Source organism: Triturus cristatus, chromosome 3_1 (assembly GCF_964204655.1).
Source record: "Triturus cristatus chromosome 3_1, aTriCri1.1, whole genome shotgun sequence".
Lineage (NCBI taxonomy): Eukaryota > Metazoa > Chordata > Amphibia > Caudata > Salamandridae > Triturus > Triturus cristatus.
This window is the reverse complement of record NC_140583.1, coordinates 494,400,665-494,544,843: the sequence shown is the minus strand read 5'-3', so window position 1 is coordinate 494,544,843 and position 144,179 is coordinate 494,400,665.

The following is a 144,179-nucleotide window of genomic DNA, read 5'->3' as shown; positions in this document are numbered from 1 at the left end:
TGAAAGGCTGGGGTCGTGAGCGTAGTGACGGGGGGGGGCGAGGGGCCTAGGGAGGTGATTACTTTCGAGCTTTTGGAGGGACTGTTGGCGGAGTTGCCGCACTGTTGTTATGATAAACGCGAGGTTGCGATGTTCCGTTTATGTATGGTATGGATGTTTTTTGGGGCCTTTCGGATGTCTCAGTTGTTAGGTGCACGAGGAAGAGAGGGGAGAGTGTATGATGACATATGACTGGAGGGGACGCGTTTGGGTATTTGGTTGGGACATTTTAAAACAGACCAAGTGGGTCATGGTAAGTGGGTCTGGCTGAACGAGACAGGTTGCGGGGAGGGCGTGCCCGGTGGTGGAGTGGAAAGGTTTTTGTCAGCAAGCACGGAGTGTATCTGGTGAGATTTTCTGTCATGATTCCAAGAAGCGTGTGACAGCGTATCAGTTGCTGGCGGTGTTGCGAATGGCGTTGAGGCGTTTGGGCAAGGATCCCGCTAGGTATGGTACATATTCCTTTCGCATTGGTGCGGCAACGGCGGCGGTGCGCTTGGGATGGTCTTGGGATAGGATACGTCAGATTGGGAGGTGGAGATCTCGCTGCTGCGAGCGCTATGTGCGAAAATGAGTTCCTTTCGAATCAGGGAGGACTTGTGACGGATTTTTGGTGTATTTTGTGGGACAGTTTGTATTAACACTTGTTTTTCTTCATAGGTTGCGTCGGGGGCCCGGGAGCCAAAACGGTTACCTGGATTGACGGGCACTCGTTTGTACATTGGGCGTCGAAGTACGCGGACAGGCAGGTATACGGCTGTAGCCTGGGCCTGCACAGCAGCCACCACAAGGTTAATTGGTGGAGAAAGAGCGGGATGCACTGGGGAGCTTTGTTGCCCTGGCTTATGAAGAAAGTGGCACAAAGAGGCTGCCGGGACATGTTGGTAATTCATCTGGGTGACAATGGCTTGACGTAACTGATGTATAGTCTGACACACAATTCCACACCCACCACACAATTTCACCGCCACATAATTCAACTCAACCCACCATAATTAAACTCCACATAATTACCCTCTACTCAAACCACATAAATACACCCCACATAAAACTACTTTGTCAGATAGCAGCAATCCACATAAATATACTCCAAACCATGCCACATAATCCCAATCAGCATAATTTCACTCAATGCAACACAGTTCCACGCCACACAATTAAACGCCACACATTTCCATTCCACACTACATAATTCGACACCAAGCCACATAATGCAGCTCAATACAATCACACAACCCACCACATACATCCAATCTGCATCACAGATTTACACATCATTCCACAAAATTAAACAGTGCACCACATAATTAAACTCTACTACATACCACTCCACAACACAAAATACCATTCCATATAATTATGCTCCATAAAACACAATCCAACGTCACATAATTCTAGTACACTCAATACCACATAATTGTTATCCACACAATTCCACTGCAGTCCATGCCACATAATTCCACCACACAAATCCGCTCCATACCACACAATTCCAAGGCACATCATTCCACAACAATTCTAATCCAACCCACATAATTCCACTATTCACCACATAAATACACTCCATAACACATGGATAAAAAACATGGTCATTTACAATGCCAATAGCTCTAACTCAAGCAGATGCGAGACCTAATACATTTCCAATGCTTGTTAGTATTTGTTTCTCATTTCACTAACCAGTTACAGCTTATTACGTTATTTAATTCAACTAATGGATACACATGTTTATTTAAGGTTTAATATGAGTTATTGACATTAAAATACATTCACAAAGTAGGATACATTTCCAATCACAGAATGTCTTTAATACGCTTAAAAGTGGAATCACAAGCCGTTTGTATCAGAGCCATAGAGTTTCTGTTATCAGCACTTCTCCTTCCTTTTTCCAGAAGAGCAGTTCAAGCATGAATGGCAAAATATCCTAGTTTGCAAATGTTTTCCACTTAAGTATGGCTCTTCCATATTTGCCACATAATATATCATCTGCTGCATAATCTGACGATTTTAACATAAAATTGTTTGTAGCTCAAACGGATCAAAAGTTACTAAAAATGTGACTTGTGCTGCTGTGAAGTGGACAGCCCTTTGCAAAGGTTCACTGGTCACCTTTCTCACAACTGCAGTTGTATGTTCCCCTGGTACTAATAAGTCAAAATCTTTGTGGAGACTTTTAGCGTGTGCAAAAATGTCAAAATAATAAAGTATCAGAAAATTGACAGCATCGCTGATACCAGTGCAGGGTGTCAGAGAACTTTACATCACACATATTACAGAGAGACAATCAATCATGCATGTGTAAATCACCATATAAGAAATGTTACATAAGACAAAGGACTAAAAGGTGTAGGAATCACATGACAACCATACTAGTAGGCAGCATAGTTTAATAGTGATTGGTTTGGAGAAACACAAACTCAGAAAGTAAAACATAATGCCATGGTTGGGGGTTCTCTTTAATAATCAGAATTGATTTCTATCCAAATAAAACCTTTTTTGCAACATTAGGATAATCAAAGATTGGGGAAAAACATAATAGCCTAATTTATAGCTTGCAGTTTGCATGCAGCTCTTAGATGGCAGTTAATAGCTTTTAACTTATTATCTGCAGGTAACAATTGGGTCTCTCTGACAAAAGCAGTTACCCTCTGACCTATTTACATTATGTGCACTTTATGATCTGCATGGTACATGTTCTTAGCAGCAGGCACATTAACCCTCTGCGCTTCCTTTCCATAAGTCAAAACACCATCTCGCTCTACTAAGGACATTAATCACCAGAGTCAACATTTTTAAGGCCAGGAATGAGGCAGCAAGTGCTTTTAAAACCATATTATACTTGCAAACATGACGACCCACCAGAATCAGCGCCCGGTGCAGTCGCACTGCCCTAGAGCCACCCTGCTCAAGGGTCCTGTGCCCTTAGTGACGGAGTCACTGTCACTTTAGGGTATGATACTTCATAGGCCCTACTGCAAGACTGGAGGTGAATTTCAGTATGGATTGTAGTGGACAGGCCTTCAAGGTTAACCCACAATTGCCACCGCTAGGGTCCACCTGCTGGTGCTAAGACACCAGTTCTTCTGAGCTCTGGCAGGGCCTTCTAGGGTCTAGCACAGGAATGTGCTCCCTAAGGGGGAGTGGTCTGGTGGACTGGTTATGAAGGGTGAACCTGGTTCCCCAGTTCCAAATTCAGCAGCTCTGACTATAGTGGCACATCCTCTCCGACATTAAACTCTATACTGCCCCACTTAAAGAAAGTCGCACTGCCTTCAACTACAACCCAATTGTGCCCCACTATAAATACCTGGAAGTGACTCAATTCAAATTATGCACTAGACAAGAGTAGTATGCTGCCTGAAACGAAAACGTAACAACATCCTCGAGAAAGCAAACACTCATAGGGAATTCAAGATTAAGTAAAGCATGTGAAATGTAAGCAGGAACAACTTTTACACTCATTATTCAGAAATCAGTATAAGTTTTACCGGAAGAGTTAAGGCCATGACTACAGGGCCCAGAAGGGGACCATTTCAATGCCCATTGCTCATATCTTTACAAAACATAAGCACTATGGTTTAAAATGACCACATTCATGAACACAGCCGCTTTACACATTTTATTTTCCAATCCACCCATCAAGCAGGTATTTTAGTTCCTCCAGGATTGGTGCACTTTCCTATCCAGGTAAAACAATGTTATTCAAAGAGAGATGAGAAAACAAAAGTAGCGCTTCACTGGCAAAAACTGTAATGTGGTTGGGTGTGAATAAAATCAATCTGGCCACTTTGCGACGCCTCTGCCTTGCTTTTTTTTAGTTATTTCTTTTTCATATTGTTTATGTTTTCTATTTCTCGCCATCCCGAGGCTGCACTTTGAAATTGGAAAATGTCAGAAAAAGACAACATTTCCAGCAAAACAGTGGAACAAATAAACAAAAGGTGAAGAAAGAGAGGGTGAAACCTGTTTCTTGAAGTCACGGTTTTCAGTGAGTGAGAAGTGAGACAGAAAGAGAGGGGAAAAGAGGAAGAGCGGGAGGTCAGGAGACGTGAACGCTGTCCTTAATTGTCTTCTCTGCCCACCCCGCCCGTCCCCGAATGCCGAACTGTATCTATAGGCCATGGTGATTTCTGCCACCCTGGGACGCATGTTTAAAATAAGAAAGTAGGAGAATGGAATCTATGAAATTAAAGAAGTAGGGGTACGGCGTGCCCTACCCATCCCGCCCACTTCGACCACTGGTTGAACCTCAACCAATTGTGGGGAGACAGGATACCTAAGAACGTTTGGATTAAAAGATGCGAGAATGTAGTGCGTTGTGTTCAGGGCACAAGTCAGGGGTACACGTGTTTGGACGGCATCTCCCACTAATTTCACAGGGTGGACACCGTCCACCCTGACAAGAAGTTGTGCCCCACTGAAATATGGTGAACTCATTCCGGTGTAATGTTTAGACACAGAGACACATTTAGTAGAGGATGCGTGCTGGGGTTGGTGAGGGAGGCTTCCTTATTTTAGATTTGAGCTGGGCTTTAAATAAAATCTGAAGTTAAGGGGTCATCAGCCCTCCTATTGTTCATCCTGGCTGGGAGTGGTCTGTAGTCTAACATCTAGGTGTAATGCAGTTGAAGAGAAACAAAGTTACACATGTTGTTAGCACTTCACCAGGAATTAAAAGAGGCATGATTTTGACTTTGTTCAGTCCCTGCATATGAGCTATGCATGCACCGTAAGAATGTCAGATGTTTTGGTCTTTCCCAGTATTTACACAAAATAATTTGCATTTATATAGCGCGTCCTACCCCATATGAGGCATTGAAATATCAATTTAAATACCACTATTTTTTTTGTAGCGCTACATATGACATATGCACAAAATCATAAAAGCTTGTAAATCAATGTACTACATAAGGCAGTGGGGGATTACAATGTATAGAAGTCACATATCATCCTTCATAGCTCACTGTTCAATATTAGAATGATTACAATGCAACTACATGTAACATAAGGATCTATTTGTTCAAAGTAGTACCTCACTTCAGATCTACATAAAATAAAATCTATCATCTGCATGTTACATAATGTGCTTTGCAGGAGACACATAAACCCTTTATGCTACTTTGAGTCAAAACTGGAGCTAGACAGAACACAGATCTTTCTAGCAAGTTCATTAACCTCCGGGGGTTATCATACCATTATTACTCACTTACTGGGAACACACAGATCTCTGCAGCAGGTACCTTAATCCCATAGGATATTTTACAAATCCGGCTTTGCAATCAATTAAGCTGAACAGAGTTATTGTCAGTTTTCTCCTTGTTGCCAATTTCTTTGTGGCAGAAATTAAAAATCAATACATTTATACGTTGAGGCCAAGATTTTGCATTGAGGTTGAGTCACTTTTCTGGCACAGCCCTGATGTAAAATCTATTTTAAGATTTACAGTGCACACAAATCCCGTTTGTGTGGCTTTTTATTAAAAAGAAAGAAAAAAAATAAACTAATGCAAGGCAGCACATTGCCTTGTGTTACCTTACGTCAGGTAGGCATTACATGTGTGGTGCCTGGGCGTTCCCGTGAATACATACAAAGACTTGTAAACATAGGTTTTTCCATACACTGGTAAGTCTACCTGGGGCTGGTATAACAAGGAGAAATATCTTTATTTCTACTTGCTATTTCCTCTTTGTATGTGTGCAGCACTCTCACTGTTTCAACATCTCCCCACTTGGGTAGTGTTTCTATGCAAACTAGCAATATTTCCTTCTGAAGTCGAATATTGCAAGCTGGGACTGGAATTGCATGTACTTTTTTCTTGTGAGTTATCTTTGTTACCATTTCCTTCCCATTCTTGGATAGAGATATTTTGAAGTGTAACAGATAACTCTTACTTTGAAATTTATGGCCATTCTTGGTGTGGGCATTCTGGTGATGCTGATTCCAGGGTGAGCTGTCAGGTTCTGCTGATGAATGTGAGGGTGGTTTAGCTATATGTATGCCAACAATCAGAACATGAGTGATGTCTGCTGCTAAATGTAGAGTTGACATTTTGGGGGGCAGTATGTAATTTGTTTAAAAATAAATGCAGAGCCCAAAACATTTTCTTAGGGTCCTATTGCTGAATGCCAAGGCTGCCATAATCTTTTTCTTTCACTACTCTACACTTGCTTTTTCTTGGTGGATCCCTTTTTACCCCTTTTTCTACCTTCAGAATTGTTTTTCTATATCTTTCTCCTTTCTTCCCTTTCTGTCTTTCTATCTTACTTTGTGTCATGGTCGGTTGGTAAAAAATGAGCCCTAAACTCCTAAAATGAGTGCTGGTGCCCACCACAGACAGATTAAGTGGTGGGAGGGCTAAGTAAACATACTTCACATAGGAAAGTGGTCTCACCTCTGGAGAGCGTAGGCAGCTAAAGTAATCACATCTATATGGAAATGTGCTACATTATGCCTGGGTAAGTAAGCTGCTGCAGCAACAAATGATGGATGGAATGCCTAATAAATCAAACATTCACCCCCAGTCAAGAGATCTGGGGTTTGTGCACTACATCACCCAAGTTTGGACCCAGCCAGATGCAAATAAGACTTGACCCTGCTCCTCATGGGACTAGTCCAGCCCAAACTTCCAAGCCGGTTCCTCCCTGGACCAGAAACAAGTATCCTGGGACCGGTTTAGGGGTATCACCACTCATCAGCTAGGCTAATTTGAATCCAATGGTACAGTGAGCAAGGGCCCCATGTCTGGGCATACCTAGCCCACTTAGAGCAAAACATGCTGCAACAAATGATCGAACGAATGCTTAATAAATCAAACATTCTCCCCAGTCAAGGGATTTGAGTTAAATCCATCATTCTTTTGCTCACTACACCACCGCAGTTTGGACTAAACCAAATGCAAATCGGTATTGACCCTGCTCTTCATGAGAACAGTCCAGCCCGAACTTTTAATATGGGTCCTCACTGGAAGGGAAATGATGGATTTGTATCATTTGTGTAGCTTTTGCTTTCTCACCCTAAGTGTGCTGGGTATGCCCAGATGTGGGTCCTGGGTTCACTGTGCCACTAGATTCAAGCTAGCCTGGCTGATGAGGGGTGATACCACGATACCTGGCTTGGCAGTTCGGGCTGGAATGTTCCCATGAGGAGCAGGGTCAAGAATAATTTGCATATGGTTGGGCCTAAACTGAGGTGGCATGGTGAGCAAAAGAACAATGGATGTAACCCAGATCTCTTGACTGGAGTTGAATGTTTGATTTGTTCCGCATTCCATCCATCATTTGTGTGTCTGTTGCTTTCTCGCCATAAGTGTGACAGGTATGCCCAGATGTGGGTACCAGGCTCACTGTGCCATTGGATTCAAGCTAGCCAGGCTGATGAGAAGTGATACCAAGGAACGGGTCCAGTATGCTTGTTTCTGGCTCAGGGAGGACCTGGATTGGCAGTTCGGCTAAACTGCTCACATGAGGAGTAGGGTCAAACCTGATTTGCATACAGCTGGGTCCAAACTGGGGTGACATAGTGAGCAAAAGAACATTGGATTTAACCCAGATATCTTGACAGGGGGTGAATGTTGGATTTGTTCCGCATAACGTCCATCATTTGTGTGTCTTTTTGTGAAGTAAGCTGGTGGTGGAGTTAGTGTGTTCAATCCTTGGGAAAAGGAAGCTTTATGCTGACAAAAGGCAAGATTGTTCTATGTATAGCTTACAAAAGTGTGAGTCTTCTGCCTAAATCAGGAGGGTTTTTATGTATACTTGAAATGCACTCATATGTACCGATGAAAGCCCTGCCATACATATAGGAGAGGTCTTAAGATCTGATGTCACTTCTTGTGATGCACTTCCTGTAAAGTTATGGCTTGTGATGCTACTTCCTATGATGTAAATTTCTGTGAATCAATGTGCAATGTCACATGCTGTAATGTCACACGCCGTGATGTCACTTGCATACTACCTAACTAGGTTAGTACCCCCACCTCTATTTTTGGGACTTGACCATTTGGCTCCTATTGTGCTCATATTGTGTTACTGAAAGCATGTTGCTGTGCTTAAGCATGGAGTGTACTGAAGGACAGTAAAACAGAGACGTGCATATGTTCCGGCTGGTGGGGGTACAGAATATCGAGTAGGGATCATCAAGTTACCAGAATATCGAGGACCAAAGTATCAACAGGTAAAGCGATATTACATATTTACCTTTTCAGAATACAACCCTTTTGCCCTGCCATGCGTGAGGTGGCGTTTAACTTCAGTCCAAGGTGGCTATGGTTCTCATTTCTATGATGTGTATGCTCTCCTTGAGCTGGTGGAGTTTTTTCTGCTTGTCGCGGTGGCCTTACATCAGCAGTTGGGGAACAGCCAGGTCTTTACCACCTTCATGAACTGCAGGTGGTCCTGAAGGCTTCTTGCCTTTGCCATGTATGCACATATACATGCAGTGCACTGGCCAAAGTAGATCCCTGGTGCATAAACTAACAGCTATTGACGTGAAGGTTGTGCCAACTTGAACTATTTGTTATATATTGGTTTATTAGTCATCTTCTTGCTAAAGCATCTGAAGTATGCGTGCAAATTATTTCCGCCCTTTGACACGCCAATGTCGATTTTCAGATTTGAACTTTTCAGAAGATGGCTTGGTTGATAGGATGGCTCAGTGAGTTGAAGACATCCCACGTCTGTTCAACTTACTGCAAGGCCAACTCAGCCTTTCATTCATCTGAGGACTGTAAACTACGTACTAATAAAAATGGTTAATAAAACCAGAAAAAGTGCAGTATGAAGAGCTGTATGATAAATATACAGTACAGTTTCACATATAGTAACCACCCCCCTCCACCCGCAAATCAACTGTCCCCAGTCCTGGACGTTTGTGTGATAGCCTAATGTAGTCTGGGTGTTGTAGTCTTGTTTTGAATCAACTGAACTTATTAGAAAAACTACACCTTAAATCAATGATATTTAGGTGGAAAGTTCAGGCTTGGAAACAGTGTCTGTCCGTGAGGAGTGAATGAGTAAGTGATGAGTCCAGAGTGAGGTAGTAACCCAAAATTCTGAGAAGGGTGTGCTTTACACATCTGGTGTTTAGATAACAATTTTAAGTTCCTAAAGGATTTTTTAAAGGCAACTGTTGCTTGGTCTCTTCCTGTGGTTTTATGTAAATATGGCAGTGGCGGCTGCAGCTTAAAGGGGGTGGTTGGGCAGGGGGGATGTAGGGATTTAAAAAATCTACTTACTTACAGGCCAGCCGCCGCCTCCTGGTGCTCTTCGGTCGCTGAAGCAGGAAGCACACAGGCTCCCCTAGCCAATCACGACGCTGCTGTCACCAGAATGACAGCAACGGCGTGAGTGGTCTGGTCAGGAACTGGGAGCCTCTGCATGTTCTCCACACAGGATGTATAATACAGCCGGTGGAGAACATGCAAAGTGCTCATGACGGTTTGGCCGGCCCAAGAAGGGCGGCCAAACCGCCATGTGCACTTATAGAGTGCACACCACTCCTCTCACTGGCCCCTGCTCTGGCCTGCCAGGCCCGCCCTGCACCTAAGCCGGTACGGAAAACTAAAATGATAAAAACATTTCGTTCTTATCGTTTTATTTTTCCTTTTTGATCTGCGCACAGAGCCGAGGGGCGGCGCTCCTCCACCTCAGGGCAGCTGTCAACGGTTTTTACTTCACTTTTGAAAGCAGAAAAGTTTCCGATCAAATGCACCTTAAAAGTGCTCCAGGCAGTTTGTGAGCTTTCCAGATGTCAGTGAAGCAGCCATCATTGAGAAATCTTCCTGGGTGGGAAGCTCCCTCGACTGAAAGGGAATTACAGCTTTTGGCAAACTGCATACCACGGACTCAGTCAAGGAGTAAAGTTGTGATGTGTCAAAAGCAAATGTTGCCAAATACGAACCTTGTGTCGGAGGAGCAATACTGCTGCATCCTAGATGTGTGAACGTGTCCACTGGCAGGAGCCTTCACTGTTTTCCACAGAGGCGAAGCGTCAGTTCTACCGAGGATTTGCAAAAGATCCAAAGTTTTTCAAAGATTTAAAAGGGTTTTCTGCACTGCATGCATCTCTACATGGGTAGACCGTAATGTTCTGATAAGGAAAATGTAATAGGCACCATTCCATACATAATCAGAGCACTTTTGAATACATACCAACTATGCTGAAATGATTGAATACGTGGATTTTGAAGATGTTGAATAAGTTGAAAATGGTGGAAGAAGTTGATGTGGAAAATGGCCTTCCTGGATTCCAAAGATAGACACGGATAGGTTACACTGTGATCCGGAATGTGCCATAGCCATGATTACATGAGACAAGAAGGCTGTGTCCCATATACATACCACTGGGCAGCATCACCACAGATAGCTCCTCTGCAGTGGACCATTCTGCCACTAGTGATGCTGTAAGGCCTTTCTTCAGGAATCACAGGATTAGGAGCTAGAGTTGAGAGATGGTTTCTTGGAGGAACCCACGCACTGTGCCTGATCAGCTGGGCAGCTTTCCACCTGAAGTGAATATGGAACGCGGAACCCTTAGCAACGCTGAGCAATAAGGTAGATGTGCACTCTTAAAAGAACGTAATCTGGTCACCACCCCACATACCGCCATGCACTTTTATTTGGCTCTCGCCTCTTTAACTGCTTTTTGGCTGATGCTGTACAGCATGAACAAAAGGCACCAATAAAAGGCACTGGCAGAGCAAACAGGTCTCAGAGGCGGTTGTCAGAGCTTGTTGGCTCTCCCAGTTGGAACCTCAAGTGGATCTACTTGGAGCTATCTTTGCTTGAACTTTTGTCTCTTCCCTGATATCAGGGGGAGTTTGCTGCCTTGCTATTAACTGCTGTATGCATCTTCATCACCAATGGAGAGCTGTAAGATTGTCGCAGAGGTTTTAATCCCTTGTGGTTTTTTTCCTCATAGCTGGGAGTCATTTAAGAGAAAGTCAGCACCCGGCACTAATTAAACGCTGACTTTCAAAGGGGTCCTGATGGGGCACTATTCTCATGTCCTTATCTTTAAGAGCAAAAACACAAATCGATTTCTCAACTATGACTGTAAAAACCCTAAGGTATTCCATGTCAGCGATGCACCTCCTGTTTACATTTCACGTTTTACTTCATCCCTAAGACTTTTTCAAGGCGTTGTGTCTCTATAGCTCTATGACATTTGAATAGTGCATACTTTGAAATGAGTCACCTCCAGGTATCTGAGAGAGTTCAGGTTACAGGTGAGTGTGTATGATAGCGCACGATTGAGAGCTCTGAAGTTGAGAAGTCAAGAGACAGTGGTGTAAGAACAGAACAGGAGTGTCGGGGAAACTCTGAAGGCCACTATCCCTTCCACAAACCCTACTAATGTTTCATTCACAGTCCTGAATGTTCAGAATTGAAAACGTTTCAATTTTAACTATTTACAACAGTCGTTGTAACTATCTGATAAGAAGTATTGACAAAATAAGTTAGTCAGACTCGTTTTAGGTATTTGTGTGAACATGTATAACAAAAAACTCACAGAGAAGCACCCAAGTCCTGGTTAGGAGGCGTGCTATGTGAAGTGCAGGATTATAGTTTGCATACTTTTTAGCCACACCATTAATTAGAAGGGTCAAGCCTCTTAGACAGGATTCCTAGTTATATTTCTTTGGCCACTCCCTTTTAGAGAACCCCACCTTTTTTATCCCACTTAAACCACTACTAAGGGGCACATAAAAATGGCAAGATTCGAATATCAAGTGATCGAATGAGAAACAAAAAGCCCACAGTACAGGCCTGCTTCAGGTTACCCAACACCCAGCCATGTGACCGCCTGTGCGAAGGGTCTCCAGCGTAAAAACAATGCCGGGAGTCAAGTCAAAAGCATAGCCCCGCATGGCGTTACCAATTGTCCAAGAAGCAGGCAGCCCACCACGATGAAATTAGAAAGGAGCATCACTGCCGGCTCCTACCACTCCCGAACACCACATGCAGCCACCAGTGGGACCTATCACCACATATCAGGTTTAGGAGAACAGAATGTTGGTACATCCCTGTGGCTACAGATGTTCCTTCTGTTCAATCGTGTAAGACCACCTCTGCTAACATCCTCTGGACTAGTGCAGGAAATGGAGGGAATCCAGCCGGATCCAGGATCTGGTAGCTGTTACTCAGCCTGTTCCGGGATCCACCGGCTCTGGTGAAATATGCTAAATTTATCCTGGTGTAATTTGCCGGAACCTAGACACATTCAGCAGCACCTACATGGTTTCTGCTTTTCATTTTGATTAGCAACCTGTTGGGGTTGGGGACGTTTCTTATTTTCGCTTCCAGCTGGGCCCAACACAAAGGCCATCAACCCTACTTTTACTGTTGGAGCTGAGAGCTATCTGGAGCCTAACACCTAGATCAGTGCTTCCCACACTTTTTAGAACAACAACTGACTTTTTAACATGACAAACATTCGCCACCCTCCTTGCTTCAAATAGACATGAGGTTGGCAATATTTTAATGTAACTAAAGCATCATGTGCTCGTACAGTGCCATTTACAGACATAACATTTTCCATTGAAATTGCCACTAACTTTGCTCAGACATGCAGTTTTACTGATAAAACTATATTGCACAGAAATGATAAAGTGTGGAAATCGGTTTACACTGAATATTTATTATCTGGGCATTACCAAGTCTTCATTGTTTTGATCCTATTAAAATCTTTGTTTCTATCATACTTCAGAATTCAAAAAAAGTGCTTCAATATTGCTTTCCGAACTGCTGCATCTTACAGGTATTTACATTTTGTTGTGTATTACAAAAAAGGCACCCAACAACCTTTCATTGCACACATTCTCTGCCCCAGCAAGATTGTCACATAACTCACCAATTCCCATGATAAAACAATAAGCAGCAACTTGTCAAGACATAGCCTTACATTTGACCTCTGTCATTGAAGCGCAGCAAATGTGACTACATAAATACAGAATTTAAAGGCATCTTGATTTATGACTTAGACTTCCACCCACCAAAAATGGACTTGCAATGACCCGCAGTTTGGGAAACACTGACTTAGATGCTAATGCAATTTACTTCTTTCATAGCACTATTCATCACATTGTAGGGTGTCAAAGCATTTTACATCACACACACACACTGTAAGGAAATCTTTTTGCATGTTCATCCCCCACTTTTTGGACTGATACTGATGGTTTTTCGACTAAGAGAGTGCACTGAGACCTGCTAGCAAGACCTCAGTGCCAGTGCTCTTACCCCTTACAAAGTGTTCCCCTTAAAAAAGTTATGTTGAATTGGCTATCGCCAACCATAACATACTGAAGTCCTTAGTATATGGTACTCAGGGCATGTAAGGTAGAGTGACCACCTAGGGCTGCAGCACTGATTGTGCCATCCTGAGCATGTCAAAAGAACAAAATGGCTCCCAGCCTGCCACTACATACTGGAAAAGCAGTGTCACACTGCTAGTTTGACTTTGCAGTTAAAACCAATGGCCAAGCCACCCCTTCCATTAACATTATATGTCAGTCTCCCCTAAGGAAGGCATATAGTGCACCATGGCAGGGAGCTGAATATTGTGAAGTAAGACATATATATTTATATCTGTCTTAACAGCGAAATCCCCATATTGTTTTGCTGGGTAATGCTTAGTGGCCCCATTGGCTAACACAGGGTTACCAATTGGACCCCCAAGCCTTCTGAATGGCACTACCTAACTGGGTACTGCAAGGTATCAAATTAAACATGGCATTAAACCCAATCTGATGCCCAGGTTAATTTTAATGTCACTTTTTAAGTTAAGCAAATTTTAGAAGTTGCCACACACGGACTGGGACCCATAGACAGCTTTCTGCCCACCTGGTGAGTAGTGTTTATGACTCCCGGGCTTAAGGTTAAACACAGCATGCCGTTGGGTGAGCTGTTACTTCCCCTTCGCAGAAATCCACTCGGGGTATTAGCCCAAAAGGCGAGCTTCAAAGGCGAAGCAATCACATTCCCGAGTGGCTGCCCATTGTTCAGTCAGACAAGCTGGAAACAGGGACAGAGAGGGAAGACCGGTGCCCAAACCAGTTTTCCCGGGGGCTTGTAACATGTGGCATGCTGTTAATCAAATCTCAGTAAAAAGGCTCCATGGCAGCAACTTTCTACAGTTTTAAATACATTTACATTGGTCCAAAATAAACGTCTAGGTGTATGGTTTATCTGATTGACAAAATGAAAAGGGTTACAAAAATGTTGTTATTAATTTTATTTGATTGAATTTTAGTTTTACTAAATCTTAAGGAGGGTTGGAAGGTTTATGCACATATTATTTGTATTAATGTGGAATGGAGCTGCTGGTAATTCTTCTTTTATTTGCTTTTGTCAAATATTTGAACCCTTGAAACCTTGCTGATAGAAAGTCTTGAACAACCAACTGAAGAGGGAACCAAGAAGGCCATTTCCGAGTCTTAATGTTGTGGGAGAGCATTTAAAGGAAGTGCAGCATTCTTAAACTGTTTTCATACTCTCACACTTACAGGGAAATGTTCTTCACCCACGTTTTGTAAATGGACAGCAAACATGAAAGAAACACGACACCAAGTTACAAAAATAGAGTGTATTTTTATGAATTTTTAGAGTGCAAGATGAGGAAAAAAACCTGAGGGTTCTGGAGATTTTATCACTTTTAATTCCAACTTCAAACAAGCACTGGTCAACAAAAAGTTTGCAAACTTTTCAAAGGTCTGTAAAAATCAGTAGGACTACTCCAGTTTGGCGTGGGAGACCAAATCTGAAAGGATGATGGCCTAGGCGGCCAGTTGGGTAGATTGAAGCGGCAGCTAGGAGCAAATCTTTTCCAGCAGCTAGCACTTTGCCAGTTTGCTCTACTTCAGCTCTTTTGTCACTGGAGCTTTGAGTCATGGCTCTGGTCTGGGGATCTACTTTTCCCTGATCTAGAAGCCACAGGCACAGTCCAAACTTTCCTAGCCTAAAGTGTGGCAGTTGCAGTCTAGCAGACGGTGCAGCCTCTCTTTGTGCGATGGCAATGGCAGCAAGGCAGTCTTATTTCTGTCCTCTTTCTAAATCCAGCATTATCTAAGGGTCCAGGGTTCCCAGGGGTGCCATATTTATCCCGCTAAAGTTCCCTGAGAGGACCACGTGGTTACTAGCCACTGGGCTACCAGGTCCCCTCCCTTTTGGTAATATTTTTCCTGTGATGTGTGGCACCTGGATATTCCAGGGTGCACCCTCTGGCCTCTCTCAAAATGTCAGGACCCTTCCTCTGATGTTTGAAGCTTAGCAGCCCACCCTAGAGATGTGGCTACCTGGTGGCTACATGACTTAACTTTCTTATTTCGCTGTTTGGTGCTGTTAAATGCTTTACACCAAGTTCCTTTGTTCAAGCCTTCCTGCTCGAAACTACACCAACCAAGGGTTTAGCTTAAGGTTGCTCAAACAAGCCGGACAAGAAACAATAAAGAGTTTGCAGGTGTATTCCACAAGAAGGCCCCACAGCAAAATCATATAATTCACACAGATCCTATGGTGGCCAGAATTTGGGCTTAGTTTTACCAGACAACTAATAAGTTAGACACCACAGAGAGAACCTGCAAAGTCGATAAGTGAGTGAAAAGTTTCACGAGTGCAAAATGTTGTAAATTCTAAAGACACAGAGCCTTCAAAGATGGAGAACAGGGGAACTGACTTGGCTACACTGCCCACACTCAAGATTAATGAGCTGAGGATGCTGTACAGGGATAGAATAATTTTTCCAGGAGTCACAGCCAAAAAGGAGGATCTTGAGGAAGTCCTCAGAGCCTGGGAACAGACCAGGAAAGCTCATGCTCAGCTGGAGGAAGCCATCAACCCTGACAGTGGGGAAGAGGAGAATGGCAGTTATCTTTCTGAAACAGAGGGGGGCCAAGACAGTGTGGTCCCTACAACTCTTTCAAGTAATAACTCCCTGACTGGGAGTGAGAGGAGCTTCTTTTCTGGGGGAAGACCTAAGGATTTGGGAGCCCAGCTCGGCCTCTTGAAGATTCAGGAGAGGAACCTGTCCCTGGAAGAGAGGAGACTGGCCCTGGAGGAGAATAGGACCAACTGAGCATTAAATCCCAAAGACATGGTGGCAGCAACAAAGATCCAGAGTTGACTGTAGAGGGTGCCTATGATCCCAGGTTGCAAAAGGGATTGTCCCAAAGTTTGTAGAGGGGGTGGCATCCTGTGAGAGAGCTCAACATTGGGGGTCTTTAGTGTGGGAACACATGCCAACTGTTGGGAAATATAGGAACAGCAAACCACTATCCTTTTTATTTAGGCAGCTGCGTTCCTCAAATCAACCGGTGCTGGTTTTTTATTTTTAAACTTCCTTTTGCGAAAGACATCAGAAGAGACCACTGCTGTCCTCGAGCTCGCCGGCATGATTCTCAAAGGGAAAGGGGTCTCTAGGGGACCCCTCCCTCTCTGTGAATCAGTTATCAGTAACTGGTCAATTGTTGGGAAGGAATTTCCCTTTTACGCCCCTTTGCAATTGTGATTCGGTCTTAGTTGCCAAACCCATTTTGTGATTCAGCCATGCATCCCTGACTCGCAAAATGGGTTCAGTGCATTGAAAATCCGATTTCGCTTTTGCAAGACTTTTGACTTTACGAAGTGCAGGGTCTGAAAACTCATAATGGTTTTGTACATCTGGCCATCAGTCCCGGTTTGCCACCCGAATATTGAAGAAAAATAGCTTTGGGCCTAACTATCGAGGCCTAAACATTGAGAACCAAAACATTTAAAACGTACGATAAATAGATAACTGTGTTTACTTTACTTAACTCCACATATGTACAATGAAGTTATACATATCTTCAAGGTACGTAAATTTGAGTTAGGACTAGTTAAGTCTTGGAATTAGGCCATGATATTTTGGTTGAATAATTTTTCCTTGATATTTTGAAATACAACCACACTCCTTCCAGAAGCGTCCTGTCTGGGGGGAGCCGGCAGCCTACTAACATGGCACCCCTGTACTGGGGTCAGGGGCCTAACCCTCCAGAGCCCTTGATGGCCACCCCGATGTTTACACCTGACTTCCATCAATACGGCGAGCCTACCCCACTGATCATGTCGTGGGGCTGTAGAACTGAAGTACGAGGCTACAGGAGACACAACCTTCGAGGCTCATCGAATTCTCTGGCCTATGCCCATCCGCAGCAGCAACAAGCAGACCCACTCGCCACCCTTCCGGTGGTGTCATGCACAGAGATGTCTTGCTGCCCAACGCCATACCGATGGAGCAGCGAGGGCCTGTTCACCCCCCTTGTGGGCCCCTTCAAATTCGTGTGAGTGTTTTATATTTTTCTGTAAACATGGTGTTCGGGGAAGAAAAGCAAAGCCACGCCCACGGTCCAATGCAAGTCACACGCCCAAACTTGGCAGGGGCCCAAGAGGCAGATAGCCCAACAGAATGAACCTAAAACAAAATAGGGAGAAACAACAACCGTAGTCAAGGCAACAGAGCCCTGATAATGCACGTTCCAGTGGGTGCCTGCCTATCTGACAGACAAAAAACACAGGTTATCTCTGCTTCGGTGGCCCCTAAATACACCTACATAAGGAAGGGGCAGAGCTAATTTTCTTAAGAGGAACAGGGTGACAGAATGACATTATCCAATCTCCGAGTGGTCCATTAATGCACATAAATAACAGTTTAAAACACAGTGGAAAACTCTGATTGACACGCAATTTTAGTAGAATCAAATAAGCACAAGGCCTTTAGAGGCTACAACTGTATTTTCTGAAAATATCAGATCATTAGAACAACCAGGTTGAGCTATTTTTCATAAAATAGCCTCCTTGGAATGGAACACGGTTATTGTGCGCTGTAATGTTCTGTTGCCTATTTATGACACCTCATAATGAAAATTCATGGTGACAGTCCTTCCCGCCTCACTTTTAACTTTCTTTCGAAGTTAAGTGATTATTTTCCAGTGGCTGAACAACCGGCTTGTATTGTCATACGTTGTCATCGGTTTGCTCAGTTCTTTTCCCACACTCAAGAATATGAATGTCCTGTGAGTGCTCTGAAACACATTGCCACACAGTTCAGTCTTTCTTCACTTTCTTTAAGTCACCGCTTCAGTTCCCTACAAGAACTAGCTGATGCTATGTCACCACGGTGAGCAGATCAGATAGTGATTAGCTAAGACTGTTGCTCACAAACGGACTTTGTGGTAATGACAACGCTTTAAAGTCTTCTTAAAGAATTAAAGGCAGATGAATAACCTGTGCCTCTCAGGCCAGAGACCTACACAATGAACCCTACCAACCGTCTCAGAATCCCACGATTTTGCCGCCCAGAACACAGCGCATCCCTGTGACATATGCAAGATTCTACAATCTCACAGTCTATAAGCCCACACTACAACACATCCCCTTCCTTCCAAATAACAACAAAACAAAACAAAACACAACAAACCCCACAAACATCACACTGGCCACGCAAAAAACATATGCACCCTTCAACCCTATTTGACATACTTAGCTAAATGGAAAACTATTTAAACAAACACCATGCAGGATGCCTGCTCATATGAGCTGCACACAGACCAGTGTCTCTAGTATTGCTGCACGAAACAGCGACATTCCTCTCTGTCACACACTGGTGATCTATAGAAATTATTATCATCCATCAAAAACCAAGCAGGGCACCTCTAAATATTCTCATCTGGTTTGACTCCACCATTCCCATCCTTCTGAAACACAGCAACCCTTGTAAGGTTCCACGTCTGTCCATTTTCCAGCTTCACCCAATTTCCACCTACCTCCTTCACTTTATTTGTACCACGAAATTTTGACAGACCCCTACTCACACCGCTGGGTTTCACCTTCATCCAATCATCGACCTCAAGCAACCATTGACACTTAGAAGTTTTCTTGACCTTTTCAACCAATGTCTTTCTCGTACAGGAATTTACAGTGGTGCGGTGTGCCCACAATATATCTTTGATTGCCCGTTGCACATCTAAACCAGCTTTATCAGCTAGCTCCATTGTACCTTTCACCAAACTATTTAGTCTCTCAACCTGGCCATTACTCTGGGGGTTGTTAAGTGAAGTACAGACACGTTTAGCCTCCAGTTAGTCAGAAACTGTTGCATCCCTGGATGTAAGTTAAGTGTCATTGTTAGCGATTCATTTAGACCGTATGCCTTCTCTTCTGAAAATCTCTCCTAGTACTGCAATAGTGATTTTAGTGTTGATGAATTTCATGAATACAACCTCCAACCACCTGAGCTTGACATCAACCAACACTGCTGCATATTTAGCATGCTCAGGATGGCCCAAAAATTGACCAATAAAATCTAAGCACAGCATCTTCCAAACAAGATCCTTCTCAACAACATGCTGATTATGTTCTGTCTCTCCCATACCAACTTTCAATCTTTTTTCAGAGTTCTTGAACACCTCACACCTTTCAACCCACTCTCTCACTTGGGTATCCATTTTCAGCCACCAAAATATCTCTTTAAGCCTCTTAATGGTGAGCGTTTGTCCTAAATGCACCTCATGGGCTGATCTTATAAGCTTCTCCCTAACTGCTGCTAATGGCACACATTTTCCCTTCCTCATGACCAGTCAATTGCCCACAAGGAATAGCTCTCCCAAGACTTTATGAAAATGGCTTACTGCATCAGGTAATATGCTCTACCTTCTTATTTTGGCCCTGAGCATTTCCCTCACAGCCTTGAGAATTACATCTTAATCCATAGCCATCTTCAACTCATTGACTGACATAGATCCTTGCAAATCTTCAGTAGTATCCTTGCAAATCTTCTAAGTAAGCCATCACTTCTTCAGAATCAAAAGTGTAATCATCTGCAGCCTTTTCAGGTAACCTTGACAAACAGTCTGCCACTTTGTTTCTCAACCTCAGCAGATATTCCACTTCACAGTCATAGTCTTGTAGCCTTACAGCGAACCTTACCAAGTGACCAGAAAACTTGGTCCTGCCATTTGGCCCGAGTACTTGTAACAGTTGTTTCTGATCAGTTCTCAATGAAAACTTCCCGCCTCAAATGAAGACACAGAAATCATGTGTGGCCCAGAAAGCAGTCAACACCTCTCCCTCAACAACTGAATAATTCTTTTATGTGTCAGTAAACGAGTGATAAACAAAAGCTACTGTTTTTTCCGTTCTTCCATGCACTAGTGAAAGTACACCTCCAATGACAACAGCACTTGCATCAACAGTAAGATTTATTTTAAACCAAATTTGAAAGGTAATACAATCTCAGCGTGTAAAATATCAATTTTAAGTTGATCAAAAGCATTTTGCTGAGCTTCCACCTCTCAAATTAATTTTTCCTTTCTTCAGTAATGGACTTGATTTGTATGCAAAACATCTCACAAAATTTGAATTGTACCCCACAATTCCATGAATGATTTCAGTTTACCTTTGGGAATTTGTGCATTTACTATTGCGCTGACTAAATTTATCTTGGGCTTTATTCCATCACCAATAATAAAGTGCCCAAGATATTTAATATCCTTCACGAGGAACTTGTACTTGTCTTTACGTAGAGTCATGTCGCCTCCAGCAATTCGGTTTAAAACTTCACGTAAACCCTTATTGTGATCAGCAATATTTTATCCATAGACTAATATGTCATCTTGGAAGAAGACTTCTCTTCTTATTCCAGACAATAAATGTGTCAGGGGGCGTGGTTGGGGCCAGCAAGAATGGCAGTTGCTCTGTGAAGAGCTCTGCTTCAAGAGCCCCAAATCCATCATTTTACCGCCACTCATCTGCCCTGGGTTGAGCTGCGTGTAGTGGGGATCCGAAGCAACAGCATTGATGTGGTCGCCCAGCAATTCTTGACCCCCAGGCGCCGACATCACTATGCAGCCCGCAAGCGCCATTCCTTGCCCAGGGACGATCGGCGGCATCATGAGAGGGTGACTGCGGCTGGGCTTAGAAAAAGCCCAGAACACGAATCGGTGGTACCGGGAGAGATGTTGTTGGCAGGCCAAGGCTGTTGACCCATGGATTCAGCCTGAAGGGCCCTGGGTGGAAGGCGAGGCCTATGGATGGCTGCTGCAGCCTGCTCTGGGAGCCGAGCCCATGGGCAAGCAGAAGGAGCACTGAGGAGCTTGGGAACTTGACCGCCACTAAGATGTTGGTGCATCAGAGCTCCTGATGATTGAGGCAGCCGCATTCCAACAGGCAGGTCGCCCCGTGGTGATTTCCTGCCTACAATTCACTCCTGAGTGTTGGAGGGGCCCCCCATTGAGACTCAGAGTGGTGACGAATGCGCGGGCCACACTACGGCACGGGAGATGGAGGAGGGGTGCCACAGCTTCCCCTACACAGTCACTATCAAGAAACGTCCTCTGGAGCATTGTGCAGGGGCTGGGCATTCCATGAGGGCTGCTGGACCTGGGTGAGAAGCTGGGTTCTCATACAGCTCTGCATCCGGCCTGTGTAGCCTCCCAGGTGGAATATATACCATAACATCGCATGACTTAGGAACAGTATAATTTACTATTCCAACTCCAGTGTGTGCAACAGTAGGGAAGGTGTTGGAATAGTAAATTACACTATGCCTTAGCTTAGAGCGGCATCTAGAGCAAGTTGTTGTAACGACTTGCGTTGTAATGTACTGTGATGTAACAACGCAGTCACTGTAATGACCGCGTTGTAAAGGTAACGCGATGTAATGCCCGCGTTGTTAAGGTTGTTTCCTCTGGACTGGTTGGGGGAGGTCTGGGGGGACAGAACCTTCCCTGACTGCCCTGGTCTGCGCTATTAATGCGCTTGTTCACTGGTGAGGAGGAGTGCTAGCCTGAGGATGTTGGGAAGGGCCCGGTTGGCATTGTAGTCACTGCTCTGTCCTTATTTGCCCACTTGCTCCCTGACTGTAGCCCGAGACACCATGTCACAGTGATTTCTAGGAGCTATGCCCTTCCAGGTGGCAGGTGTAGCTTTAGAGTGGCCCTACTGGACTACGTTCAGTGAGGGTAGCGTGCAGGAGAGACGTGATCTCTTGGAGTCCCCTGCCTTCACTGCCAACAGTTGTTCCGACAGCGGAGTCCTTCCCCTTTGTGAATGGGGACCGCTTCCCTGTTGTGAATGGGAGCACCAACATTTCTTCAGAGCAGGCACACTGTGAAAAAATGAAAAGAAAACTTTTTGAAAGGCATCTCATTTTCCTTTAAGGAAATGAGCTGCATTTAAAAATAATCTGCTTTATTTAAAAAGCAGTCACAGACATTGTGAGTGCTGGCCATTCCCAATGGGTTGCAAATTGCGATATGCCTCATGAATATTAATGAGGCAGGTCACTTGTGAACCATTTAGGAATCGAAAACAGTGTCTCAGACACTGGTGTACATCAGGTTTTGCAAATTGCAAGTCGCTAAAAATTGAAATTTGCTAGTTGCAAACCCTGAGGGTCGTACATCTGGCCGAAGGTCCTAACTATAACTACCTACTGGCGACAACCAATATACATACAATATACAATATATAAACATGTATAGTAGGTAATGCACACATATATACATATATACACACACACATATATGTGTGTGTGTGTGTGTGTGTGTGTGTGTTTGTGTGCATTACCTACTATACATGTTTATATATGTATATAGATATATTCTCTAAAAAGACAAATGCTGCAGTGATAGTGTCAATTATGTTATAGAAGATGTCATGACTGATGTAATATGTAGGGTAATTAGCAGTGCATGGCGAGAGCTATAGTTACTTGAGATAACTATACCTGCTGAATTTCCATGGTTGTGTGTGTGTAAAATCTGAACGTAACTATAATGTCCCTGTAACATTTGTATTTTAGTGAACTTCTAAGGTTTTTAAAATTCTACTTCCTAACTTTAAGTTCCCTGTAACCTTTGGATTTTTTCAGTGAATTGCTATGGTTTTTTTAATGCTAACTATGATGTCCCTGTAACCTGGGTGTGTGAGTGGTTATGCGGGTATATACTTGGGTGTGAATGTGTTGTGGGTGTGTCAGTGCATGTGTGACTGGCTGTGTGGGTCTGTGATTGGCTGTGTGGGTCTGTGAGTGGGTAAGTGTGTGGCGGTATGGGTGTGTACATGGGTGTGTGAGTGCCTTTGTGGGTTGTAAGTGGGTGTGTGAATGTCTATATTGGTGTGTGAGTGGAATTCTGGGTCTCTGAGTGGGTGTTGTGAGTGGCTGTAAAGGTGTTTGAGTAGGTGTGTGAGTGGTTGCATAGGTGTGTGAGTGGCTGTGTGAGTGCCTGTGTGAGTCTGTGAGCGGGTCTGTCAGTGGGTGTGTAAGTGGGTATGTGACCCTGTGTGTGACTGTCTGTGGGTCTGTGAGTGGGTATGTGAGTTTAGTTGTTTTGTGGGTCTCTGAGTGGGTGTGTGAGTGGCTGTAAAGGTGTTTGACTGGGTGTGTGTTTGTTTGTGTGGGTGTGTAAGTGGGTATGTGAGTGAGTGTGTGAGTGAGTGTGTGAGTGAGTGTGTGAGTGGATCTGTTAGTGGGAGTATTTTTTTTAAATTGGGATCTGGAACCCCTGATCTGGCTGTGTGAAATGCCGAAACGAGTTACAGGGTATAAGAATTAAACTGATATAGCACTATTAGTGCTACCCCCGTGTCGGTGTCCGACTCGTTATTGGGATTCGGAAGTGGTGTTTATATATATATATATATATATATATATATATCAAAAGACACACTCCTCAGGAAATAAGGAATGACAATGCCACGTCTTGACAAACCACATAAGATTTTGATCATCGGCAGTGTCGGACGCGTTTCGCCTGAACCAGGAGGCTTGTTCACCAACAAAGTTTTGTCAAAAAGCCACCATTTTAAAGCTATGCATGTGACTAATCACGTGTCAAACTACACATGCAGTGCATTGGATTTAGGAGGAGCCCGCCCGCTGAGACCCATCTGCGGGTTTGAAATGTGTCAGCAGAACATTCAAAGCACTTCTAAGGGAACGCATTTCCCACCAGGACTCCAACTCCCATAAGTACTTGCGCAGCATCATTATGAACAGCCCATTGGAGGGCGCGCAATTACATGTACTTAAGAGGCGGGGACCGGACTGTGTTTCATTCCTTTCACCGCCAGCCTCTGAGGAAGAAATTGATTTTCGAAACGCGTCAGGCAGCGGTGTATCGGCTGCGAAAGAAATCGGCTGTCCGGCGTCCTCCATACCTATTAAATGAGAGTTCAAGCTTGGAGCTCTGTGTTGTCTTTTCGAGTGCCTCTCGAGTCGCGAGACACAAGCAGGAGCGTTGATATATATATATATATATATATATATATATATATATATATATATATATATATATATATATATATATATTATCTACTGGCAGTCGCCAGTAGATAGTTATAGTTACAACCTAGTTTCCATAGGAAATCTCAAAATTCTATTTTTAATAACTTTGGCGCCGGTTGACGAATCCTCGCGAAATTTTCAAAACTAATGGGGCGCTCTGTTCAGCTCCTACCCTGAAAGTCTCGGGGTGATTCGTCAAGCAGGGGCGGAGAAAAAAGGGGGTCCCAAAACGCGTTTTCCCCATGCATTTTTCCATAGGACCTTTAGACACAGCTACAGCCCGAACGGAATTACTTGAAATTTGGCAGAGAGGTAGCCATAAGGTCAAGGAAGTGCCTTTTGCAGGTCTGGTGTAAATCTGTTCAGTATTTCCTGAGAAAATAGCATTGAAAAGCATATATATATGTGGGCGGAGCCTAACCACACATCTCATCCTGAGATCTGATTGGCTGTCAGCCCTTCATCCAAGAAGTGTTGGCAGCCATCTTGGGACCAATGATAGCACCTCATTAAAAAGCATTGCAGTTAATAGAAGGTTTTAAGACTTTAGTTACATTATAAATCATTTGTTGATGGTACCATACTCATTTTAGGAATTGTGGTATGTTCTAAGGTGATTTCACCATGTGAAAAAGCCTTCTGCTGGGATATCATGATTGAGAGAAAAAAAATGTCTCATGCTTTTACCACAGAGGTTTGGAAGGTGATGTATAAGCTAAACTGAGAGCTTATTTTCTGTAAAATCACATTATCTTTCTCAGTCATGTGAGAATGAAGTCTGACATTCTCAGTAAAACATGTACATCCAACAAGGGCAGAGACTGTCAGTTGATTCCTTTGTGTTCTACTGCAGCTTCCCAGAGTGTTCCAAAGAACTACTAGAGCGCTAACAGTCCTACTTATGATAAACGTATGGGACACCTGAAGCCATCTTGCTTGGATTAAAGTGGTAACTCTTAAAACATTTAATTTAAAAAGGAACAAAATGAGGGGGTTCATTTTTCCATAAAAAGTATGATTAGTGCTGCACAAAGAAAAATTAGGGCACATTTTGAGTGACTTCTCAAATCCTCTTCTATTTCATTAAAAAATTCTGACATGCAGACTGAAACATGCACTTTCAATACCAGCAGCAGTTTTCCCTGGTGAGCAGTAGCTTTACTACAGTGATCTAATGAGCAAAAAGAGTGCTAACATTCTGAATTTATGGCAAATGTGTGACACATCTGAATGCCTTCTTGATGGAATCAAAGTAAAAAACTGAAAGTATTTCCTACTGAGGAGACTGCAGTAAATGAGGAAATTAGGAAACTTCATAACAAATAAGTCTCCCAAGATGGCCACCAGAGACAAAAGAGCCCAAATGTAGCCCAAATATCACCCAGATGTAGCCCAAGTATAGCCCAATGACAGAATGTCCCAGAATGTTCTTAAAAACAACTAGAGCGCTTACTGTCTTCATTATGACAAAAGTATGGCACACCTGAAGCCATCTTGATTGGAATAAAACTGGTAACACTTAAAACATTTAATTTAAAAAGGAACACAATGAGGGGGTTCATTTTGCCATAGAAATTATGATTAATGCTGAAGAAAGAAAATGAGGGCACATTTTGAGTGACTTCTCAAATCCTCTTCTATTTCATTAAAAAATTCTGACATGCAGACTGAAACATGCACTTTTAATACCAGGAGCAGACTTCCATGGTGAACAGTAGTTTTACTACAGTGATCTAATGAGCAACTAGAGTGCTAACATTCAGAATTTATGGCAAATGTGTGACATATCTGAATACCTTCATGATGGAATCAAAGTAAAAAACTGAAAGCATTTCCTACTGAGGAGACTGCAGTACATGAGGAAATTAGGAAACTTCATAACAAATAAATCTCCCAAGATGGCCACTGGAGACAAAAGAGCCCAAATGTAGCCCAAAATCACCCAGATGTAGCCCAAATATAGCCCAATGACAGAAGTGTGCAAAACACTTATTATTTTGTGTTTTTGCAGTGTTATATAGTGCAGACTTGTCAGGTATTGGAGTGCTTTACATGAGCATTGGTTACATCACACAAGAACAAATTCATTTTGGTTGTAGACATGGGGAGACTAAGTGATTTGACCAGAATCACAGAATGTCGAGCTGAAGCAGAAACTTCAACCTGGTTCCCCAGTTGCAAAGTCTGCAGTTCTGGAAGTAACACCACATCCTCTCCCCTAAGTGCAACATTTAATCAAGTGGTCAACTGGATAAAAAAACATAAAGATAACAAATAATTTAAAAGTGCTTTGTCGCTATTTGAAAACTCAGAAAATATGTCCTTATTTTAGTCTTTTAGAGCACTAACCATAATTTTGATGCCAATAAGACCCTCTCATATATGTAATTTCTAAAGGAAATGCTCTAGGTATTACAGTTTTGATTATATCAAGATGATGTCAGGCGTTCCACACTTTTGTAATAAATATAGAATGTTAGCAATCTAGTTGTTCATTAGGATACTGTTGAGAGGCAGAGGCCAGGGGCACGGACTCTGAAAATTGAAGGCAGGTAGGAGGGTGCAAAGGCAACAATTTAACCACACTGAGCAGGCAGGAAGGGCCGTGGAAGCACAACAGACTATGGAGGGCAGTGGAAAGGGGGGCAGGGGCAACAAACCAACAATACAGGACTTGCAAGAGAGGCTGTTGAAGGGAAGATCTATTACGGGTCAAGGAAGCTAGGGGCGGTCCCCAGAGCCCCGGGAGCCACCACAGAATTGAGCAGGAGAGTGAGTCAGGGACAAAAGGGGCACCTTAATTTGAGCCGGGGTGCCTAGGAACGCTTGCTCCAAAAATGAAGAAAACAGACATATGAGACATGGAATTGGAGGCAGAATACAATGGCAGTTTAATGAGAAGATGCAACTTCAAAGAAACCGCAGAATAGAGACATAAACTACAAAATACAGAATCCAGATAATCATACAGCTGTCATGATATTCTCTGTATCTCAATTAATGTACTGACAGAGAGAGAGAAAACACATCTATAAATGCATCATGAGAAACAAGTTACACCAAGGAAAATGTTACCTAGGAACACTCACGTTTACTCTTAGAGCAAGCATTCCTGCAATTACAATACAAAATCTTTTAAATGCAAAAGTAAAGAGAACAATGGTTAAACATAACATGACATTTCATATAGGTAAAATAGAATAAGATACTTCAAGCAAAGCAGAGCAAGACATTTTAAGCAAAGGAAGACAAGAGCTCCCAGCTCTTGGGGAAACCTGCACAGCCTGTTAACCTACATACAGACGGCGAGGTAGTCCGTCGATATCTGTGGGTGCTCCCTTTTTATATCATTTTGTGGGCTCCTTTGCACGCTATATCTACCTACGTATGCTACCCAAAAGCTTCGTCTGCAGATTTTACCAGACATTTCGTCATTTACCCACTTAATGCTGACAATGGACTGGGTGAAAAGGTCAGTCTCTCAGGCCAATCGCTTATCGTAAGTTCCATAGAGCAAGCAGAAAATAATGGGTATTGTACGGGAATTCAATATATTCATGTATAAAATCTCCTCAGTTCTCCTAACTTGACGCTCTGCGTTTGCCACTTCCTTAAAAGCGGGAAACCTGCCCAGGAAGCAAGTACCAGTCCAGGATGCAGCCTACTGTATGTCAACAGCTTCAGGGGGATGTTGAACTTTGATACCGAGCACGGAGCACTCGGGTAGGGTGAGGGCTACTAGTTTGGAGCAGAAGGCCTCGCAGACCTGCCTTCAGACTGCTATACACTAAAATTGCAGAGCTATGGTCAATTTAACAAAGAGGCCTACATATTGAACAGAAGGTTTTATGCTGGCTGAGTGGTAAGGATGTCTCAGGATAATTATATAGCAACACAGGACCCGCTGGTCAATTTAATACGGCCTACAAATGCGGCTGGCAGGGCAAGGACAAGGGTCTCATACTTCAGGTGTGGACAGAACGGGCCAGGGGCCCCCTGTGATACAAAATCTACCCTCCTTCAAGGCTGTGGCAATGTAATAGACCATTGTGGGCAGAAGGAAGAGGCAATGGTAGTACAACCATACATGCCAACAGACCCGATTCAGCCAGGAAACGTCCAATGTTTTTAAACTCAAATGGGCTTTATTTGATCTGTCTCCTGTCTACAATATCCTCTTTTTCAATGTAACTCAAAGGGGAAAATCAATACCCCGTTTTTTTTTCAAAATCTCCCTCTTACCAAGTTCAAAATGTTCGCAAGTATGGTACATTGGATCATGGAAGGAAATGGGATAGGGACATGGACTTGGATAACAGAGCACAGGAGGGACATGGAGAGGTGCACCAAACTGACCCTGCAGGGCAGGCATCAGGGTTTGCAGCAGCACAATACACCACACAGGGCATGCAGGACGGGAGTGCAGCACAACAATCCATAGAAAGCAAGAGGGAGGGGACAGGACCATGCACATGGAAACAGAGAACAGAGGGGCAAGAGGCAATGGTAGCTAGCTGACCATAATGGACAGACAGGAGAGAAAGCTGCAGCATAACAGACCATAAAGGGCAGGAGAGACGGATCAGGGGCATTACAATGGAACAGACACGCCAGGAGGGAGGGAGTAGGGGTCTGCACATGTAAACAGAGGGCTGGGGGCAAGGGGGCAGGGCAGGAGCAGCAAGATAGCCATGGAGGTCAGGCAGGATGGGCACTAGAAGCCAGACACACCATGAAGAGCAACAGTGAGACTGTGATGGCATACACACAGACCATGGAGGGAAGGTGGAAGGGGGTCCGGGGCAGCTAACTGACCACACAGGGAATGTGGGAGGGGCCATGGCAGCACAGAAGACCATGCATGGCAAGTGGGAGGGTTAGTGGCAGCACAATGGCTATGATGGGCAAGAAGGAGGGTGCAGGGGCATGCTCAAAGGACGATGGAGGATAGAAGGGAGGGCAGGACCTGTGCACAGACAAGAAAGTTCAGGGGAAGGGACCTCACAACAGACCACACGGGGCAGGCAGGAGGAGCAGTTGCAGCACAACAGACCAGGGAGGGCAGAAGGGTGTGGCAGTACAATGGACCATGTAGGACAGGAGGAAGAGGATAGGGGCATGGCATGTGGACAGGCAGGGTGGAGGTGGCAGGGACAGGTTACAGTCATCTGACAATGCTAGGCAGGTGGGAGGGGAGGGGCAGCTCAACAGAACACTCAGAGTAGATAGGAGTGGCAGGTCCATGGGACATGGTGGGCAAAAAGGATGGAGCAGGGGCATGCACAAAGACATCGGAGGGCAGGGGGAAGGAGAATAGGGGCAGCAAGCTAAGCACAGAGTTTAAGCAGGAGGTCAATGATGGGGCATAGAATTGGGCAATGGAGGGCAGGAGGAGTGGACTGGTACATTATACTAAATTGAGGGCAGTGGCAGCACATCAGACCATGCATGGCAGGAGGGAGGAGGCTAGTCCATGGATTCACACAACAGAGGATAGGGAGGAGGGGGATGGGGCAGCAAGCTAATTGTTCAGAGAAGGCGGGTATTAGGAACTTTATTGTTTTTAAAACATTGTGTCTCTGCGAACTACTTAAAATATGAACAAGTATGCAGCATAATCTCACTTTTATTCAGGAAGAAGAGGACGTTTGTGACTGTGACTCCGGGCTCACTTGGCAGAAACACCCCCTGACCCTCCACCCCCTATCGCAAAATGTAATGCCCGTGAAAAGGGTAGGTGAACACAGTGTTATATAGAACATAGTCCTGAGAGCACGATTGAAAATGAAAACTAGATATAGTTTATGGTATAAACTATGCACCAAAAAGTGTGATATAAGATGAACCGAGCGTGAAATATAATATGCAATACATTGTGCGCAATGACAGATTCATTGGAGAGCACGAGATAGCACAGGCACTAGCGCGTGCTATGCGATATGCGCCTTGGAGTGTAATATGCACAGGGCAGTGTTGTGTAACCTAACTAGTCTCTAAAGTTGTAATATAAAATATGTGCTGGGGAGTGTAATGTTGCATATGGACTGTGACAAAGATATGGATCCCAGATTGTAATATGTATGGCATAGCACTGTGCGTTATAACATAGGCATCGAGGAAGGCACGTTAGATGGGGCAATATAACCCGTGCGAAGACAAGTGTGGCATGACATATTCACGGGGTGGTGTTACAGTGCACATGGGCTAGAGAGTGTCATAGCATATGCACTAGCTAGTGGAATACAACACAGAGGTGTGTGGCACTCGGCAGGCAATGGTGGGTGTAACACAGCATTGGGCTCTGTCAGGAGCGCGCTGTGACTCTCAAGTGATGTTCGTCCCCTTTCCATAGAGTAAAATAAAAAGTATTGCACATCCGGCAGTGGATGTGTGTTTTATTAACCGTGAGGGGGGTTTCTTGCATAGTTTTGGTCTAATTTTTGTCGAATCCCCTTTGAATGGCTTGGTGTGCATGTGTATTAAATGTGCTCGTCAATAGCTACCCATGTTTGTATAAATGAACGACAAGGGTGTCTACCGGGATTAGGCACGGTAGGGCATCAGACATGTCAGAGCTTCACTAGTGGTGTAAATACATTCCACGTGGATTCATTGCATGCATAGTCGCCTTTTAATGAATATCACGCAAATCGTCATGGTGATAGGTACGTACGGTTTGTCCAGCATGTCCTAGGTGTGTCTATAAATATATATTTTTTAAAAATAATAAAAAACAGTGGCCGGCCCTGGGGATTGGGGTCAAAAAAATATAATTAGGAGACAGGCCCTGGGGGATGGGGTCAACAGGGCCAATAAATTAAAATAAGAAGGGGAACCACACAGCCCCCTTCTTAAAAAATTAAAATAAATAAAAGACTGGCATCGTGCCGGAGGCCATGCCCCCTCCGTGCAGCACTCTGCAAACGCGCCCCCAACAGGCATCTTCAGTATGCGCCAGGGAGCTGCGCTGCAGACAGGTGTTCTGAGGCCAATCCACTTTTTACACCTCTCTGCAACGCAGCTCTGTGGTGCTTACTGGAGGTACCTAGTGGTCTAGTTTGACCCTAGGGACCCTTAGGATTCAAGGGGACTTAATCTCTCAACTTAGAACAGCCACAGGGCGTGTTTACACAGTGGTGAAGGGAGGGGACGTGGCCTGAGGTGACGTGTGCAAACACGCACTATGGCACGTTTTAAATTGGGGATATAATTTCCCTTCAATACTGAGGGCCCCTGGGGGCTAACTAGCCCACCAAGTGCTTCCAGTAAGCGCCACTGAGCTGCATTGCAAGGAGGTGGTCCAGGCCGTGCCACTTTTTACACCTCTCTGCAACGCAGCTCTGTGGCACTTACTGGAGGTACCTAGTGGGCTAGTTGGACCCTAGGGACCCTCAGGTTTCAAATGAACTTAATCTCCCAACTAAAAATGGACACAGGGCGTGTTTACACAGTGGTGAAGGGAGGGGACGGGGCCTGAGTTAAAGTGTGCAAAAACGCCCTGTGGCCTGTTTTAAGAGGTAGTTTTAATCCCCATGCCCTATTATATACTAGGGGCTTACAGAGGAGGTCATGCTAATCACAGGGGGACCCCAACGCATAATGTTCCCTAGTGTATGTAGGTGTTTTCACTGTATTCTAAGTGTCTTTTAACATAGCACTGGCTCTAGGACTGGTTAGTCAGACTCAGTTACCACCAGTATCCGTCTGAAAAAGTTGAGGGTACAGGATGATTTTGCAACAAGGCTTCTTTCTGCTCTTCTTTTTGTTCTTTCTGCGCGTTATCCTTCTTCCTGCACTTATCTTCGTATTTGAGGACTTCTGTTGCTTCTTTCTGCACTTCTTTTGTTTCTTTCTGTGCATTTTTTCTTCTTTCTTCACATGTCCTATCTCTGTAGGCATAGTTAGAAATTAGCATTTAAAAAACCTTTGAAATTCACAGAAACAAACATAGGTTTCAGGCACGTTATAGTTAGGAATTAGCATTTAAAAAACCTCAAAAATTCACTGAAAAAACCATAGGTTTCAGGGGTGTTATAGTTAGCTGGACTTTTCACTTGTACAAAACCATTGAAATTCCCCCGTTATAGTTAGTTCAGCTAACTATAACTCGCGCGCCCGCAATGCACTGCTGATGACGTCACATATTACATCACTCATGACATGGTCAGTGACATCACTCATGACATCACTCATGACATCTCAAATGACATCACTGATGACATCACTGATGACATCATCCTTGTGATAGAGTGGCAGACCTCCTCTCACCCTAATATAACCTTTGATACACACATTCAAAAATAGAGACTAACATTTTCAAAACAATGGACATACCAATACCAGTTACAACAACCTCTTCAGTAATTCTAAGATCCACATACACATCCACTCATTCACCAACAGTCCTATACAGTCACTCATACATGTACTCACTCATCATATGTACTCATACACCTATACATCCTGTTACACAATGCCACTCATCCATAGAGTTACTCACACACATAGTCACTCATGCTAATAAGGATTCAAACATACATTTACTTGCATATACAGTTATACACACACCACCACACTTACTTCTACGGAAACTTACACATACTTGGTCTTTTAAACAATCACTTATAGAAACACATACTTATTCATACAGGAACTCTTTCAATCTCTCACTCTCACATATACTCACTTATATACACCAATAGTCACATATACTAGTTTAAAACATATGTAGTTACTCATAAAGACACTATTGAGACAGTCATTCACTCACTAACACACCCATACACACACTCATCCACCCATACAGTCCTGCAGACATGCTGTCTTCAACACATACAAACAGTGAGTCACTCATTCATGCACCTATGCACTACGTAATATCCCTCACCGAACCATGCAGACACTCAGACTGATACTCAAAAAACCAACTAATAACCTATATAGACACCCATGTAGCTACTCACCAACCCATGCAGCCACTTATACACAAAGTGAGGGACTGATACAGATATTTACATATTTAAACATTACTCACTAAGCCATGTATTCACTATGATACACTTAATCAGTCAGTTACACAATCAATTTTTCAAAAACAAATCATCCATTTAGACACTTATATACCCATTTATTCTTCCATCGACCTTGAGATATACATATATAAAACATATTTAATTTTCAGAAAAACACACATTCACTGGATGATGTCATCAGTGATGTCATCTGTGATGTCATTTGAGATGTCATCAGTGGTGTCATGAGTGATGTCACTGACCATGTCATGAGTGATGTAATATGTGATGTCATCAGCAGTGCATTGCGGGCGCGCGAGTTATAGTTAGCTGAACTAACAATAACGGGGGAATTTCAATGGTTTTGTACAAGTGAAAAGTCCAGCTAACTATAACACCCCTGAAACCTATGGTTTTTTCAGTGAATATATATATATATATATATTCACTGAAAAAACCATGGGTTTCACACACGTTATAGTTAGGAATTAGCATTTAAAAAACCTTAGAAATTCAATGAAAAAACCAAAGGTTTCACACATGTTATAGTTAGCTGGACATTTCATTCGTAAAAAACCAATGAAATTCCCCCGTTATAGTTAGTTCAGCTAACTATAACTCGCGCGCCCGCAATGTACTACTGATGACGTCACATATTACATCACTCATGACATGGTCAGTGACATCACTCATGACATCACTGATGACATCTCAAATGACATCACTGATGACATCATCCAGTGAATGTGTGTTTTTCTGAAAATTAAATATGTTTTATATATGTATATCTCAAGGTCGATGGAAGAATCAATGGGTATATAAGTGTCTAAGTGGATGATTTGTTTTTGAAAAATTGATTGTATTACTGACTGATTAAGTGTATCTTATTGAATACATGGCTTACTGAGTAATGTTTAAATATGTAAATATCTGTATCAGTCTCTCACTTTGTGTATAAGTGGCTGCATGGGTTGGTGAGTAGCTACATGAGTGTCTATAGAGGTTATTAGTTGGTTTTTTGAGTATCACTATGAGTGTCTGAGTGTCTGTATGGTTCGGTGGGGGGTATTATGTAGTGCATAGGTGCATGAATGAGTGACTCACTCTTTGTATGTGTTGAAGACAGCATGTGTGCAGGACTGTATGGGTGGATGACTGTATGCATGGATGTGTTAGTGAGTGAATGACTGTCTCAATAGTGTCTTTATGAGTAACTACATATGTTTTAAACTAGTATATGTGACTATTGGTGTATATAAGTGAGTATATGTGAGAGTGAGAGATTGAAAGAGTTCCTGTATGAATAAGTATGTGTTTCTATAAGTGATTGTTAAAAAGACTAAGTATGTGTAAGTTTCTGTTAAAGTAAGTGTGCTGGTGTGTGTATAACTGTATATGCAAGTAAATTGATGTTTGTTTCTTTATTAGCATGAGTGACTATGTGTGTGAGTAACTCTATGGATGAGTGGAATTGTGTTACAGGATGTTTAGGTGTATGAGTACATATGATGTGTGAGTACATGTATGAGTGACTGTATAGGATTGTTGGTGGATGAGTGGATGTTTATGTGGATCTTAGAAATACTGAATAGGTTGTTGTTACTGGTATTGGTATGTCCATTGTTTTGATAATTTTAGTATCTATTTTTGAATGTTTGTATCAAAGGTTATATTAGGGTGAGAGGAGGTCTACCACTCTGTCACAAGGATGATGTCATCAGTGATGTCATTTGAGATGTCATCAGTGATGTCATGAGTGATGTCACTGACCATGTCATGAGTGATGTAATATGTGACGTCATCAGTAGTACATTGCGGGCGCGCGAGTTATAGTTAGCTGAACTAACTATAACGGGGGAATTTCATTGGTTTTTTACGAGTGAAATGTCCAGCTAACTATAACATGTGTGAAACCTTTGGTTTTTTCATTGAATTTCTAAGGTTTTTTAAATGCTAATTCCTAACTATAACGTGTATGAAACCCATGGTTTTTTCAGTGAATTTGCAAGGTTTTTTAAATGCTAATTCCTGACTATAACGTGTGTTTAACCCATGGTTTTTTCAGTGAATTTGCAAGGTTTTTTAAATGCTAAAATTTTTTTTCTTTCTTTTTTTTTTTTTTACATATTTTTATTTTAATTTTCTATCCTTTTTTAAAGACTATGGTTAAATTTTTAAAATTCTATAATATGTTTTTTTAAATATATTTTATAAAATAAACGTAAAATTTATTAGCAATACATTTTTTTTTTTTTATTTTTTTTTTTTGGTACGCGTACCGTAAGCTTACGGTAAGCGTACGGTTTACGCAACGTCTGTAATTTTTCTACGCTGTTTGCGTATAGTTACGCAATTTGCGTAGCCGCGCGTACTCCGCGTGGCACGCGTACGCGTGTTCGCTACACGCGCACGTTACGCGGAAGTGTCGGGTAGTGACTGTTATGCGCATGCGCGCAAGCGCGTGTCTTTTTTACGCGCATGCGTACTTTTGCCGTAAGCGCACCGTAAGCGTACCGTAAGCGTACGGTAGGTCATGTGATCATGAAACACAACTTTTGATTGGATGAAACTACTTTCAGTTCTAGAACTCTCCTACACCACACCCATTCCCCTCATTTCTGCTTGTGATCCCTTAGGAGAAGGAGCTGGGTTGTCTTTGTGATACGATGGCAGAACAGCAGAGCCCTTCTGAGAGTGAGGCTAGCACTAGCAGCACTACCTTGAGGCAGAGAGCGAGGAAACAAAAGACCTCTTATGTATGGGATTATTTTACTTTTCCTGAAGGCCAGCTAAAGGTAAATGCACCCTTAGTGACTTGCAAGCTGTGTCAGCGTGTACTTTCAAGAGGTAATCCTGACAGGAAGTATTCCTTTGGGAATCATACCATGATGAGGCACCTCAAGGATGTACACAAAAGGACACATGCTCGACTTTTTGGAGGTAACCCTTCATTAAGTCAACCAAGCACATCCACAGCAGCTCAGCCTGGACCATCATCTGCAGGGCTGAGTCCTTCTTCTGCAGGTCAGGTGAGCCCTTCATCTGTGGGGGGAGCATCTCCTTTTGCTGACCCTCAGGAAATTAACCCTCTATTTCTGAGGGTTGATATTCGATGCACCTCTTGTCATGATCTAATTTGTCATAGGGAGACCAGTGTTTCCCTAGTGAACAACAAAATAGATCAGCACACTTGTCGCAGAGACTAATTTTCCCAATCTTTCTTTCCTCTGTCCCTGCATGAACACAACGTCTCTTTTAAGAGCCAACCTTATCTTTCATCTTTTTTTTATATATGTTTTTAAAAACTTTTTTTTTTTTTTTTTTTTACCGTACGCGTACGGTGCGCGTAATTTTTTTTTTTTTTTTTAAAAACACTAAAAATCAATTATCACATTACAAGGTCCTTGAGAGACTACAATTATTATTATTGACTTACCATACCCACTCAAAAAAATATTTATTCATTTGTTTTTAAAAACAATTGCTTTAAAAATGGTTCTAGTTTTCGAAAATTTTCTATATCAATCTGAAAAAAAAGAAAAAAGTATTAATATTTTTAAAACATTTTATAATACAGTACACATATTTACATATTTATCAAAAAATATTTTTGCCTTATTTTTGCTGTTTTCAGAATATATTGCATTTCACTATAAATTGTGAAAGCAATTGCATTCATCATTTTACAGCGGGCAAAAAAAAATAACAATCTCAAAGATTGTATTAAAAAAGCCCAGAATCTCTTTTTACTTAAACTTAACATTATAGAAATGCATAATATTCTAAAAAAATATCATCTAATACCAATACTTATTTCTTTAAAATACCGTCTGATATGTTTGTTTCAGAAGTATAATCACAATATTATATCTCAAATAACTCCACATTACATCTGGTTCCATTTCCTTTAGGCCAAATAGTAATTTTAAAATTCTTTTTTGATTAAATTTCCAATGGTAATCCAATAAAATTCTAAAGTTTTATTTGTACAGATCTCACCGATTCTCTGTAACATATTGGTTCCCGAAAGATTTATTAATAATATATTAAGTCCACAATAGAATTGGTTACCTTTCCACATGGCCAAATAGTAATTCAAAAAATCTTTTTTGAATAAATTTCCAATGGCACTCCAATAACATTCCAAAATTTAAATTGTGCAGATGTTACCGATTCTCTCTAAATTTTTGGTTTTCGAAAGTTTCATTAAAAATTTAAAAAGTCCACATTACAATTGGTTATCTTTCCATTAGGCCAAATGATAATTTAAAAAATCTTTATTTTTGAAAATTCCAATGGTAATCCAATCAAATGGTAAAATTGTTTTGTCCAGATCTTGCCAAGTCTCTCTAAAATTTAGGTTTCAGGAAGATTAGATAGGAATTTGCTAAATCAAAAGGCAAACGTTGCTTAAAAACCAATTGGGAATCATTACACAGTGTCCAGCCTTTTTCACATTTAAGATAAACTGTGTAATGTCCAGAAGTAACAGTAGGTCCTTCATGGAAAATTATTGCAACAGTTACAAAAGTTTTTAATTGCTGTCCTGTAAACTTCTTTATTAAAATATCCAATTTTGAACCATCAGCTCTACATCGTTGCATCATTAAAATTACATACTGTCCGTATTCCTTTAAAATTAATGTTGAAAACATGTCAGATTGACACTCACCGCATTGCATGCTATGATTAGCATCTTTAACTAATTTAGCAAAAGTGACTGTTTTAGTCTCTGGCAATGTCAAAAAAATAAACCTTTCATTATCAACATTAGAGCCACATATATTATAACAGTTTTCACAACTATGTTCCCATTTATAAGAGAGACCAAATAAATTATCAATTGCAACTTCTTCTTCTTCCAGTACCTGAAGAAAAAACATCAAAAATTTGTGTGCATCTTGCTGTTCATTTTGAGAAAACTGCGTTCGTCCTGAACATACATCTAAAAGTTTTCTAATTTCAGTAGCACTTTCTATTTGAGTTTTATCATTACTCAGCTTTTGAAAAAGGAGACTCAGCTCTGAACAGAATCTTTTTCCCTGATTTACTATTATCTGCTCTTGCAAACTTTCCAGATAAAATGCAACATTCAGCACTACATTTGCGTAGCAGTTGACACCAGAGCTATTTTCAAAATGACATCCTACAACCTGTTCTTCTTTTTCCTTACTCTTTTTGCTTGCAATTACATCACTCCTCTTTTTTTTCCTCCTCTGTACATCTTCATCACAGATATTGTCATTTCTCCTTTTACGAGAAACTACACGTTTCTCCAACACAGGATACTGACCTAAATGAGGAGCATAGCTTCTTCTTAATCTATTATACTCCTTTACACAATTTGTATCAGCACTAACTTTTGAGTCATCAAAGTCTATCATGAATAAACCTGATAATGTTTTCACTCGTGACAAAGCAACGTATGCCATACCTTCTTTGAACACAGTTGAACCAATGTTCACAAATGCACAATCTACAGTCAATCCTTGAGACTTGTGAATAGTTACAGCATATGCTAGCGAAAACGGAAACTGCTTCCTACGTACATATAAGTCTTTCACAAGCATGAAACGAACTGAACAACGACAAATGTCTTTAACTTCTTCTATCTGATCAAATTTTATTTTTAAACATTCAATTCCATCTTTTTTCTGATAATTAATAAAACCCACAACTCTTCCCATAGCTCCATTAACTAAACCTTTTTCAACATCCAAATTTCTCCTTAAAAATACTCTACAGTTCATGCAAACATATAGATTTTTTTCTAATCCAGCTGTTTTGGAAATGTTCTTCTCTAGTGAATCCAATTTATTTTTCAGTGTGCCTGTTACTGTGACAGTAATTCTTCCATCCTCAATTTTGTCCACTGCTTCTAATTTCCTGATCTCTTCCTTTTCCAATTTCAAAAGCTCCTCATTGAATATTGAGCATTCACGTAGAGTTGGCATTAAGCAGATGATACTTTTCTTTTCTGCAATGTTCTTGTATATCTTCTCTGCAACTATTTCTTCCTTTGGAAATAAATTATGTAGCAGCCGACTCTGTAATGCTTTTTTGCCAACTTCTGTGAGTAGTCCAATTCTGATATCTTTCAGAATACTTCCATATTCTTCATCGCTTGCTTGCCTCATATTAGTAGTAAGTTCCTTGTACTCAAAGAAGGACCAAATATTTGTATTTCCGATGCTTCCCAATGACTTCTTTGTGTCTTCATGTGTCACAGTATTAAACACTGGTTGTCCTTTAACTGGAGTAAGTTGCAAAAGATCTCCAAAAACTATGACGTGTTTTCCACCAAATAACATGTCATAGTCTGTCTTCAGAATTTGCTGCATTCTTAAATGCACAAAGGCAAGCATTAAGTTTGAAACCATGCTCACCTCATCAATAATGAGAACTTGCATCTTCTTCAAGACTCTTGAAACTTCCAAGGATGCTTCTCCAGTTAGCTTGTTGTATTGTATTTTGTTCTCATGCTCCACTGGTAACATTAGCAAACGATGTAAAGTGATTCCTTTTATGTTATATGCTGCTAACCCAGTTGGAGCAGTAACCACACAAGACAAAGTAGAATCCGTTTTTTGCTGTAGGTAGCTTCTGATGACTTTAATTAGGAAACTTTTTCCAGTTCCAGCTTGTCCGCTTACATACATCCTGATTGGATGAAATGATGTGCATGAGCACTCTTTTTTTTCATGTAGAAATCCGTGATCAATTTTGTTTCTGATCTCTTCATAAATTTGTTGCTGCTCTTCGTTCAGTTGTCTTTCCAAATTTTGTAAGTCTATAAATTCTTCTTGAGCTTGATTCATAGCCGTTTCCACTTCATTCATGGCTATTGATGCTTCATTTTCAACGATTGGTTGTCCTAGGGGATCTTGACTGAGTGTTTCTGAACTTTGGCTGTCCTGAGAACTGTCTCTAGCTATTTCTGCTGCAATTGTAGTTTCCTGTTCAATTTCTTCATTTAACATTTGCAGATAACTTGAGAATGTACTGCATTGTATGCTGTCTTTGCAAGCATTAAAAGAATCTTCATAGCTTTGAAATTCTCCCAGTAGTTCATCCTCTGTACGCCATGGTTTAAACAACTGTAAAAGAGCCAAGTAGTAAAATTCCTTCTTGTCAGTAGTGTCGCAACTCAGCTTCCTGTGATTTATCAAACTTCCTTTTGTTTGCTTCACCAAACATCCTTCCTCACCAATGACTTTATATTTTCCATTGTTGATGTCTTCTGCGGCTTTCCGTGAATAAATGTAGTTCTGCAGCACTTCATAGAGACACATGTTCTCCAGATGTTGACTTCTCTTGGGATAATATGTGTCCAACATGTTTGATTTCAAAATATCTGTACTTTCTGGGTCATTCTCGGCCAAATATTCAATTTCTCCAACAGATTTTAGTACCCGATTTCTCATTGCTGCAAGGCCTAAACTTGCCCAAATTATTCTTCTTGACTTCGAGTAGAGACTTGCAGAAGATAACCTATCTGAACATTCGTAGGATCCAATTTCTCGATGCGATAACATCTTCAAACTGAAACTGTACAGCTTCTTACTGACAGTCTTCTCGTGAGAAATCTCTTCCCACATTTCCTTCAATTCTGTTTTTTCTGATTTAGTAATGTAAGACGTTACATATCGAGCAACAGCAATGGAATTGTCAGCTACATACTGTATATCCATGTTAGCGTTCCACATGGATAAAATGACTGGGTTGTAGTCATTTATATTTTTTGATTCTTCTTTTCTTTTAAGGTTGTAGGTATTCTTAGGTGATTTTCTTGTGATAGTATGTCTCACAGCTGACATAAAACTGTTTACTCTTCCATTTGAAAGAACAGGTCTAGGAAATCCAAATCGACATTTAGTGTAGTATTTATCTTTGCTCTTGTATTTCCGTCGACAGTATTTTCCACACCGATGACTTTGGAAACGTAAAACTTGCTCCTTTAACTTTTTCTCTTCTGTGCTTTTTGGTATAGCACATGTTGCATATTCTTCAATGTAAGATAACACTGCTTCATCAGTATCTGTTCCAAACTTTGGGGCATCCTTGATCCACAACAGCATATGAATATGAGGAGCACCTCTTGCCTGGTACTCTTTTCTCCAAAAGAAATCTACTACTTCTCCAAGAGGTGGATTTTTTTTATTGCAGATGAAGGACATTATAGCCTCAAATCTATGATTGAAATATCTGCAAACATTAACCGGATCCAATGAGCACAGTTCTCCTGCTGTCTTGTATTCGATGTTTTTAATGTTTGAATTTGCCTCTCGTAGAAAATCCAGTAAATCATCCCAAGCGTACTCCGCACAGCTTAGGGTAACGAACCATGTTGGTGTTCCTAAATTCCGTAACATGCATTTTAATTCACCATGGCGTCGGTACCAATATTCATTTGTCCCACGCTGACAAGCCATCAGATTGATCAGTTGTGTTTCCAAATGATCATCTCGGTGCTGCACTTTCTCCATAAAATCCTTAGCAGACACATTTTGTAAATGTACTCCACTTTTTAAAATGTGATTTACTGCATAAGACAGTGCAGACAAGTCGCTTTCAAATAAAAGATGGAACAAATAAGGAATACTTTGTCGAAATCTGGGATCTTCAGCATATAGTCTTGTAGTCCGATACTCAGAAGCTGGAATCTGTTCCGGACGTTCATCGTATCGTCCTCCTTTTCCTTTAGGAAACAGCTGGGGAAAACATCGAGCTTCCAAGCTCTCCTCCCATACACTCACGGGACTTCCTTTTGCTTTCTTCATCTGAAAGAGATCAATATTGTCTCCCATAACTTCTTTTGAATGAAGAGGATGTATGCTAAAATGTTCATAAATTTCTTCTTCCTTTGACTTGTCCACTTTTTCAATTTGTCCAGTTGGTGTTTCTGTGTCTTCTTGTAAATCTTCTTCTTCTTCTTCTTCTATATAAATTGATTCATACCATTTGTTATTCCTTTTCAAATACAAATTTGCTCTTTGTACTTTCCGTACATCTACCAGCTCCTGCCAAATCTTCTTATTCTTTGTAGGTACACCATTAACCAGAATAATTAATGGTTCAGTTTCCAAAGTATCCGCATCAATAGTTTCCACATTTTTTTTCAAATCCAAGGGCAAATACACCACTCTACCTTTTAAACCTCTCAGTAAATCAGAAGGAGGTAATTTACCAGTTTTGGGCTCCATACGTACTATGGTCTGGAACGGATGAACACATTGAATGAGTATAGACTCATATGTATTTAATTCAGAAAGTTCAGCAGGAATAGCATCCAATTCTAAATTATTATGTACTGCTCTGGTCGGCATTCTATTTTCCTTTAACTTGTTGTAACAGTATTTACAAATACGCTGTACTTCACCCAATTCAAAACAATTTTCAAGAAATATATATGTGGCAAAATCCTTCCACTTATAATTATCTTCATTTTCACTCTTTCTGTAGAGATCAACATACCTGGTTTGTTTTCTATAATGAGTTCTGCGGCAACAAATACAAGTAATATTTGGTCTTTCATTAGAGATTATTGCAAATTTTGTTATGTGATCATTAAATGTCTTACTTACAGAGGGTTCTACATTCTCTTCCACTTCTTCCTCATTTACTGTGTCCTTCTCTGCACTGTTTTGTTCAGGACCAAAGTAACAAAACTGAATTTCATCAACAACCTTCTCTACATCTGATACCGTTCCACGGAACAGAGCCCTATTCAATTCATCTAACTTTATTGCTGGACTTTTAGCAAAATACAACCGTCTCGCAAACTTTCTCATTTCAGTATGATGAACAGCCAACATCCTAAAATGATGGAAAACACTATTACACACTTTCCTAGATAGACAAGCCAGAGAATGACCCTGCAAACCAGTATTCTCTCTCACTCTGCATGGATCTAGACTTTGAAGCACCTTAATCTTCTGTTTTATACTTTTTTTACTAAATTCTCTTAGAAACTCACGAAATTTGTCAATAGATTCCTGACGCACAGTGCAAATACTACTACAATTCCAAGTGTACACTGGGGCTTTAGGACGTCTCCCCATAGCCTCATCTGCCATCACTTGTACCTCATCTCTTGGAACCATTATCTCCTTCTCCATTATGCAACCATTTTTTACTTCGTAAGCACGACCTCTGGTGTCAACTGCATGCAGCAAACTATTACTTTGAAAATAGCTCTCTTCATTAAAAAAAGGTTCACTACTTGAACTATGCATCCACTTTCCTAAAAACACTTTACAAAAGTTTGTTCTGTTCACTACTCTTTTCCTTTTGCTATGTGATTTCAGTACATTAACCATTTTGTCTAATGTACGCATCCTATTCAAAATTAAAATGAATAGTTTCCTTTTAATTCTAATGCCTTTGCTGCAATGGCTTCAATTTCTTTTTTTCTTTTATAAAACTTACTCTTTTGCTTATATTTCTTCACATCCTTTATCAAATTGGACATAACTCTTCTCTGAAACATTTTTCTACGTATCTCTTTAAACGCTGTTTTTCTATTTATGTAAATCTTTTCAGTTGCAGAAGGTATATTTGCATTAACTAAATTCTCAATTTTTTCCTGTCCTTTTCTTTTCAAAACATTCTTTCCAGTACAGACATTTTGTACATTTTTCATTCTTTTGAATATATTTTTTAGAAATAGTTTTTTCTGCTTACCAGAAGATTTTTTCTTTTTCCCAACATGAGCATCTTCTACTAACTTTGGTCCTCCAGTTGTCTTCAAATATAGGTTTTTTTTGTGAGTTTTTTGAACTCTGGATTTTGTAGGCATCTTAAATTTTGTTCACTGCTCTTCAGCAATACCTGAAAAAAACTAAAAAAAAATTCCTTTATTTTATTTAAATATATTACTACATTTCTTTTCACAATAGTCACAAAACGAAATTTCTTTGCCAATTTGAATGCACACTTACTGCTCTTTTTTTTTGGCAAGTGATAATCACTTTTACAGACTGACACATTATGAATCCACTTTTCAGATTTTTTTAAATGCCCATGTCCAGACTGCTTTTTCAGACCACCACCATGTGTATCCTGGGTGACTGCCTACACTCCAGCAAGGGCAACCAGCCTTACTGATGCTGAATGTCTTTGCATTACAGACTGAAACCTCAAAACCCACTCGCTTGTAAATACTGTGCATGATTATACATGGAAAGGAGCTGGGTGTGTGCTAAGAGTCTGCTTCTGCACCAAAAAATCGCTCCCCCTTTTTCCTACTAATGCAACTGTGAAATCACCAGAGCAAAACGCAATAAATCTCTGCCTGTAATTCCTATTTGCACACAGAGTCATGTTTTCACATTAGTCACAAAACGAAATTTCTTTGCCAATTTGAATGCACACTTACTGCTCTTTTTTTTTGGCAAGTGATAATCACTTTTACAGACTGACACATTATGAATCCACTTTTCAGATTTTTTTAAATGCACATGTCCAGACTGCTTTTTCAGACCACCACCATGTGTATCCTGGGTGACTGCCTACACTCCAGCAAGGGCAACCAGCCTTAGTGTTGCTGAATGTCTTTGCATTACAGACTGAAACCTCAAAACCCACTCGCTTGTAAATACTGTGCATGATTATACATGGAAAGGAGCTGGGTGTGTGCTAAGAGTCTGCTTCTGCACCAAAAAATCGCTCCCCCTTTTTCCTACTAATGCAACTGTGAAATCACCAGAGCAAAACGCAATAAATCTCTGCCTGTAATTCCTATTTGCACACAGAGTCATGTTTTCACATTAGTCACAAAACGAAATTTCTTTGCCAATTTGAATGCACACTTACTGCTCTTTTTTTTGGCAAGTGATAATCACTTTTACAGACTGACACATTATGAATCCACTTTTCAGATTTTTTTAAATGCACATGTCCAGACTGCTTTTTCAGACCACCACCATGTGTATCCTGGGTGACTGCCTACACTCCAGCAAGGGCAACCAGCCTTAGTGATGCTGAATGTCTTTGCATTACAGACTGAAACCTCAAAACCCACTCGCTTGTAAATACTGTGCATGATTATACATGGAAAGGAGCTGGGTGTGTGCTAAGAGTCTGCTTCTGCACCAAAAAATCGCTCCCCCTTTTTCCTACTAATGCAACTGTGAAATCACCAGAGCAAAACGCAATAAATCTCTGCCTGTAATTCCTATTTGCACACAGAGTCATGTTTTCACATTAGTCACAAAACGAAATTTCTTTGCCAATTTGAATGCACACTTACTGCTCTTTTTTTTTGGCAAGTGATAATCACTTTTACAGACTGACACATTATGAATCCACTTTTCAGATTTTTTTAAATGCACATGTCCAGACTGCTTTTTCAGACCACCACCATGTGTATCCTGGGTGACTGCCTACACTCCAGCAAGGGCAACCAGCCTTAGTGATGCTGAATGTCTTTGCATTACAGACTGAAACCTCAAAACCCACTCGCTTGTAAATACTGTGCATGATTATACATGGAAAGGAGCTGGGTGTGTGCTAAGAGTCTGCTTCTGCACCAAAAAATCGCTCCCCCTTTTTCCTACTAATGCAACTGTGAAATCACCAGAGCAAAACGCAATAAATCTCTGCCTGTAATTCCTATTTGCACACAGAGTCATGTTTTCACATTAGTCACAAAACGAAATTTCTTTGCCAATTTGAATGCACACTTACTGCTCTTTTTTTTTGGCAAGTGATAATCACTTTTACAGACTGACACATTATGAATCCACTTTTCAGATTTTTTTAAAAGCCCATGTCCAGACTGCTTTTTCAGACCACCACCATGTGTATCCTGGGTGACTGCCTACACTCCAGCAAGGGCAACCAGCCTTACTGATGCTGAATGTCTTTGCATTACAGACTGAAACCTCAAAACCCACTCGCTTGTAAATACTGTGCATGATTATACATGGAAAGGAGCTGGGTGTGTGCTAAGAGTCTGCTTCTGCACCAAAAAATCGCTCCCCCTTTTTCCTACTAATGCAACTGTGAAATCACCAGAGCAAAACGCAATAAATCTCTGCCTGTAATTCCTATTTGCACACAGAGTCATGTTTTCACATTAGTCACAAAACGAAATTTCTTTGCCAATTTGAATGCACACTTACTGCTCTTTTTTTTTGGCAAGTGATAATCACTTTTACAGACTGACACATTATGAATCCACTTTTCAGATTTTTAAAAAAGCCCATGTCCAGACTGCTTTTTCAGACCACCACCATGTGTATCCTGGGTGACTGCCTACACTCCAGCAAGGGCAACCAGCCTTAGTGTTGCTGAATGTCTTTGCATTACAGACTGAAACCTCAAAACCCACTCGCTTGTAAATACTGTGCATGATTATACATGGAAAGGAGCTGGGTGTGTGCTAAGAGTCTGCTTCTGCACCAAAAAATCGCTCCCCCTTTTTCCTACTAATGCAACTGTGAAATCACCAGAGCAAAACGCAATAAATCTCTGCCTGTAATTCCTATTTGCACACAGAGTCATGTTTTCACATTAGTCACAAAACGAAATTTCTTTGCCAATTTGAATGCACACTTACTGCTCTTTTTTTTTGGCAAGTGATAATCACTTTTACAGACTGACACATTATGAATCCACTTTTCAGATTTTTTTAAATGCACATGTCCAGACTGCTTTTTCAGACCACCACCATGTGTATCCTGGGTGACTGCCTACACTCCAGCAAGGGCAACCAGCCTTAGTGATGCTGAATGTCTTTGCATTACAGACTGAAACCTCAAAACCCACTCGCTTGTAAATACTGTGCATGATTATACATGGAAAGGAGCTGGGTGTGTGCTAAGAGTCTGCTTCTGCACCAAAAAATCGCTCCACCTTTTTCCTACTAATGCAACTGTGAAATCACCAGAGCAAAACGCAATAAATCTCTGCCTGTAATTCCTATTTGCACACAGAGTCATGTTTTCACATTAGTCACAAAACGGAATTTCTTTGCCAATTTGAATGCACACTTACTGCTCTTTTTTTTTGGCAAGTGATAATCACTTTTACAGACTGACACATTATGAATCCACTTTTCAGATTTTTTTAAATGCACATGTCCAAACTGCTTTTTCAGACCACCACCATGTGTATCCTGGGTGACTGCCTACACTCCAGCAAGGGCAACCAGCCTTAGTGATGCTGAATGTCTTTGCATTACAGACTGAAACCTCAAAACCCACTCGCTTGTAAATACTGTGCATGATTATACATGGAAAGGAGCTGGGTGTGTGCTAAGAGTCTGCTTCTGCACCAAAAAATCGCTCCCCCTTTTTCCTACTAATGCAACTGTGAAATCACCAGAGCAAAACGCAATAAATCTCTGCCTGTAATTCCTATTTGCACACAGAGTCATGTTTTCACATTAGTCACAAAACGAAATTTCTTTGCCAATTTGAATGCACACTTACTGCTCTTTTTTTTGGCAAGTGATAATCACTTTTACAGACTGACACATTATGAATCCACTTTTCAGATTTTTTTAAAAGCCCATGTCCAGACTGCTTTTTCAGACCACCACCATGTGTATCCTGGGTGACTGCCTACACTCCAGCAAGGGCAACCAGCCTTAGTGATGCTGAATGTCTTTGCATTACAGACTGAAACCTCAAAACCCACTCGCTTGTAAATACTGTGCATGATTATACATGGAAAGGAGCTGGGTGTGTGCTAAGAGTCTGCTTCTGCACCAAAAAATCGCTCCCCCTTTTTTCCTACTAATGCAAATATAAAATTACCAGAGTTGTACACAATAAATCTCTGCCTATATTTCCCAACATGTGTAACCTGGGTGACTGCCTACATTCCACCAAGGGCAACCAGCCTTAGTGATGCTGAATGTATTTGCATTACTGAGTCCAACCTCAAACCCTTAAACTATTCATTTTTTATACCAATACACCTTAATTTATCGTGAAAACATAGTCCATATTATTTTACATGTTCCTCACATTTAAATTTCTCCCAAAACAGAAAATAATAAACGCAACTTCAACAAAAAGAATTACATTTCTATTTTTCATTTCTTAATTTACCATATACATCCCCTCTCAAACTCTAACCTCACCTTTTAAATTAGTTAGTTGTGAAAGAAATGTGGCACTCAAACAGCAGATTATCAGAGCCAGGATCTCTGTTCTCTACACCTCTCTCCTCTCAGCAGAACCAGATAATGGCAAACTTTCCCTCTATTTTTCCACACATATACATGTAAGTTTCAAATCTCAGTGCTTCCCCCTTTTTTTCAAATGTAATCACACATTTCTATTGGTTGAAAACCAACCCTTTTCCAAAAGTACCCTGCCCCCAACTTGACTTCTGCCTAGTACCCTTCCCCCAACTTGACTTCTGCCTGCTACCATAGCAACAGCTCATGGAACACTGCTGTGTGGAGTTAGGTCAGAAGTTCGCCACACAATGTTTCAATTCCACAGAGCAAGAGTGCTTGACTTTTCAAACCTAACAGCAAATCCATAGTACTGTTCTTTGGTAACACATTTTTCTGTACCAATACAAAACATGCTTCTATTAATTTACACATACAGCCTAGTTTTTATTCTAGAATGGTATGAAACAGCCAATCAGTTCTTTTTGTTTTGAAAAAAATATGTATGCCTCCATTTCCAAACTGTCTTTCTTTTCATATTGCCATTCTACTGAAAGACACCTCCTGAGTGCATCCAGTTCTCCTTTGAAGATGTTCACAGTGTGGATTGTAGGGCACAGCTATGTCTTCTGGAGTGAAAAGTTTGCAGAGAAAACAGGTATGGTGAGAGACCTTGCTTTGCCAAATGTAGACATTAAATGGATTGGTCAGAGAGGGTTAAAGTGGCACCAATTGATGCCATTGGTGAAATCCTTCATGCAAATCCAACACCCTGACCTCATAATAGTGCACTGTGGTGGCAATGACCTAGGCACTTTGACTGGGGTAGGTCTGGAAATGCTTATGAAGGACACCTTTGCACAACTGTTTTCACTTTTCCCTAAAACTGCCTTTGTGTTTTCTAACATATGCCAAAGGCAAAAATGGAACTGGTCCAATCATTTCTGTCCGCAGATTGACAAAGCAAGAAAGCACATCAACAAATCTGTTTCTGCTTTCCTCCGTGACTATGGTATGGGTTCCATTTACCACAACAACTTGCGTTACGACATGCAAGACATTTATAGAGGAGATGGTGTGCACTTCAATGATGAAGGGAACAGAGTCTTCCTCTTGAACCTTAGACTCTGCATCGGTACTTACTTTTAGGTACCACAAAAAAATCACTTAATAAACACAACGGCTCTTTTTAGAGCCCCCTAATATCTAAACACTTAAATCTGAATTTCTTTTCTTTTTTGGTTTTTTTTTTTACCGTACGCTTACCGTAAGCTTACCGTACGCGTACCCCGTGATTTTTTTTAAAATCAATAAATGTTTCCTTTGTACTTTTCTGTCCTTCTTTGACCCCCTTACAAATGTTAGGGGGTCTGTAACTCTCTCCCTTGCCCCCTTTTCCAGATATCACTCTTTTTTACCGGAGTGAAATACACAAAATGGCGGCCGCCGCTTCCTGGTTTCGGCCGATTCGAATGTTTACTAAGATCTAACAGCCAATCAGAATCGCGCTCGCGCACGCCACCGTACGCGTACGGTAAGCTTACGGTAAGCGTACCGTAAGCTGGCTCAGATATATATATTGATTTAAAGGCTATTTTCTCAGAATCTACTGAACAGATTTACACCAAACCTACAAAAGGCACTTCCTTGACCTGAGGACTACCTCTCTGCCAACTTTCTAGTAATTCTGTTCAGCCGTTCGGGCTGTAGCCCTGTCTAAAGGTCCTATGGAAAAATGCATGGGAAAAACGCGTTTTGGGACCCCCCTTTTATTTCAGCCCCCGCTTGACGAATCCTCCCGAGACTTTCAGGGTAGGAGCGGAGCGTAGCGCCCCACCTATTTTGAGAAATTCGCGAGGATTCATCGACCGGCGCCAAAGTTATTCCAAATAGAATGTTGCGGATTTCCTATGGAAACAGGGTCCTAACTATAACTACCTACTGGCGACCGCCAGTAGGTAATATATATATATATATATATATATATATATATATATATATATATATATATATATATATATATATATATATATATATATATATATATATATATATATATATATATATATATTACCTACTGGCGGTCGCCAGTAGATAGTTATAGTTAGGACCGTGTTTCCATAGGAAATCCGCAACATTCTATTTGGAATAACTTTGGCGCCGGTTGACGAATCCTCGCGAAAGTTTCAAAATAGGTTGGGCGCTCCGCTCCGCTCCTACCCTGAAAGTCTCGGGGGAATTCGTCAAGCGGGGGCTGACAAAAAAGGGGGGTCCCAAAACGCGTTTTCCCCATGCATTTTCCCATAGGACCTTTAGTCCGAGCTACAGCCCGAACGGCTGAACAGAATTACTTGAAATTTGGCAGAGAGGTAGTCCTCAGGTCAGAGATGTGCCTTTTGCAGGTCTGGTGTAAATCTGTTCAGTAGGTCCTGAGAAAATAGCATTTAAATCAATATATATATCTGTAAGCGCGCTCCGTGCACTTACGGTAAGCTTACCGTACGCGTACGGTGCCGTGCGCGAGCTCAATTCTGATTGGTGGTTACATGACTGTAAACATTCGAATCTGTCGAAATCAGAAAGTGTCGGCCGCCATTTTCTGTCTCTCGCACTGAAAAACAAAGGTGGATAACGTGAAAAGGGGGCAACGAAGAGAGTTGCAGACCCCCTAGCGTTTGTCAGGGGGTCCACGAAGGACCAAAAAGTACGAAAAATACATTTAATATTTTTTTTTTAAAAACGCGGAGTGCGCGTACGGTAAGCTTACCGTACGCTCACGGCAAAAAAATAAAATAAAAAAATAATAAATAAAAAAATGAAATAACAATCACATTTATTAAATAAATTGAAGGACCCGCAAGGGAGAAAAAAAAATTGTTACTGTGTAAAAAAAGGCGAGGCGCGCACGGTTTGAACTGCGCAATGTGGGCGCTCGGTGCGCGAAGCGCAGCGAGTGCCCACAGCGCGCGCACAGTGCGCGAAGTGCACCGTGCGCGCAGGGTGTGCGCACGGTGAAAAACCAGAAAAAAAAATGAAAAATAAATACATAACTTAGCGTTTAAAAAACCGTACAAATTCACTGAAAAAACCATAGGTTTCACACACGTTATAGTTAGGAATTAGCATTTAAAAAACCTTGCAAATTCACTTAAAAAACCATAGGTTTCACACATGTTATAGTTACCTGTACATTTCACTCGTAAAAAACCAATGAAATTCCACTTATAGTTAGATCAGGTAACTATAACTTGCGCAACCGCTATCCACAATGTGTCATTTCAGATGTCATCATTGATGTGAAGAGTGATGTCACTGACCATGTCATGAGTGATGTAATATGTGACGTCATCAGCAGTTTATTGTGGGCGCGCAAGTTATAGTTACCTGATCTAACTATAACGTGGAATTTCATTGGTTTTTTACGAGTGAAATGTACAGGTAACTATAACATGTGTGAAACCTATATAGACTCTGCAACGAGTTGAAACGCGTTGTGAGGAATAAACACCTCTTTTTTGCACTACCCCGGATTTTGCCTTCTTTGGTTACTGAGAGCGCATTATTGGATTGTTGTGGGAACATTACGAGTCGGCGTGCTCCGCCGACATTTGCGCCACCTCTCACGGGTCAAGCGGTCCAGAAGGAGCGTTTGTGGATTTATATATATATATATATATATATATATATATATATATATATATATATATATATTTTTTTTATTTTTTTTTTCACAGAAAAAACCATAGGTTTCAGGGGTGTTATAGTTAGCTGGACTTTTCACTTGTACAAAACCATTGAAATTCCCCCGTTATAGTTAGTTCAGCTAACTATAACTCGCGCGCCCGCAATGCACTGCTGATGACCTCACATATTACATCACTCATGACATGGTCAGTGACATCACTCATGACATCACTGATGACATCTCAAATGACATCACTGATGACATCACTGATTACATCATCCAGTGAATGTCCGTGTTTCTGAAAATTAAATATGTTTTATATATGTATATCTCAATGTCGATGGAAGAATAAATGGGTATATAAGTGTCTAAATGGATGATTTGTTTTTGAAAAATTGATTGTGTAACTGACTGATTAAGTGTATCATAGTGAATACATGGCTTAGTGAGTAATGTTTAAATATGTAAATATCTGTATCAGTGTTGGAGCCGACCTCGTGGCGTGGTCCTGTTCCCCCTCGCCAAGCCGCACGAGGTCCCCTGCACCTCGGGGCTCCTCCATTTTGGATTGTACGTGAATCTGCGCACCAGCCTACGTGACCCCGCTCAACCTGGCCTCGGCCCCAGCAAGCCCCGACATCAAGGCACCAACAACTGGCCAGGGGGTACCACGTGAACACTTCCCCCCTCCCGGCGGAGGACAGTATCGATGGGACCCCCAACCGTCCTCCCACACCTAGGTGCGATCGCCCCACAGCTCTCCTGGGCCTGGCGCCTCTCCTGCTGAGCATCTGGCCGCTCCCGACCCGGCCTCTCCGTTCCCCCCGGGCGCAAGGGTCCGGACATCAAAGGGCTCCAGACCTATATCTGGGGCGACCCTGCAACAGGACAGCAGTTGTATCCCGGAGTCAAGAGCCCTGCTGATCGGATCGCGGCTGACCCTACGGAGAAAGACTCATCCTGGAACCACGCTCTAAGCCCTGCTGACTACGTCGCGGCTCCACCGTGCTTAAAGACCTTCACGAACCTTTGGGGCCCTGCTGACGCTGTCGCGGCCCGACCTTGTTGAACTTGCCATCAGAGCCCGGCTGACCTCGTCGCGGCTCGACCGAAGCAGACCTACCACCGGAGCCCTGCTGACTGTGTCGCGGCTCGACCCAAGCGGTACTACCACCCGAGCCCTGCAGACACCGTCGCGGCTCTCCACGTCTGAGCTGCTTTGAGACCAGCACCTGCCGCTCCGATCCCCGGAGCCACCTTCGGCCTAACGCAAGGTCTGGCGCAGAGCTTCCCCATACCAGGCTGGTACTAAGACTGTCCCACTACCCTGTCCCTACAAAGACATTGAGACTCTTTCTGGATCTCTCGATCCCCCTGTAAATATTTCGAATGTGCTCCTAATGATAAAGTACCTAGATAAGCAACTGATACGGAGTCCTGTGTGGTGGTGTTACTGGGCCTAGTATGATCATAGGAGAAAGACCTCTCCTAGGAGGCTTCTCAGCGGCGCTCGGCTATAACTTTGCGGTAGGAAGGTGCCCCGGAGTAGGCCCCCTGACTCCCCGGTGGTCCTCCCTCCAACAATCAGTCTCTCACTTTGTGTATAAGTGGCTGCATGGGTTGGTGAGTAGCTACATGGGTGACTATATAGGTTATTAGTTGGTTTTTTGAGTATCAGTCTGAGTGTCTGCATGGTTCGGTGGGGGGTATTACGTAGTGCATAGGTGCATGAATGAGTGACTCATTGTTTGTATGTGTTGAAGACAGCATGTGTGCAGGACTGTATGGGTGGATGAGTGTGTGTATGGGTGTGTTAGTGAGTGAATGACTGTCTCAATAGTGTCTTTATGAGTAACTACATATATTTTAAACTAGTATATGTGACTATTGGTGTATATAAGTGAGTATATTTAGAGTGAGAGATTGAAAGAGTTCCTGTATGAATAAGTATGTGTTTCTATAAGTGATTGTTTAAAAGACTAAGTATGTGTAAGTTTCCGTAGAAGTAAGTGTGGCGGTCTGTGTATAACTGTATATGCAAGTAAATGTATGTTTGAATCTTTATTAGCATGAATGACTATGTGTGTGAGTAACTCTATGGATGAGTGGTATAGTGTAACAGGATGTATAGGTATATGAGTACATATGATGAGTGAGTACATGTATGAGTGACTGTATAGGACTGTTGGTGAATGAGTGGATGTGTATGTAGATCTTAGAATTACTGAAGAGGTTGTTGTAACAGGTATTGGTATGTCCATTGTTTTGAAAATGTTAGTCTCTATTTTTGAATGTGTGTATCAAAGGTTATATTAGGGTGAGAGGAGGTCTGCCACTCTATCACAAGGATGATGTCATCAGTGATGTCATCAGTGATGTCATTTGAGAAGTCATCAGTGATGTCATGAGTGATGTCACTGACCATGTCATGAGTGATGTAATATGTGACGTCATCAGCAGTGCATTGCGGGCGCGCAAGTTATAGTTAGCTGAACTAACTATAACGGGGGAATTTCAATGGTTTTGTACAAGTGAAAAGTCCAGCTAACTATAACACCCCTGAAACCTATGGTTTTTTCAGTGAATTTCTGAAGTTTTTTAAATGCTAATTCCTAACTATAACGTGCCTGAAACCTATGGTTTTTTCTGTGAATTTCAAAGGTTTTTTAAATGCTAATTTCTAACTATGCCTACAGAGATAGGACATGTGAAGAAAGAAGAAAAAATGCACAGAAAGAAAAAAAAGAAGTGCAGAAAGAAGCAACAGAAGTCCTCAAAGACGAAGAAAAGTGCAGGAAGAAGGATAACGTGCAGAAAGAACAAAAAGAAGAGCAGAAAGAATCCTTGTTGCAAAATCATCCTGTACCTTCAACTTTTTCAGACGGATACTGGTGGTAACTGAGTCTGACTAACCAGTCCTAGAGCCAGTGCTATGTTAAAAGACACTTAGAATACAGTGAAAACACCTACATACACTAGGGAACATTATGCGTTGGGGTCCCCCTGTGATTAGCATGACCTCCTCTGTAAGCCCCTAGTATATAATAGGGCAGGGGGATTAAAACTACCTCTTAAAACAGGCCACAGGGCGTTTTTGCACATGTTAACTCAGGCCCGTCCCCTCCCTTCACCACTGTGTAAACACGCCCTGTGTCCGTTTTAATTTGGGAGATTAAGTTCATTTGAATCCTGAGGGTCCCTAGGGTCCAACTAGCCCACTAGGTACCTCCAGTAAGTGCCACAGAGCTGCGTTGCAGAGAGGTGTAAAAAGTGGCACAGCCTGGACCCCCTCTCTGCAATGCAGCTCAGTGGCGCTTACTGGAAGCACTTGGTGGGCTAGTTAGCCCCCAGGGGCCCTCAGTATTGAAGGGAAATTATATCCCCAATTTAAAACGTGCCATAGTGCGTGTTTGCACACGTCACCTCAGGCCCCGTCCCCTCCCTTCACCACTGTGTAAACGCGCCCTGTGGCTGTTCTAAGTTGAGAGATTAAGTCCCCTTGAATCCTAAGGGTCCCTAGGGTCAAACTAGACCACTAGGTACCTCCAGTAAGCGCCACAGAGCTGCGTTGCAGAGAGGTGTAAAAAGGGGCTTGGCCTCAGAACACCTGTCTGCAGCGCAGCTCCCTGGCGCATACTGGAGATGTCTGTTGGGCTAGTTGGCCCTCAGGGACCCTCAGTATTGAAGAGGAATTAATTCCCCAACTTACAACTCGCCAGGGGGCGCGTTTGCAGAGTGCTGCAAGGAGGGGGCGTGGCCTCCGGCACGATGCCAGTCTTTTATTTATTTTAATTTTTGTGTGGTTCCCCTTCTTATTCTAATTTATTGGCCCTTATGACCCCATCCCCCAAGGCCTGTCTCCTAATTATATTTTTTTACCCCAATCCCTAGGGCCGGCCACTGTTTTTTATTATTTTAAAAAAATATATATTTATAGACACACCTAGGACATGCTGGACAAACCGTTCGTACCTATCACCATGACGATTTGAGTGATATTCATTAAAAGGCGACTATGCATACAATAAATCCACGTGGAATGTATTTACACCACTAGTGAAGCTCTGACATGTCTGATGCCCTACCGTGCATAATCCCGGTAGACACCCTTGTCGTTTATTTATACAAACATGGGTAGCTATTGACGGGCACATTTAATACACATGCACACCAAGCCATTCAAAGGGGATTCGACAAAAATTCGACAAAAACTATGTAAGAAACCCCCCTCACGGGTAATAAAACACACATCCACTGCCGGATGTGTAATACTTTTTATTTTACTCTCTGGAAAGGGGACGAACATCACTTGAGAGTCACAGCGCGCTCCTGGCAGAGCCCAATGCTGTGTTACACCCACCATTGCCTGCCGAGTGCCACACACCTCTGTGTTGTATTCCACCAGCTAGTGCATATGCTATGACACTCTCTAGCCCATGTGCACTGTAACACCACCCCGTGAATATGTCATGCCACACTTGTCTTCGCACGGGTTATATTGCCCCATCTAACGTGCCTTCCTCGATGCCTATGTTATAACTAGGGCTCCCGGTTTTATGGTATTTATTTTTTCTACATTTCCGTCTGTATTTATCCATATTTATTTTTTGCTAATTTTGTCTGTATTTATCCATTTCTATTTTGTGTTTTCTGTAAAAATGAAGCTGCCATGGGTATTTTTCCACATTTATTTGACTGATAAATGTACATTTGCATTTGAATGTCCAAAAGGTTTCAGCAGTATACAGTGCAATAGCATTATCTGAAAACACTTGCATTGCAAAATAGCATAAATGACTGTAGATCTGCACTTAATTAAGTTTAATTAGGAAATGTATTGTCTTTTTTCATCTGCCATACCTCTCAATCTATACACTTACTGACCTGGCACTCATGATTGACAGTAGAAAAACACATCCAAAGAAGACATATTTTCCATATATTTCTGTATTTAAAAATAAATACAGACAGGAAAAAAATAGTTTTCTGTCTGTATTTATCTGTAAAAATCAGTAAAAATAGAAAACTGGGAGCCCTAGTTATAACGCACAGTGCTATGCCATACATATTACAATCTGGGATCCATATCTTTGTCACAGTGCATATGCAACGTTACACTCCCCAGCACATATTTTATATTACAACTTTAGAGACTAGTTAGGTTACACAACACTGCCCTGTGCATATTACACTCCAAGGCACACATCGCATAGCACGCGCTAGTGCCTGTGCTATCTCGCGCTCTCCAATGAATCTGTCATTGCGCACAATGTATTGCATATTATATTTCACGCCCGGTTCATCTTATATCACACTTTTTGGTGCATAGTTTATACCATACACTATATCTAGTTTTCATTTTCAATCGTGCTCTCAGGACTATGTTCTATATAACACTGTGTTCACCTACCCTTTTCACGGGCATTACATTTTGCGATAGGGGGTGGAGGGTCAGGGGGTGTTTCTGCCAAGTGAGCCCGGAGTCACAGTCACAAACGTCCTCTTCTTCCTGAATAAAAGTGAGATTATGCTGCATACTTGTTCATATTTTAAGTAGTTCGCACAGACACACGTTTTAAAAACAATAAAGTTCCTAATACCCGCCTTCTCTGAACAGTTAGCTTGCTGCCCCATCCCCCTCCTCCCTATCCTCTGTTGTGTGAATCCATGGACTAGCCTCCTCCCTCCTGCCATGCATGGTCTGATGTGCTGCCACTGCCCTCAATTTAGTATGATGTACCAGTCCCCTCCTCCTGCCCTCCATTGCCCAATTCTATGCCCCATCATTGACCTCCTGCTTAAACTCTGTGCTTAGCTTTCTGCCCCTCTTCTCCTTCCCCCTGCCCTCCGATGTCTTTGTGCATGCCCCTGCTCCATCCTTTTTGCCCACCATGTTCCATGGACCTGCCACTCCTATATACTCTGAGTGTTCTGTTGAGCTGCCACTCCCCTCCCACCTGCCTAGCATTGTCAGATGACTGTAACCTGTCCCTGCCACCTCCACCCTGCCTGTCCACATGCCATGCCCCCATCCTCTTACTCCTGTCCTACATGGTCCATTGTACTGCCACACCCTTCTGCCCTACCTAGTCTGTTGTGCTGCAACTGCTCCTCCTGCCTGCCCTGTGCGGTCTGTTGTGAGGCCCCTTCCCCTGAACTTTCTTGTCTGTGCACAGGTCCTGACCCTCCCTTCTATCCTCCATCGTCCTTTGTGCATGCCCCTGCACCCTCCTTCTTGCCCATCATAGCCATTGTGCTGCCACTAACCCTCCCACTTGCCATGCATGGTCTTCTGTGCTGCCATGGCCCCTCCCACCTTCCCTGTGTGGTCAGTTAGCTGCCCCTGACCCCCTCCCACCTTCCCTCCATGGTCTGTGTGTATGCCATCACAGTCTCACTGTTGCTCTTCATGGTGTGTCTTGCTTCTAGTGCCCATCCTGCCTGACCTCCATGGCTATCTTGCTGCTCCTGCCCTGCCCCCTTGCCCCCAGCCCTCTGTTTACATGTGCAGACCCCTACTCTCTCCTTCCTGGCTTGTCTGTTCCATTGTAATGCCCCTGATCCGTCCCTCCTGCCCTTTATGGTCTGTTATGCTGCAGCTTTCTCTCCTGTCTGTCCATTATGGTCAGCTAGCTACCATTGCCTCTTGCCCCTCTGTTCTCTGTTGTCCATGTGCATGGTCCTGTCCCCTCCCTCTTGCTTTCTATGGATTGTTGTGCTGCACTCCCGTCCCGCATGCCCTGTGTGGTGTATTGTGCTGCTGCAAACCCTGATGCCTGCCCTGCAGGGTCAGTTTGGTGCACCTCTCCATGTCCCTCCTGCCCTCTGTTATCCAAGTCCATGTCCCTACCCCATTTCCTTCCATGATCCAATGTACCATACTTGCGAACATTTTGAACTTGGTAAGAGGGAGATTTTGAAAAAAAACTGGGGTATTGATTTTCCCCTTTGAGTTACATTGAAAAAGAGGAGATTGTAGACAGGAGACAGATCAAATAAAGCCCATTTGAGCTTAAAAACATTGGACGTTTCCTGGCTGAATCGGGTCTGTTGGCATGTATGGTTGTACTACCATTGCCTCTTCCTTCTGCCCACAATGGTCTATTACATTGCCACAGCCTCTCTTGCAAGTCCTGTATTGTTGGTTTGTTGCCCCTGCCCCCCTTTCCACTGCCCTCCATAGTCTGTTGTGCTGCCACGGCCCTTCCTGCCTGCTCAGTGTGGTTAAATTGTTGCCTTTGCACCCTCCTACCTGCCTTCAATTTTCAGAGTCCGTGCCCCTGGCCTCTGCCTCTCAACAGTATCCTAATGAACAACTAGATTGCTAACATTCTATATTTATTACAAAAGTGTGGAACGCCTGACGTCATCTGGATGTAATCAAAACTGTAATACCTACAGCATTTCCTTTAGAAATTACATATATGAGAGGGTCTTATTGGCATCAAAATTATGGTTATTGCTCTAAAAGACTAAAATAAGGACATATTTTCTGAGTTTTCAAATAGCGACAAAGCACTTTTAAATTATTTGTTATCTTTATGTTTTTTTATCCAGTTGACCACTTGATTAAATGTTGCACTTAGGGGAGAGGATGTGGTGTTACTTCCAGAACTGCAGACTTTGCAACTGGGGAACCAGGTTGGAGTTTCTGCTTCAGCTCGACATTCTGTGATTCTCGTTAAATCACTTAGTCTCCCCATGTCTACAACCAAAATGAATTTGTTCTTGTGTGATGTAACCAATGCTCATGTAAAGCACTCCAATACCTGACAAGTCTGCACTATATAACACTGCAAAAACACAAAATAATAAGTGTATTGCACACTTCTGTCATTGGGCTATATTTGGGCTACATCTGGGTGATTTTGGGCTACATTTGGGCTCTTTTGTCTCCGGTGGCCATCTTGGGAGATTTATTTGTTATGAAGTTTCCTAATTTCCTCATGTACTGCAGTCTCCTCAGTGGGAAATGCTTTCAGTTTTTTACTTTGATTCCATCATGAAGGTATTCAGATATGTCACACATTTGCCATAAATTCTGAAAGTTAGCACTCTAGTTGCTCATTAGATCACCGTAGTAAAACTACTGTTCACCATGGAAGTCTGCTCCTGGTATTAAAAGTGCATGTTTCAGTCTGCATGTCAGAATTTTTTAATGAAATAGAAGAGGATTTGAGAAGTCACTCAAAATGTGCCCTCATTTTCTTTCTTCAGCATTAATCATAATTTCTATGGCAAAATGAACCCCCTCATTGTGTTCCTTTTTAAATTAAATGTTTTAAGTGTTACCAGTTTATTCCAATCAAGATGGCTTCAGGTGTGCCATACTTTTGTCATAATGAAGACAGTAAGCGCTCTAGTTGTTTTTAAGAACACTCTGGGACATTCTGTCATTGGGCTATACTTGGGCTACATCTGGGTGATATTTGGGCTACATTTGGGCTCTTTTGTCTCTGGTGGCCATCTTGGGAGACTTATTTGTTATGAAGTTTCCTAATTTCCTCATTTACTGCAGTATCCTCAGTAGAAAATACTTTCAGCTTTTTACTTTGATTCCATCAAGAAGGCATTCAGATGTGTCACACATATGCCATAAATTCAGAATGTTAGCACTCTTTTTGCTCATTAGATCACTGTAGTAAAGCTACTGCTCACCAGGGAAAACTGCTGCTGGTATTGAAAGTGCATGTTTCAGTCTGCATGTCAGAATTTTTTAATGAAATAAAAGAGGATTTCAGAAGTCAAAATGTGCCCTAGTTTTTCTTTCTGCAGCACTAATCATATTTGTTATGGAAAAATGAACCCCCTCATTTTGTTCCTTTTTAAATTAAATGTTTTAAGAGTTACCACTTTAATCCAAGGATGATGGTTTCAGGTGTGCCATACGTTTATCATAAGTAGGACTGTTAGCGCTCTAGTTGTTCTTTGGAACACTCTGGGAAGCTGCAGTAGAACACAAAGGAATCAACTGACAGGCTCTGCCCTTGTTGGATGTACATGTTTTACTGAGAATGTCAGACTTCATTCTCACATGACTGAGAAAGATAATGTAAATTTACAGAAAATAAGCTCTCAGTTTAGCTTATAGATCACCTTCCAAACCTCTGTGGGAAAAGCATGAGAAAATATTTTTCTCTCAATCAGGATATCCCAGCAGAAGGCTTTTTCACATGGTGAAATCACCTTAGAACATACCACAATTCCTAAAATGAGTATGGTACCATCAACAAATGATTTATAATGTAACTAAAGTCTTAAAACCTTCTATTAACTGCAATGCTTTTTAATGAGGTGCTATCATGTATATTGGTCCCAAGATGGCTGCCAACACTTCTTGGATGAAGTGCTGACAGCCAATCAGATCTCAGGATGAGATGTGTGGTTACGCTCCGCCCACATATATATATGATTTTACTTTTGATTTTCTCATTAACTACTGAACAGATTGACACCAGACCTGCAAAAGGCACTTCCCTGAGCTGAGGACTACCTCTCTGCCAAATTTCAAGTAATTCTGTTCAGCCGTTCGGGCTGTACCTTGGACTAAAGGTCCCTATGGAAAATTGCATGAGGAAAACGTGTTTTGGGACCCCCCTTTTTTCTCAGCCCCCGCTTGACGAATCCCCCCGAGACTTTCAGGGTAGGAGCGGAGCGGAGCGCCCCACCTATTTTGAAAATTTCGCGAGGATTCGTCAACCGGCGCCAAAGTTATTCCAAATAGAATGTTGCAGATTTCCTATGGAAACACGGTCCTAACTATAACTATCTACTGGCGACCGCCAGTAGATAATATATATATATATATATATATATATATATATATATAACCAGGTCCTCTGTACAAAGTCAAAGGATGACGACGCCGTGTCCAGGTTCAAAAAAGAAATTTATTGCTTACACAGCCGGTTTGGACGCGTTTCGCCTGCCCAGCAGGCTTGTTCACCAACTGTTCGTACATATTTCGAAACCTTATTTACATATTTGCGTGCTCGTCCCAAATCACGTGACGTGACTACAGCCACAGTGCCATGGAAGACAGACTCGTAGTTTAAACGGGAGAATCATTACCCTTTGGTGAAAACAAACGTAAATCTGTATAAATCAAAACAAATCTACTATCATGGGAAATAATATAATGGCACATCTCTTATCATTATTAAAAGGTTAAGTGCAGCTGCACAGGATATTACTGTTGATATCACTGCATCTAGCGGAATATCGACCATAGTCAAAACACAATATGACTAACTTCCCACTCTTACCAGGGTTACTGAATTTTCACCACACGCATTCTACCACGTTTTTTACCACGTTTTTCACCAAATATAGCCCCAGTGGGCCTAAATTGATTTGTAATCTTCAAGGTCTAACCATTTGTTGTGTCAGACATTCTGAATTCCACATATCATATACCGTGCAAAAGACAAACACCATAAAGAAATTACATTAAAAACAGTAACGAGGGAGGTTTTTTTGGCTGCTAATCTTCTTCAATGCACTACCAGGCTATTTATAAGTGCGTGATAAGGTCTTCTTCCATGTTGAGACCTATGGGGGTACGTGTGTTTAAGGCAAGGATGTAAGAAGATTCAAGTCTCCTTAACTTCTTCTCGCGGTTGCCCCCTCTTACATTCGGCAGAATGCAATCGATGACAAAGTAGGATAAGCCTTTCTCATTCTTGGCATGATGGGATTCGAAATGACGGGCCACTGCAACTTAACACTATAGATGATGTATCCCCCGTAGGACTAGCCGTGAATGATATGGACTTGCTACTAAATTTAAGACCGATGGATGAGCTATCTAACCCTGTGGCCAATGAGGGTTCATTGACTAATGTAATGGATACATCAGTGACAAGCAGTCAGGTGCAAGGCATAGCCAGGTATCAGGAAGTTGATATCGGGGGCAATGACCCTACAAATTTCAAATTACCTTCTAAGTTCATGCCGCTTGCCACCAGAGATTCAGTGGATATATACAACGAACTGGTGATCAATGATCTTAAAAACTTGGAGAAATGCACAAGCGTCAAATACAAAGCTCTATCCAAGCACCAACAAGAGTACAGTGCATTGATAAACAAACTTGCCACAGATGACACCTGTATAGTTCGCAATGCGGACAAAGGAGGCAATATTGTCCTATGGGACAGAAAGAGCTACCTTACAGAAGCACATAGTCAATTGAACAATGCGAACAATTATAACAAAATCAGTGACACTGTGATGCATACAAGTTATAAATTGTTTAATGATCAGCTCTATGTGTGGTACAGTCAAAATTTGTTGACACGTGATGAACTAGCCTTCCTTAAAATTGTTAACCCTGTGACTCCGGTGTTCTACCTGATCCCCAAGGTGCATAAAAGTATGCAGAACCCCCCTGGCAGGCCAATTATTTCCGCCATAGGGGGGGCTTTTGAAAATACGTCAAAATTCATTGACTCCTTTCTATGTCCCTTGGTACGAACTTTGCCAGCTTTTATCCAAGATACAGGAGATTTTCTGAAGAAAATCTATGACCTCCCATGGGAAAAAGAGCTTCTACTAGTGACTATAGATATATGCTCACTATACACTAGTATAAGACATGAAGATGGCCTCAAAGCTGTCAAATACTTTTTGGGTAACCGCCCTATCAAACTATGGTCGCATACCCAAATGCTGCTCTCTATGATCTCCACTTGCCTGAAAAACAATTTTTTCCTCTTTAATGATCAACTGTACCAGCAGACATACGGTACAGCGATGGGCACCTGCTTCGCCCCCAGCTATGCGAATTTGCATATGGGCTGGTGGGAGGAGCAGGTGGTCAGAGGCATGTATCAGGAAGAATGGGAGGAAAATGTGCTGCTCTGGAGTCGTTATATAGACGACCTTTTTGTCATTTGGAAAGGGTCAAAACTATCAGCCCAAAACTTTATTGACAAACTACAAACTAATGATCTGAATTTAAGTTTCACCAGCACCATCAGTGAAACTGAAGTAAACTTTTTAGATCTTACTGTCTATATTAAAGAGGAGAGGGTACATACCAAACTTTTTCGAAAACCGACCTCCAGCAACACAGTACTTCATGCAAAGAGCTTCCATCCCTTTAGCCTGATTAGAAGTATTCCCTATGGGGAGAGCCTCAGGACAATCCGAAACTGTAGTGAGGAAAAAATCATTGAGCAAGAACTCTCAGGTCTAACCAGTCGTTTTAAGGCCAGGGGGTATACTGATGAGGTCATTGGACAAGCTATAACAAAAGCCAAAAAAAGATCTAGAGAGGACATTCTCTTTAATGCGAGCCATAACAAAACTAAAAGAAATAACAAGGAAATACGTATGATCACCACCTACAACACAAAGCACAGACAGATCAGGGGCATACTCACCAAACACTGGCACATAATTCGTAATGACCCTCTACTGGGGAAATTTGTTCGGAAAAAACCGGCAATGACTTTCCGAAAAGCTAGATCCTTTAAACAGATGCTAGTATCGAACATGCTGACCCCCAAAAAACAAGTGTCCAAAGGCAGTGCCTGGCTAATGAGAAAACCAGGCTTTTTGAAATGCAATAAATGCAAGGCCTGCATTTACGGTAAAAATACCGTGTCTTATGCACTGGGTCTGTCAAAAAGAGTGAAAAAGATCCAAGGGTGTTTTACGTGTAAGACTGATTTTGCTGTCTACGTGCTTCAATGCCCTTGTGGCATGCGGTACGTGGGCAGCACAATCCATCCAGTGCATAAGAGGATCTTACAGCATCTGAGGGCCATCAAAAACGGGGACCGAACATACCCAGTGGCCCGTCATTTCGAATCCCATCATGCCAAGAATGAGAAAGGCTTATCCTACTTTGTCATCGATTGCATTCTGCCGAATGTAAGAGGGGGCAACCGCGAGAAGAAGTTAAGGAGACTTGAATCTTCTTACATCCTTGCCTTAAACACACGTACCCCCATAGGTCTCAACATGGAAGAAGACCTTATCACGCACTTATAAATAGCCTGGTAGTGCATTGAAGAAGATTAGCAGCCAAAAAAACCTCCCTCGTTACTGTTTTTAATGTAATTTCTTTATGGTGTTTGTCTTTTGCACGGTATATGATATGTGGAATTCAGAATGTCTGACACAACAAATGGTTAGACCTTGAAGATTACAAATCAATTTAGGCCCACTGGGGCTATATTTGGTGAAAAACGTGGTAAAAAACGTGGTAGAATGCGTGTGGTGAAAATTCAGTAACCTGGTAAGAGTGGGAAGTTAGTCATATTGTGTTTTGACTATGGTCGATATTCCGCTAGATGCAGTGATATCAGCAGTAATATCCTGTGCAGCTGCACTTAACCTTTTAATAATGATAAGAGATGTGCCATTATATTATTTCCCATGATAGTAGATTTGTTTTGATTTATACAGATTTACGTTTGTTTTCACCAAAGGGTAATGATTCTCCCGTTTAAACTACGAGTCTGTCTTCCATGGCACTGTGGCTGTAGTCACGTCACGTGATTTGGGACGAGCACGCAAATATGTAAATAAGGTTTCGAAATATGTACGAACAGTTGGTGAACAAGCCTGCTGGGCAGGCGAAACGCGTCCAAACCGGCTGTGTAAGCAATAAATTTCTTTTTTGAACCTGGACACGGCGTCGTCATCCTTTGACTTTGTACAGAGGACCTGGTTATATGAATCGGGCTTTGCTGGGGTAGCCCGTGGCAGACGACGCACCCTCTGGTTTGGTGTGTGGCGGCAGTTACCTGAGCGCGGAGGAGCAAATATATATATATATATATATATATATATATATATATATATATCAAAAGACACACTCCTCAGGAAATAAGGAATGACAATGCCACGTCTTGACAAACCACATAAGATTTGGATCATCGGCAGTGTCGGACGCGTTTCGCCTGAACCAGGAGGCTTGTTCACCAACAAAGATTTGTCAAAGAGCCACCAATTTAAAGCTGTGCATGTGACTAATCACGTGTCAAACTACACATGCAGTGCATTGGAAAACAGACTCTTAGTTTGTTTTACAACCTCACATACAATGCAAACACATAATAAAGATTAAAAGACATTAACAGTTGTTGAAATTTATACAACTAATACTCTTATATCCCAATGCAAAATAAGCAATATTCTCTGTATACCCGTTAGAGAAACTCATAGCTCACTTAAAGTAATATACCCGTAATTTTGCCCCAGTGGGCTTATCTTAATGAGCTTGCTTCTGTCTTTCTAATTCTGTCTAAGTGGGCATATGCTGCAATCGTGTCTGTGACCTGTTATCGCAGATATAGTTTTATCACATAAAGTGCAAAATAAAATAAAAGTGACCCCCAGTGAGTAGACTAACAAAACAATAAAATTATATAAACTATGTCTTAAAACAGAGATTTTCGGAGAGATTGATCCATTTATATTGTTATATATTTACATTCAGCTTACTGCGAGGTCACCTTAGCTAAGTACCTTACAAATGTGTATACAGGTCCTCTTCCATGTTAAGGCCTGACGGAGCTCTCCTATTAAGCTCCAAAATATAGCGGGATTCTAGATTTCTTAGGTTTTTCTCTCTATCACCCCCTCTAATATTTGGAGCAATCACGTCAATAACAAAGTATGTGAGGCCTGATACATTGTTCTCATGGTATTTTTCAAAGTGACGAGCCACAGGATATGCCTCGTCCCCATGTTTACTGGCTCGAAGATGTTGTAAAACTCTTCTATGAACTGGAAGAATTGTGCTACCCACGTATAGTAAATTGCATGGGCAGCTCAATACATATACAGCAAAATCTGTTTTGCAATCAAATTGCCCTTTAATATTCTTTTCAGTTTTAAAGCAACCTGTCATGAACTTGGTTGTGTTCTTACCATGTTGGCACGCTTTGCACTTTGTACGTTTAATAAAACCATTTTTGCGCTGCAGCCAAGATGTTTTGGGACGTAAAGATATGGGTTTTGGTGCCATATTGCTCACAAGCATTTGCTTAAAAGATTTCGCTCTCTGGAAGGTTATCAGAGGTCTAGCTGGTACGATCTTACTTAACACAGGGTCATTATGGATCAAATGCCAGTGTTTTGCCAAAATGTTCCTTACTTGACCATGTTGTTTATTGTAGGTCGTTATCATTCTGCACTCATTTGTTCCGTCTTCCCTGTTTTTAGATTTTTTGCTAGGCCCAACTTGTTTAAACAAACTATCTTCCCTTGTTTTATTCTTGACCTTATAAATGGCTGCTTGAATACAATCTTCCCTATAGCCTCGAGACTTGAAGCTGGAATGTAGATTCATCAGTTCTGTCTCCCTCACTTCAGGCTCACTGCAATTACGCATTGTTCTCAAGCATTATGGGGATGGAAACTTGTTGCGTGAAGCAACGTATTCCCTGCCGTAGGTTTTCGATAAATCTTAGTATGTAATTTAGAAATTTTTTACATAAACTGTAAGGTCAAGAAAATGTACTTCTTTATCACTAATAGTGCTTGTGAACTTCAAATTTAAACTATTAGATTGCAGTTGTTTCACGAATTGCCTAGCTGATGATTCAGTGCCTTTCCAGATGACAAATAAGTCGTCTATATACCGACTCCAATGAAGGATGTTATTATGCCATTCCTCCGGGTACTCGTTCCGGATCACCTGCTCCTCCCACCAGCCCATATGCAAATTTACATAGCTGGGGGCAAAGCAGGTGCCCATTGCAGTACCACATAACTGATGGAACAATTCCCCATTGAAAAGAAAAAAGTTGTTCTTTAGAGAGATATCTACCATTGAGATCAGTATTTGTGTATGGGACCATAAAGAGATAGAACGTGTGCCCAAGAAATATTTGATGGCATTGAGACCATCCTCATGCCTGATGCTCATGTAAAGTGTTGTTACATCAAGGGCCATTAAAAACATATCTTTTTCCCAAGGTAAATCATAGATACCTTTCAAAGAATCACCTGTATCTTGAATAAAAGAGGGTAACAATTTCACCATTGGGCATAAGAAGGAGTCAATGAATTTGGAAATATTCTCTAAGGCACTGCCAATGGCCGAAATAATTGGCCTACCCGGCGGGTTATTTAAATCCTTGTGTACCTTGGGTAGTAGATAGAAAACTGGTACAATTGGATTATTAATTTGCAGGTACAACAACTCTTCACGAGTTAGCAGACTCTGTTCATACCATTGTTGTAATTGTGTATTGTAAAGTTGATGACTAGCTGTCATGATATTTAAGGGAACTCTGACATAATTAACTCTGTTATTAAGCTGTTTATACGCTTCATCCAAGTATTTCTGTCTGCCCTAAAGGTCTATATTCCCACCCTTATCAACATTTTGCACTATACAATCATCGTTTGTGGATAGTTTCTTAATAAGATCCATACAATCTTTCTACTGTTGTGACCATTTTTTATGTATTGCACCAGTACATTTCTCCAAGTTCTTTAAATCGTTAACTACCAACTCATTGGAGACATCTATCGAGTCTTTCATAGACATGGAAGTAAATCTTGAGCATGGCCGAAAGTTAGTAGTCTCACTATCACCAATATTAATCCCCTGTTCAATTGCAATCTCCTCAGTGGTTATATGTTCTTCATCTGGTGTCGTAACTTCATCATTGGCACTGATTGTTCCCATCTGTTCCAATTCAACCATTAGATCCATATCGTGCACCTGTAGGTTGCTTAGCTCTCCTTGCACACCCACATTCCTATGCACGCCTGGTGCTCTATATCTTCCTGGATTTAGTGCAAAATGTTTTTTCAATTTTAACATTCGTGTGTATTTGAATGTATCAATTCTCGTGGAAACATAATCAAATTCTAAAGGTGGGCAGTAGGACAGTCCCAATTGTAGAACTTTCTGTTCTTTCTCAGACAGAGGAATGGATGTCAAATTGATCACTGCTGTTTGGTTCGCAGTCTGCATTTCATCATTTACTTTTTCTTGCTCTTCCCATCTGCGTTGGCGTTGTTTGGCCCCTTTACGCCTCTGTTCAACCTCCGATCGAGAACCATGACAAATTACGCAGCACCAGGAAGGGGAAAAGGCAGAAGAAACAGAGGAGTAAAGGGGCCAAACAACGCCAACGCAGATGGGAAGAGCAAGAAAAAGTAAATGATGAAATGCAGACTGCGAACCAAACAGCAGTAATCAATTTGACGTCCATTCCTCTGCCCACTATCCACCAGGGATTATTTTTGCACAATTGTTTTTAGGGTGTGGGCTGCCTGAAACGGGCACACCAATGCCCCCACCCCCACTCAAAAATGACAGTCTTTCTGCCCCCCAGTCTGCCCCCCCCTAGGGGGCACAGAAAGCCCACTAGAGACCATGGATTTTTTTGTTTTATTAGTGTAGGGGTAGGGGCTCCCCAAAATGATCATGCCAATACCCCCACCCCACCCCCAGAGAAATTCCAGTCTTTCTGCCCCCCAGGGAGGGCAGATGGTGGCAGTGGCCCCTGATCTGCCCCCTGGGGGGGCAGAAAGCCCACTAGGCGCCAGCGAGTTTGCAGGCTTTTTTTATGCGCGGGGGCTGCCCAAAATGGTCATACCAATGCCCCCACCCCCACAAAAAATAGCCACAGTCTTTCTGCCCCCCCAGGGGCATATCGGGATGAAACCCCTTCCCCGATTCCCGCCCAGGGCGTCAGAAAGCCCATTGGGCTCCGACTGTTTTTTTAGCAATGTGCATACCTGTGGATTTTGGGCCCTAGCGCAGTTGGCACGTAGGCAAACCTAGCCAACCTGTACATTTTTTCAAACTAGACACCGAGGGGAATCCAGGATGGGGTGACTTCACTGGCTCTCAGCAGGTTCTGTTACCCAGAATCCATTGCAAACCTAAAAATGCGTCCAAAATAACAAATTTTCCTCACATTTCTGTGGTGGAAAGTTCTGGAATCTGTGTGGGTCCACAAAATACCACCCACCCCGTGTTCCCCAAAGTCTTCCGAGAAAAATGGTACCTCACTTGCGTGGGTAGGCCTAGTGCCCGCGTCAGGCAAGGGCCCAAAACCTATTGAGGAGACATCAAAATTACCTATCACAAAACAACCTGGTTTTGCAAAGGGGGTCCCATGAGTTTTTGGCCCCGGGCTTGGCGGCCATCTAGGGAAACCTACCAAACCGACACATTTCAGAAAACTAGACACCCGGGGGATTCCAGGAAGGTATGGCTTGCATGGATCCCCCAACGTTTCCTTACCCAGATTGCCCTGCAAACCTCAAATTTAGCTGAAAACATCACCTTTTCCACACATTTTTGTGTGGGAAAGTTGTGGCATCAACGGGCTGATACAAATTTCCTACCACCCAGCGTTCCCCCAGGTCTCCCGATAAAAATGGTGCCTCACTCGTGTGGGAGGCCCAAGTACCCGCGACAGGCAAGGGCCCACAACGTAGTGAGGCGACATGAAAATTACCTATCTCAAAACGACCTGGTTTTGCAAGGGGGTCACTTGGTTTTTTGGCCCGGTGCTCGGCGGCCACCTAGGAAAACCTACCAAACCCACATATTTCTGAAAACTAGACACCCGGGGGATTCCAGGGAGGAATGGCTTGCATGGATCCCCCAACGTTTCCTTACCCAGAATGCCCTGCAAACCTCAAATGTAGCTGAAAAAATAACCTTTTTCACACATTTTTGTGTGGGAAAGTTGTGGCATCACCGGGCTGACACAAATTTCCTACCACCCAGCGTTCCCCCGGGTCTCCCAATAAAAACGGTGCCTCACTCGTGTGGGAGGCTCAAGTACCCGCGACAGGCAAGGGCCCACAACGTAGTAAGGCGACATGAAAATTGCCTGTCTCAAAACGACCTGGTTTTGTAAGGGGGGGTCACATGGGTTTTTGGACCGGTGCTCAGCCGCCACCTAGGGAAACCTACCGAACTCACACATTTCTGAAAACTATACACCGGGGGGATTCCAGGGAGGTATGGCTTGCGTGGATACCCCAAAGTTTCCTTACCCAGAATGCCCTGCAAACCTCAAATTTAGCTGAAAAAATCACCTTTTTCACAGATTTTTGTGTGGGAAAGTTGTGGCATCACCGGGCTGACACAAATTTCCTACCACCCAGCGTTCCCCCGGGTCTTCCGAGAAAAACGGTGCCTCACTCGTGTGGGAGGCCCAAGTACCCGCGACAGGCAAGGGCCCACAACGTAGTGAGGCGACATGAAAATTGCCTATCTCAAAACGACCTGGTTTTGCAAGGAGGGTCACTTGGTTTTTTGGCCCGGTGCTCGGTGGCCACCTAGGGAAACCTACCAAACGCACACATTTCTGAAAACTAGACACCGGGGGGATTCCAGGGAGGTATGGCTTGCGTGGATCCCCCAAAATTTCCTTACCCAGAATGCCCTGAAACCTCAAATTTAGCTGAAAAAATCACCTTTTTCACATATTTTTGTGTGGGAAAGTTGTGGCATCACTGGGCTGCCACAAATTTCCTACCACCCAGCGTTCCCCCGGGTCTCCCAGTGAAAACGGTGCCTCACTCATGTGGGAGGCCCAAGTACCCGTGACAGGCAAGGGCCTACAACCTAGTTAGGCGACATGAAAATTGCCTATCTCAAAACGACCTGGTTTTGCAAGGGGGATCACTTGGTTTTTTGGCCCGGTGCTCGGCGACCACCTAGGGAAACCTACCAAACCCACCCATTTCTGAAAACTAATCACCTGGGGGATTCCAGGGAGGTATGGCTTGCGTGGATCCCCCAACGTTTCCTTACCCAGAATGCCCTGCAAACCTCAAATTTAGCTGAAAAAATCACCTTTTTCACACATTTTTGTGTGGGAAAGTTGTGGCATCACCGGGCTCACACAAATTTCCTACCACCCAGCGTTCCACCAGGTCTCCAGATAAAAACGGTGCCTCACTCGTGTGGGAGGCCCAAGTGCCCGCGACAGGCAAGGGCCCACAACGTAGTGAGGCGACATGAAAATTGGCTATCTCAAAGCGACCTGGTTTTGCAAGGGGGGTCACTTGGTTTTTTGGCCCGGTGCACGGCGGCCACCTAGGGAAACCTACCAAACCCACACATTTCTGAAAACTAGACACCCGGGGGATTGCAGGGAGGTATGGCTTGCGTGGATCCCGCAACGTTTCCTTACCCAGAATGCCCTGCAAACCTCAAATTTAGTTGAAAAAATCACATTTTTCACACATTTTTGTGTGGGAAAGTTGTGGCCTCACCGGGCTGACACAAATTTCCTACCACCCAGCGTTCCCCCAAGTCTCCCGATAAAAACGGTGCCTCACTCGTGTGAGAGGCCCAAGTACCCGTGACAGGCAAGGGCCCACAACGTAGTGAGGCGACATGAAAATTGCCTATCTCAAAGCGACCTGGTTTTGCGAGGAGGGTCACTTGGTTTTTTGGCCCGGTGCTCGGTGGCCACCTAGGGAAACCTACCAAACCCACACATTTCTGAAACCGAGATGCCCAGGGGATTCCAGGGAGGTATGGCTTGCGTGGATCCCCCAACGTTTCCTTACCCAGAATGCCCTGCAAACCTCAAATTTTGCTGCAAAAAATCACGTTTTTCACACATTTTTGTGTGGGAAAGTTGTGGCATCACTGGGCTGCCACAATTTTCCTACCATCCAGCGTTCTCCCGGGTCTCCCGATAAAAACGGTGCCTCACTCATGTAGGAGGCCCAAGTACCCGCGAAAGGCAAGGGCCCGCAACCTAGTGAGGCGACATGAAAATTGCCTATCTCAAAACGACCTGGTTTTGCAAGGGGGGTCACTTGGTTTTTTGGCCTGGTGCTCGGTGGCCACCTAGGGAAACCTACCAAACCCACACATTTCTGAAAACTAGACACCCGGGGGATTCTAGGGAGGTATGGCTTGCGTGGATCCCCCAACATTTCCTTACCCAGAATGCCCTGCAAACCTCAAATTTAGCTGATAAAATCACCTTTTTCACACATTTTTGTGTGGGAAAGTTGTGGAATCACCGGGCTCACACAAATTTCCTACCACCCAGCGTTCCAACGGGTCTCCCGATAAAAACGGTGCCTCACTTGTGTGGGAGGCCCAAGTACCCGCGACAGGCAAGGGCCCACAACGTAGTGAGGTGACAGAAAATTGGCTATCTCAAAACGACCTGGTTTTGCAAGGGGGGTCACTTGGTTTTTTGGCCCGGTGCTCGGCGGCCACCTAGGGAAACCTACAAAACCCACACATTTCTGAAAACTAGACACCCGGGTGATTCCAGGGAGGTATGGCTTGCGTGGATCCCCAAAGTTTCCTTACCCAGAATGCCCTGCAAACCTCAAATTTAGCTGAAAAAATCACATTTTTCACACATTTTTGTGGGGGAAAGTTGTGGCCTCACTGGGCTGACACAAATTTCCTACCACCCATCATTCCCCCATGTCTCCTGATAAAAACGGTGCCTCGCTCATGTGGGAGGCTCAAGCACCCGTGACAGGCAAGGGCCCACAACGTAGTGAGGCGACATGAAAATTGCCTATCTCAAAACGACCTGGTTTTGCAAGGAGGGTCACTTGGTTTTTCAGGCCCGGTGCTCGGTGGCCACCTAGGGAAACCTACCAAACCCACACATTTCTGAAATCTAGACACCCGTGGGATTCCAGGGAGGAATGGCTTGCATGGATCCCCCAACGTTTCCTTACCCAGAATGCCCTGCAAACCTCAAATGTAGCTGAAAAAATCACCTTTTTCACACATTTTTGTGTGGGAAAGTTGTGGCATCACCGGGCTGACACAAATTTCCTACCACCCAGCGTTCCCCCGGGTCTCCCGATAAAAACGGTGCCTCAGTCGTGTGGGAGGCTCAAGTGCCCGCGACAGGCAAGGGCCCACAACGTAGTAAGGCGACATGAAAATTGCCAGTCTCAAAACGACCTGCTTTTGTAAGGGGGGTCACATGGTTTTTTGGCCTGGTGCTCGGTGGCCACCTAGGGAAACCTACCAAACCCATACATTTCTGAAAACTAGACACCCGAGGGATTCCAGGGAGGTATGGCTTGCATGGATCCCCCAACGTTTCCTTACCCAGAATGCCCTGCAAACCTCACACTTAGCTGAAAAAATCACCTTTTTCACACATTTTTGTGTGCGAAAGTTGTGGCATCACCGGGCTGACACAAATTTCCTACCACCCAGCGTTCTCCCGGGTCTCCCGATAAAAACGGTGCCTCACTCGTGTGGGAGGCCCAAGTGCCCGCGACAGGCAAGGGCCCACAACGTAGTGAGGCGACATGAAAATTGGCTATCTCAAAGCGACCTGGTTTTGCAAGGGGGGTCACTTGGTTTTTTGGCCCGGTGCTCGGCGGCCACCTAGGGAAACCTACCAAACCCACACATTTCTGAAAACTAGACACCCGGGGGATTGCAGGGAGGTATGGCTTGCGTGGATCCCGCAACGTTTCCTTACCCAGAATGCCCTGCAAACCTCAAATTTAGCTGAAAAAATCACATTTTTCACACATTTTTGTGTGGGAAAGTTGTGGCCTCACCGGGTTGACACAAATTTCCTACCACCCAGCGTTCCCCCAAGTCTCCCGATAAAAACGGTGCCTCACTCGTGTGAGAGGCCCAAGTACCCGTGACAGGCAAGGGCCCACAACGTAGTGAGGCGACATGAAAATTGCCTATCTCAAAGCGACCTGGTTTTGCGAGGAGGGTCACTTGGTTTTTTGGCCCGGTGCTCGGTGGCCACCTAGGGAAACCTACCAAACCCACACATTTCTGAAACCGAGATGCCCGGGGGATTCCAGGGAGGTATGGCTTGCGTGGATCCCCCAACGTTTCCTTACCCAGAATGCCCTGCAAACCTCAAATTTTGCTGCAAAAAATCACGTTTTTCACACATTTTTGTGTGGGAAAGTTGTGGCATCACTGGGCTGCCACAATTTTCCTACCATCCAGCGTTCTCCCGGGTCTCCCGATAAAAACGGTGCCTCACTCATGTAGGAGGCCCAAGTACCCGCGAAAGGCAAGGGCCCGCAACCTAGTGAGGCGACATGAAAATTGCCTATCTCAAAACGACCTGGTTTTGCAAGGGGGGTCACTTGGTTTTTTGGCCTGGTGCTCGGTGGCCACCTAGGGAAACCTACCAAACCCACACATTTCTGAAAACTAGACACCCGGGGGATTCTAGGGAGGTATGGCTTGCGTGGATCCCCCAACATTTCCTTACCCAGAATGCCCTGCAAACCTCAAATTTAGCTGATAAAATCACCTTTTTCACACATTTTTGTGTGGGAAAGTTGTGGAATCACCGGGCTCACACAAATTTCCTACCACCCAGCGTTCCAACGGGTCTCCCGATAAAAACGGTGCCTCACTTGTGTGGGAGGCCCAAGTACCCGCGACAGGCAAGGGCCCACAACGTAGTGAGGTGACATGAAAATTGGCTATCTCAAAACGACCTGGTTTTGCAAGGGGGGTCACTTGGTTTTTTGGCCCGGTGCTCGGCGGCCACCTAGGGAAACCTACCAAACCCACACATTTCTGAAAACTAGACACCCGGGTGATTCCAGGGAGGTATGGCTTGCATGGATCCCCAAAGTTTCCTTACCCAGAATGCCCTGCAAACCTCAAATTTAGCTGAAAAAATCACATTTTTCACACATTTTTGTGTGGGAAAGTTGTGGCCTCACCGGGCTGACACAAATTTCCTACCACCCATCATTCCCCCATGTCTCCTGATAAAAACGGTGCCTCGCTCGTGTGGGAGGCTCAAGCACCCGTGACAGGCAAGGGCCCACAACGTAGTGAGGCGACATGAAAATTGCCTATCTCAAAACGACCTGGTTTTGCAAGGAGGGTCACTTGGTTTTTCAGGCCCGGTGCTCGGTGGCCACCTAGGGAAACCTACCAAACCCACACATTTCTGAAATCTAGACACCCGTGGGATTCCAGGGAGGAATGGCTTGCATGGATCCCCCAACGTTTCCTTACCCAGAATGCCCTGCAAACCTCAAATGTAGCTGAAAAAATCACCTTTTTCCCACATTTTTGTGTGGGAAAGTTGTGGCATCACCGGGCTGACACAAATTTCCTACCACCCAGCGTTCCCCCGGGTCTCCCGATAAAAACGGTGCCTCAGTCGTGTGGGAGGCTCAAGTGCCCGTGACAGGCAAGGGCCCACAACGTAGTAAGGCGACATGAAAATTGCCAGTCTCAAAACGACCTGGTTTTGTAAGGGGGGTCACATGGGTTTTTGGACCGGTGCTCAGCCGCCACCTAGGGAAACCTACCAAACTCACACATTTCTGAAAACTAAACACCGGGGGGATTCCAGGGAGGTATGGCTTGCGTGGATACCCCAAAGTTTCCTTACCCAGAATGCCCTGCAAACCTCAAATTTAGCTGAAAAAATCACCTTTTTCACAGATTTTTGTGTGGGGAAAGTTGTGGCATCACCGGGCTGACACAAATTTCCTACCACCCAGCGTTCCCCCGGGTCTTCCGATAAAAACGGTGCCTCACTCGTGTGGGAGGCCCAAGTACCCGCGACAGGCAAGGGCCCACAACGTAGTGAGGCGACATGAAAATTGCCTATCTCAAAACGACCTGGTTTTGCAAGGAGGGTCACTTGGTTTTTTGGCCCGGTGCTCAGTGGCCACCTAGGGAAACCTACCAAACGCACACATTTCTGAAAACTAAACACCGGGGGGATTCCAGGGAGGTATGGCTTGCGTGGATCCCCCAACATTTCCTTACCCAGAATGCCCTGAAACCTCAAATTTAGCTGAAAAAATCACCTTTTTCACATATTTTTGTGTGGGAAAGTTGTGGCATCACTGGGCTGCCACAAATTTCCTACCACCCAGCGTTCCCCCGGGTCTCCCAGTAAAAACGGTGCCTCACTCATGTGGGAGGCCCAAGTACCCGTGACAGGCAAGGGCCTACAACCTAGTGAGGCGACATGAAAATTGCCTATCTCAAAACGACCTGGTTTTGCAAGGGGGATCACTTGTTTTTTTGGCCCGGTGCTCGGCGACCACCTAGGGAAACCTACCAAACCCACCCCTTTCTGAAAACTAATCACCCGGGGGATTCCAGGGAGGTATGGCTTGTGTGGATCCCCCAACGTTTCCTTACCCAGAATGCCCAGCAAACCTCATATTTAGCTGAAAAAATCACCTTTTTCACACATTTTTGTGTGGAAAAGTTGTGGCATTACCGGGCTCACACAAATTTCCTACCACTCAGCGTTCCACGGGGTCTCCAGATAAAAACGGTGCCTCACTCGTGTGGGAGGCCCAAGTACCCGCGACAGGCAAGGGCCGACAACGTAGTGAGGTGACATGAAAATTGCCTATCTCAAAACGACCTAGTTTTGCAAGGGGGGTCACTTGGTTTTTTGGCCTGGTGCTCGGTGGCCACCTAGGGAAACCTACCAAACCCACACATTTCTGAAAACTAGACACCCGGGGGATTCCAGGGAGGTATGGCTTGCATGGATCCCCCAACGTTTCCTTACCCAGAATGCACTGCAAACCTCACACTTAGCTGAAAAAATCACCTTTTTCACACATTTTTGTGTGGGAAAGTTGTGGCATCACCAGGCTGACACAAATTTCCTACCACCCATCGTTATCCCGGGTCTCCCGATAAAAACGGTGCCTCACTCGTGTGGGAGGCCCAAGTGCCCGCGACAGGCAGGGGCCCACAACGTAGTGAGGCGACATGAAAATTGGCTATCTCAAAACGACCCGGTTTTGCAAGGGGGGTCGCTTGGTTTTTTGGCCCGGTGCTCGGCGGCCACCTAGGGAAACCTACCAAACCCACACATTTCTGAAAACTAGACACCCAGGGGATTGCAGGGAGGTATGGCTTGCGTGGATCCCGCAACGTTTCCTTACCCAGAATGCCCTGCAAACCTCAAATTTAGCTGAAAAAATCACATTTTTCACACATTTTTGTGTGGGAAAGTTGTGGCCTCACCGGGCTGACACAAATATCCTACCACCCAGCGTTCCCCCAAGTCTCCCAATAAAAACGGTGCCTCACTCGTGTGAGAGGCCCAAGTACCCCTGACAGGCAAGGGCCAACAACGTAGTGAGGCGACATGAAAATTGGCTATCAAAAAACGACCTGGTTTTGCAAAGAGGGTCACTTGTTTTTTTGGCCCGGTGCTCGGCGGCCACCTAGGGAAACCTACCAAACCCACACATTTCTGAAAACGAGACACCCGGGGGATTCCAGGGAGGTATGGCTTGCGTGGATCCCCAAAGTTTCCTTACCCAGAATGCCCTGCAAACCTCAAATTTAGCTGAAAAAATCACATTTTTCACACATTTTTGTGTGGGAAAGTTGTGGCCTCACCGGGCTGACACAAATTTCCTACCACCCATCATTCCCCCATGTCTCCTGATAAAAACGGTGCCTCGCTCGTGTGGGAGGCTCAAGCACCCGTGACAGGCAAGGGCCCACAACGTAGTGAGGCGACATGAAAATTGCCTATCTCAAAACGACCTGGTTTTGCAAGGAGGGTCACTTGGTTTTTCAGGCCCGGTGCTCGGTGGCCACCTAGGGAAACCTACCAAACCCACACATTTCTGAAATCTAGACACCCGTGGGATTCCAGGGAGGAATGGCTTGCATGGATCCCCCAACGTTTCCTTACCCAGAATGCCCTGCAAACCTCAAATGTAGCTGAAAAAATCACCTTTTTCCCACATTTTTGTGTGGGAAAGTTGTGGCATCACCGGGCTGACACAAATTTCCTACCACCCAGCGTTACCCCGGGTCTCCCGATAAAAACGGTGCCTCAGTCGTGTGGGAGGCTCAAGTGCCCGTGACAGGCAAGGGCCCACAACGTAGTAAGGCGACATGAAAATTGCCAGTCTCAAAACGACCTGGTTTTGTAAGGGGGGTCACATGGGTTTTTGGACCGGTGCTCAGCCGCCACCTAGGGAAACCTACCAAACTCACACATTTCTGAAAACTAAACACCGGGGGGATTCCAGGGAGGTATGGCTTGCGTGGATACCCCAAAGTTTCCTTACCCAGAATGCCCTGCAAACCTCAAATTTAGCTGAAAAAATCACCTTTTTCACAGATTTTTGTGTGGGAAAGTTGTGGCATCACCGGGCTGACACAAATTTCCTACCACCCAGCGTTCCCCCGGGTCTTCCGATAAAAACGGTGCCTCACTCGTGTGGGAGGCCCAAGTACCCGCGACAGGCAAGGGCCCACAACGTAGTGAGGCGACATGAAAATTGCCTATCTCAAAACGACCTGGTTTTGCAAGGAGGGTCACTTGGTTTTTTGGCCCGGTGCTCAGTGGCCACCTAGGGAAACCTACCAAACGCACACATTTCTGAAAACTAAACACCGGGGGGATTCCAGGGAGGTATGGCTTGCGTGGATCCCCCAACATTTCCTTACCCAGAATGCCCTGAAACCTCAAATTTAGCTGAAAAAATCACCTTTTTCACATATTTTTGTGTGGGAAAGTTGTGGCATCACTGGGCTGCCACAAATTTCCTACCACCCAGCGTTCCCCCGGGTCTCCCAGTAAAAACGGTGCCTCACTCATGTGGGAGGCCCAAGTACCCGTGACAGGCAAGGGCCTACAACCTAGTGAGGCGACATGAAAATTGCCTATCTCAAAACGACCTGGTTTTGCAAGGGGGATCACTTGTTTTTTTGGCCCGGTGCTCGGCGACCACCTAGGGAAACCTACCAAACCCACCCCTTTCTGAAAACTAATCACCCGGGGGATTCCAGGGAGGTATGGCTTGTGTGGATCCCCCAACGTTTCCTTACCCAGAATGCCCAGCAAAACTCATATTTAGCTGAAAAAATCACCTTTTTCACACATTTTTGTGTGGAAAAGTTGTGGCATCACCGGGCTCACACAAATTTCCTACCACTCAGCGTTCCACGGGGTCTCCAGATAAAAACGGTGCCTCACTCGTGTGGGAGGCCCAAGTACCCGCGACAGGCAAGGGCCGACAACGTAGTGAGGTGACATGAAAATTGCCTATCTCAAAACGACCTGGTTTTGCAAGGAGGGTCACTTGGTTTTTTGGCCTGGTGCTCGGTGGCCACCTAGGGAAACCTACCAAACCCACACATTTCTGAAAACTAGACACCCGGGGGATTCCAGGGAGGTATGGCTTGCATGGATCCCCCAACGTTTCCTTACCCAGAATGCACTGCAAACCTCACACTTAGCTGAAAAAATCACCTTTTTCACACATTTTTGTGTGGGAAAGTTGTGGCATCACCGGGCTGACACAAATTTCCTACCACCCATCGTTATCCCGGGTCTCCCGATAAAAACGGTGCCTCACTCGTGTGGGAGGCCCAAGTGCCCGCGACAGGCAGGGGCCCACAACGTAGTGAGGCGACATGAAAATTGGCTATCTCAAAACGACCCGGTTTTGCAAGGGGGGTCGCTTGGTTTTTTGGCCCGGTGCTCGGCGGCCACCTAGGGAAACCTACCAAACCCACACATTTCTGAAAACTAGACACCCAGGGGATTGCAGGGAGGTATGGCTTGCGTGGATCCCGCAACGTTTCCTTACCCAGAATGCCCTGCAAACCTCAAATTTAGCTGAAAAAATCACATTTTTCACACATTTTTGTGTGGGAAAGTTGTGGCCTCACCGGGCTGACACAAATATCCTACCACCCAGCGTTCCCCCAAGTCTCCCAATAAAAACGGTGCCTCACTCGTGTGAGAGGCCCAAGTACCCCTGACAGGCAAGGGCCCACAACGTAGTGAGGCGACATGAAAATTGGCTATCAAAAAACGACCTGGTTTTGCAAGGAGTGTCACTTGTTTTTTTGGCCCGGTGCTCGGCGGCCACCTAGGGAAACCTACCAAACCCACACATTTCTGAAAACGAGACACCCGGGGGATTCCAGGGAGGTATGGCTTGCGTGGATCCCCAAAGTTTCCTTACCCAGAATGCCCTGCAAACCTCAAATTTAGCTGAAAAAATCACATTTTTCACACATTTTTGTGTGGGAAAGTTGTGGCCTCACCGGGCTGACACAAATTTCCTACCACCCATCATTCCCCCATGTCTCCTGATAAAAACGGTGCCTCGCTCGTGTGGGAGGCTCAAGCACCCGTGACAGGCAAGGGCCCACAACGTAGTGAGGCGACATGAAAATTGCCTATCTCAAAACGACCTGGTTTTGCAAGGAGGGTCACTTGGTTTTTCAGGCCCGGTGCTCGGTGGCCACCTAGGGAAACCTACCAAACCCACACATTTCTGAAATCTAGACACCCGTGGGATTCCAGGGAGGAATGGCTTGCATGGATCCCCCAACGTTTCCTTACCCAGAATGCCCTGCAAACCTCAAATGTAGCTGAAAAAATCACCTTTTTCCCACATTTTTGTGTGGGAAAGTTGTGGCATCACCGGGCTGACACAAATTTCCTACCACCCAGCGTTCCCCCGGGTCTCCCGATAAAAACGGTGCCTCAGTCGTGTGGGAGGCTCAAGTGCCCGTGACAGGCAAGGGCCCACAACGTAGTAAGGCGACATGAAAATTGCCAGTCTCAAAACGACCTGGTTTTGTAAGGGGGGTCACATGGGTTTTTGGACCGGTGCTCAGCCGCCACCTAGGGAAACCTACCAAACGCATACATTTCTGAAAACTAAACACCGGGGGGATTCCAGGGAGGTATGGCTTGCGTGGATCCCCCAACATTTCCTTACCCAGAATGCCCTGAAACCTCAAATTTAGCTGAAAAAATCACCTTTTTCACATATTTTTGTGTGGGAAAGTTGTGGCATCACTGGGCTGCCACAAATTTCCTACCACCCAGCGTTCCCCCGGGTCTCCCAGTAAAAACGGTGCCTCACTCATGTGGGAGGCCCAAGTACCCGTGACAGGCAAGGGCCTACAACCTAGTGAGGCGACATGAAAATTGCCTATCTCAAAACGACCTGGTTTTGCAAGGGGGATCACTTGTTTTTTTGGCCCGGTGCTCGGCGACCACCTAGGGAAACCTACCAAACCCACCCCTTTCTGAAAACTAATCACCCGGGGGATTCCAGGGAGGTATGGCTTGTGTGGATCCCCCAACGTTTCCTTACCCAGAATGCCCAGCAAACCTCATATTTAGCTGAAAAAATCACCTTTTTCACACATTTTTGTGTGGAAAAGTTGTGGCATCACCGGGCTCACACAAATTTCCTACCACCCAGCGTTCCACGGGGTCTCCAGATAAAAACGGTGCCTCACTCGTGTGGGAGGCCCAAGTACCCGCGACAGGCAAGGGCCGACAACGTAGTGAGGTGACATGAAAATTGCCTATCTCAAAACGACCTAGTTTTGCAAGGGGGGTCACTTGGTTTTTTGGCCTGGTGCTCGGTGGCCACCTAGGGAAACCTACCAAACCCACACATTTCTGAAAACTAGACACCCGGGGGATTCCAGGGAGGTATGGCTTGCATGGATCCCCCAACGTTTCCTTACCCAGAATGCACTGCAAACCTCACACTTAGCTGAAAAAATCACCTTTTTCACACATTTTTGTGTGGGAAAGTTGTGGCATCACCGGGCTGACACAAATTTCCTACCACCCATCGTTATCCCGGGTCTCCCGATAAAAACGGTGCCTCACTCGTGTGGGAGGCCCAAGTGCCCGCGACAGGCAGGGGCCCACAACGTAGTGAGGCGACATGAAAATTGGCTATCTCAAAACGACCCGGTTTTGCAAGGGGGGTCGCTTGGTTTTTTGGCCCGGTGCTCGGCGGCCACCTAGGGAAACCTACCAAACCCACACATTTCTGAAAACTAGACACCCAGGGGATTGCAGGGAGGTATGGCTTGCGTGGATCCCGCAACGTTTCCTTACCCAGAATGCCCTGCAAACCTCAAATTTAGCTGAAAAAATCACATTTTTCACACATTTTTGTGTGGGAAAGTTGTGGCCTCACCGGGCTGACACAAATATCCTACCACCCAGCGTTCCCCCAAGTCTCCCAATAAAAACGGTGCCTCACTCGTGTGAGAGGCCCAAGTACCCCTGACAGGCAAGGGCCCACAACGTAGTGAGGCGACATGAAAATTGGCTATCAAAAAACGACCTGGTTTTGCAAGGAGGGTCACTTGTTTTTTTGGCCCGGTGCTCGGCGGCCACCTAGGGAAACCTACCAAACCCACACATTTCTGAAAACGAGACACCCGGGGGATTCCAGGGAGGTATGGCTTGCGTGGATCCCCAAAGTTTCCTTACCCAGAATGCCCTGCAAACCTCAAATTTAGCTGAAAAAATCACATTTTTCACACATTTTTGTGTGGGAAAGTTGTGGCCTCACCGGGCTGACACAAATTTCCTACCACCCATCATTCCCCCATGTCTCCTGATAAAAACGGTGCCTCGCTCGTGTGGGAGGCTCAAGCACCCGTGACAGGCAAGGGCCCACAACGTAGTGAGGCGACATGAAAATTGCCTATCTCAAAACGACCTGGTTTTGCAAGGAGGGTCACTTGGTTTTTCAGGCCCGGTGCTCGGTGGCCACCTAGGGAAACCTACCAAACCCACACATTTCTGAAATCTAGACACCCGTGGGATTCCAGGGAGGAATGGCTTGCATGGATCCCCCAACGTTTCCTTACCCAGAATGCCCTGCAAACCTCAAATGTAGCTGAAAAAATCACCTTTTTCCCACATTTTTGTGTGGGAAAGTTGTGGCATCACCGGGCTGACACAAATTTCCTACCACCCAGCGTTCCCCCGGGTCTCCCGATAAAAACGGTGCCTCAGTCGTGTGGGAGGCTCAAGTGCCCGTGACAGGCAAGGGCCCACAACGTAGTAAGGCGACATGAAAATTGCCAGTCTCAAAACGACCTGGTTTTGTAAGGGGGGTCACATGGGTTTTTGGACCGGTGCTCAGCCGCCACCTAGGGAAACCTACCAAACGCATACATTTCTGAAAACTAAACACCGGGGGGATTCCAGGGAGGTATGGCTTGCGTGGATCCCCCAACATTTCCTTACCCAGAATGCCCTGAAACCTCAAATTTATCTGAAAAAATCACCTTTTTCACATATTTTTGTGTGGGAAAGTTGTGGCATCACTGGGCTGCCACAAATTTCCTACCACCCAGCGTTCCCCCGGGTCTCCCAGTAAAAACGGTGCCTCACTCATGTGGGAGGCCCAAGTACCCGTGACAGGCAAGGGCCTACAACCTAGTGAGGCGACATGAAAATTGCCTATCTCAAAACGACCTGGTTTTGCAAGGGGGATCACTTGTTTTTTTGGCCCGGTGCTCGGCGACCACCTAGGGAAACCTACCAAACCCACCCCTTTCTGAAAACTAATCACCCGGGGGATTCCAGGGAGGTATGGCTTGTGTGGATCCCCCAACGTTTCCTTACCCAGAATGCCCAGCAAACCTCATATTTAGCTGAAAAAATCACCTTTTTCACACATTTTTGTGTGGAAAAGTTGTGGCATCACCGGGCTCACACAAATTTCCTACCACCCAGCGTTCCACGGGGTCTCCAGATAAAAACGGTGCCTCACTCGTGTGGGAGGCCCAAGTACCCGCGACAGGCAAGGGCCGACAACGTAGTGAGGTGACATGAAAATTGCCTATCTCAAAACGACCTAGTTTTGCAAGGGGGGTCACTTGGTTTTTTGGCCTGGTGCTCGGTGGCCACCTAGGGAAACCTACCAAACCCACACATTTCTGAAAACTAGACACCCGGGGGATTCCAGGGAGGTATGGCTTGCATGGATCCCCCAACGTTTCCTTACCCAGAATGCACTGCAAACCTCACACTTAGCTGAAAAAATCACCTTTTTCACACATTTTTGTGTGGGAAAGTTGTGGCATCACCGGGCTGACACAAATTTCCTACCACCCATCGTTATCCCGGGTCTCCCGATAAAAACGGTGCCTCACTCGTGTGGGAGGCCCAAGTGCCCGCGACAGGCAGGGGCCCACAACGTAGTGAGGCGACATGAAAATTGGCTATCTCAAAACGACCCGGTTTTGCAAGGGGGGTCGCTTGGTTTTTTGGCCCGGTGCTCGGCGGCCACCTAGGGAAACCTACCAAACCCACACATTTCTGAAAACTAGACACCCAGGGGATTGCAGGGAGGTATGGCTTGCGTGGATCCCGCAACGTTTCCTTACCCAGAATGCCCTGCAAACCTCAAATTTAGCTGAAAAAATCACATTTTTCACACATTTTTGTGTGGGAAAGTTGTGGCCTCACCGGGCTGACACAAATATCCTACCACCCAGCGTTCCCCCAAGTCTCCCAATAAAAACGGTGCCTCACTCGTGTGAGAGGCCCAAGTACCCCTGACAGGCAAGGGCCCACAACGTAGTGAGGCGACATGAAAATTGGCTATCAAAAAACGACCTGGTTTTGCAAGGAGGGTCACTTGTTTTTTTGGCCCGGTGCTCGGCGGCCACCTAGGGAAACCTACCAAACCCACACATTTCTGAAAACGAGACACCCGGGGGATTCCAGGGAGGTATGGCTTGCGTGGATCCCCCAACGTTTCCTTACCCAGAATGGCCTGCAAACCTCAAATTAAGCTGAAAAAATCACGTTTTTCACACATTTTTGTGTGGGAAAGTTGTGGCATCACTGGGCTGCCACAAATTTCCTACCACCCAGCTTTCCCCCGGGTCTCCCGATAAAAACGGTGCCTCACTCGTGTGGGAGGCCCAAGTACCCGCGACAGGCAAGGGCCCACAACCTAGTGAGGCGACATGAAAATTGCCTATCGCAAAACGACCTGGTTTTGCAAGGGGGGTCACTTGGTTTTTTGGCCCGGTGCTCGGAGGCCACCTAGGGAAACCTACCAAACCCACACATTTATGAAAACTAGATACCCGGGGGATTCCAGGGAGGTATGGCTTGCGTGGATCCCCCAACGTTTCCTTACCCAGAATGCCCTGCAAACCTCAAATTAAGCTGAAAAAATCACCTTTTTCACACATTTTTGTGCGGGAAAGTTGTGGCATCACTGGGCTGCCACAAATTTCCTACCACCCAGCTTTCCCCCGGGTCTCCCGATAAAAACGGTGCCTCACTCATGTGGGAGGCCCAAGTACCCGCGACAGGCAAGGGCCCACAACCTAGTGAGGCGACATGAAAATTGCCTATCTCAAAACGACCTGGTTTTGCAAAGGGGGTCACTTGGTTTTTTGGCCCGGTGCTCGGCGGCCACCTAGGGAAACCTACCAAACCCACACATTTATGAAAACTAGATGCCCGGGGGATTCCAGGGAGGTATGGCTTGCGTGGATCCCCCAACGTTTCCTTACCCAGAATGCCCTGCAAACCTCAAATTTAGCTGAAAAAATCCCCTTTTTCACACATTTTTGTGTGGGAAAGTTGTGGCATCACTGGGCTGCCACAAATTTCCTACCACCCAGCATTCCCCCGGGTCTCCCGATAAAAATGGTGCCTCACTCGTGTGGGAGGCCCAAGTACCCGCGACAGGCAAGGGCCAACAACGTAGTGAGGCGACATGAAAATTGCCTATCTCAAAACGACCTGGTTTTGCAAGGGGGATCACTTGGTTTTTTGGCCCGGTGCTCGGCGACCACCTAGGGAAACCTACCAAACCCACCCCTTTCTGAAAACTAATCACCCGGGGGATTCCAGGGAGGTATGGCTTGCGTGGATCCCCCAACGTTTCCTTACCCATAATGCCCTGCAAACCTCAAATTTAGCTGAAAAAATCACCTTTTTCACACATTTTTGTGTGGGAAAGTTGTGGCATCACCGGGCTCACACAAATTTCCTACCACCCAGCGTTCCACCGGGTCTCCAGATAAAAACGGTGCCTCACTCGTGTGGGAGGCCCAAGTACCCGCGACAGGCAAGGGCTGACAACGTAGTGAGGCGACATGAAAATTGGCTATCTCAAAACGACCTGGTTTTGCAAGGGGGGTCACTTGGTTTTTTGGCCGGGTGCTCGGCGGCCACCTAGGGAAACCTACCAAACCCACACATTTCTGAAAACTAGACACCCGGGGAATTACAGGGAGGTATGGCTTGCATGGATCCCGCAACGTTTCCTTACGCAGAATGCCCTGCAAACCTCAAATTTAGCTGAAAAAATCAAATTTTTCACACATTTTTGTGTCGGAAAGTTGTGGCCTCACCGGGCTGACACAAATTTCCTACCACCCTGCGTTCCCCCAAGTCTCCCGATAAAAACAGTGCCTCACTCGTGTGAGAGGCCCAAGTACCCGTGACAGGCAAGGGCCCACAACGTAGTGAGGCCACATGAAAATTGCCTATCTCAAAACGACCTGGTTTTGCAAGGAGGGTCACTTGGTTTTTTGGCCCGGTGCTCGGTGGCCACCTAGGGAAACCTACCAAACCTACATATTTCTGAAAACGAGACACCCGGGGGATTCCAGAGAGGTATGGCTTGCGTGGATCCCCCAACGTTTCCTTACCCACAATGCCCTGCAAACCTCAAATTTAGCTGAAAAATCACGTTTTTCACACATTTTTGTGTGGGAAAGTTGTGGCATTACCGGGCTCACACAAATTTCCTACCACCCAGCGTTCCACCGGGTCTCCCGATAAAAACGGTGCCTCACTCATGTGGGAGGCCCAAGTACCCGCGACAGGCAAGGGCCCACAACCTAGTGAGGCAACATCAAAATTGCCTTGCTCAAAACGACCTGGTTTTGCAAGGAGGGTCACTTGGTTTTTTGGCCCGGAGCTCGGCGACCACCTAGGGAAACCTACCAAACCCACACATTTCTGAAAACGAAACACCCTGGGGATTCCAGGGAGGTATGGCTTGCATGGATCCCCCTACGTTTCCTTGCCCAGAATGCCCTGCAAACCTCAAATTTAGCTGAAAAAATCACCTTTTTCACACATTTTTGTGTTGGAAAGTTGTGGCATCACCGGGCTGACACAAATTTCCTATCACCCAGCGTTCCCCCGGGTCTCCGGATAAAAACGGTGCCTCACTCGTGTGGGAGGCCCAAGTACCCGCGACAGGCAAGGGCCCACAACGTAGTGAGGCGACATGAAAATTGCCTATCTCAAAACGACCTGGTTTTGCAAGGAGGAACACTTGGTTTGTTGCCTGGTGCGCGGTGGCCACCAAGGGAAACCTACCAAACCCACACATTTCTGAAAACTAGACACCCAGGGGATTCTAGGGCGGTATGGCTTGCGTGGATCCCCCAACGTTTCCTTACCCAGAATGCCCTGCAAACCTCAAATTTAGCTGAAAAAATCACCTTTTTCACACATTTTTGTGTGGGAAAGTTGTGGCATTACCGGGCTCACACAAATTTCCTACCACCCAGCGTTCCACCGGGTCTCCCGATAAAAACGGTGCCTCACTCATGTGGGAGGCCCAAGTACCCGCGACAGGCAAGGGCCCACAACCTAGTGAGGCAACATCAAAATTGCCTTGCTCAAAACGACCTGGTTTTGCAAGGAGGGTCACTTGGTTTTTTGGCCCGGAGCTCGGCGACCACCTAGGGAAACCTACCAAACCCACACATTTCTGAAAACGAAACACCCTGGGGATTCCAGGGAGGTATGGCTTGCATGGATCCCCCTACGTTTCCTTGCCCAGAATGCCCTGCAAACCTCAAATTTAGCTGAAAAAATCACCTTTTTCACACATTTTTGTGTTGGAAAGTTGTGGCATCACCGGGCTGACACAAATTTCCTATCACCCAGCGTTCCCCCGGGTCTCCCGATAAAAACGGTGCCTCACTCGTGTGGGAGGCCCAAGTACCCGCGACAGGCAAGGGCCCACAACGTAGTGAGGCGACATGAAAATTGCCTATCTCAAAACGACCTGGTTTTGCAAGGGGGGTCACTTGGCTTTTTGGCCCGGTGCTCGGCGGCCACCTATGGAAACCTACCAAACCCACACATTTCTGAAAACTAGACACCCGGGGGATTCCAGGGAGGTATGGCTTGCGTGGATTCCCCAAAGTTTCCTTACCCAGAATGCCCTGCAAACCTCAAATTTAGCTGAAAAAATCACATTTTCACACATTTTTGTGTGGGAAAGTTGTGGCCTTACCGGGCTGACACAAATGTCCTACCACCCAGCGTTCCTCCATGTCTCCTGATAAAAACGGTGCCTCACTCGTGTGGGAGGCCCAAGTACCCGTGACAGGCAAGGGCCCACAACGTAGTGAGGCGACATGAAAATTGCCAATCTCAAAACGACCTGGTTTTGCAAGGAGGGTCACTTGGTTTTTTGGCCCGGTGCTCGGTGACCACCTAGGGAAACCAACCAAACCCACACATTTCTGAAAACTAGACACCCGGGGGATTCCAGGGAGGTATGGCGTGCGTGGATTCCCCAATGTTTCCTTACCCAGAATGCCCAGAAAACCTCAAATTTAGCTGAAAAAAATCACCTTTTTCACACATTTTTGTGTGGTAAAGTTGTGGCATCACTGGGCTCACACAAATTTCCTACCACCCAGCGTTCCAACGGGTCTCCCGATAAAAATGGTGCCTCACTTGTGTGGGAGGCCCAAGTACCCGCGACAGGCAAGGGCCCACAACGTAGTGAGGTGACATGAAAATTGGCTATCTCAAAACGACCTGGTTTTGCAAGGGAGGTCACTTGGTTTTTTGGCCCGGTGCTTGGCGGCCACCTAGGGAAACCTACCAAACCCACACATCTCTGAAAACTAGACACCCGGGTGATTCCAGGGAGGTATGGCTTGCGTGGATCCCCAAAGTTTCCTTACCCAGAATGCCCTGCAAACCTCAAATTTAGCTGAAAAAATCACATTTTTCACACATTTTTGTGTGGGAAAGTTGTGGCCTCACCGGGCTGACACAAATTTCCTACCACCCATCATTCCCCCATGTCTCCTGATACAAACGGTGCCTCACTCGTGTGGGAGGCTCAAGTACCCGCGACAGGCAAGGGCCCACAACGTAGTGAGGCGACATGAAAATTGCCTATCTCATAACGACCTGGTTTTGCAAGGGGGGCCACTTGGTTTTTTGGCCAGGTGCTCGGCGGCCACCTAGGGAAACCAACCAAACCCACACATTTCTGAAAACTAGACACCCGGGGGATTCCAGGGAGGTATGGCTTGCGTGGATCCCCCACCGTTTCCATACCCAGAATGCCCTGCAAACCTCAAATTTAGCTGAAAAAATCACCTTTTTCACAAATTTTGGTGTGGGAAAGTTGTGGCATCACCGGGCTGACACAAATTTCCTATCACCCAGCGTTCCCCCATGTCTCCTGATAAAAATGGTGCCTCACTCGTGTGGGAGGGCCAAGTACCCTGTGACAGGCAAGGGCCCACAACGTAGTGAGGCGACATGAAAATTGCCTATCTCAAAACGACCTGGTTTTGCAAGGAGGGTCACTTGGTTTTTTGGCCCGGTGCTCGGTGGCCACCTAGGGAAACCTACCAAACCCACACATTTCTGAAAACTAGACACCCAGAGAATTCTAGGGAGGTATGGTTTGCGTGGATCCCCCAACGTTTCCTTATCCAGAATGCCCTGCAAACCTCGAATTAAGCTGAAAAAATCACCTTTTTCACACATTTTTGTGTGGGAAAGTTGTGGCATCACTGGGCTGCCACAAATTTCCTACCACCCAGCGTTCCCCCGGGTCTCCGGATAAAAACGGTGCCTCACTCATGTGGGAGGCCCAAGTACCCGCGACAGGCAAGGGCCCACAACCTAGTGAGGCAACATCAAAATTGCCTTGCTCAAAACGACCTGGTTTTGCAAGGAGGGTCACTTGGTTTTTTGGCCCGGAGCTCGGCGACCACCTAGGGAAACCTACCAAACACACACATTTCTGAAAACTAGAAACCCTGGGGATTCCAGGGAGGTATGGCTTGCATGGATCCCCCAACGTTTCCTTACCCAGAATGCCCTGCAAACCTCAAATTTAGCTGAAAAAATCACCTTTTTCACACATTTTTGTGTTGGAAAGCTGTGGCATCACCGGGCTGACACAAATTTCCTATCACCCAGCGTTCCCACGGGTCTCCCGATAAAAACGGTGCCTCACTCGTGTGGGAGGCCCAAGTACCCGCGACAGGCAAGGGCCCACAACGTAGTGAGGCGACATGAAAATTGCCTATCTCAAAACGACCTGGTTTTGCAAGGAGGAACACTTGGTTTTTTGCCTGGTGCGCGGTGGCCACCAAGGGAAACCTACCAAACCCACACATTTCTGAAAACTAGACACCCGGGGGATTCTAGGGCGGTATGGCTTGCGTGGATCCCCCAACGTTTCCTTACCCAGAATGCCCTGCAAACCTCAAATTTAGCTGAAAAAATCACCTTTTTCACATATTTTTGTGTGGGAAAGTTGTGGCATTACCGGGCTCACACAAATTTCCTACCACCCAGCGTTCCACCGGGTCTCCCGATAAAAACGGTGCCTCACTCGTGTGGGAGGCCCAAGTACCCGCGACAGGCAAGGGCCCACAACGTAGTGAGGTGACATGAAAATTGCCTATCTCAAAACGACCTGGTTTTGCAAGGGGGGTCACTTGGTTTTTTGGCCTGATGCTCGGTGGCCACCTAGGGAAACCTACCAAACCCACACATTTCTGAAAACTAGACACCGGGGGGATTCCAGGGAGGTATGGCTTGCATGGATCCCCCAACGTTTCCTTACCCAGAATGCCCTGCAAACCTCAAATTTAGCTGAAAAAATCACCTTTTTCACACATTTATGTGTGGGAAAGTTGTGGCATCACCGGGCTGGCACAAATTTCCTACCACCCAGCGTTCTCCCGGGTCTCCCGTTAAAAACAGTGCCTCACTCGTGTGGGAGGCCCAAGTACCCGCGACAGGCAAGGGCCCACAACGTAGTGAGGCGACATGAAAATTGGCTATCTCAAAACGACCTGGTTTTGCAAGGGGGTCACTTGGTGTTTTGGCCCGGTGCTCGGCGGCCACCTATGGAAACCTACCAAACCCACACATTTCTGAAAACTAGACACCCGGGGGATTCCAGGGAGGTATGGCTTGCGTGGATTCCCCAAAGTTTCCTTACCCAGAATGCCCTGCAAACCTCAAATTTAGCTGAAAAAATCACATTTTCACACAGTTTTGTGTGGGAAAGTTGTGGCCTCACCGGGCTGACACAAATTTCCTACCACCCAGCGTTCCCCCATGTCTCCTGATAAAAACGGTGCCTCACTCGTGTGGGAGGCCCAAGTACCCGTGACAGGCAAGGGCCCACAACGTAGTGAGGCGACATGAAAATTGCCAATCTCAAAACGACCTGGTTTTGCAAGGAGGGTCACTTGGTTTTTTGGCCCGGTGCTCGCTGACCACCTAGGGAAACCTACCAAACCCACACATTTCTGAAAACTAGACACCCGGTGGATTCCAGGGAGGTATGGCGTGCGTGGATTCCCCAATGTTTCCTTACCCAGAATGCCCAGAAAACCTCAAATTTAGCTGAAAAAATCACCTTTTTCACACATTTTTGTGTGGTAAAGTTGTGGCATCACTGGGCTGCCACAAATTTCCTATCACCCAGCATTCTCCCGGGTCTCCCGATAAAAACGGTGCCTCATGTGGGAGGCCCAAGTACCCGTGACAGGCAAGGGCCCACAACCTAGTGAGGCGACATGAAAATTGCCTATCTCAAAACGACCTGGTTTTGCAAGGGGGGTCACTTGATTTTTTGGCCCGGTGCTCGGCGACCACATAGGGAAACCTACCAAACCCACACATTTCTGAAAACTAGACACTTGGGGGATTCTAGGGAGGTATGGCTTGCGTGGATCCCCCAACGTTTCCTTACCCAGAATGCCCTGCAAACTTCAAGTTTAGGTGAAAAAATCACCTTTTTCACATATTTTTGTGTGGGAAAGTTGTGGCATCACCGGGCTGACACAAATTTCCTACCACCCAGCTTTCCCCCGGGTCTCCCGATAAAAACGGTGCCTCACTCATGTGGGAGGCCCAAGTACCCACGACAGGCAAGGGCCCACAACGTAGTGAGGTGACATGAAAATTGCCTATCTCAAAACGACCTGGTTTTGCAAGGGGGGGTCACTTGGTTTTTTGGCCTGGTGCTCGGTGGCCACCTAGGGAAACCTACCAAACCCACACATTTCTGAAAACTAGACACCGGGGGGATTCCAGGGAGGTATGGCTTGCGTGGATCCCCCAACATTTCCTTACCCAGAATGCCCTGCAAACCTCAAATTTTGCTGAAAAAGTCACCTTTTTCACACATTTGTGTGTGGGAAAGTTGTGGCATCACCGGGCTGACACAAATTTCCTACCACCCAGCCTTCCCCCGGGTCTCCCGATAAAAACGGTGCCTCACTCGTGTGGGAGGCCCAAGTATCTGCGACAGGCAAGGGCCCACAACTTAGAGAGGCGACATGAAAATTGCCTATCTCAAAACGACCTGGTTTTGCAAGGGGGGTCACTTGGTTTTTTGGCCCGGTGCTCGGCGGCCACCTAGTGAAACCTACCAAACCCACACATTTCTGAAAACTAGACACCCGGGGGATTCCAGGGAGGTATGGCTTGCGTGGATCCCCCAAAGTTTCCTTACCCAGAATGCCCTGCAAACCTCAAATTTAGCTGAAAAGATCACCTTGAATGTATGCATTGGACTTCCCATATTTTTCTCCCACTGTTTCTGCTGGAGGGCCAGTCTCATATCTCCTAAAAAAGAGCGTTTAATTTGTTCACCTGTTGTTTTTGCTTCACTTTCACTTATGTCGGTAGAAGTTAAGGATGCCAGGCTTCTTGATGCACTTGTGGCATAATCCAATTTCACTTGTTCTTTTACTGAGTCAAATTTCCTAGCAAAGGTAAAAATTCTTCGTTCGTTGTAGTCATCCTTGTCTCTTTGAAATTTAATTTGTTTACGTAATTGAACGCTCGTTTCATATTGTTCAATTTGTTTTTCCATTTCCTCGTTTAGTTTTGTCATTTCAGTATTCAATGCCATATCTGCTATTTCTTTTTCCAATTCCTTGAGTTGTTGTTGGGTGTTATTTAATGCAATTTCCTTTTGTTTAATCAAAATTACGATTAATCCCAATGACAAATTTAAAATATGTTCTCCCCGTTCATGGAGCAGCTCATTCCTTTTGTCTTCATAACTCGGCATCAGCATTATCCGTAAGCCCCTGGGGACTCGTTTGACCTCCACACATTTATTAAGTGAGAAAACCTCCCACCATTTATTTATTTATTTTTTGGACAATTTCTCCCATTGCCTCAGTTTGCCTCTTACATCTGTTTTTGAATGTCATGATGGGTTTTCTACCTTAGTTGAGGTTGCTACTTCTTGTTCAAAGAACTGTGTCATAATTTCATTTCGTTTAGCCTCCCTTTTCTCCATTATAAATCAAACACTCTAAGCCCTGTAACAGTTGTCTGTTTTAAATACAATGTTGCTCCTCTCACTTGTCTCGAGTGCCTCATTCCATGTCGCATATTTTAACTTCATTTGCTGTCACGAAATTGTGTGCTTATTATTCAGTATTCAGATATTAGTGGTGAGATCTCTCCGAGCCCAGCCGGACTTTTAATCTGTGCAGTTTCAAAGGCGAAAAAGCTGCCCTTGACTTATTTGACGGTATGGCGTGTTGTCCCAAAACCCTCTGGTTTTGAAGTTCTGCGTCTCCTCGTCGTTCGGTTCCACTCTTGACAAACGCTTCACACATTGCTTTGAACTCCAGCATTCGCCAATACAGCTGAATTACATCAGAACGACTCCCCTTGCGCTGTATCTCGCTGCGATTCTGCAGTAGTGCAGGACAAGATAAACAGCAGACTCACGCCGCAAATTGGCTCCCAATCTTCTCAACAAAGTTTTGTCGGCACTCACAAGTAAGATTCAGCCATAGATTTTTATTCTTTTTCCACAATCCATAGGACCATAATTACAGGGCTTAGATGAAATGCCCTATGTGTTATTAAACCTTCCAGGTTTTAACTTTACGTGTCGGTCTATTATCAATCAGGGTCCCAATACACCTAATCTTACTAACATTTTATGCTTTCATGCATTAAAATGTATTTACACACAGGTGTTTCATATTATCATCACGTTTTTTTTCAAAACCACTATGTATATATATATATATATCTCTGTATATATATATGTATATATATATAGATATTATCTACTGGCGGTCGCCAGTAGATAGTTATAGTTAGGACCGTGTTTCCATAGGAAATCTGCAACATTCTATTTGGAATAACTTTGGCGCCGGTTGACGAATCCTCGCGAAATGTTCAAAATAGGTGGGGCGCTCCGCTCCGCTCGTACCCTAAAAGTCTCGGGGGGATTCGTCAAGTGGGGGCTGAGAAAAAAGGGGGGTCCCAAAACGCGTTTTTCCCATGCATTTTTCCATAGGGACCTTTAGTTCAAGGTACAGTCCAAACGGCTGAACAGAATTATTTGAAATTTGGCAAAGAGAAAGTCCTCAGGTCAGGGATGTGCCTTTTGCATATCTGGAGTCAATCTGTTCAGTAGTTCCTGAGAAAATTGCAGTTAAAAGTACAGACATATCTATAGCCGTGCACCGTACGCATACCGTACGCGCACCGTACGCATACCGTACGCGCACGCTGCCGTGCGCGAGCGTAATTCTGATTGGTGGTTACATGACAGTAAACATTCCAGTCGGTCGAAATCAGGAAGTGTCGGCCGCCATTTTGTGTGTCTCGCACTGAAAACAAAGGTGAAGAACGTGAAAAGGGGGCAAGGTAGAGAGTTGCAGACCACCTAGCCTTTGTCAGGGGGTCTAAGAAGGACCCAGAAGTGTGAAAAATAAATTTTAATTTGTTACAAAAAAATCGCGGGGTACGCGTACTGTGCGCGTATGGTACGCGTACGGCGGTAAAAAAATAAATAAAAAAAATAGAAAAAAAATCAAAATTAAATGTTTAGATGTTAGGTGGCTCTAAAAAGAGCCGTTGTGTTTATGAAGTGTTTTTTTGGTACCTACAAGTAAGTACCGATGCAGAGTCTAAAGTTCAAGAGGAAGACTCTGTTCCCTTCATCATTGAAATGTACACCGTCTCCTCTATAAATGTCTTGCATGTTGTAACGCAAGTTGTTGTGGTATATAGAACCCATACCATAGTCTCTGAGGAAAGCAGAAACAGACCTATTGACGTGCTTTCTTGCTTTGTCAATCTGCGGACAAAATTGGTTGGACCAGTTCCACTTTTGCCTTTGGTATATATTAGAATATACAAAGGCAGTTTGTGGAAAAAGTGACATCAATTGCACAAAGGTGTCCTTAATAAGCATTTCCAGACCTACCCCAGTTAAAGTGCCTATGTCATTTCCACCACAGTGCACAATAATAAGGTTAGGCTGTGGGAGATGTAGAAAGGTTTTCACCAAAGGCATTAATTGGTGCCACTTTAACCCTCTCTGACCAATCCATTTAATGTCTACATTTGGCAAAGCAAGGTCTTTCACAATACCTCTTTTTTCTGCAAACTTTTCACTCCAGAAGAGATAGCTATGACCTACAATCCACACTGTGAACATCTTTCAAGGAGATCTGGATGCACTCAGAAGGTGTCTTTCAGTAGAATGGCAATATGAAAAGAAAGATAGTTGTAAAATGGAGGCTAACATACTTTTTTTTTTTTTAAAGAACTCATTGGCTGATTCAAACCATTTTACAGTTAAAACTAGGCTGTATGTTTAGATTTTTACAAGCATGTTTTGTATTGGTTCAGAAAAATGTGTACCCACAGAACATTACTTTGGATTTGCTGTTAGGTTTGAAAAGTCAAGCACTCTTGCTCTAAGGATTAGAAACATTGTGTGTTGAACTTCTGACCTCTCTGCTCACACCAGTGTTCCATGACCTGTTGCTATGGTAGCAGGCAGAAGTCATGTTGGGGGAAGGGATCATTTGGAAAGGGTTGAAATTTCCAACCAATAGAAATGTGTGTTTCCATTTGAAAAAAATGTGGGAAGCATTGTGATTTGTAGTTAACATGTATATGTGTGAAATAAGAGAGGGAAACATTGGGCCCGATTCACAGAACTAACTTAAGACAAAATCCTAAACTTACTACCATTTTGGTATTCACAGAAGGCACTTACTCGTTTTGGTATTCACAGAAGGCACTTACTCATTTCGGTATTCACAGAAGTTAGGAGTCCTAACTTTAGGACTCCTAAATGCCTTCTGTGAATACCGAAAGTCTTAAAATTAGGATTTTTCTCAGTTTAGTAGTAGTATAGTTAGGAGTCCTAACTTTAGGATTCCCAAATGCCTTCTGTGAATACCGAAAGTCTTAAAATTAGGATTTTTCTCAATTTAGTAGTAGTAAAGTTAGGACTCCTAACTTTAGGACTCTCAAATGCCTTCTGTGAATACCGAAAGCCTTAAAATTAGGATGTTTCTCAGCTTAGTAGTAGTAAAGTTAGGAGTCCTAACTTTAGGACTCCTAAATGCCTTCTGTGAATACCGAAAGCCTTAAAATTAGGATTTTTCTCAATTTAGTAGTAGTAAAGTTAGGACTCCTAACTTTAGGACTCCCAAATGCCTTCTGTGAATACCGAAAGCCTTAAAATTAGGATTTTTCTCAGTTTAGTAGTAGTAAAGTTAGGAGTCCTAACTTTAGGACTCCTAAACTGAGAAAAATCCTAATTTTAAGACTTTCGGTATTCACAGAAGGCATTTAGGAGTCCTAAAGTTAGGACTCCTAACTTCTGTGAATACCGAAGTGAGTAAGTGTCTTCTTTGAATACCAAAATGAGTAAGTGCCTTCTGTGAATACGAAAATGGTAGTAAGTTTAGGATTTTGTCTTAAGTTAGTTCTGTGAATCGGGCCCATTACCATTAACTGGTTCTGGTGAGAGGAGAGAGGTGTACAGCTCAGAGATTGTTGCTCTGATAATCTGCTGTTTGAGTGCCACATTTTTTTCTCAACTAACTACTTTTAAAGGTGAGTTATGAATTTGAGAGGGGATGTATGTGGTGCATTTTGCTATAAATAATAGAAATCTGATTCTTCTTTTAAAGTTGTGTTTCACATTTTGTGTTTTGGGAGATATTTAACTGTCTTGAACTTGTAAGATATTATTGATTATGTCTTCACCATAAGTTAAGGTGTACTGGTATCACCCAGGAATACTGTTTTCTGCCTAGAATCACACCATGAGTCTGTGTGCACAAAGGAATTGTTGTCAGAGATTTAATTTGTGTTGGTCTGGTTCTGTAAGAATGGCATTCGTAGGAAAGGGGCAGCTTGTTTTTTAGAACTGTGATGGATTGTATTCAGCATATAGAGAGGTGTACAGCTCAGAGATTGTTGCTCTGATAATCTGCTGTTTGAGTGCCACATTTCTTTCTCAACTAACTACTTTTAAAGGTGAGTTATGAATTTGAGAGGGGATGTATGTGGTGCATTTTGATATAAATAATAGAAATGTGATTCTTCTTTTAAAGTTGTGTTTTACATTTTATGTTAAGGAAGATATTTAAGTGCCTTGAACTTGTAAGATAATATGGAGTATGTCTTCTCCATAAGTTAAGGTGTACTGGTATCACCCAGGAATACTGTTTTCTGCCTAGAATCACACCATGAGTCTGTGTGCACACAGGAATTGTTATCAGAGATTTAATTCATGTTGCTCTTGCTCTGTTAGCCTTGCACTCGCAGGAAAGGGGCAGCTTGTTTTCCTGAACTGTGATGGTTAGCATTCAGCAGAAATCACTTTCTCACAAATGAGAGGCAAATGCTAACACATTTGAAATTAACTTGGTACATTTTCCTTCCACTTTTAAAGTTGTGTTTTACATTTTATGTTAAGGAAGATATTTAAGTGCCTTGAACTTGTAAAATAATATGGAGTATGTCTTCTCCATAAGTTAAGGTGTACTGGTATCAGCCAGGAATACAGTTTTCTGCCTAGAATCACACCATGAGTCTGTGTGCAGAAAGGAATTGTTGTCAGAGATTTAATTTGTTTTGGTCTGGTTCTGTAAGAATGGCATTCGTAGGAAAGGGGCAGCTTGTTTTTTAGAACTGTGATGGTTTGTATTCAGCATAAAACAGTATCTCACAAATGGGAGGCAAATGCTAACACATTTGAAATTGATATGGTTGATTTTACTTTTAATCATGCAATGGGTAAGGTTGTTCCTACATGTACAAAACTCCAATTAACCCTTACCACACATGTACTTTTATATACATCACTCCAATGTTTATACTGTTGTGGAAGCGTCCATGCACATGTCTATTGTAACTGAAAATACACAGTCTGCAGAAGCAGACTCTTAGCACACACCCAGCTGCTTATCCTGTACTATCATGCTTAGTATTCACAACTGTGTGGTGTTTCAGATAGTAGTGAGTAACGCTAATACATTCAACATCACCAAGGCTCATTTCCTTTGCTGGAGTGTAGTCAGTCACCCAGGTTACACATGTTCATGGTCTCAAAAAGCTGTTTGAGCATGTGCTCTTTTCTGCTTTTGAAAACTATAATGAAAATGTGTTAGACTGTTAGAGTAATTATCACTTGCTCTACCACAGTAGTAAGTGTGCTTTCAAATTGCAAATCAAATTTCGTTTTCTGCCTAGAATCACACCATGAGTCTGGGCGCACACAGGAATTGTTGTCAGAGATTCAATTTGTGTTACTCTGGTTCTTTTAGAATTGCATTCGTAGGAAAGGGGAAGCTTGTTTTCATGAACTGTGTTGGTTAGCATTCAGCCCAAATTAATATGTCACAAATGAGAGGGCAATGCTTACACATTTGAAATCAACATGGTAGATTTTCCTTCCACTCGTGCAATGGGTCATGTAGTTCCTACATGTTCAAAACTCCTATTAACCCTTACCACACATGTAGTGTTACATACATGTCTCCAGTGTTTATACAGATGTGCAAGCGTCCATGCAGATCTCTCTTGCACCTGACAGTAGACAGTCTCCAAAAGCACACTGTTAGCAGAGAGCAAGCTGTTTCTCCTGTACAGTCATGCTTACTATTCAGCACTGTGTGGTGTTTCAGATAGCAGTGAGTAACGCTAATATATTCAACATCAGCAAGGCTCATTTCCTTTGCTAGAGTGTAGTACGTCATCCAGGTTACACATGTTCATGGTCTCAAAAAGCTGTTTGGACATGTGCTCTTTTCTGTTTCTGAAAACTATAATGAAAATGTGTCAGACTGTTAGAGAAATTATCACTTGCTCTACCACAGTAGTAAGTGTGCTTTCAAATTGCAAATCAAATTTCGTTTTCTGCCTAGAATCATACCATGAGTCTGTGCGCACACAGGAATTGTTGTCAGAGATTCAATTCGTGTTACTCTGGTTCTTTTAGAATTGCATTCGTAGGAAAGGGGAAGCTTGTTTTCATGAACTGTGTTGGTTAGCATTCAGCCCAAATTAATATGTCACAAATGAGAGGGCAATGCTAACACATTTGAAATCAACATGGTAGATTTTGCTTCCACTCGTGCAATGGGTCATGTAGTTCCTACATGTTCAAAACTCCTATTAACCCTTACCACACATGTAGTTTTACATACATGTCTCCAGTGTTTATGCAGTTGTGCAAGCGTCCATGCAGATCTCTCTTGCACCTGACAGTAGCCAGTCTCCAGAAGCACACTCTTAGCAGAGAGCAAGCTGTTTCTCCTGTACAGTCATGCTTACTATTCAGCACTGTGTGGTGTTTCAGATAGGAGTGAGTAACGCTAATACATTCAACATCACCAAGGCTCATTTCCTTTGCTAGAGTGTAGTACGTCATCCAGGTTACACATGTTCATGGTCTCAAAAAGCTGTTTGGACATGTGCTCTTTTTTGTTTCTGAAAACTATAATGAAAATGTGTCAGACTGTTAGAGTAATTATCACTTGCTCTACCACAGTAGTAAGTGTGCTTTCAAATTGCAAATCAAATTTCGTTTTCTGCCTAGAATCACACCATGAGTCTGTGCGCACACAGGAATTGTTGTCAGAGATTCAATTTGTGTTACTCTGGTTCTTTTAGAATTGTATTCGTAGGAAAGGGGAAGCTTGTTTTCATTAACTGTGTTGGTTAGCATTCAGCCCAAATTAATATGTCACAAATGAGAGGGCAATGCTAACACATTTGAAATCAACATTGTAGATTTTGCTTCCACTCGTGCAATGGGTCATGTAGTTCCTACATGTTCAAAACTCCTATTAACCCTTACCACACATGTAGTTTTACATACATGTCTCCAGTGTTTATGCAGTTGTGCAAGCGTCCATGCAGATCTCTCTTGCACCTGACAGTAGCCAGTCTCCAGAAGCACACTCTTAGCAGAGAGCAAGCTGTTTCTCCTGTACAGTCATGCTTATTATTCAGCACTGTGTGGTGTTTCAGATAGGAGTGAGTAACGCTAATACATTCAACATCACCAAGGCTCATTTCCTTTGCTAGACTGTAGTACGTCATCCAGGTTACACATGTTCATGGTCTCAAAATGCTGTTTGGACATGTGCTCTTTTCTGTTTCTGAAAACTATAATGAAAATGTGTCAGACTGTTAGAGTAATTATCACTTGCTCTACCACAGTAGTAAGTGTGCTTTCAAATTGCAAATCAAATTTCGTTTTCTGCCTAGAATCACACCATGAGTCTGTGCGCACACAGGAATTGTTGTCAGAGATTTAATTTGTGTTACTCTGGTTCTTTTAGAATTGCATTCGTAGGAAAGGGGAAGCTTTAATTCGTGTTGGTTTTATTGTGTTTTTCACAAGGGGTAGATAGTATTATAAGATTTGAAAAGCTCAAAAAAAATATAGTAATATATTTAAATTATATAAAGGTATTTTTTTATTTTCTTTCAGGTATTGCTGAACAACAGTGAAATAAATTAAAGATGCCTATAAAATCAAGAAAGAGAAAAGAACAGAAAAAACATTTATCTTTGAAGACAACTGGAGGACCCAAATTAGATGAAGATCCTCATGTTGGAAAAAAGAAAAAGTCTTCTGGTAAGCAGACTAAGGATTTTTTTAAAAATATCTTCAAAAAGAGAAAAAATTTGAAAAATGTCCCCACTGCAAATAGTGTTTCAAAACAACAGGACAAAAGTGAGAAATTACTAAATGCTAATGTACAATCAGAAGCAATAAAGATTGACTTAAAAAGAAAAACAGCATTTAAAGACATTCGTAGAAAAATGTTTCAGAGAAGAGTGATGTCCAATTTGCTAAAGGATGTGAAAAAATATAAGAAGAAGGCGAAATTTTATAAGAGAAAGAAAGATATTGAATCAATTGTAGCTAAGGCTTTAGATTGAAAAAGAAAACTATTTCATTTTAATTTTAATTTTGAACAGGATCCGTACATTAGATAAAATGGTCAATGTAATGAAGTCACAAAGCAAAACGAAAAGAGTAGTGAAAAGAAATAACTTTTGTAAAGTGTTTTTAGGAGAATGGATACATAGTTCAAGTACTGATCCATTTTTTAATGAAGAGAGTTATCTTCAAAGTAATAGTTTGCTGCATGCAGTTGACACCAGAGGTCGTGCTTATGAAGTGAAAGATGGTTGTGTAATGGAAAAGGAGAAAATGGTTCCAAGAAATGAGGAAGAAGTGATAGCTGATGAGGGTATGGGGAGACGTCCTAAAGCCCCAGTGTACACTTGGAATTGTAGTAGTATTTGTACTGTACGACAAGAATCTATTGATAAATTACGTGAGTTTCTAAGAGAATATACTAAAAAAAAGTGTTAAACAGAAGATTAAGGTGCTTCAAAGACTAGATCCATGTAGAGTGAGAGAGAATACTGGTTTGCAAGGACATTCTCTGGCTTGTCTTTCTAGGAAAGTTTGCCAAAGTGTTTTTCACCATTTTAGGATGCTGGCAGTTCATCATACTGAAATGAGAAAGTTTGTGAGAAGATTGTATTTTGCTAAAAGTCCAGCACAAAAGTTAAATGAGTTGAATAGGGCTCTGTTCCGTGTATCTGTATCAGATGTACAGAAGGTTACTGATGAAATTCAGTTTTGTTACTTTGGTCCGGAACAAGAAAGTGCAGGTAATGACACAGTTATTGAAGAAAAAGTGGAAGAGAATGTAGAACCCACTGTTAGTAAAAAGTTTGAAGCTCAAATGACAAAATTTACTATCATCTCTAATGAAAGACCAAATATTACTTGTATTTGTTGCTGGAGAAGCCATTACAAAATTCAAACAAGAAATGTTGATCTGTATAAAAAAAGTGAAAATGAAGATAATTATAAGTGGAAGGATTTTGCAACATATATATTTCTGGAAAATAGTTTTGATTTGGGTGAAGATCAGCGTATTTGTAAATACTGTTATAACAAGTTAGAAGAAAATAGAATGCCAGCCAGAGCTGTACATAATAATTTAGAATTGGTTGAAATTCCTGCAGAACTTTGTGATTTAAATACGTATGAGTCTATACTCATTCAATGTGTCCATCCGTTTCAGACCATAGTGCGTATGGGGCCAAAAACAGGTAAATTACCTCCTTCGGATTTACAAAGAGGTTTAAAAGGAAGAGTTGTCTATTTGCCATTGGATTTGAAAAAAAATATGGAAACAATTGATGCAGATAGATTGGAAACTGAACCATTAGTTATTCTGGTTAATGGAGTACCAACAAAGAATAAGAAAATTTGGCAGGAGCTGGTAGATGTACGAAAAGTACAAAGAGCAAATTTATATTTGAAAAGAAATAATAAATGGTATGAAACAATTTATATGGATGAAGATGAAGAAGTTTTACTACCAGACTCAGGAATACCAGCTGGGCAAATTGAAAAAGTGGATAAGTCAAAAGAAGAAGAAATTAATGAACATTTCAGCATACATCCTCTTTAAAAAGTACTCCACTTTTAAAAAGTGGAGTACATCTACATAATGTGTCTGATCATTTGGAATCACAATTGATGAATCTGATGGCTTGTCAGCGTGGAACTAATGAATATTGGTACCGACGCCATGGAGAATTGAAATGTATGTTACGGAATTTAGGAACTCCTACATGGTTTCTCACCCTAAGCTGTGCTGAGTACGCTTGGGATGATCTTCTGGATTTTCTTCGAGAGGCAAATTCAAATATTGAAAACATCCAATACAAGACAGCAGGAGAATTGTGCTCATTGGATCCGGTTAATGTTTGCAGATATTTCAATCATAGATTTGAGGCTATGATGTCCTTCATCTGCAATAAAAAAAATCCACCTCTTGAAGAAGTTGTGGATTTCTTTTGGAGAAAAGAGTACCAATCAAGAGGTGCTCCTCATATTCATATGCTGTTGTGGATCAAGGCTGCCCCAAAATTTGGAACAGATTCTGATGATGCAGTTTTAAGTTTCATCGAAGAATATGCAACATGTGCTATACCTAAAAGCACAGAAGAGAGAAACTTAAAAGAGCAAGTTTTACGTTTCCAAAGTCATCGGTGTGGAAAATACTGTCGACGAAAGTACAAGAGTAAAGAAAAATTCTACACAAAATGTCGATTTGGATTTCCACGACTTGTTCTTTCAAAAGAAAGAGTCAACAGTTTTATGTCAGCTGTGCGACAGACTATTACAAGAAAATCTCCCAAAAATACGTACAACCTAAGAAGAAAAGAAGAGTCAAAATATATAAATGACTACAACCCAGTCATTTTATCCATGTGGAATGCTAACATGGATATACAGTATGTTGCTGACAATTCTATTGCTGTTGCTCGGTATGTCACATCTTACATCACTAAATCTGAGAAAACGGAATTGAAGGAAATGTGGGAAGAGATTTCTCACGAGAAGACTGTCAGTAAGAAGCTATACAGTTTCAGTTTAAAGATGTTATCGCATCGAGAAATTGGATCCTACGAATGCTCAGATAGGTTATCATCTGCAAGTCTGTACTCCAAATCCAGAAGAATAATTTGGGTAAGTTTAGGCCTTGCCGGAATGCGAAATCGGGCACTGAAATCTGTTGGAGAAATTGAATATTTGGCAGAGAACGACCCGGAAAGTACAGATATTTTGAAATCAAACATGTTGGACACATATTACCCAAAAAGAAGTCGTCATCTTGAGAACATGTGTCTCTATGAAGTGCTGCAGAACTACATTTTTACACGGAAAGCCACAGAAGACATGAACAATGGAAAATATAAAGTCATTGGTGAGGAAGGATGTTTGGTGAAGCAAACAAAAGAAAGTTTGATTAATCACAGGAAGCTGAGTTGCGACACTCCTGACAAAAAGGAATTTTACTACTTAGCACTTTTACAGCTGTTTAAACCATGGCGTTCAGAGGATGAATTACTTGGAGATTTTCACAGCTACGAAGATTCCGTTAATGCATGTAAAGATACAATTGAATGCAGTACTTTCACAAATTATGTACAAATGTTAAATGAAGAAATTGAACAGGAAGCTACAATTGCAGCTGAAGTAGCTAGAGACAGTTCTCAAGACAGCCAAAGTTCTGGAACGCTCAGTCAAGATCCCCTAGGACAACCAATCGTAGAAAATGAAGCTGCAATAGCAATGACTGAAGTGGAAACAGCTATGAATCAAGCTCAGGAAGATTTCATAGACTTACCAAATTTGGAACAGCAACTGAATGAAGAACAACAACAAATTTATGAAGAAGTCACAAAAAAAATTGATCATGGATTACTACATGAAAAGAAAGAGTGCTCATGCACATCATTTGAACCAATCAGGATGTATGTGAGTGGACAAGCTGGAACTGGAAAAAGTTTCTTAATTAAAGTCATCAGAAGCTACCTACAGCAAAAAACAGATTCAACTTTGTCTTGTGTTGTTACTGCTCCAACTGGGTTAGCAGCATATAACATAAAAGGAATTACCTTACATCGCTTGCTAATGTTACCAGTGGAGCATGAGAACAAAATAGAATATCACAAGCTAACAGGAGAAGCATGCTTCGAAGTTTCAAGAGTGTTGAAGAAGATGCAAGTTCTCATTATTGATGAGGTAAGCATGGTATCAAACTTAATGCTTGCCTTTGTGCATTTAAGAATGCATCAAATTCTAAAGAGAGACTATGACGTGTTATTTGGTGGAAAACATGTTATAGTTTTGGGGATCTTCTGCAGCTCACTCCAGTTAAAGGACAACCAGTGTTTAATACTGTGACACATGAAGACACGAAGAAGTCATTAGGAAGTATTTGTAATGCGAATATTTGGTCATTCTTTGAGTACAAGGAACTCACTACCAATATGAGGCATGCAAATGATGAAGATTATGCAAGTATTCTGAAAGATATCAGAATTGGACTACTCACAGAAGTTGGCAGAAAAGCATTACAGAGTCGGTTGCTACATAATTTATTTCCAAGTGAAGAAATAGTTGCAGAGAAAATATACCAGAACATTGCAGAAAAAAATACTGTAATCTGCTTAATGCCAACACTACGTGAATGCTCGATATTCAATGAGGAACTTTTGAAATTGGAAAAGGAAGAGATTAAGAAAATGGAAGCAGTGGACAAAATTCAGGATGAAGGAATTACTATTACATTAACAGGCAAATTGAAAAATAAATTGGATTCTCTAGAGAAGAACATTTCGAAAACAGCTGGATTAGAAAAAAATCTTTATGTTTGTATGAACTGTCGAGTATTTTTAAGAAGAAATTTGGATGTAGATAAAGGTTTAGGGAATGCAGCTATGGGTAAAGTTGTGGGTTTTGTGAAATACCAGAAAAAAGATGGGATTGAATTTTTAAAAATAAAATTTGATTAGATTGAAGAGGTTAAAGACATTAGTCGTTGTTCAGTCTGTTTTTTGCTTGTAAAATACTAATATGTACATAGGAAGCAGTTTCCGTTTTCTCTAGCATATGCTGTAACTATTCACAAATCTCAAGGATTAACTGTAGATAGTGCTTTTGTAAACATTGGTTCTACTGTGTTCAAAGAAGGTATGGCATATGTTGCTTTGTCACGAGTGAAAACATTATCTGGTCTATTCATGATAGACTTTGATGACTCAAAAGTTAGTGCTGATGCAAATTGTGTAAAGGAGTATAATAGATTAAGAAGAACCTATGCTCCTCATTTAGGTCAGTATCCTGTGTTTGAAAAACGTGTTGTTTCTCAGAAAAGGAGAATTGAGAATATATGTAATGAGGATGTACAGAAGAGAAAACAAAAGGAGAGTGATGTGATTGCAAGCAAAAAGAAAAAGGACAATGTTCAAGAGGTTGTTGGTTGTCATTTTGAAAATAGCTCTGGTGTCAACTGCTACGCTAATGTAGTGCTGAATGTTGTATTTTATCTTGAAAGTTTGCAAGAGCAGATAATAGTAAATCATGAAAAAAGATTTTGTTCTCTGATGAGTTTTCTTTTTGAGAAGCTGAGTATTGATAAAACTAAAATAGAAAGTGCTTCTGATGTTAGAAAACTTTTAGATGTATGTTCAGGATGTACACAGTTTACTCAAAATGTCCAGCAAGATACACAGGAATTCTTGATGTATATCCTTATGGTACTGGAAGAAGAAGGGGTAGAAATAGAAAATATGTTTGGTCTCTCTTATAAATGGGATCATAGTTGTGAAAACTGTTTCAACACATGCAGCTCTAATGTTGATTCAGAAAGGTTTATATATTTAACATTACCAGAGACTAAATCAGTGACTTTTAGTAAATTAGTTAAAGATGCCAATCACAACATGGAATGTTGTAAATGTAAATCAGACATGTTTTCAACGTTATTTTTAAAGAAATATGGACAGTATGTAATTTTAATGACGCAACGTTGTAGATGGTTCAAAATTGGACACTTTAATAAAGAAGTTTACAGGACATCAATTATCAATATCTGGAAAAACTTTTGTTGCAGTTGCAATAATTTTCCATGATGGACCTTCTATAACTTCTGGTCATTACACAGTTTATCTTAAATGTGAAAAAGGCTGGACACTGTGTAATGATTCTCAATTGATTTTCAAGCAATGTTTGCCTACAGAATTACCAAATTCCTATTTAATTTTTCTGAAACCAAAATTTTAGATACAAATTGCAACATCTGAACAAATCATTTTTGCGATTTTATTGGATTACCATTGGATATTTCATCAAAAAAGAATTTAAAAATTACCATTTGGCCTCATGGAAAGGTAAAAATTTCTCTTGTGGACTTCTTTGACAGATATTATTTTGGTGTATGTGCTTAAGCAACAAGATTTACAGACGATATTTATTGCAAATAGTTATTGGTTTTAGATGATGTTTTTATTAAATATGTTACATTTCTATAAAGGTATGTTTTACTGAGAAGAGATTCAGAGCTTTTTTGAAACAATCTTTCAGATTGTTAATTTTTTTGCCCGCTGTTAAGTGATGAATGCAATTGGTTTCACGATTTACAGTGAGATTCAATATATTCTGAAAACAGCAAAAAAAGGGAAAAATATTGTTTTTTTAAAAATGAAAATATGTGTACTGTATTCTAAAATGTATTGTTAAATATTCATACTTTTTTTCTTTTTTTACAGATTGAGAAAGAAAATCTAGGAAAATTAATCCTTTTTTCTAGCAATTAAAAAAAACATTTACTGATAATTAAGTTATTTTGGTGGTCAGGTAAGTTTGAAATATCTGTATTTATCACACATTTACTTTCATACTCCCTTTTTTTCACTTCTCCTCACTCTGCTTTTCTCATTTCCCTTGTGGTCCCTCAAGTACCTTGAAGGGTGAAATAAACATTTTATTTTAAAAAAAAAATTTAAAAATGGGCACACAGTAGATTTTTTTTTTTTAAAGTGATAAAAAAAAAATTGAGGTAGGGTGGCTCTTAAAAGAGCCGTTGTGTTAATACAGGGACAGAGGAAGGAAAGAATGGCAATATTATAAGGTACCGCACTTGTGCTGTTCTATCTTATTGTCTATTAGAGGAATACTAGACTCCCCAAAAGCAATAAGAGAGTAGCAAGTATTGCACCTTACATGTACACTCTGAAACCGAGGGTAAATGTCCAGAGGAGCAGAAGAGGGTGACGCTCCCACCGCAGAGGAAGTGCTCGGCTGAGCTGCCGAAGATGTACTCCGCTGAGCAGCTGCGGATGTGCTCGGCTGAGCTGCTGAAGGGGTTGCTGCAGTAGCTCGAGCAAAAGTCTTGGGATGTACATCCCTAATGTGTCTGAACATAGTGAAGATTCCAAAAGAGTACTTCTTCTTTGGATCTCCTCTAGACAAGACACGCCCACAAAGACTTTTCTATAAATGCATATGATAGACTTGTATGGAGTGACTGTAAGTATGAGTGACGGTACAAGTGAATGAGTGGAGGTGTATGTAGACCTAAGAGTTAATAAGTGGGTATGTAGTTATTGGTATTGCAGTATGTATGGTTTTGAGAATGGAACTCTGAAATTTTTAGTCGGTGTATCAAAGGTTATATTAGGGTGTGAGAAGATGTGGTAATTTATCACATGGATGACGTCATCAGTGATGTCATTTGAGATGTCATCAGTGATGTCATGAGTGATGTCACTGACCATGTCATGAGTGATGTAATATGTGACGTCATCAGCAGTGGATTGCGGGCGCGCGAGTTATAGTTAGCTGAACTAACTATAACGGGGGAATTTCCAGGGTTTTTTACGAGCGAAATGTCCAGCTAACTATAACATGTGTGAAACCTATGTTTTTTTCAGTGAATATATATATATATATATATATATGTATTTTTTCTGAAAAAACCCCAAAGTTTGCAGAGACTTTAATGTTAGGAAATAGAACTTCACTGAAAAAAGCTAAAGTTACCGGGACGTTATAGTTAGGCTCATTTTTCACTCATGCAAAATGATAGAAATTTAGTAGTTATAGTCACAGCAGTGAACTATAACTTACGCAGCAATGCATTGTTTATGACCTCACATAGTACATCACTCATACATGATCAGTGACATCACTGATGGCATCTCAAATGACATCATCCACAGAACCACTCATACACGCAGTCAAACCCATATACAACCTCTCATATACCCACTCTCAAACCCACAGAACCACTCACATACCCATTCACAGACCGATATAAGTACTATTACAAACAATCACTCATCCGTCGAGACAGCCACTCACTCACACAGCCACTCACTCAACAATTTCCATTAATCTTTAAAGGAAGCTCTCACCCATTACTCTCTTCTTGAAGGGTCCAATTGATATTTGGAATATTATTAGGAGCTGTACTGTATGTTTAGTGCAGAACTCTATTTCAGATATTTTGGTTATTTTTGGTATATAAAATAGCAACAGGAGGAATTGAGGAGCAGGGACTGCCACAACATACCGAAGAGCAGGAGGTACACCAGGAAGACTACTCCGATGAGGAACCAGCCCCAAAAAGGCAAAGTATTACCTGGGATTTTTTTACTATCCTGTCGGGCGGAAAGAAAATAGCCCAAAAATTTGTGAAGTGCCCCTTGTGCAAGAAAATCCTTTCAAGGGGCACTGCTAAAAAATATTCTTATTGGACAACAAGCATACCACAATAAAAATCTGAAGAGGGCACAGAAGGAGACAAGTGGATTAGGGCTACACCACCTGCTCCTGGAGAAAAAGTACCTCAAGATTCAAGAAGTGGAGAGGCGGCTGCCAGCAATATCTCCAGAGCTGAAGAGGATTGGGACATTTAGTATAGATTGCAATACAGCTCTTACAGTTGGTGAGCAGTGTGTTGCTGTTATTTTGGAAACTGTGAAAAACACAATTGTTAATTTTTATTTGGTTATTGCAGTTTTCCCACTGGTTTTGACTTTCTGATCATAATGTTAAAGTTCCCATTTTATTTAAGAAAGTTAAAAAAAGCATTTCCAGTGAAAAGAAGAACATTTTCTTATCAGAACCACCTTTCATGGTTACAAAAAACAAGTGAGTGACTGGGTGGGTGAGTGTCTGTATAAGTGAGTGGCTGGGTGTCTGAATGACTGGGTGAGTGAGTGATTGGGTGGGTGAGTGCTTGGTATTAGCGTGAGAGTGACTGAGTGAGAGATTGAGTGTGTGTGGGTTTATGACTGAACAGGTGGCTGTATAAGCTGCTGTATGAGTGAGATAGTGGGTATGTATGGGTCAGTATGAGTGAGTGAGTGAGTAAGTGAGTTAGTGTGTGAGTGTTTGTATGAGTGATCAAGAAGGACCGTGTTAGGGTGTTTGAGTGAGTGAATCAATGCATGAGTGCTTCTATGGGTGAGTGAGTGACTGTCTTAGTGGCTTCATGGGTGAGAGAGTGGGTGTTTAAGTGGCTGTATAGGGGAGTGAGCAGGTGTCTGAGTGCTTGCATGAGTGAGTGATTAGGTGGGTGTGTGTCTGAATAACTGAGTGACTGGGTATGTGTGTGGCTCATAGTGAGTGACTGTGAGTGGCTCATTGAGTGAGTATCTGCATGTGTGAGTGGCTGTACAAGTGAGTGGCTGTCTGTATCAGTTGCTATTTGAATCAAAAATTGGGGGTGTGACTGTATGAGTGAAATAGTGAGTATGTTAGTGGCTGTATAAGTGAGTGAGCTGCTGTATGAGTAAGTTTCTGGTTGTGTGAGTACCTTCATGGTTGAGTGACTGCATATGTGACTTTTTATATCGGTGAGTGAGTGGGTGTGCCAGTGGTTGTGTAATTGAGTGAGTGGGTGTATGAGTGGCTGTATAGGTAAGTGACTGGCTGTATAGATAAGTGAATGGGTGTGTGAGTACCTCCATGACTGAGTGAGTGGCTGTATGGATGAGTGAATGCCTGCGCGAGTGCCTGTATGATTGAGTGAGTCATTTTGTGACTGGCTGCATAGGTGAGACACTGTGGGCTTATTTACAAGCCCCTTGCACAGCTGGTATGTCATTTTTTATATGGGAATAATTGATGCACAGATGGCACATGGGCCTTGGTAATCAGCCCCTGTGTATGTTAGTGACAGTATGAGTTAGTGATTGGGTGGGTGAGTGTGTGTATAAGTGAGTGACTGGGTGTGCTAGTGGCTGTAGGGCTGAATGAGTCGATTGGTAAGTGTGTGTATTAGTTAGTCACTAGATATGTAAATGGCCATATATCTGATTGAAGGAGGGTGTAAGTTGATTGGCTGTCGGAGCAGTTGTGTGGGTGGATCACTAACTGTGTGGGTCCTTGCCTCTGCACCACAGGCAATCACCTTTACTGACGCAATTCAGGAAGGAACTCAAGACCTGGCTCTGCAACTGAACCACAGACCCATCTCCCCCTCCCAGCACCTTGAGACCCTCACGGGTGAGTAGTTGCACTTCATAAGATCACTGATTGATTGATATATTGGTGAGTGAATGTGTGTGTAAGTACCTCTATGAGTGTCAATGTTTACATCAGTGTGTCTCTCTGTGTCAGTTCCTGTATTATTGTGTGTATGTATGTTATACTGTTTAGAAGAGTGTGTTCGTGGGTGTTTCAGTGAATACACAACAGTGTGGCTGGGTGCATCATTGAAGGCCTGGGTATGTTACTCTATGTATCAGTGTATATGTGCGTGTGTTAGTGTATGAATCACTGTGTTCCTAGGTGTGTAACTCTATGCATGATTGTGTGTCTGCGTGTGTTAGTATCTGCATCAGTGTCTCTCTGAGTGGATAGAGAATTGTATGACTGGGTGTGTCACAGTCTGAATCCAGTCTGTAAATGGGTGTGCAAGTATCTTCATAGATGAACAAGCGAGCGTGTGAGTGTCAAAATCTATAACTGGCTGTGTGAGTGCTAGTATAGGTGATGAACTGACTTAGTCAGTGGCTGTATGTAATAGTGAATATATATGGCGGTAGATGTATGAGTAACTGACTGGCTATGTGAGTACCTGCTTACGTAAGTAAGTACCTGTTTGTGTCACTGTTTACATGAGTAAGTGGATGTGTTTCTAGCTGTATAGGTGAGTGGTTGGGTGTATCATTACTTACATGGGAAAGTGACTGAGTATGTTAGTGATTATATGTTTGGCTGACTGGTTGTATAGGGTAGTGTGTAGCTGACTGAGCACATGTTTTTGTACCTGTATTAGGAAGTAGCTGTGTGAATATCTACATTGGTAAGTAAGATCATTTAGTATTAGATGTTTTTGTAAGTGAGACAGTGGGTTACTGTTTCAATGAGTTAGTGGTTTAGTAAGTGGTTGAATGGATGAGTGACTGGATGTATGATTTGTCTAATCAGTGTATGTGTGAATGTGTGAGTGACTGGACAAGACTCTACCCTGGTGTATAGTTTTATAGTGTAAATTTTCTGAACTACACTGAAAGCTATAATTACAAAATAGGCAAGCAAAGTGGTGGCAAGCTATACTAAGTGTTCTTCATGCATAAAAACACTCACTATGGATGTGTCTAAGCAATATTTCTGTTGTAGAAGAAGTGTTTTGAAACATCTAAAGATGTTCAACTCCAGACGCTATTGAAAAAAGAACAAAAATATATGTTAGTATTTCATTTTCAAATTTATATAAACATAACAATACACATTGTTTATACTGTAACACTATATTACAATTTAGTAAAAATGTCATTTTCACTGTTTTTACTGTTCTCAGCTTTCATATTTCTTCACCATAAATGATGGTCTGTATGAAGTATCGTCCTCGAACAGTGGGGAAAAGCAATCATATAAAGCTACACAGTACTTCACTATAAATACGTGATGCTATGCACTGCACTCACTACAATTCATTATTCAGTTGTTTTAGATGGAGTTATTACAATATTCTAAACAAACCTATGTTAAAAATATCTTTCCTATTATTATATCTAGTACAATACAACAAACACATTTTAAGCACTCTTTAATTTTGGAGATCCTTTTGAAAACACAACCCATGGTAGGCCAAATGATTTGAAAAGCGCTGATCATCCCTATAAACAACATCCCATATAGTAGTTTTTTTCCACAAATAGTACATAGATGTTTGGTTGAAGAAACAAAAGGGGACAATTTTTTTGTTTCAAAGGCCAACTTTTGGTTTCAAATTAAGGTTGCTGTAATTGGATTGAGTCCATCCGTTTTCAAACTTTAATTAGAGAGTGTAGTATTAAGATGTTATATTGACTCTTTTCTGGAAGATAAAAGTACTCTTGAATGTTAAAGAACTTCTTAAAGACATTCCCCACAATAGGCCGATAATATCTAAAACACTGATGAACCACGTAGAAGAAACACCATACATAATTTTTTTCATTTTTCAGAATTCATCCTTTGAACTTTGGTTGAAGAAACAAAAGACAAGAGCATCATAGCTTGAAAGGAACTTTTGGTTTGTATTTAATATTGCTGTCATTGCATTCTGTCCATCCTGTTTCACTCTTTAAATACAAAGTGTAGTGTCCAGGTGTTATATTGATTCCTTCATGAAAGATATTAGCCAAAGTAGTATAAGTTTTTCCAGAAATTGATATTTGTACAGTCTTGAAGTCTGTAATTTAAGTTTGTAATTTAGATCCATCTGTTCTGCATCATTGTAACATTAATGTAAGGATTTCCCAGTTCATCATACATGCAACATAAACATTACATCTGATCTACTATTTGGGAACGCCATATTTCTTTTTGCGTTTTTAAGCAATATGTCAAAAGGCACGCATTTGCAATCTGGTAGTGTTAAGTACAAAAATCGCTCAGAATTTATTTGAGTGGTGGATGTAGAAGAGCAATCATGACAGTCAAGGTTCCATTTGTAACTCAGTCCAAATAAATCATCAATATTTACTTCTTCTTCTTCTAAAACTGCAAGCATGACCATTATAAATACTTGTGAATCTTGTTTAGTGTTGGGAGTAAATATTAGTGATCCACTACATATATCTAAAAGATCTCAAATGCCTGAAGCGGAATGTATTACAGTTCTGTCAGTTAGTAAACGTTGGAACAAGTGATACAGTGCAGAACACAATCTCTTATCTGGTTTTTGTTGAATTTGTTTTACAAAATGAAGTAAGTGAAACAGTACATTCAGAACAACATTTGCATAGCAGTTGACACCTGAACTGTTTTGCAAATGGTATCCTACAATAGCGTCCTCATGTTATACTTTTGTCTTCTTAATGCCTTCTAGGTTACCCTTGTTTCCTTTCTTTTCTTGAACATGCAAGGACATATATCCATTTCTCAAAAATAGGATGCTGTTCTAAATGAGGAGTGTATAGACTTCTTAACCGATTGCACTCTCTAAAACAACTTGCATCAGCACTAAGTTTCTTATCATCAAAATCATTCAAAAACAAACATATCAATGTTCTAACCCGCAACAACTCTCCACATAAAATGTCTTCTTTAAAAATAGTACTTCCAATATTAACAAAAGCTGCATCTGTACCTAAATCTTGTGACTTATGGATAGTTACAGCATTACACTAGAGAGACTAGGAATGGCTGGCTCTGTGCATATAAGTTCTTTACAAGCAAAAAACATACAACACATCGGCCTATTCGTTACCATCAGTCTGATCAAATGTTATGGGCAAGTATTCAACCTCATCTCTATTCGGAAAATTAATGAATTCAATAACTTTACACTTTGCCCAATTTACTAGCCCTTCTTCAACATTTAAATTATGCCGCAAAACTACTCGGCTGTTCTTGCACACGAGTAAATGCTTTTCTAATCCAACAGTCCTGGGTACATACTTCTCTAACTAATCTAACTGTGCTTGTAGTTTTTCAGTGAGCAATATTGTCACTGCCTGATGTTCCATTTTATCAATAGCTGTAATTTCCAAAATATCTTCTTTCTGCAATGTAGTTATTGTTTGTTGAAGTTGGAGAACTCTTGAAGTGTAGGCATTAAACAGACTATGGATTTCTGTCCTAAAATTGTACATTAGTTCTGCTGGTGTAATGTTAGATGGAACTAATTTCTTGATAAGTCGACTTTCTAAAGCAGGTTTTCCATTGTTTATTAGCACTCCTATTTCAATGTCCTTAAGAATTTTTTCATAATCCATATCGGTAAACAACCTTTACAATGCAACTTTTACAACGCACTACCATTATAAACGAAACTTTTACAACGCAAGTGGATTTACAACGCATGCTATTACAACGCAAGTCTTTACATCGACTTGCGCTAGATGGCGTGCTAACATTACAAATAGTGTAGTTTACTATCCCAACACCATCCCTACTGTTAAGTGGACTGGAGTTGGAATAGTAAATTACGAATGTTAGCACGCCATCTAGCGCAAGTCGATGTAAAGACTTGCGTTGCAATGGCATAGCTTAGTAACATCGCAGTCGTAACTGCACGCGTTGTAATGACTCGCGTTGTTACGTCATACATCCATCCATATCAGTTGCTTGACGCATATTTTTCACTAGTTCCTTGTATTCAAAATGTAACCAAATAATTACATTGCCAATACTCCCCAAAGAATTTCTTGTTTCATTATGAACAATTGTTTTGAAAACAGTTTGTCCCTTTACGGAAGTAAGTTGCAGTAGGTCACTGAATACAATCAAATGCTTTCCTCCAAAGAGTACATCGTAGATTGTTCTTAAAGTCTGCTTATTCTCTGATTTCAGTTGCATTAGTTCTAGATGTAAAGTATTGAAGTACTTCATAGAGGCACATGTTTTGAAGATGTGGACTCCTTCTTGGGTAGTATGTATCCAACATATTAAATTTCAGTATGCCTCTATTTTCTGGATAAAATTCTGCTAGATATTGTATTTCCGGGAAAGACATTAAGGTGCCGATTACGATCCTGGAAAAAATGTCCCCGTACGACTCGTATCCGGTCTTTTTACTGTACGAATCATACAAGTGCCGTACAAACTGCCAACTACGATTCGCATGGGAAAAAGTCCATACGAATCACATTGGGAATAATTCCCCACACGTCCTCGGGTCGGAAAATGTGTCCGACACGTCCCCGGACGATTTACCGTACAAATGTGAAAAGTGAAGTCCGACCGCGCAAGTACGATCCATCCCGTGTGTCCGATGTTACAACCGGATGGAAAAAACACCGTCCGCACCGAACTCCTATAGCAACCATGGAGACATGTGCCCGCATACGCGCCCAACACCCCAACCAGCCCCCGTATGTGCGCGCCCAACCACCCCCCCAGCCCTCGTATGTACGAGTCGAACCCCCACCCGTGTATGTACACCCATGTACGTACGAGTCGAACCCCCACCCGTGTACATACGAGTCGAACCCCCACCCGTGTATGTACACCCGTGTACGTACGAGTCGAACCCCCACCTGTGTATGTACATCCCCGTACGTACGAGTCGAACCCCCACCCGTGTATGTACACCCGTGTACGTATGAGTCGAACCCCCACCCGTGTATGTACACCCGTGTACGTACGAGTCGAACCCCCACCCGTGTATGTACACCCATGTACGTACAAGTCGAACCCCCACCCATGTATGTACACCCGTGTATGTACGAGTCGAACCCTCACCCATGTATGTACACCCGTGTACGTACGAGTCGTACCCCCAGCCGTGTATGTACACCCCCGTACGTACAGCCCGTACCCCCACCCGCGTATGTATGGAGCGTACCCCCACCCCAACAGTGTATGTACGGACCGTACCCCCACCCGCGTATGTATGGAGCGTACCCCCACCCCAACCGTGTATGTACGGACCGTACCCACACCCGCGAATGTATGGAGCGTACCCCCACCCCAACCGTGTATGTACGGACCGTACCCACACCCGCGTATGTATGGAGCGTACCCCCACCCCAACAGTCTTAAGTACGGAGCGCACCCCAGGCCCCAACACCAGCACCCTCACCCAACATCGCGCATGTACGAGTCATACCAAGTCAGAGACAAGGACAGCACTGTACAACAAAATGGCCGATATACGCACCGTACAGACGCTAAAAACACACGTACACAACCAGGACAAAGCAAAACAACACAAGAAGTCTCCAATCGAATCGCACAAAGCCACAAAACATGTCCAACAAGCACAAATACAAATCATTCACTGACCTGCAACTGCCAAACTCCCAAACAGAGGCCCAAAACACAACCACTCCTTATAACACACCCACCCAAAGTTCAAACACAGCCACACCCACCAATGGACCAATAAAAAGGCCCAACACACACAAACCATGATCCTTTGCAACAGACCCACTGCTGCCAGACCACACAGAGAAACAACTGCACCATACTACAACCTCCACTACACCTTACACCTGCACACCTTCACACAACCACCTTCACAAACACCCCCTCATCACATTCACACACACACCTGTACAACCACACCCACACACCCACAACCATCCACACCCACACCCCCCACAACCATCCACACCCACACCCCTCACCATGCCCACTAACAAGAATCCAAAGTTCACTAGACAAGAGTTGGAGGTCCTTGTCGACGAAATCCTCAGAGTCGAGCCACACCTCTTTGGAACATTGGTCAGACAGACCAGCATTTCCGAAAAAACAGCCATGTGGCAGACGATTGTCGATGCTGTGAATGCTGTTGCGTCCACAGAAGGACCAGGCATGTATGCCAAGCTAGGTGGTACGATCTGCGGAGGACGGTCCGCCGCAAAATGACCGATGACCACAACCAGGCCAACATCACTGGAGGAGGGCTGGCCCGCAGACGCGTACAATACCATCCCTGGGAGGAGAAGGTGATGGCCATACTGCCGGTGGTGGCAGTGGAGGGAGTAGAAGGACTCCGAGAGCCTGGTGAGTACACAAACAACTCACCTCACATGGGGGGAACGTCATCCACAACCAAACTCACAATCATGCACGCAACCACCCCAAAACTATCGCATGACTCAACCACACTCCATAAACACGCACATGCCACTAGCGCCACCATGCCCCATGCACCCAGCTGGACAATGCCAAGTCACAGGCCACAGAAAACACCAACACAAGACACGGTAACCCGGATGGCGGGAGTGTGGGCCTCAAAAATCACATAGTGCAACTCAGAAGCAGACAACAATGCCCTCTGCCCATATGGCCTAGGTCACAGCCAGACAAACAGTGTGTCCCCACACAGGAAAGACTTGCCTGCAAATGGCGGACGCCTTGCATGAAGACATGGGGGTGAAGGCACTTTTTGCACATGACAGCAGTTAATGAACAGCCAACACTGTGAAAGAGTGGCAGCACACACCACCACAGCAGCAGCGCAGACACAGACACTACACCCAATGGGTGCCTGGAGATCAGAAACAAACTCACATGAACAAGCCAAGGGCCATTCAAAGATCTGCAAAAAGTGTGTGCCTAGGAAGCTGGGCTGAGGTGACAGAGGGTGACACACAGAGGGAGGGAGAGGGGGAGAGAGAGGGAGGGAGACACAGGGAGACGGACAGAGGGAGGAGGCTGACACAGGGAGGGAGGGAGAGGGGGACAGAGAGGGAGTGAGAAAGGGATATACAGGGAGACCAATTCAGCCTTGAGTGGTGTGGGAATGTCTGCTCGTCAGCAGGTGGACTGCTTGCATGTAGACAAGGGTGGCCAGTGCCTGAATCCCCCTCTCTTCTCCATGGCAAAACACTGGGCCATGTCTCAACCTGTGCACGAGCACAACGCCAGCTACCTGCATTATATAATTGTGTGGAACAACTCCATGTGCCCACGTACAGTGCAACACGGAAGGCGACAATGCATGGCTCGCCACACCTGCTCACTCCACTGCTGACTGCAGTCACAATTGACGCAGTAAGTAAGACTGTGTCACACATAGGTAAAGTCTCAAAAGCTGTGGCCAAGGGACATACCCATGCACAAGTGCACTGTGAGTGGAATGCAAGACATATCCAAATACCCAGAGGAAATGTGCCAACTTTGAAACGAATGAAACGTGGATGTTGCATGGAACAAAAATAACATTGTCTCTCTCACACACAGGTCAACGTCGTGGATAAACCCCCCAACACTGGGGGGGAAGACTCACAGGACCCGGCTCTGCGGGATGACGATCCCACCGGCAGCGACGACTCTCACCACTCTGTGGACGACCCCGACCAACCTGGCACCTCTGGTGTCCAACCACCTGCAGCACCTGCGTCAGGTACAACTGGGCCAACCACCACCCCCACTCCTACCACATCCCAGGAGACACCCAGGATCCCTGCCCCACCACCACAACGCAGCCAGGCTGACCAGGAGGGGCACAGTGTACCGGGCACCCAGGAGGAGGCAGGCGACAACGCAAATGCCACCCCTCAGGGGTCCCGGAGACCCGATGTGCCCACAAGGGCAGGCCAGGTGCAAGTGGGCAGGGGTGGTGGGAGTGGAGGACGGCGGAGGCGCGAGCCTGACCAGTTGGCTGCGGAACCGGTATATTCCCATGTCAGAAACATCCTGGACACATACCGGCAGGACACCAAGGGCATGAGCCAGGTTGTGTCCACCCTCAACGAGATGAAGGGGACCCTCGAGGAGATCAAGACCCAGCAGGCCCAGCAACATGCGGAGCAACATGCCTGTCAACTGCGACACCAAGGGCGGATGGAGGACAGACAGGCTGAGCTCGTGACGGTGCTCACGGGAATTAACCGTTCACTCCGTCGGATAGCCGACAACATGGGTAACCCTCCCTGTGCCACTAGGCGAAGAACATCACCACCCACAGGGAGGGATCAGGAGGAGGATTATACATCCGACGGAGCATCCCAAACATCGTCACGGCCTACTTCTGAGGGTTCCCGCAGGAGGGCGGGTCGTCCACGGAAAAGACTGTGAGGGTCGGCGCAACAGCACCATCACCCAAGACACCTGGCCTGGCACCTGGCCCACTGGACCAACAGCAGCACATCAGCAAATGACATTCTCTGCCACATGGACTTGCTGGTCACTGTCTGACCAATGTTGACAAAGACTGTGGCATGGACTCTGATGATTTCCAATGGCAAGGACACCAACTCCCCCAGTGAACTTTGGATTCCACACACCCGGAAAGCCCCTCTTGTCATACCCCCCAAAACGTACCCCAACACAAATAAAAACTTACACGATCACGCACAACCGTGCCGACAGACATATTGAGTACAGCAACAGTCATGCGCAGAGGTCAGGGATCATGTGGAGTGTCCTGGGGGGCACCCAGGTATGTGTAGACAGGTGGCAGAACCATGTCCTGCAAGCTTGAGTCAGGTGGATGCAGAGAATGGTGGCCTGGCCAACGTTGGATGCATGGGGATGGCACATGTCACAATACCCACACAGTCATGGACATCATGCACAATACAGAGTCTAATCCCAGACAAACAGCTTGCATCTTGCTACTCTACACATAGACACATAGCCACTATCACTGAAAACCATGCCAGACATGCCGTATGCACCGTGGCAACACACCAGCATTGACTGAGAAGAGGCACCTTGGAGGCATAGGGACACCTTTATTAGTCATGTATTCCGGAATGCAGAGGCAACTCGGAGTACACATACACAGGTCATGTTGAGTAACATGTGGGTCCAACACTGGCACCCCCCTTCTGCACCACAAATGCGTGATAGCCATGGAACTGGCACACAAGTGTCGGCTAACAGCTAAACACCCCCTGCTGCTCACGGAGAGGCTGCCATACACCATTGATCCTCTGATGTGGAAGTCCCACACAATGTCAAGCCAATGCAAACCGTATGTGTCCGAGGGCAGTGTTACACACATTGATGCCATAATCACAATCCACTATCCCATTACAGATGACTGTCAACAAGTCTGACCATCTATTCAGGTGTATCCAGCTACATGTAATGTGTCCCATGGTGATGCGACATGTCTGCAGAGGAACCAAACATCGACAGGGGCAGTGTGCACACATCGTAAACAACTGCCACACCCAATACACCCCTGATGCATCCCTTACCCTAAGGAGACTTCCAAACTTGTCCGTGCGTGTAACGCTGAGTCAGCACACAATGACGTGTCCGTGAGGAATAGCAGTGCCACAACAATGCAACCAGCAGACGGCATGCGCAAGTACCTGGGGATGAGAGACACACAAGAAGTCAGCCACAAAAAGCACAGCCACTTGCATGTGCATGTACTCGACACATGTAAGGATGACAACATGCTAGGTCACAATTATGACTGTGGAAATACACTCATCACTGGCACCATCACTCGAGTGACACATCCACACACACCTCTGACTCACGTGGCATACATGCAGATGGACACACACATCGCAACACATGCCACACGGGGACCAATGCGTGCACACTCAGACACTGGTACTCACCACTAAACAAAGAAGTCGCGTATGAGCCGACTCCGGATGTCCTCTTGCGGAACCACATCCTCCACATCACTAGCCCCATTGCCAAGCCCTTCGTCCTCCACGGGTGGATGGTCCTGATCATCTTGATCCAGGATGAGTGGCACAGCTTTCTCAACTGCCATGTTGTGCAGCATGCAGCAGACCATGAAGATTTTGCAGACCTTCGCCGGGGCATATGGGAGGGCGCCGCCGGTCTTGTGTAGGCACCTGAATCGGCTCTTCAGGAGGCCAAATGTCCTCTTTATCACTCGCCTTGTCCGGCCATGGGCGGTGTTGTAGCAGAGCTGGGCCGGCGTGCTGGGGTTGCGGAGAGGTGTGATCAGCCATGGCATGTTGGGATAGCCAGCGTCCCCTACATGGAAACCACATGGACATAAGTAGGACAGGAGAAGCGGTCGGGCTGGAAATCTATGCAAAATACAGGACAGACAGAGTGTACCCACCAACAACACATGCTCGTTCGTTGCGCAGCTGCGCCATCATTTCAGGCACCCTGCTACGCCTCATGATGTAGGCATCGTGTGCTGATCCTGGAAAACGAGCACAGATATGTGAAATCACCATGTTGGACAGACACACCAAAAGGGCATTGATGGAGTGGTATTGCTTGCGATTCCTGTACGCTACCTCCTGTGCCTGTGGTGGTACCAAAGCCACATGTGTCCTATCTATGGACCCAATGACATGGGGCATCCCTCCCAGGGCATAGAATCCATGCTTGACACCAGTCAACTGTTCAGGAGTTGGGAAATGGATGAACTCATCCAGGTGAAGCAACATGGCCTCTAAAAAATCATGCAGCACACGGCTGAACATGCTCTGGGACATGCCAACATGAGCTATGGTATATTGAAAGGTACCCGTGGCAAGAAAATGTAGGGCTGCCATTACCTTCAGCTTGGGTGTCAGTGCCGTAGGATACCTGTGCAGCGGTTGCAGGTCTGGTGCCAGCCTTGCTGTCAACTCCTCAATCAACGGTTGGGGGAAGCGGTAGCAGCGTATACAGTCATTCTCCCGCATGTCAGCCAAGTCCGGAATTGGTCGGGAAAGAGGCGGCGCTCTGCAGTAATTTGGAAGTGACAAGGAAGAGTGAGTGCACTACAACAACAATTTATATGTACTGAGCACATGTTAATCTTTCAATACACATATGCTACATAGGGAGTCAGGTATGTGCTACATGCCCTGGACACGTATGGCTGCCAGGTGACACTCCTACCAAGACCCAGCTACACACGGAGATTGTGAACCTCCACATCCCATGGCATGGGACTAGCTGTGTCCCAGTGTAAGTGAACAGCCAGACGCAATACAGGAGTGACATACATCAACATATCAGCAGAAGTAGGATGTTGATTGCAGAGACAGGTAGCGGAACACTAGAGCCACAGGTCACATGACATTACACTAGGACAGCCCACACACCTTGCCATGAAGGTGTACATGTCATGACTGACCACACATACATTGAGAGGATGCAGACAGGTCCTTGTTACGCTACTCCGTGTCCCATGCATACATACACACCTTACATCCGATACCACATGTGGCCTGGTGTGCGTAACAGTGTGCCATGGCCATCTACACACAGACACATGTTGGTTGCAGCAACAGCAGATGCTTTTGAGGGAACACCAACATCAAGCTAATGTGAACACACCACACATACATGACATAGTCACATCGTGCACCGTGGGTAGTCACATGTCTGGTGTGGTAACCCCTGTAGCGGGCATCAGGGGACACTTGCGTGTGTTGTTGACTGTGCCATGCCAGTGACGCTCATCTCAAGTGTGCTGTACGACATGCACACATGTCAAAGGAGTGAAGGGCATGTCTGGCACATATTGCACTATCACACATAACATCTGTACACATCTCATCATACATCTATTGCCTTCACAACTCAGGAGTAATGTGCCACATCACAGCCTTTCACACCTGTGCCCCACACATGTAGTACTGCCCAGACAATGCCTTGATGTCCATCCATGGACAAGTATGTCAGCTCTAATCCTTTCTGTGTGCTGCCTGTCACCACTGTTATGTGTGTAAGGCACCGTACATTCGCTCTGAGGGCGTGTGTACGTTCCCTATCACTATGGGAGTGCTGCCGTAGGCCTACCCATAGTGATGGTGAGCGTACAGGCGTGTGTACGGTCCGTATCACTATGGGTACGCATACGCGAGCACTCCCATAGTGATAGTGAGCGTACACGCGTGTGTACGGTCCGTATCACTATGGGTACGCATACGCGAGCACTCCCATAGTGATAGTGAGCGTACACGCGTGTGTACGGTCCGTATCACTATGGGTACGCATACGTGAGCACTCCCATAGTGATAGTGAGCGTACACGCGTGTGTACGGTCCGTATCACTATGGGAACGCTTACGCGAGCACTCCCATAGTGATAGTGAGCGTACACGCGTGTGTACGGTCCGTATCACAATGGGTACGCATACGCGAGCACTCCCATAGTGATAGTGAGCGTACACGCGTGTGTACGGTCCATATCACTATGGGTTTGCTCGCGTATGCGTACCCATAGTGATACGGAGCGTACACACGCCTGTACGGGCCGTTGCTATGCATTTGGGGTGCCCTAGGGCCCCGGAACGCACCATACCTGTGTGTGAATCTCTAAATTACATAGGGGACACATGAGGGACAAGTATAAAGGCCCACATGCATGCTGGTTGTCATGGAGACCAAGTTTAAAATTTGATTTTTTTTCAGCAGGTGCCCAGCAAAAGTCGGTTTGAATGAATCTACTTTGTTGCAAAGTGGTTGTGGAGTTTACATCATGCTCAAGAAAAAAAAAGAGCAAAGCAACTGACTGTGGTAGGTTTAAAGGGATTGGAGGAAACATAGGATGCAAATGTGAGTGACCAATCACTCTGTACTCCTGTGCATGAAACAGGCCAGCAAGGCAGATATAGGGCAGCCAGGTCCCATGAGAGAGCACTTGCCTGCACATCTTTTGATTCTACAACACTGCTGCTGCTCGTGATTCCCTGGCACCATGTCAAGGTCTGTGGAGAGGGCCCAGCCTTTCACCCTGGAGGAGAATCTGGCATTGCTGGATGTGATCCTCCCACAGTACCCCCTGCTGTATGGGCGACCAGGGTTTCAGGTGAGTGCAGAGTCCACTAGCACAGACTGTGTCTCTTTTTTGTGACTGGGACTTCTGGCATTGTGTCCAGGTGTGACACACATGCATTGTACTGTAGAGTGGGTCCCAGGGGGGGGGGAATGCCTGATGTCTCCCAGCCAGAGCATGCTGTGGTGCATGTCTGCCGTCCTCACTTGCATTGTGTTTACTGTGACAATCACTGCATGGTGCATGCCACATTCTGCCTGTCTTATCCTCCTGGGAATGTTGCTTCTACAGTCCTCATGTGATTATGTGGTCAGCCCAGTGTGACAGGTGACTGTACCCACAGATGTGTGTTAGTTCTGTGTACCTGTGCTGAGAGTGTCCACATGATGTGTTAGTACCCTGGACATCGCTGTGTGTGTAAGTCCCCTGTCATGTGGGTGGGTGCATATGTGGAGTGTAGCACCCAAGCTGCATGAGGGATGGATATACCCTGCCCATCTGATGCGAGCAGGGAGCAGTGCTGTGTGTCTGACGTGCAGAGCCAGCCCCACACCTGTGAGCCCCCCCCCGTCTAGTGGCACATGTGCAGAGTGAGGTTTGTAGCTGCATTTGGCAATGGCAGGTGAATGTCCTGTGCCTGTGTGTGTCTGTGTACTCTGCTGAGGTAGCGTCAGTGGCCTGTGGCATGTGACTGCTTTGAGGTGCTGCACATAATCCTGGTGTACCTTCTGATGCACAGTGTGAGTCTGGATCATGTATTGTGTCGTACCCCTCATGCCACCTGTGTACTTTCAATGGCACGTGGTGCATTTGCCATTACACGGAGAAAAATGTCCCTATGACAAAGGTGCAATGCTTTGGCTGCATACTATGCCTTGTTGAAACCAGCAAAATTGATCTAATGTGTGTCTCTGTGACATGTGGCAGGTGTATTCATGTAGTCTCACTTTTTCAACCCCACAGGTAGGCGCCGCTGCCAAGGAGCAGATCTGGAGGGACGCCGTCAGTGCCGTGAGGAGGACGGATGGTCGCAAGCGGCGCCTGGCCCAAGTGAGAAAATGCTGGCAGGATATCCGGTGCTGGACGCGGAGGATCGCACGGGTCCTGCTGGGGGACTCACCTATGGGCCCTAAGAACCATGGGTGTCGCCGTCTGACCCACATCCACAAGCGTGTGCTGGCAGTGGTCTTTCCAGACATGGACAGGCACTTACGGGAGAAGCAGCAGCAGGAAGGGGGTAGGTACATGTGTGTTTGTTGTGTGTCACCAGCATTTGCAAGTGCGCAGTTGCATGGATACACTGCCAGTGTTTAAATGTGCGGTGCAGGTCCTGTCACCCACAGTATAGCGGTGCTGTCCTTCCTCCCTTCCCCTCCTTGCCATGTGTTCCCTGGTCTGTGTGTAGTCACTCTTTCACAAGGTCATCTGGGCTGGCAGTTAATCCACGTGACCAATGCTTGCAGCATCATGTGTGGGGGTGGTGTGTAACAGGTTTTGGCACCTTGCCTGTGCCCTGTCCAGTACAGTACTTGTGGGGTCCATGTCAATTGGCACTGATGCTGAGTCCAGACATAGGAGTATGTCTCTGAAGTGTAATGCCTTACAGCAAGCATGTCCTATGTTGTGGCCTGTGACATGATGTGCATGAGTGTGCGATACGCAGAGTGCAGGGATGGTGGCCTGTGTTGCAGTCATTACCATTCAGGACCATGGAATATTGTGGCCACTGCTGTCCCCTGGGGCATACTTTGCTAGGTATCATGTGTGTCATCACAATATGTGGACACTCTCAGTGTCTACAGCATAGGATGTGCTCTGTGCCATTGTCCCCTGGCACCATGTATATTTACGTAACGTGTTCTACAAGTGTCCACTGTACAGCCTGACCTAATTTTCCTCGTTCATACTCACGGTGGTCAGTGCCTGTGTGTCTTGTTACAATTACTGATGATGGCCATTTGTAAATGAGATCGTTGTACAGGCGCACATGGGGTATTTTGGGTCCAATATGGGTTTCTGGCAGCCCATGTGTATTTCTCCCAGACTAAGAGATGCAAGTGCTTCCTGTGTCTCATCACATTGTCTCATATAGGGGGTGGTTGGTACGGGCAAGGCCTACATGTCGACCCCTGAAAACTCATTGCTCGGTCTGGCCAGTGTGTGATGTTTGTCTGGACATACACTCAAGGTGCAGTGTCCCATTCATGTTGGGCATGTCTTTAAGTATTACCTTTGCAGCATGTGGCTCAAGTTCATGGAGATGGTCCCTGCTCATCCCTAGTTACGGCAACGCTGTGTGGTGCAGATGCAGTGCTGGATTGGCCCCAGAGCCTGGCTCCTCTGTCCAATTCCATATCATGTCATTTGCAAATGCTCTCCATAGTTTCTCAGTGGCATGGTGGGTGAACCAACTGTGTGTTGCAGGGCCTATATATGTACCTTGTATTGTAGATGTTACTCATCTTTCATTTCAGGCTATGCACTGTAACCTATGTTGATTTGACTCATGTGACATATGTATACAGGTGTCTGATTAATTCCTGTTTATTCACCTTGCCCGCAGCATCGTCGGGGGACACGGATGGAGACACCGGCACGGACCGTGCGGCTGGATCGGGCACCAGTGCCAGCAGTGACACCTTAGCTGGCACATCGAGTGGAACTGAGGCCGAGGGGAGTGAGCCGGAGGACCTGTCCACTGCCACCACAGATTATGAAGCTGACGGGTCCGAGGCTGAGCACTCCGAGGGGGCGGAGGCTGCTCCAACAGCTGACAGCAGCACAACATCTCTCCCCGCCCCCTCCATTGCCATCACCGGCCTCCCACTTGCTCGTGTCCCTTCCTGGCGTGCTAGGTCACCACGTGTCTCCTTCCTGCCAGGCACCGCACCCCCTGCCCCTGTATCCACTGCTGCCGCCAATGCCGAGTCTGTGGACATCCTGCGGCAGTTGCAGGTTGGTCAGGCTGCGATGCTTAATGTCCTCCATGGCCACAGCCAAGTGCTCACCAACATGGAGGCATACTTGGAGGGCATTTCAGCATCGCAGGCTGACCAACGCAACTTGCTGCGGTCTATTGACTCGACACTGTCTGCAGCAGTGGGTCTCCTGCAGCACTTCGTCCCACCCCCTACCCATGCCCCATCCACAATTCCCACTCCCATGCCTGTCCCACATACACCCAGACGTCAGCATGCACACACCCCACCAGACACAGGCACCACACCAGCAGGGAAGGCAAAGCGCACACCTCCTGGCACGCACACACAGGGTGAAGTAAGCACACCCACTGGGTCGGGGGGGAAATGGAAGACACGCAGCCAGAGTGGGAGTCCACATTCCTCACGACCACCACCCTCCAAATCCACTCCCCTCAGCTCTCCTGGCCAAGAGTCGGACACAGGGTCAGTCCTGCCCAGTCTGTCCATCAGCCCCAGTGTGGAACCACCCCGCAAGCGGTGGAGGCAGGACACCGGCAGGGGAGTTGAGTCCCCCCCCTGTCCCCCCACCCCCCAGTAGCGCTGCGACCCATCCCTGTGCCCCCCCCCCTCCTTGGGGCCTGTGGTTCCTTCGGGTGCAGGGGAGACGCTGAGCGACCTGGCAGTAGTGTGCAGCGCCGTGCTCGAATCCACCTTTGGCGCTGCCCCACCCCCTGTGTTGGAGTCGTCCGTCCCTGCACCCACAACACCTCCCCTTGCCCCTCCTGTCCCTGCGGTGCCTGTTCCTTCCCCCCAACATGATGCCCCCCCCTGTGGAAGACAAAGGAGTCTGACTGTGCAGGCAAGCTAGGGGACACAGACCTGTCAGACCTGCCGCAATGCACTGTGGTCATTACAGTGTGCTCTGTGGACTTGGTGAAGTGTGTCTGTAGGAGGGATGGCAGTCAAATGGTACCGGGATTGAGAGGCCAAGAAGAATGACCCGCTGGTGATAGAATGTCCTTTGTTGCATCCCAAAGCAGGAGGCCCTGTGAGGAGCTGCAGCATTGGTGAGTCTCGCTGGCAAACCTGCCATTGCCGTTTTGGATTTCCCGAGGACACTCAGCGCAACTTTCTCCACGCAACTTTCTCCACGCCTCGCGGAACACGCTGCGCGGGTCCCGCTTCGCAGAGGGGCGCTTTCCTTCCCGGGCTGAAGCTGCTGCTGGGGTAAAACAGGGGCTGAGGGCTGCGAGCAAGAGGGCTGGGACTCCATTTCTCAGGTGTCCCAGGGACCCGCGCCCGCTCCACCTGGGCTGCTCTCCCTCCCCGCCCCGCCCCCAATGACCGGGTGAACAAATACCGGCTTGCCTTGTACTCCGTGGGACTTCCTAGCAAACCTGCCATTGCCATTTTGGATTTCCTGAGGACACTCAGCGCAACTCTCTCCACGCCTCGCGGAACCCGCTGCGCGGGTCCCGCTTCGCAGAGGGGCACTTTCCTTCCCGGGCTGAAGCTGCTGCTGGGGTAAAACAGGGGCTGAGGGCTGCGAGCAAGAGGGCTGGGACTCCATTTCCCAGGAGTCCCAGGAACCCGCGCCCGCTCCACCTGGGCTGCTCTCCCTCCCCGCCCCGCCCCCAACGACCCGCCCATCACCACAACAGCCATAAAATAACGCGTGCTTACCGCTGCGCGGGAGCTCGCCGGGAGAAGCCCGGGACAAGGGCGGGACCGTCTAAGGCCGTCCAAGGACGATCAAGGTTGGGTCGGGGCTACTCCCTTTATCAGTGATCCCAGATCTCTTACTTTAAACTGTTTGGTTGTAAGTTATAGCACTATATATTTAGTTGTTTCCTAGAACCCACATGATGTCCTTGCGCTCAGGGAAGGGTAGACAGGTTACCGTAAAAACGAACAATGGGAAAGCAACTGGAACTTTAGACGATTTTATAACTCGGGCAACTGTGATCTTAGAAAAAGAAATCGCCCTTACCGAAAAGCGTTTGTCCCTAGATCTAATAACAGGCAAACGCTCATCCTTGGGAGATATTGCCTCTAAAATTACCCCCAATAAGGCACCCACTCCCGAGAAAAGTGCAGATAGTGCAGATAGCAACCTAGAGGCTAGTCCAAATCTAGTGGCACTCTCTGACTCCCAGACAATCACGATAGCAGACCCAGGGGACTCCCAAGCTGAAGCACCCACACTCACTCCTATACCTATTTCATCAGGTATCACGGGGGATAACGCCTTAGACGGCAATTTGAGCAATAATGGGCCCATCCACATACAAGATCATGTAGTAGTCTGTGAGCGGGAACCAAACAATCCGAACAAACGTAAAAGAGGGGGAAACCATAGAAAAGGAACCAGATCCAAGTCAGCGAAGCCAGCACCACCCAAAGTTCTGACAAATCCAACTAAACAAAAGGGCACCCACCCAGTTGACGCGGGACAGAAAATTTTCTCTTTTAACACCAATAATAATGACCGACTTTTGGGGGAAATTGAGAAATTGGTTCAGATGCTCTTGCTGCCTGTTCTAGAGAAAATTCAAATTGTTAATCTAAAATTAGACCAATTGGAACACCTTATCTCTCTTAACACCAACTCCCTTGAAACTCTAGTAACTAAATATAAATCACTCGAGGTGGGGGGTACTAATAACAATAATAAAAACAGTAACGCCAATAATAGTAATTCAAAAAAAGGGGGAGAGAATAAAAATGCCAGTAAAACACCTAAAACACTTATAACTGGTGACCCTAAGGCAGCACCGGTCCCCTTAGCACGAACAAAACCTGTTCCATTAGCTCGTACTAAACTTGCAGTGGCGGGCACTGTGGGGCCCCCTAGTCAAAATATGGGTAGTACAGTACTAACACCAGAAGTTACTACTTCTAAACAGGGAACTACCCAAGGGCCAAAACAAACATCTTCGCAGGGGCCTGCAGCAAAAAATGACAACGAGAGAGCACATAAAAGGAAATCACCACCTGTAAACTTGCCCCCAGACTCAGCTCCTTTTATGGTAATACTCACAGGAGTACCCCCAGTTTTGTCTAATAAAACGGAATCAAACCAGGAATTAAAAAACAAAGTAATATACTGGCTCAATAATAACAGACCACTCCCTCTTGATTCTAAAACAAAAATACTTAGTGTACGCAGAGTTCCCTGGGTGGGCCCAAGTGAGAAGGACCTAGAGGGGGACTGTATCCTGATCAACTTCAGCGACACCTGGGTAAAAAATATCATCTGCTGTAAACCAAGATTTGCTAGAGCTGGGGATATTCAATGTATAGGTCTAGAATATTTCTATCCAAATTTGAATCTTGCTCCCCCGACTTTTCTTTACAAAAACACTGGGCAGACATCTAACAGTGAAACACACCCTGGGTGGGCCCGGAGAAATAGAGCCGTATGGCCAAACCAAAACAACTGGGGTCCTCGCAAACCTGGTATAATGAACTAAGACCAAGATTCCAGGGGGAAGACTACCTAGGATGGTTTCCAAGTAATATCCCCCTAAGAAACCGCTTTGATGCACTTGCGGGCATGGAAGAGATAGATTGACCATCACTAATTTCTCCTGGCAATACTAATACTCTGACAACAGGAGAGCCCAGCCAGAGGGAGAAGGGAGAAAGCTGTGACGATAACTCACGGGAGAGTGCTTCCGTTGGTGACGATCGTACTTCTAACCCCCAAGTCCCTGAGGCTGGCTTTACTAAAGAAAGCGAACCAAGTCCAATCATCTTAAGGCATAATCCGGAAGTATTACCTGAACCAGTCAGAAAGAACCAAAGCGAAGTAAGGATGCGCCTTATTTCTTGGAACATTGCTGGGCTCGCTTCAAGATTGGAGGATGAGGCATGGTTAGACTTTGTGGGTGACTGTGACATCCTGTGCCTCCAGGAAACATGGAGCCGATCCACTCAGAACATCGAGGGCTTCCAAGCCTTTAATACCCTAGCGATACCTTCACAAGCGGGTAGGGCAAAAGGTGGCCTAATGACAGCAACCTCTTTAAAACTATGCAAACTTGTAACTTCTATGATAGTTGACTCCCCATGGTTTCAAGTGCTAATGTTGGTTAATTTGTTTCCTGAACCATTGTTGTTGAGTAACTGGTATTACAACATCTTTGACAACAATGAGACAAGCGTAATGTTGAAATTGGAGGAGGCCATAGCCAGGGCACGCCACGAGCAACCCCTACTATTTGTCATCTGGGTGGGAGATTTCAACTGTTCATTATGCACCTACGGGGACTCGAAGGTGTGTGGCTTGAGAGACTCCCATGATCAACCCCTGTTACACTTCAAACATACACCCCAGGGGGACGCCTTAAACAACATCATTATTCTAAATGATCTATGCATAGTGGAGCCCTGGGTTGGTCCAAATTTTGCTCCAATACCGACGTTTCAGGGAAGTAGAGGTATGATGAGTTTTATTGACTTTGTAATTGTCTCTAGTGGGCACTTCCATCATGTTGATAAGTTGGAAGTAATTGCTAATGCTGCCAGTGACCACAACCCTCTAAACTTATCCCTGCTTTGTCCCGTTAAACTCAAACATTCTGTTTGGGAGCAACCTGTAAAGTATAGTAGGAACCAAGGTATCACACTTAAATGGGGCAAAATAGACGCGGCAGGTCTTGAGGCAGAGATCCTAAACGGACATAGCTCTGAGTACGAGGCATGTCTAACACCTACAACTACCCCTGAAAAGGTCATAGGGAATTTTGAATCTCTATGTGGGCATGTAGCCGAACGCCTCACAAAACCAATTGGTAAAAGCAAAATGCTAGGTCCCAGATGGTTTGATGCCGCATGCTCGGCAACACACAGATCCTTGAAAGCGGCATTAAAACAAAAACCTAGGGACATAGAACTGGTTAGAGCATCTAGACTGGCCTATAAAGAAGCCATAAGAATAAGGAAGTTGGACTTAAAAAACCAAGCCTGGGAAGATCTAGAAAAGGCCTCGGAATTGAAGGACAGTAGGCTTTTCTGGGAAGTTATCAATCGCCCCCTTTTTACAAGTAATGGCAAGGATAACATTGTGATGCAGATTGCATGCGAAACATGGGAATCACATTTTGGGAACATTTTTAACCCACATGGTACTTTATCCAATGAACCATCACTAGGAGACGCTAGGGAATCGGTGGTCTCTCAATCTTCTTTGTCCTTGAGCTCATCGCTCACCTTACAAGAAGTGGAAGATGCTCTGTCGAAAGGCATACCATTAAAAGCACCCGGCCCTGATCTAGTGCCTTTGGACTTTTTTAAACACAATGTTAAGGTTTGGGCCCCCCTGTTGTTAAATGTTTTTAGAGCAGTTGTCATTAGCCGTATTCCGGCATCATGGAAGGAGGCAGTAGTGGTGCCAATTTTTAAGAAGGGCGATAGATCAGACCCCCGATGCTATCGCCCAATCTCATTAATTGATGCATCGTGTAAGATATTGGGTAGGGTCATTTTAGCCAGACTAGAAACATGGGCAGATTCGGTGGGCCTTATTGTGAATTCCCAATATGGGTTCAGAAAAGGTAAAGGTACTGTCGAACAGTGCCTGAACCTGGCCCTGATCATAGGGAAATACATGAAGGCAAGGAAATCCTCCATCCACCTTGCCTTCATGGACCTTTCAAGTGCATTCGACACTGTGTGTCGGAGCAAGCTGTGGCAAATGATGGAGGTCATGGGTTTCGAGGAACCCTTGGTCACCTTGCTCCGTAGACTCCATGAATCCACTACTGTAGCCATAAGGTTTGGGCCAGGGGGAGAGAAAACTAAGTCTATCCTCTCAACTGAGGGCGTTCAACAAGGATGCATATTAGCTCCTTTTTTGTTTCTTGTGTACACCAATGGTCTGGAAAAATACCTGTTGGACAACTGTCATGATTTTCCAAAGGTCAACGGCAGGAGCATTCCAATGCTTTCTTATGCCGACGACACGGTACTTATGACACTCACAGGAAACAGTATGCAGCACTGTCTTGATGCCTTCCACAAATTCATGTTGGACCTAGACCTCAAGGTAAACTTCGCCAAATCCTTTGCTATGGTTTGTGGCCCAAAGGGTACCAAAACCAGAAAGTTTGTAGTCAATAACTCCACCATTGAAAAGGTTGAAAACTTTAATTATTTGGGAAACCTCTTCAACAACAAACTAAGCTGGGCCCCGTTAATGCAGACTCGAGTTCAAAGTGCTAGTCGCTCTATAGAGGGTCTGTTTCGTTTCTGTGGCAAACTAGGACAAAAACCTGTTATACATCTAAAAACCTTGTATAAAGCTAAATGTTTGTCGGTTGCTACTTATGGGGCAGGGGTTTGGGGGACTGAAAGCCCTGACACGATACAGATCATGGAGAACACATTTTTAAAGCGTGTATTGGCTATTCCACCAGGCTCCTCAAACAGATTTGCCCACAACGAAATAGGTCTAAGCTACGTGAGTGACACCATTCGCCTTTCCCCTTTACTGTTATGGGGCAAAATATGGCTATCAGAGGACTTACAGCTCACCAGAGATATCCTCCGGGATTGTTTAAAATTGGCAAACATGAAACAGATCCCCTGGCTATCTTATGTAAATGAAATGCTCCATAAAATAGGCTTGGGTGACATTTTTGACAACCCCGAAAATATACAGGGAGATATCAAAGCTGTAATTAAAACAAATTATTGGAAATCACCGTTTGTGAATTCCCTGGTTAGCCCTTATGTTCCTAAGGCTACTTTGCAGCACCAGTTTTATTTAACCTTCACAAACCATGTGCAATGGCGATTCTACTTGACAAGGTTTAGGCTACACATCTTGCACTTCCTTTTTGCGTTTCCTAAACAGGGGGGTTGGTGTGAGAGACTGCCCCCCTGTCCTTGTAATAACAAAGATAGCCAAAGCACGATGCATATTGTTCTTTTCTGTTCCCTATATAAGGACCCGAGAATCAGGTTTATTAAGCCGATCCTTAAGGAAAAGCAACCATGCCATTATAAAGAGGGTTATGATTATTTATTATCTCTGTCTTCACCTGGTGTCTGCTGTGCAATGTTAAATTTTATACGGGTGTCACTTTTGATTAGAAAACGGTATGGCTAAATCTGGCCCCAAGAAGCTGACCCTTTGATCATGTATATTGTATATTGTTGCATCGTGATTTTCTTATTTATTTCACCTGCCCTTCAATGTATGCCCCGGCACGAAGAATCTATGAAATCATCTAATTTGATTGAAAGTAAAAGCTATGGGGTCTTCATCTGTGATTATATTAGCTAATGAATTTTATTAGTTTAGTGTTATAATTGTAAGACTGTCTTTTAAAAATGAACTTGAAATAATGCTTGTAAATGAAATTGTTTGACTTTTATGATTCTTTTGTTTTGAATCGAATAAAGTTTTTGAAACGAAACGACACACGTACCACTGTGTCCCCCATCCGGATTGGAGTCATGGACTGCCCTATGGGCCTTGTATATATTGACATTTATGATGATTTTTACTTACATCCTGCTGAATAAAGCAATTTGTTTTTTCCTTTGAACACTACTGTTTATCTGGTGTTGCTGTTGGTGGACCTGCTCCATGATTTTGGGTGGTGATAATGTGTTGGGTGTGTGGGAAATGTAGTCTTGTGCTGGTCATAGGGTGGACCCTGGTATCTGTGTGCCATCACAAGCTGTTGGCTAAATTACTTTGTTCATGTAAGCAGTTACTGCATGGTGACATCGTCCCAAGGTGTGTTCCTTCCTCTGTGTAACCTGACATCTTCCCTGCAGGGTGTTTCCACTATGTGGTGCTGAGCTGTGTCTACATCAGCTGGGGGTGTGACGGACTCCTTCAACTTTGAACATGCATGCTGTGCGATGTCTCCACCTGCATCATTCGTGGCATCCTTGGTGGTCACTGTACTTGTGTATGTAGACTGTTGACAAGACTTCATGTGGACATGTTCTCTTTTAGGCGCTATGCATGTGTGTACTCCCAGCCTCGCACACATGTGGTACATGTACTGCAGGGTCTTTGTGCACCTGACTGACATTTGTGGGCATTGTTTCTGTGGGTACTCCACCCTTTGCGGTCCATGGGCACTGCTGGGAGGACTCTACACCCACCCCTCCTGTGTCTGGGCACTGCTGGGAGGACTCTGCACCCACCCCTCCTGTGTCTGGGCACTGCTGGGAGGACTCTACACCCACCCCTCCTCTGTCTGGGCACTGCTGGGAGGACTCTGCACCCACCCCTCCTGTGTCTGGGCACTGCTGGGAGGACTCTACACCCACCCCTCCTGTGTCTGGGCACTGCTGGGAGGACTCTGCACCCACCCCTCCTGCGTCTGGCCATGTACGCTCCATACATACACTGTTGGGGTGGGGGTACGCTCCATACATACGCGGGTGTGGGTACGGTCCATTCATACATGGGTGGGGGTACGGTCCGTACATACACTGTTGGGGTGGGGGTACGCTCCATACATACGCGGGTGTGGGTACGGTCCATTCATACACGGGTGGGGGTACGGTCCTTACATACACTGTTGGGGTGGGGGTACGCTCCATACATACGCGGGTGTGGGTACGGTCTGTACATACACTGTTGGGGTGGGGGTACGCTCCATACATACGCGGCTGTGGGTACGGTCCATTCATACACGGGTGGGGGTACGGTCCGTACATACACTGTTGGGGTGGGGGTACGCTCCATACATACGCGGGTGTGGGTACGGTCCGTACATACACTGTTGGGGTGGGGGTACGCTCCATACATACGCAGCTGTGGGTACGGTCCATTCATACATGGGTGGGGGTACGGTCCGTACATACACTGTTGGGGTGGGGGTACGCTCCATACATACGCGGGTGTGGGTACGGTCCGTACATACACTGTTGGGGAGGGGGTACGCTCCATACATACGCAGGTGTGGGTACGGTCCGTACATACACTGTTGGGGTGGGGGTACGCTCCATACATACGCAGGTGTGGGTATGGTCCGTACATACACTGTTGGGGTGGGGGTACGCTCCATACATACGCGGGTGTGGGTACGGTCCGTACATACACTGTTGGGGTGAGGGTACGCTCCATACATACGCGGGTGTGGGTACGGTCCATTCATACACGGGTGGGGGTACAGTCCGTACATACACTGTTGGGGTGGGGGTACGCTCCATACATACGCGGGTGTGGGTACGGTCTGTACATACACTGTTGGGGTGGGGGTATGCTCCATACATACGCGGCTGTGGGTACGGTCCATTCATACACGGGTGGGGGTACGGTCCGTACATACACTGTTGGGGTGGGGGTACGCTCCATACATACGCGGGGGTGGGTACGGTCCGTTCATACACTGTTGGGGTGGGGGTACGCTCCATACATACGCGGGTGGGGGTACGGTCCGTAGGTACCCGTGCCCACACTGTGGAGTGCTTGTGCGGCCCGTACCCAGGCCTTTGGCACATGGGTATGGCCCGTACCGCCATTGTTGGGGTGACGTGGGTGTGGGCATGGTATGACTCGTACCCACGCTCTTAAGGCGTGGGTACGGTACGTACCTGTATTGTTGTGTTGCCGGTTCGCGTCATCGCCCACTTCCGTTGTGGCGGACGCTGGCATTGCTGGACACGCCCCCACCCCCTCGAAGTGACCGGGGCCTGGAGGTCAGGTATGTCCAGGGCATGTGTGCTGTGTGACTTGGGTGGGGTTTTGTGTCCTGCCCCTGCCCCCCCCCCCTTTGCCCCTGGGTGTTGTTCTGACCTTCTGCGGCGTCTGCGTCGGTACCTGTATAGGAGGTCGACTGCTATGAGGGCCGGGATGACACGTAGGTTCGGGTCCATGTCTGTCCGTCGCGTACAGGTGCTCCTTGTGCGCGTCGTCCTGATTTCCCGGCAGTTTTTGGCTGCCGGAAAATATTCTCCGCGCGGCATGACGTTGGTGCGAATCGTACTTCCTGGTTCGTGGAACGCAGGCTGCATGCGTCCCGACGTCACGTCGGCGCTTTTCCGGATGTCATTTGTGTGTTTATTTTCCTCGGTTGGTGTTTTGTACGATTCGTACGGAAATAGTGTTTCCGTGCGAATCGTACTTGCATGTTTGTAAAGTTTTGCAACCGGGTACGAGTCGGACGGAGAATACGCTCCGACCGACGGTTCGTACCCGGTTTCTCCAGGATCCTAATCGGCACCTAATTATGTATTTCGACTTCTTGCAAGGCCTAGCTTTAGCCATACAATTCCCTTTGACTTTGAGAACAAACTAGCCAATCTCAGCTTGTCCGAGCACTAACAGGATCCTATTTTTCTGTGGGAAAGCATTTTCAAACTGAAACTGTACAATTTCTTGGTAAGACTCTTTTCTGCAGAAATATCCTCCCACATCTCTTTCATTTCTGTATGCTCTGATTTTGTTATATATGGAGTTACATAGCGAACAACAGCAATGGATTTGTCTGCAACAAATTGTAGCTCCATATTTGCGTTCCACATCTTTAGTATCACAGGGTTGTAGTCATTAATCTACTTGGAAGCCTCTGTTCTTCTGAGGTTGTATGTATTTTTCAGTGATTTCTGTGTCAATGAACTTCTAACAGCAGACAAAAAGCTATTTACTCATTCTTGAGACATGACAGGTTGTGGAAATCCAAAACAACATCTTGTGAAAATGTTTTCCTTGCATCTGTATTTACGACGACAGTACTGCCAACATCTATGAGCTTGGAAGCGTAGAACTTGTTGTCTCAAGCTCTTTTCACCATCATCTTTTGGGATGGCACTTGTCACATACTTTTCTATGAAAGACAAGGCAGAGTCATTGCTATCTGTTCCTAATTTTGGTGCATCTTTTACCCATACCAGCATGTGAATATGTGGAGCACATCTAGCTTGGTACACTTTATGCCAAAAGAAATCAGTTATTTCACCTAGAGGAACATTACTTTTGTTGCAGATGAAAGACATCATGGTTTGAAAACTATGGTTAAAGTATCTGCAAACATTTGCAAGATCCAGTGAACAAAGTTCTCCAGCTGTCTTCACTTTGATATCCTTTATGTTGGGGTTTGCTTCTCACAAGAATTCAGGAACGTCATCCCACGCATAATCAGCACAACTGAGTGTCAGAAACCAACCAAGTGCTCCTAGGTTTCTCAACATGCAATTGAGCTCATCATGACTACTACAATATCAATACTTATTAGAGCCACGTTGGCCCACCATCAAATTAATCAAGTTGTATTGCAGATGTTCATCTTTTCCTTGAACTTTCTCAACAAATTCCCTTGCTGTGACATTTCACAGATTTAGTCCTGTCTTGAGAATGTAGTAAACTGCATAACATAGTCCTGAGAAGTAACTCTCAAATAAAATGTGTAATATATAGGGAATACACTGGTGAAATCCATGGTCCTCTGAATATAGTCTAGTTGATCTGTACTCAGCTGCTGATATTTATACAAGCCGGTCATCATAGCTATCACCCGCTCTAGTGGAGAGCAGATGCAGAAAACACTGAGCTTCTAAACATTTCTCCTACACACTCAAAGGTGCTCCTTTTGCTTCTTTCATTTGAAAGAGATCAATAGCATCACCAATATTCACTTTAGAATGCAGAGAATGGATTCGGTAGAGTTCATAAATTTCTTCTGAACTGGATTGATCCACCTTTACAAACTGACTTCTTGATGGTAATGAGTCTTCCTCCATATGTGTTATATCTTGAAGAACATCTACATTTTTATAATAAATATTATTTTGTACCTGATATAATGTTGCTTTTTTTAGTCTACTAAGATTCACTAACTCTTGCCATAATGTTTTGATCTTCGTAGGGACACCATTGACTAGAATAATAAGTGGTTCTTCAAATAAATTCTCTCTGCACCTCTACAGTTTCAATATTCTGCTTGAAATCTAATAGCAAGAACACAACTCTACCTTTAACATCTTTCTGTAACTCTGTTGGAGGTAACCTCCCTCCCTATCTTTGGCTCCATACGAACTATAGCTTGAAATGGATGTATTAGAATTGATTCATAAACATTTAAATTTTGAAGTTCTTGTGGGATTGGAACTAATTTTAACTTCTTGTGGACTGTTCTAGCTGGCATTATATTATCCTCCAACTTGCCTTAACAGTACTTACATATACATTTTCATATGGAACAATCAAAGCTTTCCTCTATAAATGAATAAACTGCAAATTCAAGCTAATTATCTCTGTTCTCTTCTTCAGTTTTTGAAGACACAAGAACATAACGAGTTTGACTTTGTAGTGAGTGCATCAACAACATATACAAATACAGTTCAGTTTCTCTGAACATACTGTGTTAATCTTTGTAATTGCTTTTCCCTGCACTCCTGTTTAGGTCCAAAGAAAAAATGAAACAAAATTGAACATCATCAAAAACTATTTTTTACCTCTGCTACTGTGCTATGCAAAGGAGTTCTATTAATTTCCCTGAAACATAGGGTATGAGTTTTGGCATAGTAAAGCCTCTAACTACAGTTCTCATTTTCAAGTAGTGTACAGCCAACATTCTGAAATGATGGAAGGTAATTGTGCCCACTTTTTTTGAGAGACATGCGAGTGAATGTCCCTGTAAATTTGTATAATTCATTTCTTTAACTACAAACCATAAGGAAACGGCTCAATTTAACTGGACCCTCAAGGGTTCAGGTCGCATCTCTCTTGACATTTCTCTTGCCAACCCTCCTATATTTTAAATAGAATGAAAAAAGCAGTTTAGCTGGTGTGGTGTGCAACTCCACTACCCCCGCCGTTTCCCGGGGTGATCAACTAGACCCAAAACATTAAACCCACTGCGGGTCGCACCACTACTTGCAGTCCATAAACTTAGTAATTAAGAGAATGTCCATCCAATGTTGTATATGGTTCCAAAGAATTCCTCTTTATTCTTCCTTGAGTTTTCACAATTCTATGGTAGCCAACGCGTTTTGTTCTTTTACAAAGAACTTCGTCAGGGCTGTAAAAACATTTAATATAATATAATACAAATTGTAACAGTTCAATTAATACATTATATTATAAATTAACCATATCATCCAATAAGACAGAAGATGCCTACAAGAAGCGCTAAACTGAAATTATTATTGCCATGCTATTAACATTAGATGTCCAATGATTGTACATAACACCCAATATACTGATATTGGGTTACTAGTCACATTTGTATTCTGTACATTAGGGCAAGTCATATAAGATTCCTACTATAATATTACAAACATCAAAAATCTACAACACCTATCGATTTTAAGGGCTTCTTTGGTACTTTATTTGACATCATTTAATTACATGTTGAATCCAGAGAGAAACATTCCACATGTATAAACAAGTCCCATCAAGAGAAACAAACTATTTTTATGTTTTTATGTGTCTAAGGGTCCTCTTCTAGTAACTTTTGGGCCTAAATAGTAACCACACTAGGTCAAACTATTGAATTCAAAGTATAAGTGTACCTACCATTATTTATTGGCAACGTTTGTTGAGAAATCCTTTACGTATTAATCTTCCGATTTTTTGGGATAGCAAATTGGCAGTGACTTCACTGTCCTTCTCTGGCGCTAAGTCAACGACTTGACTTAGGTAAGGATAATGCGCCTCAGGAATAATACAGTATATCAAAATTGTTGCTAGTGTGTCATAAGTCAGTTGATGATAGTATCATTAATATTTTTTGGTAGGTAATGCAATAGAGAAGGATAGTGAATTCACTGCCAATTTGCTATCCCAAAAAATCGGAGGATTAATACCGTAAAAGATTTCACAACAAACGTTGGAAGAAATTAGACTAGAGTTTAAAGAAAAAAATCTTTCTGACCAGCACATCATGTGTGAACCTCTAAAACTTGGCTGAGTTTCTAGTGCATTGTTAATATACATTTAAAGCTTAAGAAGCCATTTTTATATCAACTAGAGCATCCAGCAAAGCAACACATGTACAAAATACAGTTCTAGGGCAACACATTGTTAAACAAGCTCATTCAAACATAGCCTCAATGTCACAAAACAGTCACTTACTCAACAAACCAGAAAGAGACTTACTCACCCATTAAAAAATATACAAAACACTCACACGACAAATCATAGATCGTGTCATACAGTTAGAATATTTTATTGTATATCATACTCACTTTATCAACCTCATATAAACATCTACCTTTTCAAACAATGTTTTTTACAAAGTTCAATCTAATTTTCATACCTGAAAATTGAGTTAGTTAGTGAAATACCTTTGTGGGCTTTTATTAGATAGATGTAATACTCTCAGAGATAGCGAAACCTAAGAATAAGAATGGCACACTACTCTGATACAAAGCAACCATTGATGGCAACTTTTTCAGCTTTGCACTTGATACTGCGGAAAGCAGCGAATAAAAACATGGCTTTTGTTACTCCACTTCTGAATAGTTAGTATGTGTTAACCCTTTCATGCAATTTTTTTTGATAAAGAAGCCAAATATGGAAGAGTATTTGTGCATGTTTGCGTATTATTTGCAACCGTTGCAACAAATCCATGAATACCTATGGGAGTCCAAAACCATATTTAGCTAGGTTATTTTATCACTTTAAAACTACATTACACTTTATAAGAAAGCCCTCTGTCGGAAAACAAACCCTTATTCTTCAAAAATGATTTTAAACACATCTAACTTCCAAAAAATGACAGCTCATTCTTTAACACCCTTCCCCAACACTCTCTCAGCACAGTCTCCAAATCCACCCACTAGAAGCAGTAGGTCACAAGTTCACAGCACATTCCAGAAGGACCATACAGGTTACAAAATCAACTGCAGCAGGTGAACCTTTACGAATCAAACTGATCACGTGGAATGTAAGAGGCCTGACCCACGCAACGCCAACAAATATTGGCGTATTTAGACAGACATAATATACAGATAGCAATGCTTCAAGAAATACATATAGATCCACAGCGTGATTAGTGTTTTGGCAGTAAATGGGCTTCCGCTAGGGTGTTCTCTTCTTATTCCACGTACTCACGGGGGACACTCATATTAGTTAAAAAGACCATACCCTTTATAACTGGAGGCTTTATAACTGGAGGCACGTACAGTGATCCTTCTGGTTGCAGCTGCTTAATTTGGGGTACAGTGGGCACACAATCGGTTACTCTCGCCTGCTGTTATGGGCCAAATACGGATAACCCAGATTTTTTTACTGCTTTATGGGGACAGATAATTAAGGTGAGATCCACTCACATCATATGGGGTCGAGATTTTAACATTGCCCTACGCCCCTCCCTAAACAGGTCGTACCCTCTCCCACAGCACTATAACAACACACAGGATGTCCTTTCTCAATTATTTCTTGACCATGGACTTCTGGATGCATGGTGATATGCCCACCCATCCACCAGAGAGGGCACTTTTTACACGGCTGGACATCGAACCTGGTCACGATTAGATTACTGGATGTGTTCTAGAGAGTTTAGCACTTGGATACATTCGGTTGAGCACATGGCTAGGACGTACTCTGACCACACACCTGTGAGCCTAGTGATCACTCCACCTAATGTAATTATGGCCCCACGGTGCTGGAGACTTGAACCAGAGGCACTATTGGAAGCGGTTTTTCAGGCAGAGATAGGTGAGGAGATAGCTGACTTATTTGCTAGAAATAAGGGCTCGGTTACGTATGTGGGCACTGTCTGGGAGGCTTTCAAAGTCACTATGCGTGGCACATGCATGTCCAAAAGCTTTGGGGTGCTACGGGGTTTAAGGCAAAATCTGCGTGCTCGAGAAATTGA